This window comes from Haematobia irritans, chromosome 3, assembly GCF_050003625.1.
Source record: "Haematobia irritans isolate KBUSLIRL chromosome 3, ASM5000362v1, whole genome shotgun sequence".
Lineage (NCBI taxonomy): Eukaryota > Metazoa > Arthropoda > Insecta > Diptera > Muscidae > Haematobia > Haematobia irritans.
The window spans coordinates 95,122,707-95,231,075 of NC_134399.1; the positions used below are offsets into that span (position 1 = coordinate 95,122,707).

The following is a 108,369-nucleotide window of genomic DNA, read 5'->3' on the forward strand; positions in this document are numbered from 1 at the left end:
GACTACTGTATGAGCTGTCATGATGCGGAGGAAAAACACCGTCGTAAGCGGATTTTAGGGGCATATAGCTTTAGATTACCCGTACCACAGTGTGGCACAGGGTATAAAAAATGTTACCAATAGTCAAGGCAAAACGATTTTAATATGGAGCAAAAGTGAATTGACTCGGAAATTTCGCCAACATACGCACATGTTGCTCATTTGAATCAGAAAAATAAATTTAAAAAAAAATAAAACTAGGATGGCTTCGTGTCAGCTACCCCGTACATAATTTTAAATTAAGAATTTTTTTTGTCTAATCCATGAATGACCCCAACCAAGCAGAATAAAAAAAAAAAAAAAACATTATAATCCAATGATCAGCAACTTCAATAGAAATGAGAATAAAAATAAAAACAATCCATGACCATATGCCAATAAAACAAAGGGAATTTGATGTCGTCGTACATCCATAAAAAGCCTAAACGATATTGTGTGCATCTTTATATTTTTCAGGCTGATGTAACACGTGTTAAAAATGCATCACCCTTGGCCTCTTCTGCTTGAACCATTGTATAAGAAAAAGAGATCAGAGATCACACATGCTTACCGGTCCCGCACATTATTCCTTGGCAATAGCAATAATCAACCTCTTCACTCTATCTCGCTCTCTTGCGCTCCCCTCTCATTGACTAGATTTCATTTCATTTATGAATTAAAAAAAATTGTGTTTATGTTTACAAAACAACTAAGTCAACAATCAACGTCAAAAACAATAGAGTTCTCTCCCTCCGTCTGTCTTTGCCACTATCAATGGACGTCAGCATCGACTCAGCCCACTTTCGTTTAAGTGAAATTACATGAGGCCGATGTATTTTAGTACACCACACACTCCAATCACCCATTGACGCATAACGATGTAAACAAAATGTTACATATATACGCATAGACACAACATGTAATGAGATCGCTTACTGTGAAGTGTAATTTAGTACACGCACTCGCTCTCTCTCTATCTTGCTAACGCTCTCTTACAGAAGTTACGAGTTATCTTCTCTTTTTATGAGATTTTAAGGGAACCCCTTAATGTATCTTCGCATGCGTTGTTTATGTTGCAGCGAGTTATTCCCAAGAAAATGGGTTATCCAATTTTTTCTATCACGTTTTTTTTATTATGTCGTCAAAAAAAAAAAAACAGCATGACATGAGGAATAGAACCATGTATTTAGTACGCTTCGGTCGTTGTAGCTTGCAATTACAATGACCGTGAAATGTCAATTAGGTTGTATCTGCTTAAATACAATTATTTCCTGATTTATATATGCAGTGAATATTCATATATCTACTGTATAATGTGGGCTAAATGAAGTTGCGTTGGGTCATAGAATGATGAAAGAAATTCAATTAAATATTATTCAAAAAATTTGTTTAAAACGGGCAGAAATTAGTGGCAAAAGTTTTTCTAGGGGCATATTTGAAATAACTTTTTAACGTTTCCAGTCTTCACATGATGTTGTAACGTCGTATAAAAATCTGCTGAAGAAAAAAGCATTTAGTGGAGCCATGAATCATGCTTCGATTTGTTTCCCAGGTATGGACCCCAAGTGAAAATTTCCTGATGGCTCAAGAGAATGCTCGCCGGGAAGAATTTTTCATGGAATGAACCAATGATCGCCCAAGGTTAGGTTAAGTTAGGTGGCAGTCTGATATTTCAGGCTCACTTAGACAATTCAGTCCATTGTGATACCACAGTGGTGAACTTCTCTCTTATCACTGAGTGCTGCCCGATTCCATGTTAAAATCAATGACAAGTGGCCTCCTTTTTATAGCCGTGTCCGAACGGCGTTCCACATTGCAGTGAAACCACTTAGAGAAGCTCTGAAACACTCAGAAATGTCACCAGCATTACTGAGGTGGGATAATTCACCTAACCTAGGCACTTCTAGTTTTTATCGTTGAATCCGCCTGATTATTTTCTTCTGTTGAATCAACCTGGATTGTTTCAAAAACATTAGCAGACTGCTTAAATTAAAATTTTCCAGGTCCGCCATATTCCATATTAGATGAATATTTTACTGCTCAGCCATTTACTTGAGAGATTTGCTGTCATTTTCTAATAGAGGAACGGACATATGTTGGATCCGACCAACATATGGGTTCCGTTTCTATCATGACCAAAAGTCTTCTAGGGTTTCAAAAGCGGTTAATGTTCTCCCAGAAGATGGTTTTCTTGGGTTAGTTTGAAAAGAAGATTCAAGTACTGAGTATGAGACAGTGATTCCAAATCGGTTTTTTGAAAATAATTTTCCAACATTTGTTTTCCACGAGGAAAACAAAAACATATAGTATGTTTTTGTTTTCCTCGTGGAAGCTAAGGTGTTGTACTTTACGTTTGCAAGTTTTGGGATGTCTGGTGATTCCCCGGGGTGGCCCAGAGGCTTTCAAAGTTGGTCATCCCAGACTTTTATACCCTTCGCCTAGGATGGGCCATTACATTTGTAACACATCGAAATATTGGTCTCAGAACCCGTAAATAATATATATTCCGGGCCGTGGGAAAATTCTGAGTCCATCTAGCGATGTCCGTCCGTCTGTTGAAATCACGCTAACCTCCGAAGCTATCGACTTTAAACTTGGCACAAATAGTTTTTATTGAGGTCTGATGCTATTGCAAATGGACGATATCGGACCATTTTTAGATAACAACCATGCAAAACTTGGTTCATATCGGTGCGAAATTAAAAAAAAAATAATAATTCTAAACAAATTTTCATATTAAAATGAATATAACTTTGATTAACTTGCGGCGCCATTTCAATCGAGATGAGATGACGGCGGCGGCTTCAATTGGCATTTAATATTAATTTTATAATACGCATTTGGAAAAAATAATTACATTTCTTTAACCTCTGCACCTCTTTGTTCCTACCATGTCTATTCAATTGATCTTTGCCTTGCAAAAAGGATGTCGACACATGCCATCATAGTGCAACAAACAAAATCCAATTCGTTGCATTCTGCATGGACTACGAAAATGAAAACACCGCACGTCATTTCAACGTCAATTCCGACAATCAATATTGACAACTGACAAGTTTTGAATAACCGCCTCTCAATACCTACATTGTGTTTCTAGAATGAGGAGCATAAAGATCGATGACCTATCGATAATTTAGAAATGATAAGAACCCTCTCCCAAAGTCTAATAATTTTATGAGATAAAGCCGGAAATTACCGATTGGAAATTGTTTTGATGAAATGCTGTAATCGCGAAACTGGACGTGTGTCCACTGGAATGATAACGAGTTCTAAAGTATAAGTCAAAATTTTATTTTTATAGGAAATTTTGTCAAAATTTTATTTCTATAGAAAATTTTGTCAAAATTTTATTTTTATAGAAAATTTTGTCAAAATTTTAGTTCTATAGAAAATTCTTCAAAATTTTAGTTCTACAGAAATTTTTTTCAAAATTTTATTTCTATAGAAAATTTTGTCAAAATTTTATTTTTATAGAAAATTTTGTCAAAATTTTATTTTTATAGAAAATTTTGTCAAAATTTTATTGCTACAGAAACTTTTGTCAAAATTTTATTTCTACAGAAACTTTTGTCAAATATTTATTTCTATAGAAAATTTTGTCAAAATTTTATTGCTATTGAAACTTTTGTCAAATATTTATTTCTATAGAAAATTTTGTCCAAATTTTATTGCTATTGAAACTTTTGTCAAAATTTTATTTTTATAGAAAATTTTGTCAACATTTTATTTCTATAGAAAATTTTGTCAAATTTTTTTTCTATAGAAATTTTTTTGTAAATTTTATACTATAGAAAATTTTGTCAACATTTTATTTCTGTAGCAAATTTTGTCAAAATTTTATTTCTATAGAAAAATTTATCAAAATTTTATTTCTATAGAAATTTTTGTCAAAATTTTATTTACAGAAAATATTGTCAAAAATTTATTTCTACAGAAAATTTTGTCAAAATTTTATATCTGTAGCAAATTTTGTCAAAATTTTATTACTATAGAAAATTTTGTCAAAATGTTATTGCTACAGAAACTTTTGTTAAAATTTTATTGCTACATAAACTTTTGCCAAATATTTATTTCTATAGAAAATTTTGTCAAAATTTTGTTGCAATAGAAAATGTCAAAATTTTATTTCTGTAGAAAATTTTGTCAAAATTGTATTTTTTTAGAAAATTTTGTCAGAATTTTATTTATATAGAAAATTTTGTCAAATTTTATACTATAGAACATATTGTCAATATTTTATTTCTACAGACAATTTTGTCAAAATTTTATTTCTGTAGCAAATTTTGTCATAGAAAATTTATATCAAAATTTTATTTCTATAGAATTTTTTGTCATAATTTTATTTATATAGAAAATTTTGTCAAAATTTTATTTCTACAGAAAATTTTGTCAAAATTATATCTCATTCGTGTTTTGTTTTTCATTGTGGGGTTGTACTTCAATCATATTTGTTGTTTTGATCTCAGCTTTAAAACCATTATGTTGACTAAACTACAAGAGTAGCTTAACCAACAGAGGAAAATAATGTTTGTCAAATTTATTGGGGCAAAGCCCTATAGACTGCAAGATGGTTGGATGGACTGAAGATGGTTGGATGAACGCACGTTTCGGAATTACCACATTCCTCATCAGCATCCTCTACTTGCAGCAAAACTATCAACCAATTATCAGAATAAATTCAGGCAGTTCACTAAACCCTTGGTGAACCACACATGAACCTTCCGAAAAAAGGTTTATGATAGCCGGCTTATGAAAATAAATTCATAAAAACATTTCTCTTTTCCTTTGCCACCATCAAATCATCGATTTGAGTGCAGGTTTATTTTGAGCGTGCTTCCTCTTACTTCATTCTTTTCCTCTGTTGGTTAAGCTACTCAAATCAAATCAAAACAACAAATATGATTGAAATACAAACCCAGAATGAAGAACAAAACACGAATGAAGTAAGAGGAAGCACGCTCAAAATAAACCCAGCCAGCTGCACTCAAATCGATGATTTGATGGTGGCAAAGGAAAGGAGAAATGTTTGTATGAATTTATTTCGGCATACGCCGGCTATCATAAACCTTTTTTCGGAAGGTTCATGTGTGGTTCACCATGGGTTTAGTGAACTGCCTGAATTTATTCTGATAATTGGTTGATAGTTTTGCTGCAAGAAGAGGATGCTGGTGAGGAATGTGGTAATTCCGAAACGTGCGTCCATCCAACCATCTTCAGTCTATAGGGCTTTGCCCAAATAAACTTGACAAACATTATTTTCCTCTGTTGGTTAAGCTACTCTTGTAGTTTAGTCAACATAATGGTTTTAAAGCTGAGATCAAAATAACAAATAAAATTATATTTCTATAGAATATTTGGTCAAAATTTTATTTCTATAGCAAATTTTGTCAAAATTTTATTGCTAAAAATATGTCAAAATTTTACTTCTATAGAAAATTTTGTCTTAATTTTATTTTTATAGAAAATTTTGTCAAAATTGTATTTCTATCGATTTTTTTTTAAATTTTATTTCTATACAAAATTTTTGTACAAAATTTTGTCAAAATTTTATTTCTATAGAAAATTTTGTCAAAACTTTATTTCTATGGAAAATTTTGTCAAAATTTTATTTCTATAGAAAATTTTGTCAACATTTTATTTCTATAGAAAATTTTGTCAAAATTTTATTTTTATAGATAGTTTTGTCAAAATTTTATTTCTATAGAAAATTTTGTCAAAATTTTATTTCTATAGAAAATTTTGTCAAAATTTTATTTCTATAGCAAATTTTGTCAAAATTTTATTTTTATAGAAAATTTTGTCAAAATTTTATTTCTATAGGAAATTTTGTCAAAATTTTATTTCTATAGGAAATTTTGTCAAAATTTTATTTCTATAGAAACTTTTGTCAAAATTTTATTGATACAGAAACTTTTGTCAAAATTTTATTTCTATAGAAACTTTTGTCAATATTGTATTGCTACAGAAACTTTTGTCAAAATTTTATTGCTACTGAACCTTTTGTCAAAATTTTATTGCTACAGAAACTTTAGTCAAAATTTTATTGCTACAGAAACTTTTGTCAAAATTTTATTTCTATAGAAACTTTTGTCAAAATTGTATCGCTACAAAAACTTTTGTCAAAATTTTATTGCTACAGAAAATTTTGTCAAATATTTATTTCTATAGAAAATTTTGTCAAAATTTTATTGCTATAAAAAATGTCAAAATTTTATTTCGATAGAAAATTTTGTCTTAATTTTATTTATATAGAAAATTTTGTCAAAATTGTATTTCTATTGATTTTTTTTTAAATTTTAGTCTATACAAAATGTTGTCAGAATTTTATTTCTATAGAAAATTTTGTCAATTTTATACTATAGACAATTTTGTCAATATTTTATTTCGACAGAAAATTTTGTCAAAATTTTATTTCTATAGCAAATTTTGCAAAATTTTATTTCTATAGAAAATTTTATCAAAATTGTATTTCTATAGAAAATTTTGTCAAAATTTTATTTCTATAGAAAATTTTGTCAAAATTTTATTTTTATAGATAGTTTTGTCAAAATTTTATTTCTATAGAACATTTTGTCAGAATTTTATTTCTATGGAAAATTTGGCAAAATTTTGTACTTAGAAAATTTTGTCAATATTTTATTTCTACAGATAATTTGGTCAACATTTTATTTCTGTAGCAAATTTTGTCATAGAAAATTAATATCAAAATTTTATTTTTATAGAATTTATTTGTCATATTTTTAGTTATATAGAAATTTTTGTCAACATTTTATTTCTACAGAAAATTTTGACAACATTTTATTTCTATAGAACATAAGGAGTTAGCATAAAGGGCCCAAAATTGAGTCATCTCTCCCAGCCAGATCTATACTAAAGGCTGTGGAAAGGTTCATTCGCCCGAACCGAAACATGTACAGTCCAGGCGTGTATAGATTTGTATCTGGCGTTTTCTTTTCAATGGCTCTATTAACCATGTTCCTTAATCTATATCTGTCCATAAAGCTCGAAAAATAATTGTATAATTAGATATAATGCATTTGGACGTCAATTGCCTGTTTCGGTATCAGGCTAACATGTAATATAATAAGCAACGATGAGCCCGTCGTAAAACTAGGAAAAACACGACTAATGTACGCGTTAGAATTGTTGTTGTATCCTGGAAACCAGTTTCTGTTAATTGTCATATGTTGTAGTTGACTGTAGAAACAATAAGCATTGTTCGACTGTTCACCACTTAGGTGAATTCTAACAAATTAGCTTTCTAAAAATAAATTTCGTGTTGTTGCATTACTATGTAACAAAAACGAAATAAAAATAAGATTAAGGGGCTTGTAAGTTATATGAAAAGATGATGTACAGTGGGAGAAAAGATGATTCAATTTGTAAGAGGAAATTTCCCAAATGTTTTCTCCATAAGGAGTTAGCATAAAGGGCCCAAAATTGAGTCATCTCTCCCAGCCAGATCTATACTAAAGGCTGTGGAAAGGTTCATTCGCCCGAACCGAAACATGTACAGTCCAGGCGTGTATAGATTTGTATCTGGCGTTTTCTTTTCAATGGCTCTATTAACCATGTTCCTTAATCTATATCTGTCCATAAAGCTCGAAAAATAATTGTATAATTAGATATAATGCATTTGGACGTCAATTGCCTGTTTCGGTATCAGGCTAACATGTAATATAATAAGCAACGATGAGCCCGTCGTAAAACTAGGAAAAACACGACTAATGTACGCGTTAGAATTGTTGTTGTATCCTGGAAACCAGTTTCTGTTAATTGTCATATGTTGTAGTTGACTGTAGAAACAATAAGCATTGTTCGACTGTTCACCACTTAGGTGAATTCTAACAAATTAGCTTTCTAAAAATAAATTTCGTGTTGTTGCATTACTATGTAACAAAAACGAAATAAAAATAAGATTAAGGGACTTGTAAGTTATATGAAAAGATGATGTACAGTGGGAGAAAAGATGATTCAATTTGTAAGAGGAAATTTCCCAAATGTTTTCTCCATAAGGAGTTAGCATAAAGGGCCCAAAATTGAGTCATCTCTCCCAGCCAGATCTATACTAAAGGCTGTGGAAAGGTTCATTCGCCCGAACCGAAACATGTACAGTCCAGGCGTGTATAGATTTGTATCTGGCGTTTTCTTTTCAATGGCTCTATTAACCATGTTCCTTAATCTATATCTGTCCATAAAGCTCGAAAAATAATTGTATAATTAGATATAATGCATTTGGACGTCAATTGCCTGTTTCGGTATCAGGCTAACATGTAATATTTGGTCAAAATGTTATTTCTATAGAAAATTTTGTCAAATTTTTATTTCTATAGAAAATTTTGTCAAAATTTTATTTCTATAGAAAATTTTGTCAAAATTTTATTTCTATAGCAAATTTTGTCAAAATTTTATTTTTATAGAAAATTTTGTCAAAATTTTATTTCTATAGGAAATTTTGTCAAAATTTTATTTCTATAGAAACTTTTGTCAAAATTTTATTGCTACAGAAACTTTTGTCAAAATTTTATTGCTACTGAACCTTTTGTCAAAATTTTATTGCTACACAAACTTTTGTCAAAATTTTATTTCTGTAGAAACCTTTGTCAAAATTGTATTGCTACAGAAATTTTTGTCAAATATTTATTCCTATAGAAACTTTTGTCGAAATTGTATTGCTACAGAAACTTTTGTCAAAATTTTATTGCTACTGAACCTTTTGTCAAAATTTTATTGCTACACAAACTTTTGTCAAAATTGTATTGCTACAGAAACTTTTGTCAAAATTTTATTTCTATAGAAACTTTTGTCAAAATGTTATTTCTATGGAAACTTTTGTCAAAATTGTATCGCTATAAAAACTTTTGTCAAAATTTTATTTCTACAGAAAATTTTGTCAAATATTTATTTCTATAGAAAATTTTGTCAAAATTTTATTGCTATAAAAAATGTCAAAATTTTATTTCGATAGAAAATTTTGTCTTAATTTTATTTTTATAGAAAATTTTGTCAAAATTGTATTTCTATCGATTTATTTTAAATTTTATTTCTATACAAAATTTTATTTCTATAGAAAATTTTGTCAAAATTTTATTTCTATTGAATTTTTTTTTAAATTTTAGTCTATACAAAATTTTGTCAATATTTTATTTCGACAGAAAATTTTGTCAAAATTTTATTTCTGTAGCAAATTTTGCAAAATTTTATTTCTATAGAAAATTTTATCAAAATTGTATTTCTATAGAAAATTTTGTCAAAATTTTATTTCTATAAAAAATTTTGTCAAAATTTTATTTTTATAGAAAATTTTGTCAAAATTTTATTTTTATAGAAAATTTTGTCAAAATTTTATTTGTATAGGAAATTTTGTCAAAATTTTATTTCTAAAGAAAATTTTGTCAAAATTTTATTTCTATAGAAAATTTTGTCGAAATTTTATTTCTATAGAAAATTTTGTCAAAACTTTATTGCTACAGAAACTTTTGTCAAAATTTTATTGCTACAGAAACTTTTGTCAAATATTTGTTTCTATAGAAAATTTTGTCAACATTTTATTGCTATAGAAAATGTCAAAATTTTATTTCTATAGAAAATTTTGTCTAAATTTTATTTTTATATAAAATTTTATCAAAATTGTATTTCTATAGATTTTTTTAAAATTTTATTTCTATACAAAATTTTTATACAAAATTTTGTCAAAATTTTATTTCTATAGAAAATTTTGTCAGAATTTTATTTCTATAGAAAATTTGGCAAAATTTTGTACTATAGAAAATTTTGTCAATATTTTATTTCTACAGATAATTTGGTCAAAATTTTATTTCTGTAGCAAATTTTGTCATAGAAAATTTATATCAAAATTTTATTTGTATAGAATTTATTTGTCATATTTTTAGTTATATAGAAATTTTTGTCAACATTTTATTTCTACATAAAATTTTGACAACATTTTATTTCTATAGAACATTTGGTCAAAATTTTATATCTATAGAAAATTTTGTCGAAATTTTGTAAAAATTTTATTTCTGTAGAAAATTTTGTAAACATTTTATTTCTATAGAAAATTTTGTCGAAATATGAAACATGGTCCCTCGCCAAAACGATCAAACCTTAATTTGGAGTAAAACAGTCTGTGATTGTTAGTGTTTTTTATGTGTAAATTTCTTATGAGTTTTTTTTTTCTCTAAACGTTTTAAAATTCCATCAGTGCAATGTCTAGTGCATCCACATCCAGAAAAGTCATTTAAATAAATCGTCAAATTGTTGTTCGTATTATTCTATTCAATTTACTATTCTACCCCAAGTACTTGAGGAAATGCTGAGAGCAATGCATATGAGGCTTCGTTTGTAAAAGTGTTCCAAGTGTATCATCATATGGTCGTTGGAAAAAAAATATCTCCCCCTATTACATTTTCTTGAGCTAAATAGAAAATTTTTGCAAGTTTAGAATAACAATAAAAAAACTATAAGAGTATATATGTATATGGAATTTTGTCTTGAATAGAGAAAAACAAAATTCCTCATATTACTCGAAGCGAATTGAAATTAAACAAAATAAACAAAAAAATTGTTTACCTCTGTTACAGCACACTAAACCCACAATTACGACTAATTGAACGGTTGTTGGCTGGGGGAAAAAAGGGACGGCTTTGCATACAGGCAGTGTTTTTCACATAGTTGAGGAGATCAAATTATAGAAGAAAGAAAAATAAAAATATCAAATATATATAATAAATTAATAAATTGATGTATAGTACGAGTATCTAATAGAAAATAATATTAAAAAATAGTACACGGAAAAAAATGTTATTGTGGGGCCAAATATTTCATGCCTTTAAAATAGGAATGCAAATTTTGCCTAGCATAGAAGATGCATTCCTCTGATATAAAGTTTGTTTCTTGTGCAAAAGGCGATAAACTTTTCAATGAAATCGTTTTGTTCTTATATTTAAGTGATTCGACATAAAACTGGGTATCTTTACGTGTAGGAAAATTTTGTTTGACTAGGGTCTTCTTGGATTTAATAATTCTGAAAAATTAATGAAATTGTCCTTAAATTTGTCGATTTTTTGTGTCTAGACTACAAAGCGTTCAAAAATGCGGAGATGAATTTCAGCACTTTATTTTAGAGATGATTTTTATTTGAAACATAGCATAATTTCTACCTAAAGTCCTGTCCGAATTTGAAAAGTTTTTCAGCGGTGTATTCTCCCACCTTAGTAATGCTGGTGACATTTCTGAGGGTTTCAAAGCTTCTCTAAGTGGTTTAACTGCAATGTGGAACGCCGCTCGGACTCGGCTATAAAAAGAAGGTCCCTTGTCATTGAGCTTAACATGGAATCGGACAGCACTCAGTGATAAGAGAGAAGTTCACCAATGTGGTATCACAATGGACTGAATAGTCTAAGTGAGCCTGATACATCGGGCTGCCACCTAAACTAACCTAACCTACCATAGAATACAATTTTTAAAATGTTTATATAGAAATAAAATTCTGACGAACTTTTCTATAGAAATAAAATTCTGACAAACTTTCGATAGAAATCAAATTCTGAAAAAAATTTTCTATAGAAATAAAATTTTGACAAAATTTAGTATAGAAATAAAATTTTGAAAAAAATTTCTATACAAATAAAATTCTCACAAAATTTTCTGCAGAATAAAATTTTGAAAACAATTTTTATAGAAATAAAATTATGAGAAAATTTTCGATAGAAATAAAATTTTGAAGAAATTTTCTATAGAAATAAAAGTTTGTCGAAACTTACTATAGAATATAATTTTGACAATTTTTTTTATAGAAATAAAATTCTGACAAAATTTTCTGTAGAAATAAAATTCTGACAATATTTTCGTTAGAAATAAAAGTCTGACAAATTTTTCTATAGAATTAAAATTCTAACAAGTTTTCGATAGAAAATTTCTGAAAAAATTTCTATAGAAATAAAATTTTGACAAAATTTGGTATAGAAATAATATTTTGAAAAAATTTTCTATAGAAATAAAATATTGAGAAAATTTTCTATAAAAATAAAATTTTGACGAAATTTAGTACAGAAATAAAACTTTGACAAAAATTTCTATAAAAATAAAATTTTGTCGAAACTTACTATAGAATAAAATTTTGAAAAATGTTCTATGGAAGTAAAATTTTGACAAAATTTTCTATATAAATAAAATTCTGACAACATTTTCTATAGAAATAAAATTCTGACAATATTTTCTTTAGAAATAAAATGGTGACAAATTTTTCTATAGCAATAAAATTCTGAAAACATTTTCTATAGAAATAAAATTTTGAGAAAATTTCCTATAGAGATAAAATGCTGACAAAATTTTCTATAGAAATAAAATTATGACAAAATTGTCTTTAGAATAAACTTGTGACAAAGTTTTCGATAGAAATAAAATTTTGACAAAATTCTCTATAGAAGTAAAAAATTGAGAAAAATTTGCCAAAACTTTCTGTAAAATTAAAATTTTGACAAAATTTTCAATAGAAATATGTTGACAAAATTTTCTATAGAAATAATTTTTTGCCAAAATTTTCTATAGAAATAAAATTTTGACAAAAATTTTTATAGAAATAAAGTTTTGGCAAATCTTTCTATAGAAATAAAATTTTGACAAAATTTTCAATAGAAATATGTTAACAAAATTTTCTATAGAAATAATTTTTTGCCAAAATTTTCTATAGAAATAAAATTTTGACAAAAATTTTTATAGAAATAAAGTTTTGGCAAATCTTTCTATAGAAATAAAATTTTGACAAAATTTTCTATGAAATAAAAGTTTGACAATATTTTTTATAGAATAAAAGGTTAACAAAATTTTCGATAGAAAGAAAATTTCAGTGTTGTTGTTTTGATATCAGCTTTAAATCATGCGCTGACTTAACTACTAGTTTCGCTGTAAGTAGAGGATGCTGATGAAGAATCCCTTTTTACAGTCAAAGGTTCTTTACAAAAACAAAGATATTAGATAAAATGCAAAAAAAAATAATATTTTTATGGATGAGATATTAAAAACACCATCCGTAATGCCTATATGGGTATAAGGCCAACATTTAGACGAGATACCAAATGAATGGCAAGGTTTGCTTACCTTCATTCCTTCTTAATATGAGGGTATACAAAATAATTATTTATAAAAATAAACGATTATTTATTAAGCATCCTATAAATAGTGCAATATAAAATCAGATTTAATTTAAATAATTAACTAATGAAATGTGCATAAATAAATGGTTATTATAAGGGGAAACGATATTAATTGTGGCACAGTGGGGGAAACCACAAACAATATTTGAAATGTAAACACATTTTCGTTGTATCTTCAAAACTACAGTTCTCAAAAATCGTACCCTGGGCAGAGTGCGTCAACTAGACTGTTTGTGACTGCAAATCCTACTTCACCTAGGACTATCACAAGGAAACCAAACTCTCCATATCTTCCTGCTAACCTGCCATAAATGGAGACTGTGGTGGAATAGCCTTCGTTGTCGGTGAGTTTGTGGAATACAGACCCATGTCGTTGAACATTACCATCCCCCAATTTCCGGGGAATAACCGTTACGATTGGAGAAGCTGACATATGCCTATTAAACAAATTTATCATTCATGATTTAGTTTGCCAAACATAATACAAACCGTCACTGATGCAATAGTTCTCATAGTTTATATGTGACTCCTATATTCCTGCCGAATATAGTCTTTCCGATAAAGTCTACATCTTTATGGTCAACTCTGACCTCATTGCTCAACACCATCGTTCCCGAACGAAAAGAACGTTTGTCAACTTTGGTAAAGTTAACATATCTCAACCGGCTGGAGGGAGTCGTGAATCATGCCTTAACAAGATCGTCTAATTTAAGCGTTCCCTGTAGAGGCATTCGGTTAGGTTAGATTGAAAAGAGGATTAATATTTCCCTGCCTCATTTCGGCTGGCATACACCTAAGCCATTCTTCGGTTTGTTGTGCGCTCTAACTTCTTCTTACCATCGTACCCTTATTTGATTCCCGGAACTCTGTTTCTCTAATGAATTCCCTAACTTGGTTCCAGTTCCGATATGATTAACCGATATGATTAACTCTTGGCTTCGTAAAGGCAGGTAGTATTCCAAGGTCTCATCACCCTCAAACTACATTCTCTTCTGCTCCTTTTCGACACATCTGTGTAGCCCTCCTGACTGTCATCCTACTCTCCTTGAGTAGTTCGTCAAACTTTTTCTTGTCTGGATGACCCCATAGAATTTTCGTTGTCCTTTCGACCGGTGCATTGGTCCATATCGCTTTATGTGTTTCACGTGCCAATTTGTCCATCTCGGGTCGAGTTGAAGTTGCATTCCCTAACTTCACTTTCCTCATTTGACTTTACATTTCCCCTTATTCCCACAAATTCTGGCACCCATATGATGCGGATTCTACCGTATTATGAGAATTCGTTGGTCGTTCTTTTACATTGTTCGCGATTGAACCGTAAATGCTGTTTTGCCCCACGGCAATTTGTCAAAATGTTCATGTTTTGTGGCCTGATGTTATTTCCGAGTCAATTAAACATTCCTTTATGGCACTGTAAAGGCACAAAAGGATGAGATCATGAAAGAAAACCAATTCGATTGTAAGACTTGTCTAACCAAAGAGATCAATAAGATTGTAGCCGAAAATACGCGAGTCACAAGCATATGAAAGAGGCCGATCTCGTGGGAATTGATTGCGAACTCCGTACAATGACACACCAACAGCGAATACCTACTGAAAACAATTCTGGTTATCACTCTAAGACTGCAGATTGTGAAATCAGTACGCAAAGGTGAGTATTTCGTGTCTTCAGATCAGCGTTGACATCTATTGGTTTTAGGGCTTTGAAAATCCTGAAGCATATTGGAGTGAAAGATGCCAGGGAAACAGTTACAACTTCGAGATTCATATCGCCCATCGAAAAGCTATTTGTTTGACCCGCTTTGCAGAAAATTTAATGTCCAAAGAATCCATGGTGTTGTGTTAATTAAAAACAAATATTGTGGAGAGGTTGAACAGTATACGGCTCCATAAATTTTAAATTCTCGATGCGAAGATTTTATGGGAGCCATCGTGGTGCAATCCTTAGCATGGCCACTTTGCATGCAAAGGGCCAAGGGTTAAATCTAAGTTCATCAGCGGTGGACTTTCAAAGCCTCTCTAAGTGGTAACACCGCACTATGAAACGCTGTTTGGACTTGGCTATACATGGAACGTTCCTTGTGATTGAGCTAAACATGAAATCGTTCAGCACTTATTGATAAGAGAGAAATTTACCACGTGTGATATCAAAATGGACTGAATAGTGTAAGTGAACCTAAAATAGTGAGCTGCCACTATAGCTAACCTATCCTATGCCACAGAGACCTCCCATCGAAATGATCGTAAAAGATAATTTCATCACCGAAGAATAATGAAGGAGCCAGTTGCCAAAACTATTGGGAGCACAAAAATGATCCTGAAGGCAATGGCTTGATAGCACCAGATGGAAATATAAGGATACGATAGAACAGACTTACGAGCCTATTGATCGTCTTGCCGTCGATAGCGCCGCCTCCGCTAGGATTTTCAGTAATAGCGGGATCCAATGGAAAAATCTCCACGCGGTACAAAATTCTGTGGGTATCACTTTATCTCAAAAAAAAAGAAGCTATGACTTAGTCTTCATTTAACTGTTTCCGCATCTAATAAAACACCTACGGGGAAGTGGTGCAAAATTGTCACTGACAGGCCTATCACAGGACTATTACCGATGCTCCAATTTTTCGCAATTTGAAAATGTTGTTGTTACCGTGAATGGAAATCCATACGGAAACATAATCAATGAATTTTTATTGCCAAAATGTCAAGATATGGATATAAACGAAATGTGGTTTCAACAGGATGACGCAATTTGTCATGTTGCGACCGAAAAAATTGTCTTATTGAAAGAACATTTGAACAAGACCATTATTTCCAGAATTGGGCAGAGGAATTGGCCTCTGTGTTGATATGATTTGATGCCACTCGGTTATTTTTTGTGGGGATACCTGAAGTTATTTAAACCAGCAACGATTGACGCTTTTAGAAACCAATATTCAACGTGTCATTGCTGAAATACTCCCTCAAGTCTTTGAAAAGGTGATTGCAAATTGGACCTCCAGAATGATCTTTGTGCAAAATAGTCGTGGTGGTCATATGCCCAAAATTTTATTTAAATGACAAGAAATTATCTACCAAATAATATATTTTTGACCATTTCATAATTTTGGCATATGTGTGTGTGTGTTTTTTTTTAATTTCAAATCAGCAAACTCTTAGAAAAAAACCCTCCCAGGAAAATTTATGCGATTTTGACGTTAACATGGCGGACTTTGGAAGTAATTTCGATGTTGATTTTACAGACGTGGTTTTTAGCATATAATATGTGAAATCGAATTCTGTTAGTCACGATGGTAACGATCTGCGGAATTATAACGACTAGCACTTTTCTTTCTGCCCGGAAACATAGTAAGGTTATCCCTATACAAAAAAATTGTGGTGAATACCGTCCAATCTCGATTTTATGTTTTCTTTCCAAGGAATTTGAGAAGATAAAATGCATTGGAAAGCAGTTATCTTTGTAATGGTACGATGTTGTTTTGGAGACAATCTGGCTTTCGGTGTAAACATAGCTGCATCAACGCCCTGGCTGGCGTATTTGAGGATATAAGACTTAACTTGGAGAACAATGAAGTTACTTGCCTAGTCCTTCTTGATCACTCTAAAGCCTTCGATTCGGTAGATGACAACATATTGTGTTCAAAAGTTATTTCATTTTTCGTCTTTCGCAACACGTCTCAATTTGATCCTACTTATGTAATCGTTCACAATCTTTTAATGTAAATGGTTTATTGTCAAGATCATTGTCCGCCAACAAAGGTGTTACGCAGGGGTTAATTTTGGGCCCACTTCTCTTCTCTATCTACTCTAATGACCTTCCTCGTGCACCAAGCTGCATTTATTCAATCACAAAATTAATTGCCGACGAAGTACAGTACACACAATTTTTATACCCTCCACCATAGGATGGGGGGTATATTAACTTTGTCATTCGGTTTGTAACACATCGAAATATTGATCTAAAAGCATAAAGTATATATATTCTGGGTCGTGGTGAAATTCTGAGTCGTGTGTCCGTCCGTCTGTTGACTTGAAACTTCGCACAAGAAGTTGTTATTGATGTAGGTCGGATGGTATTGCAAATGGGCCATATCGGTTCACTTTTACGCAGGGATCCGGAGCGGAGCGGAGCGGAGCGTGGAGCGGAGCGGAGCAAGCCCTTTTTTTGCCGGAGCGGGAGCGGAGCGGGAGCGGCATTTCTAAAATCCGGAGCGGAGCGGTTTCCAAATGAAAAACCGCTCCGCTCCGAATAAAATATTACTTGAATGAAATGTGTAACTTTGAAATTACACTGTGTAGGTAATTTCAAATTTAGCTAGTACTTAGCGTAGTGTGAGTAAACGTTTAAAATGTACGATATGTATTTTTGTACGTACGTACATTGGGGAAAACACAACGTGTTTTTAGTAATTGTTTTCAAAAACGGCAAATGTCAAAATATATATCTAGTATGTGTTGTAAAAGTAACAACAGTACTTTCGATCAATTTCATCCCGTATTACTACAAAGATGTTTGTAATGAACGTCAAATAAATGCAATTAAACGATCTTATTTATATTTAATTTTTTAGTTTTTTACACTGAAAAAAATATTGTCGTGAAGTCAAAGATTCCATGTCCTTAGAATAAGAATGCAAATTTTGCTTAACATGGAAGACGCATTTCTCTAAAATAAAGTTTTTTTTCTTGTCCAAAAGGCAATAAACTTTTGAATGAAGTTGTAATGTCCTTATAATTAAGTGATTTTACTTAAAAATGTGTATCATAACATGAAAGATAAAATTTTTGAGGTAAGGTCAACGTGACTTTAATAATTAAGAAAAATTCTTTAAAATTAATAAAATTGTCTTTAAATTTGTTTCCTTTTTGCATCTTGCCTACAAAGCAAAAAATCGTTAAAAAATAAGACATGTTTTTCAACACTTTATTTTAAAGACGCTTTTTACTTGAAACATAGCATAATTTCTACTCGAAGTCGAGTCTTAATATGGAAAAAAAACAACTCGTTTTTAAAGGATTTTGATAACAACTGACGAAAAAAATCTAAAAAAATGAAAAATTAACATTTGCTTCCCAGAAGCAAGTACATAACCCCCAAAATTAAAAGAGAATTACGTCTTTAAAGTATCCTTACTTGTATTCTCCGCTTCTTTGGCTCGGAATTAATACCCAAACTGTTAAAGTAAAGACAAAATCTTTGGAACCGGGCATGGTTTTTATACCCTAGGTTAGATTAGGTTAGGTTATGTGGCAGCCCGATGTATCAGGCTCACTTAGACTATTCAGTCCATTGTGATACCACAGTGGTGAACTTCTCACTTATCACTGAGTGCTGCCCGATTCCATGTTAAGCTCAATGACAAGGGACCTCCTTTTTATAGCCGAGTCCGAACGGCGTTCCAAATTGCAGTGAAACCACTTAGAGAAGCTTTGTAACCCTCAGAAATGTCACCAGCATTACTGAGGTGGGATAATCCACCGCTGAAAAACTTTTTGGTGTTCGGTCGTAGCAGGAATCGAACCCACGACCTTGTGTATGCAAGGCGGGCATGCTAACCATTGCACCACGGTGGCTCCCTTTTATACCCTAAACCACATAGTGGTTTGGGTATAATAAGTTTGATCGGCCAAAAAACATGTGCCTACCAGAAATATTGATTTTGGACCCCATAAAATATATACCGATCGACTCAGAATCACCTCCTGAGTCGATCTAGCGCTTGTTGTCCGTCCGTCCGTCCGTCTGTCCATGTATTTGTTGTTCACAGGATTTCGGTCGCAATTATTAACCGATTTTGATGAAATTTGGTACAGGGAGTTTTTTTGGGCACAAGGACGAACGTTATTGAATTTGGAAGAAATCGGATCAAATTTAGATATAGCTCCCATATATATGTATTGCCCGATTTCGACGAATGGGGTCACGTTGCACTTTTTTTACTAACCGATCGTCGTCAAATTTAGCACAACATAATCTTCTGTATCACCCTTTAAGTCTGAAAATTTCATCGAAATCGGTTCAGATTTAGATATAGGTCCCATATATATGTATCGCCCGATTTTGTCAAATTAGGTCATAAAACCCTTATTTATCAACCGATCTTACTCAAAGTTGGCGAAATGTAATCTTCTATAGCACTAACTATATGTGCAAAAAATCATCGAAATCGGTTCAGATTTAGCTATAGCTCCCATATATGTACCGCCCGATTTTTCTAAATAAAATAAAACTCAATTGAACAAATAATACAATGTTTGTACTATAATTTTCTCGAAGAGGAGCGGAGCGATTTTTTTTTTCTCGGAGCGGAGCGAGGAGCGGAGCGGTTTTTTTTTCTCCGGAGCGGGAGCGGAGCGGAGCGAAAAAAATGGACCGCTCCGGATCCCTGCTTTTACGTATAGCCCCCATATAAACGGACCCCCAAATTTGGCTTGCGAGGCCTCTAAGAGAAGCAAATTTCATCCGATCCGGCTGAAATTAGGTACATGGTGTTAGTATATGGTCTCTAACAACCATGCAAAAATTGGTCCACATCGGTCCATAATTATATATAGCCCCCATATAAACCGATCCCCCGATTTGGCTTGCGGAGCTTCTAAGAGAAGCAAATTTCATCCGATCCGGCTGAAATTTGGTACATGGTGTTAGTATATGGTTTCTAACAACAATGCAAAAATTGGTCCACATCGGTCCATAATTATATATAGCCCCCATATAAACCGATCCCCAGATATGGCTTGCAGAGCCTCTAAGAGAAACAAATTTCATCCGATTCGTTTGAAATTTGGTGCGTGGTGTTAGTATATAGTCTCTGATAACCATGCAGGAATTGGTCCATATCGGTCCATAATTATATATAGGCCCCATATAAACCGATCACCAGATTTGACCTCCGGAGCCTCTTGGAAGACCAAAATTCATCTGATTCAGTTGAAATTTGGTACGTGATGTTATTATATATCCTCAAACAACTATGCAAAAATTGGTCGATATCGGTCCATAATTATATATAGGCCCCATATAAACCGATCCTCAGATTTGACTTCCGGAGCATCTTGGAAGAGCAAAATTCTTCCCATTCGGTTGAAATTTGGTACGTGATGTTAGTATATGGTATCCAACAACCATGCAGGAATTGGTTCCTATCAGTCCATAATTATATATAGCTCCCATATAAAGCGATCGCCAGATTTGACCTCCGGTGCCTTTTGGAGAAGCAAAATTCATCCGATCTGGTTGAAATTTGGTACGTGGTGGTAGTATATGATATTTAACAACCATGCCAAAAGTGGTCCACATCAGTCAATAATCATTTATAGCCCCCATATAAACCGATCCCGAGATTTGGTTTTGGAGCATCTTGGAGGAGCAAATTTCATCCGAGTGAGTTTAAATTTGTGGGTGACAGTCTTTCGTAGAAGTTTCTACGCAATCCATGGTGGAGGGTACATAAGATTCGGCCTAGCCGAACTTACGGCCGTATATACTTGTTTTTTTCTGATTTAATCAAAAAATTAAGTGATCCAATTAATTTCTTAATTGAAATGTATCAATCACAGTTTTAATTGGGCATCACAAAAATACATTAAAAAATTAAAAAATTAATTGATTTCTTTAGCAAATTTCAATTAATTTTTAAAAATTAAATTTTTAATTGATGTTGATTGCAAAATTCTATTAATTTTTAATTAAAAATTAAACTATTTTTAATCACTATACTATATTCCTTTCACTCTCTATAATTTTTTTTATCATTTTCAGTTTGATTCAATAATTAATTCTTTCAAAAAAAAAAAAAAAAGAAAATTAAATAAAAATTTAAAAAAAAATATCCAAAATTTTTCAACTGACTTACTCTTCCGAGTTTGATTAAAAAGTTAATTGTATGAATTCATGTTTTGATTGAAAATTTAAAAAATTTCAATCGTTGAATTAATTTACTTAATGTTTCTAGTTTGATTAAAATGTTAATAGTACCAATTAATTTTTTAATTGAAAAAGTTTTCAACTTCAATCAACATTTTAATTGGGAATATTTGGGTAATATTTTTTTCTGTGTACATATATACCAAGTCCTTTATCCGAGCTCAATAATTCAGAACTTTCTAAGTCACTTAAATCACTGTAACCTTTTGTCTATAATTATGTACACAAAAAAAATTCTGATTCAATCACGAAATTAATTGATCCAATTAATTTTTTAAATTGAAATGTCAATCACATAAATGATAGTATCAATTAATAAATTAATTGATCCAATTAAAAAATTAATTGATACTATTAATTTGTGTCATTGATTTTTGTTTCAATTAAAAAATTTGTTGAATCAATTAAATTTTTAATTGAATATTTTTCAAAACGCAATTCAGATTTTAATTGGAAAAATGTTCGTGAAATTTTTTTCTGTATAATTATTATTATTTTTTAATTACTTTTATATATAATTTTATGTGATTATATAAACATTGGATAATTTTTCCTCTACTTACTCGTAGGTTAGTTAGGATGTATCAGGCTCACTTAGACTATTCAGTCGATTGTGATACCACAGTGGTGAACTTCTCTCTTATCACTGAGTGCTGCCCGATTCCATGTTAAGCTCAATGACAAAGGACCTTCTTTTTATAGCCGAGTCCGAACGGCGTTCCACATTGCAGTGAAACCACTTAGAGAATCTTTGAAACGCTCAGAAATGTCACCAGTATTACTGAGGTGCGATCCACCACTGAAAAACATTTTGGTGTTCGGTCGAAGCAGGAATCGAACCCACAACCTTGTGTATGCAAGGCGGGCATGCTAACCATTGCACCATGGTGGTTCCTCTATTTTCATTATTAGAATCTATAATTCTGGTTGTATAGGTTTTTGAAAAAAAAAATCAAATCACATATTCCAAAAGTTTTGTCTTTCGATTCGGATGCTCAAAATGAAATACGTTCTTAAGAGGCTGTCCTATACTGGTATATGGGGATCTGATGCTACTAACCTGTCCCAGGACATGTCCTTTGGTATGAGTCTATACCATGTCCTATATTCTAAATTTACCACGTCAATGACAACTCCATGTTAAAGTGACCGGTTCTTTCCACTCGTTTTGACCAGAGCTCGGGCTGATCCATACACACCAGGGACAGGTCCTGTACCGATCCTGGGGTTAATCCATTAACCGTAGGTATACGCCAACGTTTATCACAAACATTCTATAATTTTCTTCCAAACAAATTTTGTTTCGCAGCGAAAAGAAAATAGTAAACGATGTTCATTATTTCCACATTTCGTTTTGAAGCAAAGAATTATTATTTTGCTTATACTCGTATGCACCAATTCCAGGGCACAATAGTATTGCAGACAATAAAAACAGGCCTAATGTCTTAACAAGATATTTAATCAACCGCATTTGGAAAATTTCGAAAATCTTATTGCACATTAAAATTTAATGCGTTGTTGGAAATTATGATGGCATATAGAAATTTGTTAATAATAATGCATATTGAATAATTTGTAATTGAATATAGGAAACTACATATATAGAATGAAATGAACAAAATCTATTCACAATCGATTGACGTAAGAAATAAATGTTTGTAGTGATGTCAATCATAATCTACCTAGAAAAAAATGTGTAGCATTTTATGGCATGATTTTACAAACGTATCTCCAGACCTAAAGATATATAGTAATTGTTCGGGAAATCGTAAACAGTTGACATATGCATGTGGCCAACTCGTTTAATTTTTTTTTTTTTATTTAAAGTCACCTTGATTTCAACGTCATTTGTTTACATTACAGTTTAATTGTTTTGGTCTAATGATCGATTGCATGCTATTATGAGGAACACTGCAATTTTATCGAAGATATACACATACATAATTATCAAGGAAAGAATGCAAATGTTTGTATGAGTCTGTATGGGTCATTCCATGAGATATAGGATAAAATCAGTTTGAATGAGTCCTTACCAAAGATGTCAGCAGTGTTATGTGACGGTTGGGAACATTTTTAGGGAAGGTTAGATTAAGTTAGTTTTAGTAGCAGTCCGATATTTTTAGGCTCACATGGATTATGCAGTCCACACCCAGAGAAGGAATATGATCACCTCAAACATGTTTTAAGAGCAAAATATTATTTTTGGGTGGTGACCATGTAACATGGTTTTCGTAACCATGTTATTTTCTCGGAAATCATGTATCTGATTTCGGCAAGCAGGTGATATTTGACGAGAAAATAACATTTTAGCGACAAACATGTTACATGGTCACCATACAAAAATAACATTTTGCTCTTGAAACATGGTTGAGGTGATCAATTCCTTCTCTGCGTGCATTGTGTTGTGAATGAGAACTTCCCGTTTCTATGTTCAGCTCAATGACAAGGCGTTTTATATTATGGTGAAACATCGAAGGGAGAATATCCATAGATTATACCAGATATGCGTATTATAACCACGGTTGCCACAGTTGGTGGAATTCTACCAAAACTGATAGATTATTTTACTGTTTGGTAGAATTCTTGATGTTTTGGTAGATTTTGCAAAATATTTCCCTCTAACTAAGAGGTACTACTTGCTGCAAGTACTTGCTGCAAGTAGATGATGCTGATGAGGAATGTGGTACCAGCCATCTTGCAGTCTATAGGGCTTTGCGCAAATAAATTTGACAAACATTATTTTCCTCTGTAGGTTAAGCTACACTTGTAGTTTAGCCAATGTATGGTTTTAAGCTGCAATAAAAAACAACAACAATGCTTAAAGAACAAAACCAACAATAACAAAACAAAAAAAAAATTTTGAAAAAAATTGCTATAGAAATAAAATTGCGATAAAATTTTCTGTAGAAATAAAATTTTGACAAAATTTTCAATAGAAATAAAATTTTTGACAACATTTTCTATAGAAATAAAATTTGGGACAAAATTTTCTATAGAAATAAAATTTTGAGAAAATTTTCTATAGAAATAAAATTTTGACAATATTTTCTATAGAAATAATATTTTGACAAAATTGTCTATAGAAATAAAATTTTGACAAAATTTTCTATGGAAATAAAATTTTGACAAAGTTTTCTATAGAAATAAAAATTTGACAATATTTTCTATAGAAATAAAATATAGACAGTATTTTACAAAAAAAAATTAGAATTTTTGCTATAGAAATAAAATTTTGACAACATTTTCTATAGAAATAAAATTTTGACAAAATTTTCTATATAGAAATAAAATTTTGAGAAAATTTTCTATAGAAATAAAATTTGAGAAAATTTTCTATAGAAATAAAATTTTGGCAAAATTGTCTATAGAAATAAAATTTTGACAAAATTTTCTATGGAAATAAAATTTTGACAAAGTTGTCTATAGAAATAAAATTTTGACAATATTTTCTATAGAAATAAAATGTTGACAGTATTTTACAAAACAAAAATTAGAATTTGTGCTATAGAAATCAAATTTTGACAACATTTTCTATAGAAATAAAATTTTGAGAACATTTTTTATAGAAATAAAATTGTGAGAAATTTTTTACAGAAATAAAATTTGGCAAAATTTTCCATAGAAATACAATTTTGAGACAATTTTCTATAGAAATAAAATTTTGACAAAATTTTCTATAGAAATAAAATGTTGACAATATTTTCTATAGAAATAAAAGTTTAGCAAATTTGCTACAGACATACAATTTTAACAAAAATTTTTTTTAGAAACAAAATGTTGACAATATTTTACAAACAAAATGTTGAGAATTTTTTCTATAGAAATAAAATTTTGACAACATTTTCTACAGAAATAAAATTTTGAGAAAATTTTCTATAGAAATAAAATTGTGAGAAAAGTTTTTATAGAAATAAACAAAACATACAGAAATAAAACTTTAACAAAATTTTCTATAGAAATAAAATTTTGAGAAAATTTTCTATAGAATTAAAAAATTGACAAAATTTTCTATAGAAATAACATTTTTACAAAATTTTCCATAGAAATAAAATGTTGACAAAATTGTCTATAGAAATAAAATTTTGAAAATTTTTTCTACAGAAATAAAATTTGGCAAATAATTTTTTTAAATTTAGACAAAATTTTCAATGGAAATAAAATGTTGACAAAATATTCTATAGAAATAAAGTTTTGACAAAATTTGGCAAAATTTTCAATAGAAATAAGACTTTACAAAATTTTCTAAAGAAGTTAAAATTTGTCCAAATTTTATAGAGAAGTTAAAATTTCGACAAAATTTTCTTTAGTAGTTAAATTTTCAGAAAATTTTCTATAGAAATAAAATTTTGTCAAAATTTTCGATAAATCTTTAAAAATTTTATTTTTCGATCAAAATCCATTCCCTTTGTGTAGAATTAGGTTAGCTTTTGTAGAATTAGGTTAGCCATATACCTGGCAGCCCGATATTTCAGGCTCACTTAGAATATTCAGTCCATTCAGTAGATGTAGTAACTTTCTCTTCTTGTTGCAAGCTAAAATCGTCATACCATTTAAAATTCGACACATGTACAATTCTAGGGATATTTATACGAGACAGAAAAAAGGTAAACTATGTTATGGAAAAAAAGAATTTTTTGGAATAAATATAAGTTAATTTTAACATCAGTTTTACAACTGACTTTTTTCCGTACATACAATAAATTGTCGCTAATAGGAGAGATCAAATTATATAATATTGCAAATTCCGAAATAAACTTCTAAAATAAAATATTAAAATATGACTTTCAAAGAAAACAATTTTTCAAAATAATTTTTTTTCAAATTTGGTAGATTTTTGGTAAAATTATCTTGAAAGTTTGGTAGATTACTTTTTGGCACGAGTGGCAACCGTGATTATAACGCCGGCGATATTATAATGCTTTTGCAGAGAACGGATCCTTACAGGCTAAGCAGGAAGACAGAAAGGGAGCTAAGGCTTGCGTATGACAGGCAAGACCCATGGATCTCAATGTAAACCCAGAAAAGATAGAATTATGCCTAATCACTAGAAGGACTACAATTGCTCAATATTTTGAACCAATTTTTTTTTGCAGGACGATAACTGCGTCTGATTAAATAAAGTACTTAGGAGTCATCTTAGATATGAAACTGAATTGGAATAGCCACAAAGAGAAGATTGAGAAGTCATAGATGCTGGGTACTGTACAGAAGAGCGGTGGTCTTTAAATGGGGTATGAGTCCAAACGTGACGCACTTCATATATGAGAGCGTAATAAGGCCAAATTCTGACATACACGTCGATAGTCTGGTGAACATCAATGGAGAGGAAGTGCAACATAGAAATTTTTCAACGGGTCCAACGGGTATGTTGTCTTGGCATAACTGGGGCAATGAAGATCACGTCAACCAGGGCTTTTGTGACGATACTGGACATACGACCTATCGAGGTTCAGTTCAAAAGCAAAGCTGCCGTGGCTGCGATGAGATTGAAGATGATGAGAATGGGCTAAAGATTTTATGTTCATTCTACAAAAAATTTTGCCAAAATCTTATTTCTATAGAAAATGTCAAAATTTTATATATAGAAAATTTTATCAAAATTTTATTTCTATTGAAAATTTTGTCTAAACTTTATATCTAGTAGAGGTCTGCACAATTCCATTTGTAAATGCAGAGTACACGTGTACTTGCTACATGAGTACATCTATTTGAGAGAGTCGCAAAACAATTGGTACACATTTTGATGAACACCAAAAGCCATGAGTAACTTCTTGTTGCTACTCTGATGCAGTGTTGCCAATTGCTTTTAGCACCAAATTAAGTGCTTTTCGATTTCTAAAAAGCACCAAATTGCCTTTTTGGTGCCTTTTCAAAAAAAGCACCAACTTGGTGCTTTCTGGCATTTTCATTTAGTGCTTTTGGTGCTTTTTTATTTTGAACAGTATTAAGTTTAATTGATACAAAAATTTTGATTAGACTTTCAATCGCCGAAGAAACTCAAATTTATTGCCAAATATAGAATTTGATTGTTATGAAGTTGGTATTGATTATTTTTTAATTAATATTGTTATTTAGGGTATTCTGTAGGAAAGTCGAGCGATGAGTGTCGAATTTTTGAATTTGGTGAAGATGTCATTAAAAACGTTTGTATTAAATTCACAAAAGCACGCACAAATGAAATAAGCAATAGACTCCTTCCATATATTAATATTTTGAAAGTTGAAAAACATCACTGATCAAAATGAATTAGACGAAAGCATTAAAACTGATCAAAGTGTATACTTGAATATTGGTTCATAATGGTTAGTACTAAGTTCGAGTTTTGCCGCTAAAGTGAAAACTATATCAGTAAAAAAGGCATATTTGCTGCAAATTTTATTATAACTTGATGGGGAATAGCCAAAAGTAAATTTTCACAAAGTTTATATTCCTTAAAATGAATTATTATTATTGTGAAAAAAATACTATTTTAGCAGCTAAACTCCATCTTAATACCCACCTTAACTTCTTAAAATTCAATTCACAAAAGTTGTATAATACATCTTCGGAAGTTTTTTTTTTTTTTTTGTTTAGTAGAGCATTTAATTTTCGATTTTGTGGTGGAAGGTGGTATGTTAGAATTTATAATATATTTTTGGTGCTTTTTGGCCTTGGGGAGTTGGCAACACTGCTCTGATGTCTTCACTATCAACAAACACATATTCCTCTTTCTCTCTTATTGACGTGTACTCAGACTGATCACGTCGAGTATGTTGCGAGAACAAAACTTCATAGAGTACTCCATGTACCACGTGCAGTTTCAGAAATACAAAAAACGGTTACTCTCCACAATATATGTTATCGGTTTGTTATAAAGAACGGCAAACCTTAAGGAAAGTGTGTGACATACATAAATATATGAAATATGTGACATACATACATATCTATGATTAATAATAATGGAACTGAGAAATACTTGTGGTACCACGTGAAGTGAAGGGAATCCATGTTGTACTTTTTCTCAAGTACTTACATTTTTATTGTTCCTTTGTTTCGGATAAGTACTTGGTGGTATTTGTTTCGGATAAGTACTTGGTGGTATTTGATAAGCAAGTGTTCTCTTCACTTCAATACTTGCGCTCTGAGAGAAAGACAGTGTATGTACTATATTCGACAGCGAATTGCATACATGTAGTGAAAAGTTATTCGATGCAGACCCCTAATATCTACAGCATTAATTTATTTTTTGTTAAAATTTTATTTCTATGGAAAATTTTGTCAACATTTTATTTCTATACAAAATTTTGCCCGATTTTATTTCTATAGAAGATTTTGTGAAAATTTTATTTCTATAGAAAATTTGGCCCAATTTTATTTCTATAGAAGATTTTGTCAACATTTTATTTCTATAGAAAATGTTGTCAAATTTTTTTTTCTCTAGAAAATGTTGTTAAAAATTTATTTCTATAGAAAATTTTGTGAAAGTTTTATTCAATAAATATCATTTAACACATTCGGTTATGGTAGTTCTGCCTGCAGGATTGTAGTATGTCTGCGTGCCACATATGCGGCCAGCCCCATCTTCGATACATCGGTGTAGCAGTTATTTCCTTCTGATATTTTTTTTTATGGTAAACACCACATCCTCTATTTTTTATTTTTTTCATAGTAAAGCTCAAATTTAAAGGCGAATTGTGTATCCTTACTTAAATTCCTCCGCTTCTTAGGCTCGGAATCTATAACAAAATTAAAATTAGTGTAAAGACAAAATCTTTGGATGTGGATCCTGCTGTATTCCGAGTATTCGGAGATGATACCTTTGCTGTCCAATCACAGTTGCCACTCGTGCAAAATATAATCTACCATAATTTTAAGTAAATTTGATTTGAAGTTTGTCAAAATTTTATTTCCGTAGAAAATTTTGTCAAAATTTTAATCTATAGAAAAATTTGCCAAATTTTAATCTATAGAAAAATTTGCCAAATTTTATTTCTATAGAAAATTTTATCCAAATTTTATTTTTGTAGAAAATTTTGTCAAAATGCTTCCCCTTTAGAAAATGTTGTCAAAATTTTATATCTATAGAAAATTTTGTCAAAATTTTATTTTCATAGAAAATTTTGTCAACATTTTATTTCTATAGAGAGTTTTGTATATCTGTTTTTTGTTCTGCATTTTGCTATATGGATCATTTATTTTTATTTGCAGTTACATGATGTCTGCGTTTGTACATTTGATGGGCACACGATGTAAATATGGAATGATTACTTATTGTTGAAATTGAAATAAAATAGTGTGTGTAAAAATATGTGATGTTTGACATTATAAATACAAACAAACAATGAATTAGTTTATAAATAAATAAAAACAAATAAATAAAGTTAATTTTGTGTTTTCTTTTCTCAAGTGGCGTCCTTTTTTCGACGATGAAAAAAGTTTTTTCATAAAGATCAAAAAGTTTTAGGTTGTGACCATGATCTTTTAACTAGAAGAAATACATTTTGAATGAATACCATAACATTTTAAATCGTGACCATTGTCTTTTCATTCAAACAAAATTCTTTTTATCAATATAATAACATTTTACAACAATTATATTTTTATTAGAACCATGTTCATTGATCCAACATGGTTGCAGGTTAAAATGTTACATGGTCGCCGCAAAAATAGCTCCTACCATATTATTTTGCTCTTCGAATATGATTGTGACAATCATGCGTGTAGTTCTGCCTGCAGGATTGTACTTTGGTCCGGTAAATTGAATTCGGTATCTGCGTGCCCACAAATACGACCAGTTCCGTCCTCTCACCTATCTTCGATCCATCGGCGTAGCAGTTATCTATCCTTTTGTTATCTGGTATTTTTAGGTAAACACCATTTCCTCTGTTTTTTAACTTTTCATAGTTTTATCGAAAACTTGTCACGTGCCTGCGTATACGCGGCGTCCCGTTTTCTAATGGAATGGTCCCATTTAGTAGATATCTAGATACCACATGAGTTTTTCTACACGCCCTCTCGCACTACACTCACCAACAACGATCATCAACATACTTGTGTTTATTTTGCACTAGTCATTCGCAAATATTTGTTTTTGTAGTAAATTATCTCCTCTTGACAGTGCTATCTATAGCCATTGTGTGTGTGTTTTTTTCCTTTTTTCGAGTAAATAACGAAAACAATAACAACTACAAGTTGTTTGCTTATTTCTCGATAACTACGAATGGAAACTATAATGGTGACGTCATCTGGAGGTATGTACACTTGCCGATCGTGCTATTTTTACACACCCCTTTTGTGAGTATGTGTGTACGAATTTAATAAAAGTGTGTTACGATCATATAAACAAACGGACAGACATACCCCCAGTGGACAGACATACCCCCCGGTGGACAGACAAAGCATGAATGAATTGAGAAATGACCATGTAACGGTTAAATTATGTGCTGTTTTCTCATGGTTATTTACATACTTAGCGAATGGGGGGTGTGTTTGGGGCACAGTAGTGTGACAGATGTAGTAAATGTGACTACATTACAGTAGACTCTTTCAATATGGCGTTATAAAGTGCGAATATGTAAAAATTACTGCTCGATTGATGTTGAGAAGATATAGACGGCACATAGGAAAAATTGAACATGTCTGTAGTTTAAAATTTACAAATGTTGGACTTCTATCATTCATGAGAGTCCATTTGCTGGTCAGAGTAATTAGGTTTGTAAACATATTGACGTTGGTCTTATGATTTCAGTTCATGAGCGAGTTAAACATCGAATTTTGTTACTTCGTTAAAACACAAAAAATATAAATTAATTGACTTAGTCTTTTTAGCAGTTTATCAAATGTCAATCTTTGTCCATTTTAGTTCAGATAATAAATTAATTTTATTCTTTATTAAGATAGTCTCAGTTTGTTTAGGTTTTTCCATTGTAATCATTTTAAATTTGTGGATGGCCTGGATTACAATATTCCCCACATGCAAATTTTGATTCTCTATGGAAGAAGATGGAATAAGATGGCATATTTGTAATTTTTATGAGGCGGACTATACACGCAAAAAAATAATTCTTTCCTCCCAAACGAAATTTTAGACAAACAACGTTCGTTTCTAATTTGCTTTTCGCTGTAAGGAAGTTTATTTGGAAGAAAAGTATATACTGTTTGTGATAAACGTTTACTCTTTTCCAGGATGTAAAAACAATTTCATAAAGACTAACTCAAAAAACAATCTTTTCTGGCTAATTTCATTTTCCCTCACATCTTTCTCACTTCCACGAGGTTTTTTAGTTCTTAGCGCCTTTTTCTGTAATACAAACAATGTAGAAGAATTTATACGATTTTATAAATTTTTAAAATTTTACCTTTCGCTGGACGGAGAATCGAACCGCGGACCCTGCAATTTGTAAGCTAGCACACTATCCTCTGAGCTAAGTAGCTGTTATTGTCATCAATAGCTAACTGTCCATATAAGTTATATTAATATAGCATAGCTTGCGGCGCCCACGAGCCGATTAAACAAACTTTATTTAACAGACACAAACATTTAGTTGGGCACGGTGGAGCAGTGGTTGCTACGTCCGCCTTGCATGCCAAGGGTTGTGGGTTCGAGCCCTGCTTCGACCGAACTCCAAAAAGTTTTTTTTTTTTTTTTTGTACATATATTCCAGATATGTTCGAAAGATTCCGAAAATATGTTCAACATTACATACTACTATATTAAATTTTTACTATGAACTGTAAAATGTGTCTTATTAAAGACTTAGTCAGAAAAGAACAGTGCTTGATATAAACGAAATGGACTGTGTTGTTGATTCAAAAATATTTTTTTTTTATTGAAAAAATAAAAATTTTGTAACAAACGAATTTTTTTGGTGATAAAAGTTTAAAATTTTCGAAGAAATTCAAAAAACTCTAACAAAAGATAAACGTTTCCGGTACACGTTTTCCAAACGTTTTTTTTCTTTGCGTGTAGAACGTTAAAGGTGTTTTCGCATGTACCGAACTCAGTATGTGGTCTAAATTAAGGGGAAATTTTTTGTTTTATTATTTGCTAGTCATCGGCTCAAGCTTCATTGTTCGGCAGTACTAATAAGGTCATCATGTTCCTTGCTAAAAGTGTTGCTTTTGTGACACTTTATTGAGAAATTGTCAACTTTGTATACCCTAAACCGCGTAGTGATCTAAAAAATATGCCTACGAGAAATATTGATTTTAGATCCCACAAAATATATACCGATCGACTCAGAATCACCAACTGAGTCTATCTAACCCGTCCGTTTGTCCATGTTCGCAGGATTCTGGTCACAATTATTAACATATTTTGATGAAATTAGGTACAGAATGTTTTTTAGCACAGGGAAGAATGCCATTGAATTTCTAAAATTCATCCGGTTTTCGATAATCACCCATACATATGTATCGCCCGATTTTAACAAAGTTGGTCATATTACGCTTATTTAATAATTGATCGGCGTTAAATTTGGCACAACGTTAGTCGGCCCTGCCTGACTATATCACACTCAAAAAAATAGGGCGCTAATGCCAACTGAACTTTATTTTAGTTCATGAAGAAGACTAGTTGATTTTAGTTAAATTTTGCCCAATGTGAGCATATCTTCCTTATTTGAATAATTTTTTGCTATCTTTAATTACGTGAACTAAAGATAAGAAAAAACTTGTATACAAATATAGTGCATAATTTTATTTAAAAATAAAATAGTTCATATTTTCCTAAAATGCGAGAAATTTGCTTAAAGTCTCTCAAATGAGTAAGTTTTACTAAAATTGTACTTGTCTTAAACTTTGTATAGCGTTAAAGACATTTAAACAATTTTTTAATCGAATTTTTTCCCTTCAATATTTGAAATTTTCTTAAACAACAGAAAAAAATGTATTATTTTTAATAAATTTTCTTCAATTTGACAAAAATCATTTTCTAAAATAAACCTATATTTTCTTTAATGGAGGGGTTCACTTGTTTTTGGATGCACTCACTTGCTTCGATGATATATTTGTGCCACACCTGCAACGCCTTAAAGTATGCAAAGAAATTTTTCAGACAATGACTCACACAATTTCAAAGCTTCCAGGGATAAGAACATTAAAGGACCAAATCAAACCCAGCTATTCAAGATATTATCTAATGGATTAAATGTTTTCTTTACTATAAAAATATTTTCATTAAATACACCACTGTAAAGCAGTTGTAAAGCCAAATCGTATGATTTTCTGCCCTTGTTTTAGGGGGGCAAGGAAGGAACTTTTTATAATTACACTGCCTCTTAAGTTACGTCAATGTGGCGTTCGCTAATATTTTTCTGCATTCCAACCAAATGCAAATACCAAATGAATTGTTTATTGTGGGATATTCATGTGAATTTGTTTTGTTGGCCTCGATCTTCATGCTATTTGGTGGAATACAGAAGCGTAGAAGAAAGGACGTTTTAACAATCGTATGGGTACATAATTCAACTACATCGATATTATTTGTTGGTATTGCCTCCATATAGTCCGAATTTACGTTTTCACTTCTTAAGCATGTACGTCCAGTAATTTTCCTCCTAAATACTGGAAATTCGAAATACACAGGTTTTTGGGTTCATTAAGAGAAATGGCAAATGTGATTTATATCGGCCCATGTTTCGATATAGACTACATATGTATAGACCGATCTCCCCATTTTAATTTCTTGAATTCACAGAAAAAAAATCACGAAAATTTTTCCAATTAAAATCTTAACTGAGTTTAAAAAAAAATGTTAAATTAAAAATTTTTTAATTGATACTATCATTTCTGTGATTGAAGACATTTTAATAAAACAAAAATTATTTGGATCACTTAATTTCGTGATTGAATCAGAAAAGTTTTTATCTGTGTGTTCATAGAAGTCGCAAATATATAGACATTTTTAATGGTTTACAGTTAAAGCAATAATGGTCGTTGTCGTTGATGTTCTTGGAATTTATGTGATCCCTGAGTAAGTTCATCTATGCTCATTGGTGCTAGGAAATTTCGTGAATGCATTTCAGCTTTGTGGTCAAGATACAAAAAAGTCAACAAATAAATAAAAATAAAGACGATTTCATTAATTTTAAAGATTATTTCAGTATTTTTAAAGCCAGGTTGACCTTAGTCCAACAAATTTAGTTTCATGTAAAGATTAGAGGTGTGCACGTGACACGAAATTATCGTGACTCACGAACATTTTCGTGACTCACGCGTGAGTCGTGAGTCACGCTGACGGCAACGGCGTGAGTGTGCGTGAGCGTGATTAACCAACCAAATGTCGTGCGTGATCGTGAGTCACGAAAATAATATCTTCGTGAGTAACGAATTTCGGAAAAACACGCTCACGAAAATAATCCCGCTTACGAACATAAAATGCTTACGAGTTGAATTCATTTATAATTTTAGTGACATCCTAGGTGGTAAGAGTTTTATAACGCACTCGATTTTAACCATACTCATGTTTTCAGTCAGGTTCTATAGGTAAATCACTCATAAAATTATTCGTGAGTCACGACATTTTTCGTGAGTCACGATATTTTTCGTGAGTCATGACATTTAAAAGATTTTCGTGTGTGAGTGTGCGTGAGTATAAATTTTCTTTTCGTGAGCGTGCGTGACCGTGAGTCCTACCAAAAAGTATCGTGCGTGAGTGTGCGTGAATAAGATTTCTGCGACGTGAGTGTGAGTGAGCGTGAGCACAATATTACTCACGTGCACACCTCTAGTAAAGATACCGATTTTTAATTTGAATCATTTAATTGTAAGGATATTTTTGCAGTGACTTAATTTTTAGACATGGCAATAATTAAAGGAAAAAGGCAAAATCATTTATAGGAGTTGATTCAGCGACATATGGGCAATAGGATTGTCATATATAAATCCAAAGAAAAAAATTCCCCTTCCTTATGAAGTATTTCCTTTTTGAGAAAATATGTCAGTGATTCAACAATTGTCTCTACAGTCTGAAATTTTGTTTCTCAGAAAAGAAAACTCTTCGTTCAGCGTAGTAGTTTTCCTTAAAGATGGATACTAAGTTCGAGCTTAGCCGCTAAAATCAAAAATGAATCAGTATAAGCATAATAAAATTATATACACACAAAATAATATTATAATTTTTGAGCTAACAATAAATTGTTGTTACAGAAAATTTTTAAGTTCAACAAAATTTTTGTTGATATAACAAAATTAGTTGCTAAAGTGACTAAAATCGTAATTGTATTTACAAATTACGTTGTTAGTTAAAGTGTATTGACAATCAAATTAATTGATATTTTTTTGTGTGTAGTTTTGTTTATTTATTTCTTATTTAGGCTTGAGTTTTTTTTAATCCTTTTACGAGTTTTGATTAATTGTAATATGCATTTTTCCTAGAATAAAAATTTTAACACCTAAACAAAAAGAAAAAAAGAGAAAGTTTTCGTCCGTTCTTAAAGAAAGTTAATTAACAATTGGAAAAGGACCTCAATTACGATTGCCACTCGAGTTAAAACAAAAAATCTACCACAATTTGGAGACTACAAAAAACTACCAAACACAGAAATATTATTTTATAAAATTCTATTTCTATACAACATTTTATTTGAATAGAAAATTTTGTAAAAATTTCATTATTATTATTATTTCTATAGAAAATTTTGTCAACATTTTATTTCTAAGGAAGATTTTGTCAAAATTTTATTTCTATAGAAGATTTTGTCAAAATCTTATTTCTATAGAAAATTTTGTCAAAATCTTATTTCTATAAAAAATTTTGTCAAAATTTTATTTCTATACAAAATTTTGTCAAAACTTTATTTCTATAGAAAATTTTTGTCAAAATTTTATTTCTATAGAAAATTTTGTCAATCTTTTATTTCTGTAAAAAATTTTGTCAATATTTTATTTCAATAGAAAATTTTGTCAAAATTTTATTTCTATAGAAAATTTTGTCAAGATTTTATTTCTATAGAAAATTTTTTTAAGATTTAAATCTATAGAAAATTTTGTCAAAATTTTATTTCTATCAAAGATTTTGTCAAAGTTTTATTTCTATAGAACATTTTTGTCAAAATTTTATTTCCATAGAAAATTTTGTCAAAATTTTATTTCTATAGAAAATTTTGTCAAAAATTTATTTCTATAGAAAATTTTGACAAGATGTTATTTCTATAGAAAATTTTGTCAAAATTTTATTTCTATAGAAAATTTTGTCAAAATTTCATTTCTATTGAAATTTTTATCACAATTTTATTTCTATAGAAAATTTTGTCAAAACTTCATATCAATAGAAAATTTTGTCAAAATTTTATTTCTATAGAAAATTTTGTCAAAAATTTATTTCTATAGAAAATTTTGTCAAAATTTTATTTCCATACAAAATTTTGTCAAAACTTTATTTCTATAGAAAATTTTTGTCAAAATTTTATTTCCATAGAAAATTTTGTCAAACTTTTATTTCTGTAAAAAATTTTGTCAATATTTTATTTCAATAGAAAATTTTGTCAAAATTTTATTTCTATACAAAATTTTGTCAAAATTTTATTTGTATAGATAATTTTTGTCAAAATTTTATTTCTGTAAAAAATTTTGTCAGAATTTTATTTCTATAGAAAATTTTGTCAAGATTTTATTTCTATAGAAAATTTTATGAACATTTTATTTCTATAGAAAATTTTGTTAAGATTTAAATCTATAGAAAATTTTGTCAAAATTTTATTTCTATCGAAGATTTTGTCAAAATTTTATTTCTATAGAACATTTTTATCAAAATTTTATTTCCATAGAAAATTTTGTCAAAATTTTATTTCTATAGAAAATTTTGTCAAAAATTTATTTCTATAGAAAATTTTGACAAGATGTTATTTCTATAGAAAATTTTGTCAAAATTTCATTTCTATTGAAATTTTTATCACAATTTCATTTCTATAGAAAATTTTGTCAAAACTTCATATCAACAGAAAATGTTGTCAAAAATTTATTTCTAAGGAAGATTTTGTCAAAATCTTCTTTCTATAGAAGATTTCGTCAAAATTCTATTTCTGTAGAAAATTTTGTCAACATTTTATTTCTATAGAAAATTTTGTCAAAACTTCATATCAATAGAAAATTTTGTCAAAAATTTATTTCTATAGAAAATTTTGTCCAAATTTTATTTCTAAGGAAGATTTTGTCAAAATTCTATTTCTGTAGAAAATTTTGTCAACATTTTATTTCTATGGAAAATTTTGTCAAAATTTTATTTCTATAGAAAATTTTGTCAAAAATTTATTTCTATAGAAAATTTTGTCAAGATGTTATTTCTATAAAATTTTGTCAAAATTTCATTTCTATTGAAATTTTTATCACAATTTCATTTCTATAGAAAATTTTGTCAAAACTTCATATCAATAGAAAATTTTGTCAAAAATTTATTTCTAAAGAAGATTTTGTCAAAATCTTCTTTCTATAGAAGATTTTGTCAAAATTCTATTTCTAAAGAAAGTTTTGTCAAAATTTTATTCCTATACAAAATTTTGTCAAAATTTTATTTCTATAGAAAATGTTGTCAAAATTTCATTTCTATCAAAGATTTTGTAAAAATTTTATTTCTATAGAAAATTTTTGTCAAAATTTTATTTCTATAGAAAATTTTGTCAAAATTTTATTTCTATAGAAAATTTTGTCAAAAATTTATTTCTATAGAAAATTTTGTCAAGGTGTTATTTCTATAGAAAATTTTGTGAAATCTTTATTTCTATAGAACATTTTGTTAAAATTTAATTTCTATTGAAATTTTTATCACATTTTCATTTCTATAGAAAATTTTGTCAAAATTTCATTTCTAAGGAAGATTTCGTCAAAATCTTCTTTCTATTTTGGGATTATTTGTTTGGCTTGAGGTCATGGACTAATGAAAAGTGCTGGTGTTAATGTTTTTCATTAATTTTTATTTTTTTCATTACTTTTTATTGAAATATTGCTGTTCTCGGATATTTCGTTACACCATCGGTGATCATCTTCAGCGAGATATTATATTTTACAAAGTAATAGACTTTCTCCTTACAATGCTCATGTCTAAAGCATTGTAAGGAGAAAGTCTATTACTTTGTAAAATATAATATCTCGCTGAAGATGATCACCGATGGTTTATCCATAAGCGTAGGAAGGCCTCTGGGGAGGGGGCTTAGACCCCCCCAGAAAAATTTTAGCCCCCCCAGAATTTGAAAACCTATTTACGATTTTCCATTTTTATAAAAAATAAACAAACCCAGCCAAAAAAGTAATGAAAATGATCTTTTTGGATCCGGAAGTGGCGAAGAAGCGATGAATTTAACATGGGCTTGTCATAGGACGGAAGTCCTCCATTTCAACAGCCGTTGCACTGAATTTGCATCACTTATTTAGGTGTGATCCGAATTCAATGTTTTGAATGTGAATTAAAAAATTCTGTTATATTTTGTCAAATAAATAATTTTTATAATTTTTCATGGATTCTAATGCTTGTCAGAAACGTTTGACATCAAATATTTTCAAAAATTTACAAATTTTTCAGATTGGATTTAGAATTTTTTTCGATAAAATTTAAATTATTTGTACCATTTTATGAATTCTTACTTCGTTTTTAAGGTATTAGAAAAAAAAAGTTAAAATTTCCCATTAAAAGTATGAAAAAACCAAGTTATAAAAAATTGAATTTAAAGAACTTCCTGAGTAGTTAAAATAAAGAACATCATTGGGAGTACATCTTCTGGAAGTGCTTTTAAAGTTGTGCCTTTGGAAGAATTTCCAAATTTTTTTGCTGGGAAATGTGTGGAACTACTTTTACTTGCTTTATTATAAATTAATTTTCGAGTTATTTTGATGTCTAATTTTTTTTATTAATTTTTATGAAATAAAACATTAATTGAAATATAAATAAATGACATATAAATTTTTAGCTAGGGGGGCTATAGCCCCCCCTAGGAAAATTGTCTAGCTACGCTAACGGGTGTATCGAAATATCCGAGAACAGCAATATTTCAATAAAAAGTAATGAAAAACATTAACACCAGCATTTTTCATTAGTCCATGACCTCAAGCCAAACAAATAATCCCAAAATTGTAAAATTCCAATGGTCAACTAACAAAACTAAACATTCTATTTCTATAAAAAATTTTGTCAAAATTTTATTTCTATAGAAAATGTTTGTTAAAATTTTATTTCTGTAGAAAATGTTGTCAAAATTTCATTTCTACAGAAAATTTTATCACAATTTCATTTCTATCGAAAATTTTGTCAAAATTTTATTTCTATAGAAAATTTTGTCAAAATTTTATTTTTATAGAAAATTTTGTCAAAATTTTATTTCTATAGAAAATTTTGTCAAAATTTTATTTCTATAGAAAATTTTGTCAAAATTTTATTTCTATAGAAAATTTTGTCAAAATTTTATTTCTGTAGAAAATTTTGTCAAAATTTTATTTCTATAGAAAGTTTTTGTCAAAATTTTAGAAAATTTTGTCAAAATTTTATTTCTATAGAAAATTTTTGTCAAAATTTCATTTCTATAGAAAATTTTTGTCAAAATTTTATTGTTATAGAAAAAATTTTCAAAATATCATTTCTATAGAAAATTTTGTCAAATCTTTATTTCTATAGAAAATTTTGTCAAAATTTTATTTCAATAGAAAATTGTGTCAAAATTTTATATCTATGGAAAATTTTGTCAAAATTTTATTTCTATAGAAAATTTTGTCAAAAATTTTCCAGAACCCTCTAACGACACTAATGTATATGCCCCCGTTTCTACTTATATAAGGATTTGTGCACATACAAATACTAATTTATTGAATAGATCTCGATAAATTTCTTAAAAAATAGCTATATTTTCTCAATTATAGTCAAGTTGCAAAATAAAAAGTAAACTTATTACTCATATGCTTAGCCACAAACGATTATCAAGATTTTCGAAGCGTGAACGTCATTACTTCAATTAACGGGCAACAAACACCTCTTTTGATTGTATATAGAACCTGTTTAGATAGATGGGTTCATTTAACCAGTCAATGGCGATAATTGATAAAAAAAAGAATATTAGAAAACAGTAACCATTTGCCTTCCCACACACCTCACATGCGTCTATGCATAAATATCCACAATCCATTTGTTTTAATTCAAATAATTTTATTTAAATCGAAATTCAAATTTAAACATGCATATGTTTTTGCAAAAGTTGTTTTCAATTTAACCCAACCAGGAAGATTATTTGGAACCAGGAAAATGTAAACGCAATAAAATGTAGGTATACACATGTATAATATATATATAATAAGATAAAGAATTTAAAACAGAATTATTATATTATGAAGGCTTAAATCATTTAATTATTATTTTGAGTGAAATGATCTACGAAACGTGAAAACAGCAGTTGGTAAAAGACGATTTAATACCATATAGGCCGATCTCTTGATCGGTCTATACCTTGTGCCAAAACAAAACAGTTACCAAAAATTGACGAAAAATTTACCAAAAATATATATACCAAATTAAAAAAAAAACCTTATTTTGACTTTTTGTCAAAATTTTATTTTTTGATAGAAAATTTTTGAAAAATGTTAATCTCTATGAAAATTCTGAAAAGAAAAAATTATTCCTATCGAAAATTTTTACAAAAATTTATTTCTTTAGAAAATGTTTGCAAAATTTTATTTCTATAGAAATTTTTCAAAATTTTATTTCTATAGAATTTTTTTCATTTTTTTTAATTCTGTAGACAATTTTTACATAACTTTATTTCTATAGAAAAATTTTGCAAAATTTTTTTTATAGAAAATTTTTACTAGATTTTATTTTCACAGTAAATTTTTACGAAATTTTTATTTTTATAGAAAATTTTTGAAAAATGTTAATCTATAGAAAATTTAAAAAAAAAATTCGTTTGCAAAATTTTATGTTTATAGATTTTTTGCAATTTTTTTTAATTCTTTAGAAATTTTTACAAAAATTTGTTTTTATAGAAATTTTTACTTTATGAAAATAAACATAGTAAATTTTAGTGAAATTTTATTTTCATTCTAAATTTTTGTTAACATTTTTTTTTCTATAGAAAATTTGTACAATTATATTTTTATATATTTCTATAGAAAATATTTGTCAAATATTTATTTCTATTGAAAATGTTTGTGAAATATTTATTTCTATACAAAATTTCTGCAAAATTGTATATTCCTAAACGTTTTTTTTTAATTTTATAAAAAGTTTTTTGTTTTAATTTATTTTTTAGAAAATGTTTGCAAAATTTTATTTCTATAAAAAATGTATTTAGAAATTTTTCACAAAATTTTATTTCTATACAAAAATTTTGTCCAAAATTTTATTTCTATAGAAAAATTTTACAAACTTTATTGCCATAGTAAATTTTTGTGAAATTAAAGTAAAAAAGTTACCATTTTTGTTAGAATTCTACCAACTAAAGAATTTTTCTCAAATTTGTATGATCTAATCGTATTTTATCTAGACGTATTTTTTTTTAGAATTTCTATTCAACCGTCGAACGGAACGGACGTGTTTTTCAATTGCGGATAAACTCATCGTAATAGGTATCTACTAAGAATTTCGAGTGTGGTGGGATATTAAGCCACCATGCAGCGAAATTCCAAGTCATCCACTGGGTTGCTAACTTCAGGGCCCAGTGGACGGGTATCGACTGTAGTTATAAATCTGGGCAATGACCAAGAATTAGGCCCAATTAGTCGACAAGTCGAACTTTTTCTAAGGTAACGACATCAAAAGGAGGTAATCCCTCACGAAAGACATTCAAGGAACGCAGAAATGCTTTGTTTATCCTAAAGAAGTTAGGATCAATCGACCCAAACACGCTGTCGGCTAAACAATGCGATTCCTTAACATGGGCTCAAGGAATTCTTGAGGCTGGAAAAAGGGAACGATCGCCGGATGAGCTGCCATCCTCCAAAAGGGATCAAAGGTCGTTTGCCTCAGTTGCTAAAGACAGCCTTGTGATGGCTATCATTAATAAAGGAGCATTGGACGGTATGGTTCCAAAGCAACAATGGGGGGAAATTGAGAATGCTCTGTCTTTCGTCTACTCACAGGTGCTGGAAAAGTTTCCCGGCCCAGATCCTCGACACCAAGAGGCTGGTTGGTATCAAGGACGATTTAAGCTAGTCGCATTTGAGGACCAGAGGTCTATAGAATGTTTTAAAGCTGCTCTGATACTAATTGGTGAAGTTTGGGAAGGAGCTGCTCTAGAGTTAGTCGAGAAGAAAGACATACCGGCTAGACCTAGAGCACATGCGTGGATATGTGAATTAAATACTCCGGGGTTCAAACTATTGCAGTATACTGGTAATGATGTAAATCGAGCCTGTATAATTGCTAAAAACGAGCTTAACTTGTTTCTGCTTCCTTCAATGTGCAATGAAGACACTGTCGTTGCCAATTTAGAAATATCCAAATGCAAATATTGGGTATCTTCGGTCTACATGGGACATGACAGGGAGATGCCTCCATATGCCGATAAGACCTTAGTTGAGGAGTCACTGAAAACAAAGACGAAACTCATTATGGGATGCGATGCGAATGCGCATCACAGTATATGGGGAAGTAGTGATACTAATGCAAGGGGAGAGTCGCTAATAGAGTTTATTTTGCGTACTAATCTGGTAGTTTGCAACAAGGGAAATGCCCCAACCTTTGTCACTAAAAACAGACAAGAGGTTTTGGACATTACCTTGGCCTCGCAAGAACTGAATGAAATGATATCTGAGTGGCAGGTTTTAAGTGAACACAGCTTCTCAAATCATCGCTACATCAGTTTCAAATTTGATGTTCATACCACCAAGACCATATTTCCGCCAAATGTTAGGAAATCTGACTGGAATAGGTATAGGGAATCGTTCAATATGATGATACCGGAAATAACAGAGACAAATATGAGAAATGTGCAAGATATCGAACACGCAGTGGAGCGGATTACTAAGGCCTTCAACATCTCACTAAAAGCTGCATGCCCTAAAGGGAAGCCAAGGGGGAAAAATCGACCACCATGGTGGTCTACGGAATTAAGTAATATGAGGAAATCCTGCAGGAAGCTCTTTAACAAGGCAAAGTCCACAAGAGCCCCTGAGGATTGGGACGCTTACAAGAAGAATCTGAGAGGATACAAACGAGAATGATTACTGCAGCAGCATTGAGAATACGTCCGAGGCTTCCAGATTACGGAAGGTTTTAGCATCCACCAACTCCGCTCCAGGTTTCATTAAAACATCGGAGGGCTATTGGACAACGTCCAGTGAGGAGACGCTGGAGGTACTATTGGACACACATTTTACTGGAAATCAGACGGTTGAACTAGGTTCTGGCGGTGCCACTGTGGCTCAGCGGTTGTTTCCTATTGAGAAAATTGTATCGGAATCTAGAATAAGATGGGCGTTAAATAGGTTTGGACCATTCAAATCCCCCGGACCTGATGAAATTACTCCGGCGGAGTTACAAGCAGTGACTGACAAAATTATCCCCTGGTTGTCGGCGATATATAAAGGATGTATCAACTTATCATATATCCCAGGAAAGTGGAGGGAAACAAAAGTCGTTTTCATACCTAAAGCGGGAAAAGCCTCTCACTCGAGGGCGAAGGATTTCCGACCAATCAGCTTATCCTCATTCCTACTTAAGACTATGGAGAGGATGATAGATATTTATCTTAGAACTAGCATCGATACAAGTTTGTTCTCGAAACGACAGCATGCATACTCGAAGGGCAGGTCTACTGAGACCGCATTACATGAACTAGTCAGCTTTATTGAAAGCTCACTATCTGTCAAAGAATACACAATTGTGGCGTTTCTAGACATCGAAGGGGCGTTCAATAATGTCCATCCGTGCTCGATATTAAATGGACTGACAACCCTGAATGTTGATCCATGTATACTTAGGCTATTAGACGAACTTCTAATGAAGAGACGTATTTCGGCCACACTAGGACAAGCAAACATACAAAGGTATGTGAACAGAGGCACTCCCCAAGGAGGAGTTCTATCACCTCTTCTTTGGAATGTTGCTATAAACACCCTTCTGGTTTCCTTAGAAAAAGAAGGAATAAAAGTCGAAAACGGCCATCGACTGCCGCAAATCTCTCAATGAGATGGCTGAGCAGTACAATATTCAGCTAATATGGGTGCCTGGCTATAGGCTAGGGACTACCTTACATATTCCAGGGGAACTAGAATCTATTGGTATGTCCCTGGCTACCTGCAAGCTCATGCTGCGTGAGAAGGCTGTTATGATGGCAAATGTTCGATGGGAGAATTGCAAGGGCTGTAACGACACCAAGCAAATATGGCCCCATTTAAACTTAAACCGCACACTAGATATGCTAGTGTTCTCAAGACGTCAGATATCACTCCTGATATCTGCTATAACGGGTCGCTGCCTGATAGGCGATTTTGCAAAAACTATAGGCGCGAAGTATAATGACTATTGTATGAGCTGTCATGATGCGGAGGAAAAAGGAATCAATTAAACACCTCTTGTGTGAGTGTCCTGCATTTTGTGTAAAGCGCAAGCAACTTTTAGGAGCATATAGCTTCAGATTACTGCGGATCTGGAAAACATTAACTTAAGCAGTCTGGCTCAACAAAGAAAAATAATCAAGAAGGTTCAGCGGTTAAAACTAGAAGTGCCCATATGTAATAGGTACTTTTAGCTAATGGGGTATCACAATGGACTGAATAGTCTAAGTGAGCCTGAATCTTAATCGGGCTGCCACTTTAACCTAACGTAGACACCGCAATTTTTATCCAACGATTTGTGGAACAAGTTCATTTTTTTGCTGTTGTATAATAGAGCTAACAATTTAGTTGTTGTTCGAATATTAATTAAATTTAAAATTTCAATCCCTTTATTCAGTTACGAGCTTTTTGGTATTTTTCGGAACACGTCAGTCCTCTAAAGACATTATTTATGTTTGAACAACTGTTTTCATTTTCACAATTTTCGTTCATTCGCTCAATGGTTAGAGACGTAAGCAAGATTCGAGAGATTTTCTCCCTTTAGAAACTGCTATATTGAAATGAAATTATGATTTGTTGAAATTTTCTTAATCCCAATCGATGTTTTTTTTTGCATTTTTTTCTAATAAAAATATAAAAAAATGAGATCTTCCCCATGGGTGAGTGAATTCGATTTATTCTGCATTTTTTTTAATTTGTTTGCCTTTGTTTCATTGTTTGAGATTCAAGGTTGAATGTATTTCATACTAACCGCCTATTAATGTCATCCATAAAAAATTATTTGAATTTAGCAAAAAATCGAAAAATCAACAAACATTCCAAAATGGCAAGCAAACAGCCAGAGAGTAGATGTTTGCCAATACTTTTAGAAGATTGTTGGTGTAGAGAACATCGGCAAATCTTTGGCTATTTTATGTGGGAGAGAATTCTGTGTGTGTGTTTACTAAACAAGAAAACAACAACTGAGAAATTGAGATTTGATAAGTTGTTTGTTCTAAAATTTTAGACATCGTAAATATGAATATTCTGGAAGCAATGGTAGTTTCCTTTGGATCAAAAACACAAATTTAATATACAGTGAAGTTGGCTGATAAGAAAGATTTTAATTTTACAATTTAAAACAAATTGTTTACAAAAAATCCTGATATAAAGAGATTTTAATTAAAAAGAGAGTTTATAAACTTGTGTTTTTTATGTATTAACAAAATTAAAATCTTAATGAATCAAAAAAACATTGAATCAAAACAACATTTAATAAATAATGACAAGTAAGTAAAGTAGAAAGTTATATTAGTAATAGAGGTGTGCACGTGACACGAAATTATCGTGACTCACGCGTGAGTCGTGAGTCACGCTGACGGCAACGGCGTGAGTGTGCGTGAGCGTGATTAACCAACCAAAACTCGTGCGTGATCGTGAGTCACGAAAATAATATCTTCGTAAGTGTGCATGAGTAACGAATTTCGGAAAAATACGCTCACGAAAATAATCCCGCTTACGAACATAAAATGCTTACGAGTTGAATTCATTTATAATTTTAGTGACATCCTAGGTGGTAAGAGTTTTATAACGCACTCGATTTTAACCATACTCATGTTTTCAGTCAGGTTCTATAGGTAAATCACTCATCAAGTTATTCGTGAGTCACGACATTTTTCGTGAGTCACGATATTTTTCGTGAGTCATGACATTTAAAAGATTTTCGTGCGTGAGTGTGCGTGAGTATACATTTTCTTTTCGTGAGCGTGCGTGACCGTGAGTCCTACCAAAAAATATCGTGCGTGAGTGTGCGTGAATAAGATTTCTTCGTCGTGGGTGTGCGTGAGCGTGAGCACAATATTACTCACGTGCACACCTCTAATTAGTAAACATAGGCATTTGTGACGTAAAATAGAAATAGGTTTGGGAGATAAACTATATTTCCATTTTTAAGAAAATTAAGGGGTACAAATTTATGGGAGTTTGAATAGAAATGCCTGTCTTTGCACTTGCAGAGTTACTATCGCAATGGACTGAATAGTCTATGTGAGCCTGACAATAAATCGCGCTGCCACTTTAATCCACTATGCCACTAATATTGAGTCCATTAATAAACAAGTAAGTAAAGTATAAAGTCTGGGGGGGGGGGGGGTCGACTATATCATACCCTAAACCACCCCTACTGAATTAGTAAACATAAGCATTTGTGGGGTAACATTAAATTCTGCAAACTTTAAGAGAGATCAGTTAATAAATAAGGTTTCTATAGCCCGATTTGGTAAAATCGAGCTTTACATGTGTTTTAAGGTATAACATGTAAATACACGGATGAAAAAGACTGTTTTTCATATGTTTGGCTATAAGCATTATATGTTTGGAAAACAAATTTTTAAACACAATATTTTTGAGTGCAAGCATATAATGTTCATAAACTAGCATAACATGTTTGGGACATATATGTTAATATGTTAGAACATATTATGTTTGGGACATAAAATGTTTTTAAATATAATATGCTTGGATGCAAACATATATTAATTTAGAAATAGCCTATAAACATATATGTGTTTGGTAGCTTGGAGCGCTATTTAAAAGGGAGCGATATTGAATTAAGTTGGTGGTTGTTGCTTGTTATTACAAAATTAACATTTTATTTTTCCTTGGGCAATTGATAAGCTACTTCTTTGATCCTTACAAACTGTGTGGTCCGCTGTTCGAATCCCCGTCCGGCAAAAGGTAAAATTAAAATAAAAAAAATCATACAATTGAATAATTTCTTCTACAATGTTTGTATTACAGAAAAAGGTGCTAAGAACTAAAAAATCTCGTGGAAGTGAGAAAGATGTGGGGGAATATACAATTGGGCAGAAACAAAATTTTGAGCATTCAGGTCGAAAACCTATGTTGTTAGCACCTATATTACCTGTTTATTTTCATAATTCATTATGATTGTAAATATATAAATAAATAAATAAAATTTTGAGCACAATATTGTTTGGGAGAATTTTTTTTAGCATATAATATTTTTGGGTGCAAAATGCTTCCAAACATATTATATGTTCACATAATAACATATTGTTTTTTGGAAGACAACATTATTGAATTTGGATGCAAAAATACAAAATGTTTGGAAATTGACTACCCAAACATATATTGTTTAGACCAATATGCTTTCAAACATATTATATATTGGAAGAGATCAAACATATAAATGTTTGGGCAATAGCCAAAAATGTATATGCTTGAAGCAAAATATGTTTGGGAGTATATGTTACAGAAGCGATTTTTCGTGAGCGTGTAGGCATGGTTGTTAACGGTCATGTACTAGCACACTGTACCAAATTTCATGTACTAAATTTCAACCAAATCCGATTTGCTCTACCAAGGGGCTCCGGAGGTCAAATCTGGTCATATATTAACACCACGAATCAACCGAATCAGATGAATTTTGGTCTTCAAAGAGGCTCCGGAGGTCAAATCTCGGGATCGGTTTATATGGGGGCTACATATAATTATGGACCGATATGGATCAATTCCTGCATGATTGTTAGAGACCATATACTAACACCACGTATAAAATTTCAACCGCATCCGATTCGGATTTTGCTCTTCCACGAGGTTCCGGAGGTCAAATCTGGGGATTGGTTTATATGGGGGATATATATAATTATGGACCGATGTGGGCCAATTTGGCATGGTTGTTAGAGACCCTATGCCGACACCATGTACCAACTTTCAGCCGGATCGGATGAAATTTGCTTCCCTTAGAGGCTCCGCAAGCCAAATCTGGCGATGGGTTTGTATGGGGGCTATATATAATTATGGACCGATGTGGGCCAATTTTTACATGGTTGTTAGAGAGTAACACCATGTACCAAATTTCAGCAGGATCGGATGAAATTTGCTTCTCTTAGAGCATGCGCAAGCAAAATCTGGGGGTCCGTTTATATGGGGGCTATACGTAAAAATGGACCGATATGGCCCATTTGCAATATGGGGATATGATTTTCTATACTTTATTTTAAAGACGCTTTGTAATTGAAACATGGCATAATTTCTACTTGAATTCGAGTCTAAGTTTGGAAATTTAAGTTATCGTTAACACATTTTTAAAGGACTTGATAGCACATGAGGGAAAAAGCTAAATAAACGAAATAATTAAAATTTGTTTCCTATTTGAAGTACGCAATACTAAAATTTAAAAGAGAATTGTGTCTTAACATACTTCAATTCTCCGCTTCTTTGGCTCGGAATCAATATCAAAATCATTAGTGTAAATTCAAAATCTTTGGAACCGGGCATATGTCCCATTTGCAATGTCATCTAACCTACATCAATAACAACTACACGCAAAGAAAAAAAACGTTTGGAAACGTATACCGAAAACGTTTTTCTTTTGTTAGAGTTTTTTGAATTTCTTTGAAAATGTTAAACTTTTATCACCAAAAAAATTTGTTTGTTACAAAATTTTGTATTTTTTCAATAAAAAAATTTTTTGAACCAACAACACAGTCCATTTCGTTTATATCAAGCACTGTTCTTTTCTGACTTTAAGTTTTTAATAAGACACATTTTACAGTTCATAGTAAAAATTTAATATAGTAGTATGTAATGTTGAACCTCTTTTCGGAATCTTTCGAACATATCTGGAATATATGTAAAAAAAAAAACTTGTTGGAGTTCGGTCGAAGCAGGGCTCGAACCCACGACACTTGGCATGCAAGGCGGACGTAGCAACCACTGCTCCACGGTGCCCAACTAAATATTTGTTTCTGTTAAATAAAGTTTGTTTTATCGGCTCATGATCGCCGCAAGCTATGCTATATTAATATTACTTATATGGATATTGATGACAATAACAGCTACGTAACTCAGTGGATAGTGTGCGGTTCGATTCTCCGTCCAGGGGAAAGGTGAAATTTTAAAAATTTATAAAATCGTATAATTTCTTCTACATTGTTTGTATTACAAAAAAAAGGCGCTAAGAACTAAAAAACCTCGTGGAAGTGAGAAAGATGTGAGGGAAAATGCAATTAGCCAGAAAAGATTGTTTTTTGAGTTAGTCTTTATGAAATATTTTTACAAATAAACTTCCTTACAGCGAAAAGCAAATTAGAAGCGAACTTTGTCTAAAATTTCGTTTGGGAGGAAAGAATTATTTTTTTGCGTGTACCTGTACCAAGTTTAAAGTCCACAGCTTGTTTCGTTCGGAAGTTGGCGTGATTTCAACAGACGAACGGAATACAACGAAATGTTTTTTCAGGTTCCAAGCAGTTTTGTTCAATTTTCCATACATTCATTCAATACAATTCATTCTTATCCATAGTGGATGGTACATTAGTTTCAGTCCAGGAAAAGTTTAATGTGGTTAAAATTAATTTTAAACGTTTAGCCAAAAATCAGCATATTTTTCAATTGTTAGTTCGGCATAGGCTTGGGCAAAAAAAAAGACTTTGGGACGGACACTAATTTTGTTCAATGGAATTCATATTTGGTGCAAAATTCTAATTACAATACATATTATGTATAAAGTGTGGTTCAGGCATAATGTACGATAACACATAAAGTTTATAGGGAATTAGTTTTAAAATTTTATATATTAACATAACTACCTACAAAAATTACAATCGTGTGGATATAACAACTAATAACCTGATTATGAGTTCACAAAACAAGCATTATAAGTCTAGTTATATTGAATTAAATCGTTTATTGTATATACATATGTACCATTGATGATTTGCAATTTGAAACTACTGTTTGCTATACTGGCAAAAAAACTTATCGAATATGTTCATGGAAACCACGTGAATTGATTGAAAACTTGAGACTTTAACTCGCTGTTTTCTACCTGCGTGCACATGACAATATAATCCACATAAATACATAATATTGTTTTTTGTACATTTATTTATCTATACATAAATATGTTTAGCACATTCTCGTATACGTCAGCCAAAGATATTTTGCATTAAAAGAAACTTTTTTTCTTCATAGACTCGATTTTTGGCTCTCGACAACGTTGCCCCCAACATTCAAGAGACGAGCCCAGAAATTCAACCAATCCAATTTTAGATGGAGCCGTTAAAATCTCATTATCTTTTCGATAATGTTGTTGTTATTTTTCATTCTCTTAGCGTATTTGTTTTTTCACATACTTTGTATTCTACACACGGAGAGAAAAAACTATATAATTGGCAAATTGATTGAGAAAGAGAATATGGAAGAGCGAGCGATAGAAGTTATATCCAATACATATAGTGAACATAAATCAAAGGCTTTTTAGTACCAAGTCAACTCAAACAAGGCAATAATATCAGGTCTATAAAGGAGGATGGGGGAGATTTAAAGGTAAGTGATCCCACTCTCTTAAGTATGTCTCTTTTGACATATGGTGTGCAAAAAGAGCCTTCACTCTCTCTTTGTTTAACAATATTAGAGTGTGATCGAGACCAAAGTTTTGATTTAAGCTTTCAATGGTAGGGTGTTCGAGACGAATGTATAATAACAGTGTTTACTTATGGAGTGACTGGTTTCGGGGTTTGCATTAGGTAAATTCATATATACAAGAAGGACGTATGTGTGTTGGTATACAAAAAGGGGGTATGTACCTCATGTTTGCCCCCAACAGGCAAATATATCCGTCAAACATTGCATGGGTGTGTATAAAAAAAAAAAAAAACATTTATGTATGTATATATGTATGGGGGTATGTCATGTTGGGTTTTTGCGTATATCGCAAAGTGAGCATATGTATGAATTTCTTTATGTGGGTATGTATGTATGTAATTGTTTTTTTATTTCCATTCGCAAAGATCGACGAAGTACGTTTGTTTTCTCTTGATTTGTTGTTGCAAGTCGCTAAGTTTTCGATATCGTACGATAGTCGTTATTATTGTTTTTGCTGTTAGTAGTGTAGAGTGTATATCGTTGTTATTTTTCTCGTGGTCTCTTCTTAATTTGTTTTTTCCTTTCCATTAACTTGGGTATTAGGGAATGTCTGTATGTGGCTGTATGGTGGAATGTTCTCGATGTTGTAATTAAAGAGGCCTTAATGGTCTGCACACTCAAGATATTCTCACCATAGTAAAGATGCGTATTGGGAATATTGTTAGTAGTTTTTGGTAATACTACTATGGATGGCTTAACATTTTATTATAGCAACTACAATACATTTATAATACATGAAATATGAGTAAATTGTTTAAATTTTAGTAATTCTGCATGGTGCAACGTCAACGGTTCAAATACAGGCGTGCGACAATTGTTGAAATGACAAGAACTAACACCATTGTAACGTGGTTTTTTCATCGGCTGAGGTAGATCTGTGATTCCGAGCCGAAAAAGTGGAGTGGAGCCACGATCATTAAATTAAAACATACGATCCAATCTTGTTTACAAAATAACAGTCCAGGTTTTATTTTTTGTTTATTTATATATTGGTTGTAATTATCATGCAAAATATGCTGATTGTCGAGCAACTTTCGCCTTGGACTGATTGAAAAGTATTTGAATTCGTCGACAGTTCGTTCGTTGACGATCTGGTTCCGCTTTACTGGGGAGGAAATGTTTGAAGATCGGATTTCGGGAAATGAGATATCGGGTTTGTTGATTCGGTTCGTCGCTCTAACTCAGTTGTTTGAATTGATTCGTTGGTTTAGTTGGTTCGGCTCGATTCGTCGATTCATCAAATTCGGCTCGGTGCGTCCGTCACCTGACTTGGCTTCGTTGATTCGGTCTGCGGTTTGGGTGGGGCGGCCCAAGACTACAATGGTGAGGATGCAATTAAGATGAAGCAAGCTAAATGCCGGAATGAGTCAAAGGTTAGGTTAGGTTAGGTGGCAGCCCGATGTATCAGGCTTACTTAGACTTTTCAGTCCATTGTGATACCACATTGGTGAACTTCTCTCTTATCACTGAGTGCTGTCCGATTCCATGTTAAGCTCAATGACAAGGGACCTTTTTTTATAGCCGAGTCCGAACGGGGTTCCACATTGCTGTGAAACCACTTAGAGAAGCTTTGAAACCCTCAGAAATGTCACCAGCATTACTGAGGTAGGATAATGCACCGCTGAAAAACTTTTTGGTGTTCGGTCGAAGCAGGGATCGAACCCACGACCTTGCGTATGCAAGGCGGGCATGCTAACCATTGCACCACGGTGGCTCCGTGGTGGTTTTTCGTAGTGGTATCAGTATAGTGACAGAAGAATGGCTATAGCCACGATAGACAATACTTCCTATGATCAATCTGTTACAAGATGTCAGTAGATCGTATCATACACCTGACCTTGTGCGATTTTATTCGTTTCCAAAATATTTTTTAGATGTGAGCACAATAATATCTGCAAACAAAGGCCCCATGGCAGAATGACAACACCCTTGATTAACATTCTTAAAAATCACGTAAATACATATACAGGTATGAATATGAACATAAATCGACCAGTTCACATACATATATCAACAAAGTGCAGACATGTCTGTGAATTAAATTATTCTTTTCCTCGTTGGTCATCACAATTTTTGGGAAGATTTTGAAGAGGTCAATTTATTGCATATTTTTGTTATTTAATTTTGTTTTATGGACAAAGGAAACGAAAAAAGGAAAGTCGTCAAACTTTTTTTGTCTGTCTGAACTTGAATGGTGATGATATTGTATTGCCTTCAATGACGTTTTCTTTCTGTTTACAAACTACGTCGTATTTTTCTCCGTTGGACTTATATAATACGTAAAGGTCGCAGAACTCGCATGCAATACTTAAATTGTTAATTATAAATAAACTCAATTTAATGAAGAAAGGTCCAAGGAATATGAACAATTTAGAGCGTGTTGTTATATTAAGCAAATTCCATCAGGAATTGCCATGGGTATTTGCCCGGTGTGATGTAGCGTAGTTGGGCAATATATTTACTTGCCTCGCTAAATATAATATTTTCTTCTCCAACTAAGAGGTACTTCATAAATTTTCTAAAGAAACAAAATTTTGACAAAATTTTCTATAAAAATAAAATTTTGAAAAAATTTTCTATAAAAATAAAATTTGGACAAAATTTTCTATAGAAATAAAATATTGGTAAAATTTTTTATAAAAATAAAATTTTGACAAAATTTTCTATAAAAATAAAATTTTGACAAAATTTTCTATAAAAATAAAATTTTGACAAAATTTTCTATAAAAATAAATTTTTGACCCACTAATATCTAAGGTTGTCTCAATCTCACGATAGGTAACATGTAATATCAGTTGACACACAGCATCAATGGTTTCCAGAAGAACAACTGATTTTCGATGTCATTCACGAAATTCGTCTTGGAGTGAACAACGGCTTCGGTTGAATTCACCATACACTAGTAGAAAAAAGTACGTTCAAAAAATCGTGAACGGACGTTAACAAAATGAAGCGGAAACGTTCACGAAAAATCGAAGAGGAATGTTTACGGTTTCGTCCACGGGTGTTCACTGTTTTATGAACGTCTTTCGTCTTTGGCCATGAAAAGTCTAAAAATATTTGATAGACGTTCTTTTGGCAAACACTGTCGGTGGTGCAATGGAGCAGACAATCTAGGTTCGAGGTAAAACAAAGGACTGCATAGTCCGTCAATATACCTTAGCTAACGATTATATGTGAGACTGTCGCCAAGTCGCCAAGGGTTGATGTCTGGATATTTTTTATACAAGACTGTATTTATAACGTACTGCTTCTCAGTCTGATTGCCTCTTAGTCTGATCACCTTATTTCAGTTACGAAAACAAAAACAAAAATTACAATATTAACCTATATGCAGACAATACACAATTTTATTAGATGCTTAACTTTTATTTCAAGCAAACTGTTTGTTGCAAAAAAAAAAAAACAACAAGAGTATTTTTTTGCATTGGTTTTCCATACAGTATAATTATGAAAATTATTTTTAAGCGAATAACAATAACAATAACAACAACTTTTTATGGCCAGTTTTCGTTCGAGAAGTTTTCGCAAAATAATAACAGCTTTGGAGCCAGCTCACTTGTAAAACCTGTTCTGACACACCTCCTTAACCAAGGCTCAGAGACAAGTCCAATGACCGACCGCATTTTATTTGTGACAGCAATCGATCAAGAGCTTTTGATCGAACCACCATCATGTGAATGATGTTGGTGATCATTAAGACTCGACACAAAATAAGAAGAAAAAAACATTTTTCAAACTACAAAAATATTTGTAAGCTATATCTTCCATTCACTTATTGTTGCCATTTCGAAAATATAGAATATAAAATTGGCCATTAATTACGGTTGCCACTCGAAAAAATTGAAGCTTTGCATCAAATTTTTGTATAAAATGTATTTCCATAGAAAATTTTGACAAAATTTTAATTCTATAGAAAATAAAATAAACTACCAAAATTTGAAGAAAATATTACCAAAAATCTACCAAATTAAAAAAAAAAAATTTGAAGCTTTGCATCAAATTTTTGTATAAAATGTATTTCCATAGAAAATTTTGACAAAATTTTAATTCTATAGAAAGTTTTGTCAAATTTTACTTCTATAGAAAATTTTGTCAAAATTTTAATTCTATACAAAAAATCGACAAAATTTTAGTTGTTAAAATTTTGTTAAAATTTAATTTCTATAGAAAAATTTGACAGAATTTTAATTCTATAGAAAATGTTCTCAAAATTTTGTTTCTATAGAAAATTTTTATAAAATTTTATTTCTATAGAATTTTGTTTTTCAAAATTTTATTTCTATAGAAAATTTTGTCAACATTTTATTTCTATAGAAAATTTTGTCAACATTTTATTTCTATTGAAAATTTTGTCAAAATTTTATTTCTATCGAATTTTTTTTCAAAATTTTATTACTACAGAAAATTTTGTTACATATTTATTTGAATAGAAAATTTTGCCAACATTTTTTTTTATAGAATATTTTGTCAAAATTTTATTTCTATAGAAAATTTTGTCAAAATTTTATTTCTATAGAAAATTTTGTCAAAATTTAATTTCTATAGAAAATTTTGTCAAAATTTTATGTCTATTGAAAATTTTGTCAAAATTTTATTTCTATAGAAAATTTTGTTACAATTTTATTTGAATAGAAAATTTTGTCAAAATTTTATTTCTATAGAAAATTTTGTCAAAATTTTATTTCTATAGAAAATTTTGTCAAAATTTTATTTATATAGAAAATTTTGTCAAAATTTTATTTATATAGAAAATTTTGTCAAAATTTTATTTCTATAGAAAATTTTGTCAAAATTTTATTTCTGTAGAAAATTTTTGTCAACACTTTATTTCTATAGAAAATTTTGTTAAAATTTTATTTCTATAGAAAATTTTGTCAAAATTTGCTCGTCTCCATCAACATTCGTCGTTTGTCTTGTGTTGTCTTTCTAATATTTGTCCTTAATCAACTAAGCTGGATAGTCAATTTAAATACATTTGGGTCCAATTTTACATCCAGGTAATTTGTTCATTGATTGGACTATAATATAATGTTGAAACTTTAAAGGCTATCTCAGTTTATATATACCTTCTGGAAGGCAGTAGCACTTCGGTTTTCCGAGCTGCTAGGCTTAGTCCATGAGGGTGTTTGAGTTCTGAGCATTAATTGTCGTAGTTTTCGTCGAACACCATCGTTGTCACTGGGGCTTATTACTGCTGCTTTGTAATCTCGTCGTAGCTTATGTTCCATAAGCCAGTTGCAAAAATGGATCCTTGCGCCGCCTCCGAAGTATATTTATATTTCTCTGTCCTTTTGAGGTATTACCTCAGTAATTTTGGGACCTGTACCCTCGAAAATACGGCAGAATTGGATTCTAACAAAATATGCCATTAACTTGTAATCCATGTAATTAAATTGAATTAAATTAAATTTAATCGGTTCGTTTGTTTGATTTGGTTATAGTTTAAGCATTTGTATATTTCGCTTTGTTTTGACTCCTTCTCTTGTTACATAGTCTATGGAAAATATTTTCTCCTTATCTTTTCCATAGAATTGCTAATTCAACTTTTTCCGCTACGGCTGGTTGTTTTCAATTTCCGTTGAAAATATTCCAATATGAAAGCAATGAAATTTTTTTTATTAATTCGTTACAATTCCTCTACTTGTTTTTCCTCATTTGGGGTGCCAAATGTTTGAAGGCCGCACAATGCACACGAATTGATTTTTTTAATCACTCGTTATCAGATCAATCACAATGTCACGTGTTTCAGGTTGGTACGATCGCACATAAATAGAAAGAAGAAAAACAAAAACAGAACATCTGATATTGGAAGGTGTATTCAAATTGTTTACTCAATATTTGTGTGACATGAACCGAAGTACTTTGTAGTCTATTAGACATTTTTGCAACTATGCATTCGTCGAAAGCTATGCGAGACCCTCAGGCTAACACGATTAGTACGGTAGGGAGATAGCATTTCGGAATGCAAGATTAAATCAAAAGTTCTAATTTGACAAAATTTTCTATAGAAATAAAATTTTAACAACATTTTTTAAAGAAATAAAATTTTGACAACATTTTTTAAAGAAATAACATCTTGACAAAATTTTCTATAGAAATAAAATTTTCATAAAAATTTTTATAGAAATAAAATTTTGACAAAATGTTCTATAGAAATAAAATTTTGATAAAAGTTTCTATAGAAATAAAATTTTGACATAAATTTTCTATGGAAATAAAATTTTGACAAAATTTTCTATGGAAATAAAATGTAGAAAAAATGATCTATAGAAATAAAATTTTGACATGAATTTTCTATGGAAATAAAATTTTGACAAAATTTTTTATAGAAATAAAATGTAGAAAAAATTTTCAATAGAAATAAAATTTTGACAAAATTATCTATAGAAATAAAATTTTCACTAAATTTTCTATGGAAATACAATTTTGACAAAATTTTCTATAGAAATAAAATTTTGACAACATTTTTTATAGAAATAAAATTTTCATAAAAAATTTTATAGAAATAAAATTTTGACAGAATTATCTATAGAAATAAAATTTTCACTAAATTTTCTATAGAAATAAACTTTGAAACCATCAGAAATGTCATCAGCATTACTGAGTGGGATAATCCACCGCTGAAAAACTTTTTGGTGTTCGGTCGAAGCAGGAATCGAACCAACGACCTTATGTATGCAAGGCGGGCATGCTAACCATTGCACCACATTTTGACAAAATTATCTATAGAAATAAAATTTTGACATAAATTTTCTATGGAAATACAATTTTGACACAATTTGCTATAGAAATAAAATTTTGACAACATTTTTTAAAGAAATAAAATTTTGACAACATTTTTTAAAGAAATAAAATTTTGAAAATTTTTTTATAGAAATAAAATTTTGACAACATTTTTTATAGAAATAACATCTTGACAAAATTTTCTATAGAAATAAAATTTTCATAAAAATTTTTATAGAAATAAAATTTTGACAAAATTTTCTATAGAAATAAAATTTTGATAAAAGTTTCTATAGAAATAAAATTTTGACATAAATTTTCTATGGAAATAAAATTTTGACAAAATTTTCTATGGAAATAAAATGTAGAAAAAATTATCTATAGAAATAAAATTTTGACATGAATTTTCTATGGAAATAAAATTTTGACAAAATTTTTTATAGAAATAAAATGTAGAAAAAAATTTTCAATAGAAATAAAATTTTGACAAAATTATCTATAGAAATAAAATTTTCACTAAATTTTCTATGGAAATACAATTTTGACAAAATTTTCTATAGAAATAAAATTTTGACAACATTTTTTATAGAAATAAAATTTTCATAAAAAATTTTATAGAAATAAAATTTTGACAGAATTATCTATAGAAATAAAATTTTGACAGAATTATCTATAGAAATAAAATTTTCACTAAATTTTCTATAGAAATAAACTTTGAAACCATCAGAAATGTCATCAGCATTACTGAGTGGGATAATCCACCGCTGAAAAACTTTTTGGTGTTCGGTCGAAGCAGGAATCGAACCAACGACCTTATGTATGCAAGGCGGGCATGCTAACCATTGCACCACATTTTGACAAAATTATCTATAGAAATAAAACTTTGACATAAATTTTCTATGGAAATACAATTTTGACACAATTTGCTATAGAAATAAAATTTTGACAACATTTTTTATAGAAATAAATTTTCATTAAAATTTTTATAGAAATAAATTTTCATTAAAATTTTTATAGAAATAAAATTTTGACAAAATTTTCTATAGAAATAAAATTTTGACAAAATTTCTATAGAAATAAAATTTTGACATAAATAAACAAAATTTTGACAAAATTTTCTATAGAAATAAAATTTTAACAGAATTATCTATAGAAATAAAATTTTCACTAAATTTTCTATAGAAATAAACTTTTGACAAAATTTTCTATAGAAAATTTTGACATTTTTTTATAGGAATAAAATTTTAACAAAATTTTCTATAGAAATATAATTTTGACAAAATTTTCTATAGAAATAAACTTTTGACAAAATTTTCTATATAAATAGGTTAGGTTAGGTTAGGTTAGGTGGCAGCCCGATGTATCAGGCTCACTTAGACTATTCAGTCCATTGTGATACCACATTGGTGAACTTCTCTCTTATCACTGAGTGTCTCCCGATTCCATGTTAAGCGCAATAGCCGAGTCCGAACGGCGTTCCACATTGCAGTGAAACCACACAGGGAAGCTTTGAAAACCTCAGAAATGTCACCAGCATTACTGAGGTGGGATAATCCACCGCTGAAAAACTTTTTGGTGTTCGGTCGAAGCAGGAATCGAACCCACGACCTTGTGTATGCAAAGCGGGCATGTTAACCATTGCACCACATTTTGACAAAATTTTCTATAGAAATAAAATTTTGACATAAATGTTCTATGGAAATACAATTTTGACAAAATTTTCTATAGAAATAAAATTTTGACAACATTTTTTATAGAAATAAAATTTTGATAAAAATTTTTATAGAAATAAAATTTTGACAAAATTTTCTATAGAAATAATATGTTGACATGAATTTTCTAGGGAAATAAAATTTTATATTTGTTGTTTTGATCTCAGCTTTAAAACCATTGTGTTGACTAATCTAAAAGAGTAGCTTAACCAACAGAGGAAAAGAATGTTTGTCAAATTTATTTGGGCAAAGCCCTTAGACTGCAATATGGCTAGATGGACGCACGTTTCGGAATTACTACATTCCTCATCAGCATCCTCTACTTGCAGCAAAACTATCAACCAATTATCAGAATAAATTCAGGCAGTTCACTAAAACCATGGTGAACCACACTTGAACCTTCCGAAAAAAGGTTTATGATAGCCGGCTTATGCCGAAATAAATTCATACAAATATTTCTCTTTTCCTTTGCCACCATCAAATCATCGATTTGAGTGCAGTTGGCTGGGTTTATTTTGAGCGTGCTTCCTCTTACTTCATTCGTGTTTTGTTTTTAATTGTGGGTTTGTACTTCAATCATATTTGTTGTTTTGATCTCAGCTTTAAAGCCATTGTGTTGACTAAACTACAAGAGTAGCTTAATCAACAGAGGAAAATAATGTTTGTCAAATTTATTTGGGCAAAGCCCTATAGACTGCAAGATGGTTGGATGGACGCACGTTTCGGAATTACCACATTCCTCATCAGCATCCTCTACTTGCAGCAAAACTATCAAATAAAATTTTGACAGATTTATCTATAGAAATAAAATTTTCTATAGAAATAAACTTTTGACAAAATTTTCCATAGAAATAAAATTTTGACAAATTTTTTTATAGGAATAAATTGTTAACAGAATTTTCTATAGAAATATAATTTTGACAAAATTTTCTATAGAAATAAACTTTTGACAAAATTTTCCATTGAAATAAAATTTTGACAAAATTTTTTATAGGAATAAAATTTCGACGAAATTTTTTATAGAAATATAATTTTGACAAAATTTTCCGTCAGAAGAGATTTTTTTCAAATTGAGGATAGCTGTTTGTTGCTGTAAAATATTTTACTTATATTAAAGAAAATATTAAAATTTTCTATAGAAAAAAATTTTGACATACATTTTCTATAGAAATATAATTTTGACAAAATTTTCTATAGACATACATTTTCTATAGAAATATAATTTTGACAAAATTTTCTATAGAAATAAACTTTTGACAAAATTTTCCATTGAAATAAAATTTTGACAAAATTTTTTTATAGGAATAAAATTTTGACGAAATTTTTTATAGAAATATAATTTTGACAAAATTTTCCGTCAGTAGAGATTTTTTTCAAATTGAGGATAGTTGTTTGTTGCTGTAAAATATTTTACTTATATTAAAGAAAATATTAAAATTTTCTATAGAAAAAAAATTTTGACATACATTTTCTATAGAAATATAATTTTGACAAAATTTTCTATAGAAATAAACTTTTGACAAAATTTTCCATTGAAATAAAATTTTGACAAAATTTTTTTTATAGGAATAAAATTTTGACGAAATTTTTCCGTCAGTAGAGATTTTTTTCAAATTGAGGATAGGTGTTTGTAGCTGTAAAATATTTTACATTTTATTCTTCTTGGTTAAGATCTGTTTCTGTTAAGAGAATTATCCAATGGAAAAACTGAAAATTTGTATTTTCGCTGAAATGAACTATTAAAGAAAAGTAAACGTGAAAACGGGTCAATTTAGTTAGATACTGCCAATTTAATACTGACCTTTACTGTGAAATAATTTCGGAGGAATTCAATTTAAACGTTGCCCCTTTATCTGCGTACATTACTGATTTTGACAGTGTATCCCATTGATATGGAAATGACGAAAATGGCTAACCTTCATATTGATCGATCGACGGTTAACCTTCATATTGATTGATAACCAAATTTTATTTATTAGTTTTTAGAATAAATTTTGGTTCATAAATACATTTTCATTTCTAGAGCATTTATTAGAAGGTGAGGTAAAAGGACAAAACGACTTTATAGAAAAGTTTATAGTCTTTTGGAAAATTGGAAAAAAGACTGTACAAACGCATTCAGGACATGAAATCTTTGGCCTCACTACATTTTTTTTCAGTGTGGTTGGTATTCTGTGGAGATTTTCAAATCCATTAAACCTTTTTCTTCCCAAGATACGGTGATTGATTTGACCATATTGCACCATCATGGATGACGAAATCCTTCTCGTTGAAATGGTTAATGCAAAATAGACTTTTTTGTTTTGTTTTTCTTTATTTTTAAATAAAATATATGTATGTATTTTATTGCATATACTACATATGTTTATATTGTATTGGTCTATTATTATTTAGATTTCAGTATATGTATGTTTACCATCAACATTCTTTTGCATAGGCAAGGTCGGTCTGTTTTCTTTGCAAATCCCGTACCCTTCCGCCAATATAATGGCAATAGGAAGTGCCAAATGAATGAATGATTTGTGAGTGAGAAAATTAGCCAACTATTTGTTTTGTAAACAAAATCTTCAAACTATTGCATATATCGATGTATCAGTTGCAGTGTTGCCATATTATTGCCTAAAGGCAAGTGCTATATTTGGTTTTTGCTTTGAAATTTTCACAGTTACTTTATTGAAATACAAATTAATTTTACAGCAGATAATTGTAGTCAATTGATACGTGCGGTCTACATTTTGTTAAAAGTTAATATTTAGGAATATGTTTTGTATCTGTATTTTAATTATTTACAAAAAAGTAACCACGAAAATGAAGTGAATAGCAACTAGAAAATCTAACAAAGTAGTTGTTATTGTTTTCCTGGCAAGATAGTGAATTTTAGTCTTTACAAAATAAAATTGTCAATTTCACAAAGAAACGAAAAGTTAATAATTATACCCACCACCTCAGAATGGTGGTGCGTGTACAATTGGTGTGTCATTCCGTTTGTAACACATCAAAATATCCATTTCCGACTGTAAAAAGTGAAAGGTGAAATTCTAAGCCGACCTAACGATGTCCGTCTGTCATTTGTATTCACGATACAGATTTCAATAATGAAGTTATCGTGTTGAAATTTTGCACAAACTCGTATGTAGACAGGTCAAGTTTGGGCTATATCGGTCCACGTTTTGTCTGCTTGAGGGCATGATAGCCGCAATTTTTGTACCATTTGCTTGAAATTTGAAATCTAGAGGTATTTTCGACCAATAAAGAGATACGCAAAATTTGGTATATATCGGTTCAAGTTTCGATATAGACCCCTATAGACTGATCTCCCGATTTAAATTCATGAGGTCATGGAAGCCGCATTCAATTTGCATGCAATTTGAAATATAAAGGTTAAGTCGTTTTTATACCCCCCACCATAGGATGGGAGTATATTAACTTTGTCACTCCGTTTGTAACACATCGAAATATTGCTCTAAGACCCCATAAAGTATAACATATATATTCTGGGTCGTGGTGAAATTCTGAGTCGATCTGAGCATGTCCGTCCGTCCGTCTGTTGAAATCACGCTAACTTCCGAACGAAACAAGCTATCGACTTGAAACTTGGCACAAGTAGTTGCTATTGATGTAGGTCGGATGGTATTGCAAAAAGGCCATATAGGTCCACTTTTACGTATAGCCCTCATATAAACGGACCCCCAAATTTGGCTTGGGGATCCTCTAAGAGAAGCTAATTTTATCCGATCCGGCTGAAACTTGGTACATAGTGTTAGTATATGGTTTCTAACAACCATGCAAAAATTGGTCCACATCGGTCCATAATTTCATATATCCCCCATATAAACCGATCCCCATATTTGGCTTGCGGAGCCTCTAAGAGAAGCAAATTTTATCCGATCCGGCTGAAATTTGGTACATGGTGTTAGTATATTAGTCTCTTATGACCATGCATATAGGTCCAGATTTGACCTCCGGAGCCTCTTGGAAGACCAAAATTCATCTGATTCAGTTGAAATTTGGTACGTGGTGTTAATATATGGCCTCAAACACCCATGCAAAAATTGGTCGAAATCGGTCCATATTTATATATAGGCCCCATATAAACCGATCCCCAAATTTGACCTCCGGAGCCCCTTGGAAGAGCAAAAACCACATAGTGGTCAGGGTATAATAACTTAGATCTGCCAGAAAATGTGTCTACTAGAAATATTGATTTTTGACCATAAAAAAAAACATAAAATATATACTGATCGACTCAGAATCACCTCCTGAGTCGATCTAGCCCTTGGTGTCCGTCCGTCCGTCTGTCCATGTATTTGTTGTTCGTAGGATTCCGGTCGCAATTATTAACTGATTTTGATAAAATTCGGTACATGGCCTTTTTTTGCCATTAAGTCAATTTTAAAGATTTAAAGGAATAAGGGAACTAATGACAAAGACTTTTTGATAATTTATAAAATGATTTGAAAAATTAGAGTTTTCACTTGTTCAAAACATTTGCAACTAATATTAAGTGTCACATATATTTAGCTAGTAAGGAAAGTCTAAAATCGGGCGGGGCCTGCACCACTTTGTAAATCCACATTTTCGATACTATATAAAATCCATCAAATGTGTTGGATGCTACACCCTCAAAAAACCGCTTCTCTAACATATGTTCCAAACAAATTTTGCAGGAAGCACATATTGGTTACTGCCGAAACATTAATATGTTTGTTTTATGTGAACATATTATATGTTTTGAAGCATTTTGAGCCCAAAAATATTATATGCTTGGAAGAATTTTCCTCAAAGAAGATTGTGCTCATTCCCTCACAAAATTTTCACTTCCACGAAATTTTTTAGTTCTTGGCACCTTTTTCTGTAATACAAATAATGTCGAAGAAATTATTCAATTTTATAAATTTTTTAAATTTTACCTTTCGCCTGGACGGAGAACACACTACCCATTGCGCTACGTAGTTGTTATAGTCTCCAGTAAACAAATATCGCCATTAGTTACATTTATATAGCATAGTTTGCAGCGCCCACGAGCCAATGCAAACATAACATTATTTAACAGAAACATACATTTGTTGGCCACGTGGAGCAGTGGTTAGCATGTCTGCCTTGCATGCAAAGGGTCGTGGGTTCAATCCCTGCTCCGACCGAACACCATTTTTTTTTACTATATTAAATTTTTATAATGAATCTTCGAAATGTGGGTTATTAAAGATTTACAGTCAGAAACAGTGCTTGGAATGGACTGTGCTTTTGGATAAAATATTATTTTTTTATTGCAAAAATAACAATTTTGTAACAAAAAACTGGTATAAAAGTTTGAAATTTTGGAAGGAATTCAAAAACTCTAACAAAGGAAGAACGTGGAGTCGAGTATAAACATACATGAATAATTTTATAATATACACATACATTTATTTAGGCGTAAATGCACTTAAAACTTATCGTGTTTTGTGCTTAATTTAATTTTACCTTAAAGGCCGGTATTAAATTGGCATTATCGCTCTAAAATGACCGGGTTTTGCCTTTTACTTTTCTTTAATAATTCATTTTAAAGAAAATAAACTTTTTCAATTGTTTTGGCTGCAAAACTCGAACTTAATGCCCGCTTTTATATTTGAAGGTGTCCGTCAACTCCTCTTTGACTACTTATTAATAAAGAGGAACTAAACTTTGTTTTTATATATTGTACTGTTTAATTTTTCACTATTTCCTCCTTTTTTCATTTTACTGTCCCAACTCTAAAAAGAGTATAGTGCCCTTTCGTTATTTTCATGAAGATATCTTTGTAATTTTTTATATTTTCCACCTTTTTTTGAATTTCCTTTGTCTGAATATTTTGACATATGCTATTGTCACACTGGGCAAATATTTGACAGAATTCAAAAAAGAATCCGTCGGCACAGCTAAACCAGAAAACATATTTAGCTCATATTGGATATATAACACCATGGTAGGATTATTTACCAAAAACCGTATCAAGATATTTGGAAAATGGTTCTGAAAAAAATTTTGACACTCATAAACAAAACACATGTCCACACATACGCAAAATGCTGCTCTCAAGGCGAAAACACATGCTGTGTGTTTTTTTTTTTCAAATGTCTATTCTCTTGTTTTCGAATGTCTATTCTCTTTACTCCGAATACTCATTCCATTTCTTTCTCTATACTCTCTCTCTCTCTGTCGCTCTCTGAATTAAATATCACAACATATATATGTTTACTCGAAATTTGTAAATTTTTATATGTTTACATTCACAAATATTATTTTTATGAAACATTCATGCCCCAAGCATAATATATTCTAACATATTAACATATTTGTCCCAAACATTTAGTGTTAGTTTAGGAACATTACATGTTTGCACTTAAATATATTGTGCCCGAAACACATTTTGTTTATATTGGAACATATGAAAAACATATTTTTTTTAACAATGTATATATAAAGGTTTTTGTCCCAAATATATAGATTTAAATCTGACACCATCTGAACAAAATTTATAATCTATAGACTTAACATTTAAATCGGCTAATGCCCTGGGATGATACACTATGCTAGTAAAAAGAAATGGGAAACATTTTAATCTGAACCAACTTTGAGGCAACTACGCAAACATGTATTTATGATAGATATGTGTTAGAAATAAATGAAAATTTGAGTCAGTTTTACAAGTTTTCGACTTGGCAGTGGCGATTTTATAAGGAAAATGTTGGTATTTTGGCAATTTTATATATATATATATATATATATATATATATATATATATATATATATATATATATATATATATATATATATAGAAATCTGAACCGATTTGAACCAAATTTGGTGGATAGACTCAAAAATCCGCTGGCAAAGTAATGACCTCTGTTTTTTGGGATGCGCATGGAATAATTTATATAAATAAATATATATTTCTATATATATATATATATATATATATATATATATATATATATATATATACCGATTTGAACCAAATTTGGTGGATAGAGTCAAAAATCCGCTGGCAAAGTAATGACCTCTGTTTTTTGGGATGCGCATGGAATAATTTTTATCGATTCCCTTGAGAAGGGAAAAACCATCAACAGTGACTATTATATGGCTTTTTGAAGGTCGAAATCGCGGCAAAACGGCCCCATATGAAGAAGAAAAAAGTGTTGTTCTACCAAGACAACGCACCGTGCCACAAGTCATTGAGAACGATGGCAAAAATTCATGAATTGGGCTTCGAATTGCTTCCCCACCCACCGTATTCTCCAGATCTGGCCCCCAGGGACTTTTTCTTGTTCTCAGACCTCAAAAGGAAGGGAAAAATGTGTGTTTCTTTGTTAGACCGGGGACTCATCAGCCAACCTGTTATGTGGTCATATTACGGAATATCGGGCGAAAGATATATATGAGAGCTATATCTAAATCTTAACCGTTTGTTTCAAATGGGTTAAAAACAGATTAAAAATTAATAAAATAGTGCAAATTATTTAAATTTTTACGAAAATAATTCTAAATCTTTTCTAGAAAAATTGCGCATTTTTGGAAATATTTAAAGTCAAATGTTCCAGACAAGCGTTATAATGCATTAAAAATAATAAAAATTTTCAAAAATTATGTATTCGTCAAAATATCACAAAATTTCTTTATTCACATCCAAATCACTGGATTCGCATCACACCTTAAGAAGTGATGCAAATTCAGTGCAACGGCTGTTGAAATGGTGGACATCAATACTCAAGCATCCTCAATTTTTTTTTATCGGAAATCCATTATTTTACTACCTTACACGTGTGCTGGAGGTCATGATCGCGCTGAATAATCCATGCAGACGGCATTTCCCGGAATGCTTATGGCAATATCATCACTCGACTCTACAAAACACCCCAGACCATAATTTTGCCCCCACCATTATTGACGGAACCGTTTGTATTTCTTGGATTAGATTGGAGTTTCCTTTCAGCCTTCGTACTAAATTTCTACCATCCGATCCATGAAAGTTAAACTTTGAGTCGTAGGAAAATATAACACATTTCCACTGCTCCTCCATTTAAGATATTTTTGTGAATATTGAAAGCGCTTTAACGTATTTTTCTTGGAAATAAATGGTTTTTGACATTTTTGTATAATCGCACTCCCACTTCTGAAGCTCTACATCTGATCGCTATCATTGATAAATCCAGTTTAATAAAATTTTCGACTCTTTTAAATGATATTTGAGTGAATTTTTGCATAGTTCATTTAATTATATGATCCTCTTCTGATGTGTCTTAGGGTTTCTTTTACCTCAGTGCAAAGTTTTGGTGCATCCTCTGTTTATAACTCGAGACGCAGTTGACTTGTAGGCATGTACTCTTCCGAAATTAATTTTTCTGATACCCCAACTTTAAAATCATCAATATTTTGCTATTTAATATGTTTATTATATTTATTACTGGCCATTTTATCGAATTATTCTAAAATTGGAGCATAAATGCCTATGGCGATCAGTTTATGGCCAAATTAGGCAATGAACTTAACGATATTCCCACAGTGCAAATTTGTACGTTTGGTCGATCTTCTTATAGGTTCTTATAAATATATCAGGTAAAAAATATAAAAAATAATGTTCCTAAAGAAGAAAATATTACAGGGTGCAAGGTAGTTGCAAATGTTTTGAACAGGTCTAATCATACGATTCTTCAACTTTCGGGAAATATCAATATTTTATAACAGCCCACACGCAGAGAAGGAATATGATCACCCCAAACATGTTTCAAGAGCAAAATGTTATTTTTAGACGGAGAACATGGAACATGTTTGTCGCAAAAAACTTGTTTTCTCGCCAAAATCTACATGATTGCCGAAATCAGATACATAATTTCTGAGAAAATAACATGGTTGCTATAAAAATGATACATGTTTACCGCACATTTTGCTCTTAAAACATGTTTGAAACGATCATATTCCTTCTCTGGGTGCATTCCATAAAGATTATTTTTTAAGTGGAAGCTAAACAATAAAAATATTATTGTGGAAGATATACATATATCAAGTTCATGGTAGGGCTAGTTGCAAATGTTTTGAACAGCACTGTATATATCGGCCGATTTTCACAAAAGTGCCCATAAGTCCCCTATATATCAATTGATCTTACTCAAAGTTGGGCAAATCTAATATTCTATAGTATTTACTATATGCCCAAAAAATCATCGATCTTACTCAAATTTAGTACAAAGTAACAGTCTATGGTATCAACTAAACCTGAAAAATTTCAGCGAAATCGGTTCAGATATATCTCCCATATATATGTAGTTGCAGATTTCCCCTTATAACCTTATTTTTGGACCATAGTGACCTAATTTATTAACCGATCTTACTCAAATTTAGCACAAGGTAACTTTCTGTGGTATCAATCAAAAATGATTTCATCATCTAAACTATAGCTCCTAATATGAGACATTTCTGTTCAAATTGTGATAAAACTTCCTAAACATATACCCCTTACGGCCATTTTCATGTAGCTCTGTTAGGCTTTAACTGCCAGTTAACAGAAAGTAAATTCCAAATATCTTCTCCGGTTAGGTTAGGTGGCAGCCCGATGTATCAGACTCACTTAGACTATTCAGTCCATTGTGATACCACATTGGTGAACTTCTCTCTTATCACTGAGTGCTGCCCGATTCCATGTTAAGCTCAATGACAAGGGACCTCCTTTTTATAGCCGAGTCCGAACGGCGTTCCACATTGGAGTGAAACCACTTAGAGAAGCTTTGAAACCCTCAGAAATGTCACCAGCATTACTGAGGTGGGATAATCCACCGCTGAAAAACTTTTTGGTGTTCGGTCGAAGCAGGTATCGAACCCACGATCTTGTGTGCAAGGCGGGCATGCTAACCATTGCACCACGGTGGCTCTCCGGTTAACTTTAACTGAAAATTTTTTGATAGTTAGAATCCTAACTGGCATATGGAGTATATATATACGCTAGATGGCAGCTATGTCCATAATACGGTTTAAAAGTTCGTTAACTAACGTCGCACTAACGGAGCTTCATGAAAATGGGGGGTTAATGTTCTTAATTATGCGAATGATCTTTATCTTCCAAACCTATACCAATGACACCGCAAAAATGCTTATGTTTACTAATTCTGTAGGGTTGGTTTAGGGTATGTTATAGTCGGCCCCACCCGACTATCTAATTTACTTACTTGTTTTTCTATAATTTTAGTTGTGGAATATCTAGAAGAATTTAGTGTAGGGAATACTAAACATTTCGCCTATCGTTATGCGACAGGGTTGTGTTTCCACGAGGTATCGATAAGTAGATGTATTTGTATTTATACGTGATTTTCCAAAGTAAATACACGCAGTGTGACGCACATTATAGTTTTTTTTTGCATAGAACACTTTGCTGATTACGATTCTTAATACAAAAATCCCTGGAACAGAAGGCGAAGGGAAAGTAGGCTCATTCCTTGGCATGAGGAACGCTTTTAACAATTACTGCGGTTGTCTTTCGTACTGCAGATAATAAATAGATGGTAGGTGGTATCATCATTTCAAAAAACGAAATGATAAAGCATTTGCACAACATTCGCACATACATAATTCCTCTCCTATAACATCAACAACTGTACGCCCTAAAAGAAATTCTTTAGGCTGATAAAAGAAAGTGAACGATCAACGGCATAGACCCGTGACTGTGGATTCCCATTCGGTAAATTCATCGGTGTTTGGCGATCATTGTTGTTGAGTCAACATTTCTCCTTTTGCCTTTAGTACCAGTATCGACCAGCCGGCCGGCCGGCCAGCCGGTCTTGGCATTGATAATGAAAGTAATCTATTTCTGAAAAAAAAAAAAAAAATAATCGCTATCTTCTACTCTGCTAGGTAGCTGTTGCTAATTTTCGGCATTAATAAATTAATTTCATTACTGACCTTGGCGGGCTCATTTTATAACAAAAGACATGAACGTATATTTATATATACAAATACATATATATTATCATTTTATAAATATATAAATTCTCCAACTATTCGGGCATATGAACTGATTGTTTCATTTCTAATGGAAATTTCGTGTCAGTTTTTTTCTTTGTTAAAAAATCGAATACACTGAACAAAATCTACTCTTTGGGAAAAAATAAAGATACATCAAGGAAAAATACAATATTTTTTATTAAATTTCTATAGAAATAAAATTTTGACAAACTTTTCTATAGAAATACAATTTTGATAAAATTTTCAATTAAAACATAAATTTTTGACAAAGTTTTCTATAAAAGATAAAATTTTCTACAGAAATAAAATATTGACAAAATTTTGTATAGAAATAAAAGTTTGACAAAATTTTCTACAGGAATAAAACATTGACAAAATTTTGTATAGAAATAAAATTTTGACAAAATTTTCTACAAAAATAAAATTTTGACAAAATTTTCTATATAAATACAATTTTGATATAATTTTTTATAGAAATAACATTTTTTTGCAGTCTATAGGGCTTTGCCCATCTAAATTTGACAAACATTATTTTCCTCTGTTGGTTAAGCTACTCTTGTAGTTTAGTCAATACAATGGTTTTAAAGCTGAGATCAAAACAACAAATATGATTGAAGTACAAACCCACAATAAAAAAGAAAACACGAAATAAAATTTTGAAAAAATTTTCTATTGAAATAAAAGTTTGACAAAATTTTCTATAGAAATAAACTATTTGACAAAATATTCCTTAGAAATAAAATTTTGACAAATTTTTCTATAGAAATAAATTTTTGACAAAATTTTCTATAGAAATAAAATTTTGACAACATTTTCGATAGAAATAAAAATTTTGACAAAATTTTCTATAGAAATAAAATTTTGACAAATTTTTCTGTGAAAGATAAAATTTTCTGTAGAAATAAAATGTTGACCAAATTTTCGGACAAAATTTTCTATAGAAATAAAATCAGGAAATAAAATTTTCTATAAAAAATAAATTTTGACAAAATTTTCTATAGAAAAAAATTTTCTACTGATCTATCGGTGTAGCATTTATTTCCCTCTATTACACGCAGAGAAGAAACATGATTGTCTCAATCATATTCGAAGAGCAAAATAATATGATTGGAGCAATTTTTGCGGCGATCATGTAACATTTTAACTTGCAACCATGTTGGCTTAGTGAACATGGTTCTAAGAAAAATATAATTGTCCTCATCTAAAATGTTATTATATTGATAAAAATAATTTTGTTTGAATGAAACTACTATGGTCACGATTTAAAATATTATGGTATTCAGAAATAAAATTTTGACAAAATTTTCTATATAAATAAAATTTTTACATAATTATTTATAGAAATAAAATTTTGACAAAATTTTCTATAGAAATAAAATTTTGACAAAACTTTCTTTAAAAGATAAAATTTTGACTTAATTTTCTATAGAAATAAAATGTTGAGCAAATTTTCTATAGAAATAAAATTCGAACAAAATTTTCTATAGAAATAAAATCAGGACAATATCTTCTTGGAAATAAAATTTTCTATAGAAATAAAATTTTGACAAAATTTTCTTTAGAAATAAAATTTTGACAAAATTTTCTATAGAAATAAAATTTTGACAAAATTTTCTATAGAAATAAAATTTTGACAAAATTTTCTATAGAAATAAAATTTTGATAATATTTTGACAAAATTTTCTATAGGAATAAAATATTTACAAAATTTTGTATAGAAATGAAATTTTGACAAAATTTTCTACAGAAATAAAATTTTGACAAAATTTTCTATATAAATATAATTTTGACATAATTTTTTATAGAAATAAAATTTTGACAAAATTTTCTATAGAAATAATATTTTGACTTAATTTTCTATAGAAATAACATTTTGAAAAAATTTTCTATATAAATAAAAGTTTGACAAAATTTCCTATAGGAATAAACTTTTGACAAAATATTCCATAGAAATAACATTTTGACAACATTTTCTATAGAAATACATTTTTGACAAAATTTTCTATAGAAATAAAATTTTGACAAACTTTTCTATATAATAAAGATTTTGATAAAATTTTCTATAGAAATAAAATTTGACAAAATTTTCTGTAAAAGATAAAATTTTGACTTAATTTTCTATAGAAATAAAATATGGCCAAAAGTTTCTATAGAAATAAAATCAGGAAAATATCTTCTTAGAAATAAAATTTTCTATAAAAAATCAATTTTGACAAAATTTTCTATAGAAATAAAATTTTGACAAAACTTTCTACAGAAATAAAATTTTGACGTAATTTTCTATACAAATAACATTTTGAAAAAATTTTCTATATAAATAAAAGTTTGACAAAATTTTCTATAGAAATAAACTTTTGACAAAATATTCCATAGAAATAATATCTTGACAAAATTTTCTATAGAAGTAAACTTTTGACAAAATTTTCTATAGAAATAAAATTTTGACAAAATATTCTGTAAAAGATAAAATTTTGACTTAATTTTCTATAGAAATAAAATGTTGACCAAATTTTCTATAGAAATAGAATTCGGACAAAATTTTCTATGGAAATAAAATCAGGACAATATTTTCTTAGAAATAAAATTTTCTATAGAAATAAAATTTAACGAAAGTTTCTATAGAAATAAAATTTTACAAAATTTTCTATAGAAATAAAATTTTACAAAATTTTCTATAGAAATAAATCTTTGACAAAATTGTCTATAGAAATAAAATTTTGATAAAATAGCTAAAGAAGTAAAATTTTAACAAAATTTTCTATAGAAATAAATTTTTGACAAAATTTTCTATAGAAATAAATTTTTGACAAATTTTTCTATAGAAATAAAATATTGACAACATTTTCTATAAATTTAAGAATATTTTCTACAGAAATAAAATTTTGACAACATTTTCTATATAAATACAAGTAAGAAAGTCTAAAGTCGGGCGGTGCCGACTATATTATACCCTGCACCACTTTGTAGATCTAAATTTTCGATACCATATCACATCCGTCAAATGTGTTGGGTGCTATATAAAGGTTCGCCCCAAATACATACATTTAAATATCACTTGATTTGGACAGAATTTGATAGACTTTTACAAAATCTATAGACTCAAAATTTATGTTGGCTAATGCACTAGGGTGGAACACAATTTTAGTAAAAATAAGAAAGTCTAAAGTCGGGCGGTGCCGACTATATTATACCCTGCACCACTTTGTAGATCTAAATTTTCGATACCATATCACATCCGTCAAATGTGTTGGGTGCTATATAAAGGTTCGCCCCAAATACATACATTTAAATATCACTTGATTTGGACAGAATTTGATAGACTTTTACAAAATCTATAGACTCAAAATTTATGTTGGCTAATGCACTAGGGTGGAACACAATTTTAGTAAAAATAAGAAAGTCTAAAGTCGGGCGGTGCCGACTATATTATACCCTGCACCACTTTGTAGATCTAAATTTTCGATACCATATCACATCCGTCAAATGTGTTGGGTGCTATATAAAGGTTCGCCCCAAATACATACATTTAAATATCACTTGATTTGGACAGAATTTGATAGACTTTTACAAAATCTATAGACTCAAAATTTATGTTGGCTAATGCACTAGGGTGGAACACAATTTTAGTAAAAAAAATATGGGAAACATTTAAATCTGAAGCAATTTTAAGGAAACTTCGCAAAAGTTTATTTATGATTTATCACTCGATATATATGTATTACAAGTTTAGGAAAATTAGAGTGAGTCTTACAACTTTTCGACTAAGCAGTGGCGATTTTACAAGGAAAATGTTGGTATTTTGACCATTTTTGTCGAAATCAGAAAAACATATATATGGGAGCTATATCTAAATCTTAACCGATTTCAACCAAATTTGGCACGCATATCTAGAATGCTAAATCTACTCCCTGTGCAAAATTTCAACCAAATTGGGCCAAAACTCAGGCTTCTGGGCCATATAAGTCCATATCGGGCGAAAAATATATATGGAAGCTATATCTAAATCTGAACCGATTTCAATAAAATTTGGCACACATTACTATACTACCAATTGTGCTCCTTGTGCAAAATTTCAAGCTAATCGGGATAAAACTCTGTCTTCTGGGTCCATATAAGTGCATATCGGGCGAAAGATATATATGGAAGCTATATCTAAATCTGAACCGATTTCAACCAAATTTGGCACACATAGCTACAATGCTAAATCTACTCCTTGTGCAAAATTTCAACTAAATCGGAGCAAAAAATTGGCCTCTGTGGTCATATGAGTGTAAATCGGGCGAAAGCTATATATGGGAGCTATATATAAATCTGAACCGATTTCAATGAAATTTGGCACGCATAGCTAGAATGCTAAATCTACTCCCTGTGCAAAATTTCAACCAAATTGGGTCAAAACTTTAGCTTTTAGGACCATATTAGTCCATATCGGGCGAAAGATATATATGGGAGCTATATCTAAATCTGAACCGATTTCAATAAAATTTGGCACACTTGACTATAGTACTAATTGTTCTTCTTGTGCAAAATTTTAAGCAAATTAGGGTAAAAATCTGGCTTCTGGGGCCATATAAGTCCATATCGGGCGAAATATATATATGGGAGCTATATCTAAATCTGAACCGATTTCTTCCAAAATCAATAGGGATCTATTCTGAGCCAAAACACATACTTGTGCCAAATTTGAAGTCGATTGGACTAAAACTGCGACCTAGACTTTGATTACAAAAATGTGTTCACGGACAGACGGACAGACGGACATGGCTATATCGACTCAGGAGTCCACCCTGAGCATTTTTGCCAAAGACACCATGTGTCTATCTCGTCTCCTTCTGGGTGTTGCAAACATATGCACTAACTTATAATACCCTGTTCCACAGTGTGGAGCAGGGTATAAAAATATGGGAAACATTTAAATCTGAAGCAATTTTAAGGAAACTTCGCAAAAGTTTATTTATGATTTATCGCTCGATATATATGTATTACAAGTTTAGGAAAATTAGAGTGAGTCTTACAACTTTTCGACTAAGCAGTGGCGATTTTACAAGGAAAATGTTGGTATTTTGACCATTTTTGTCGAAATCAGAAAAACATATATATGGGAGCTATATCTAAATCTTAACCGATTTCAACCAAATTTGGCACGCATATCTAGAATGCTAAATCTACTCCCTGTGCAAAATTTCAACCAAATTGGGCCAAAACTCAGGCTTCTGGGCCATATAAGTCCATATCGGGCGAAAAATATATATGGAAGCTATATCTAAATCTGAACCGATTTCAATAAAATTTGGCACACATTACTATACTACCAATTGTGCTCCTTGTGCAAAATTTCAAGCTAATCGGGATAAAACTCTGTCTTCTGGGTCCATATAAGTGCATATCGGGCGAAAGATATATATGGAAGCTATATCTAAATCTGAACCGATTTCAACCAAATTTGGCACACATAGCTACAATGCTAAATCTACTCCTTGTGCAAAATTTCAACTAAATCGGAGCAAAAAATTGGCCTCTGTGGTCATATGAGTGTAAATCGGGCGAAAGCTATATATGGGAGCTATATAAAAATCTGAACCGATTTCAATGAAATTTGGCACGCATAGCTAGAATGCTAAATCTACTCCCTGTGCAAAATTTCAACCAAATTGGGTCAAAACTTTAGCTTTTAGGACCATATTAGTCCATATCGGGCGAAATATATATATGGGAGCTATATCTAAATCTGAACCGATTTCAATAAAATTTGGCACACTTGACTATAGTACTAATTGTTCTTCTTGTGCAAAATTTTAAGCAAATGAGGGTAAAAATCTGGCTTCTGGGGCCATATAAGTCCATATCGGGCGAAATATATATATGGGAGCTATATCTAAATCTGAACCGATTTCTTCCAAAATCAATAGGGATCTATTCTGAGCCAAAACACATACTTGTGCCAAATTTGAAGTCGATTGGACTAAAACTGCGACCTAGACTTTGATTACAAAAATGTGTTCACGGACAGACGGACAGACGGACAGACGGACAGACGGACATGGCTATATCGACTCAGGAGTCCACCCTGAGCATTTTTGCCAAAGACACCATGTGTCTATCTCGTCTCCTTCTGGGTGTTGCAAACATATGCACTAACTTATAATACCCTGTTCCACAGTGTGGAGCAGGGTATAATAATTTTGACATAATTTTTTATAGAAATAAAATTTTGACAAAATTTTCTATAGAAATAATATTGTAACTTAATTTTCTATAGAAATAACATTTTGAAACAATTTTCTATATAAATAAAAGTTTGACAAAATTTCCTATAGGAATAAACTTTTGACAAAATATTCCATAGAAATAACATTTTGACAACATTTTCTATAGAAATAAATTTTGACAAAATTTTCTATAGAAATAAAATTTTGACAAACTTTTCTATATAAATAAAGTTTTTGATAAAATTTTCTATAGAAATAAAATATTGACAAAATTTTCTGTAAAAGATAAAATTTTGACTTAATTTTCTATAGAAATAAAATTTGGCCAAAAGTTTCTATAGAAATAAAATCAGGTTAATATCTTCTTAGAAATAAAATTTTCTATAAAAATCAATTTTGACAAAATTTTCTATAGAAATAAAATGTTGACAAAACTTTCTACAGAAATAAAATTTTGACGTAATTTTCTATACAAATAACATTTTGAAAAAATTTTCTATATAAATAAAAGTTTGACAAAATTTTCTATAGAAATAAACTTTTGACCAAATATTCCATAGAAATAATATCTTGACAAAATTTTCTATAGAAGTAAACTTTTGACAAAATTTTCTATAGAAATAAAATTTTGACAAAATATTCTGTAAAAGATAAAATTTTGACTTAATTTGCTATAGAAATAAAATGTTGACCAAATTTTCTATATAAATAGAATTCGGACAAAATTTTCTATGGAAATAAAATCAGGACAATATTTTCTTAGAAATAAAATTTTCTATAGAAATGAAATTGTGAAAAAATTTACTATAGAAATGAAATTTTGACAAAATTTTCTATAGATCTATCGGTGTAGCAGTTATTTCTCTCTATTATCTGGTTGGGGTCCCATTCTCCCAGGACCATCTTCTTGTCATCAGAATGTCACTCTCGTCTGTGGCATCCGACATTTCATTCAACGTCTAATCTATTATCCTTTGATGGTTCGTCATGTTTCGTAATTCCGTCCATTCGTCAAACATATTCACTCTCATCGGAGCCATGGTGTCTGTGCTTTTGATCTGAACCTCCATAGCTCTTAGGCCAAGTAGTATCCGCAAGGTTCTGTTTGACGTGGTGTTTATTGCCTCAGTTATGCCAAGACAACATGTCCGCTGTACCCGTTGTGCAATTTCAATGTTGCACTTCCTTTCCATTGATGTCCACCAGAGTATCCACGTGTATATCAGGATCGGTCTTTATACGCTCTCATATATTCAGTTCGTCACCTTCAGGCCCCATTTAGAGGCCACCGCTCGTTTGCTTTGTGTCCAACATCTGTAGGCTTTCTCAGCTCTATCTTTGATGTGGCTCTTCCAATTCTGTTTCTTCTCTAAGGTTATTCTTAAGAACTTTATTTTATCTGTCACTTACCAGTGGCACAAAAAAATATTTTTTGTCTTTAATCAAGAAATTAATTGATCCAATTAATTTTTAATTGAAATGTCTTCTATCACAGAAATCACCAAAGTCAATTTAAAAATTAATTGTTCCAATTACAAAATTAATTGATACAATTAATTTTGGTGATTTGGATAAATAGATTAAATTTTTAGTTTACTATTTTTTTAAAATTCAATTAAAATTTTAATTGAAAAAAATTTTGGTGATATTTTTTTCTATGTATCGTCTTGTCAAACAACCCTAGGTTCGATGTATTGGGCAATTTTAGCCCTTCAGGCCTCTGGTCCTTGTTCAGTCACGAACATTTTTGCCATCCTGCTGAGTATGTTAGGATCCCTTTCCTGTAGAAGTATTATAACTTCGTCCGCGTAATAGACGGGTTCAAATCTCATGCTGCAAATGCAAGGTTTTATAAAGGGTGATTTGTTAAGAGCTTGATAACTTTAAAAAAAAAAAAACGCATAAAATTTGCAAAATCTCATCGGTTCTTTATTTGAAACGTTAGATTGGTCCATGACATTTACTTTTTGAAGATAATTTCATTTAAATGTTGACCGCGGCTGCGTCTTAGGTGGTCCATTCGGAAAGTCCAATTTTGGGCAACTTTTTCGAGCATTTCGGCCGGAATAGCCCGAATTTCTTCGGAAATGTTGTCTTCCAAAGCTGGAATAGTTGCTGGCTTATTTCTGTAGACTTTAGACTTGACGTAGCCCCACAAAAAATAGTCTAAAGGCGTCAAATCGCATGATCTTGGTGGCCAACTTACCGGTCCATTTCTTGAGATGAATTGTTCTCCGAAGTTTTCCCTCAAAATGGCCATAGAATTGCGAGCTGTGTGGCATGTAGCGCCATCTTGTTGAAACCACATGTCAACCAAGTTCAGTTCTTCCATTTTTGGCAACAAAAAGTTTGTTAGCATCGAACGATAGCGATCGCCATTCACCGTAACGTTGCGTCCAACAGCATCTTTGAAAAAATACGGTCCAATGATTCCACCAGCGTACAAACCACACCAAACAGTGCATTTTTCGGGATGCATGGGCAGTTCTTGAACGGCTTCTGGTTGCTCTTCACTCCAAATGCGGCAATTTTGCTTATTTACGTAGCCATTCAACCAGAAATGAGCCTCATCGCTGAACAAAATTTGTCGATAAAAAAGCGGATTTTCTGCCAACTTTTCTAGGGCCCATTCACTGAAAATTCGACGTTGTGGCTCGTTAGTAAGTCTATTCATGATGAAATGTCAAAGCATACTGAGCATCTTTCTCTTTGACACCATGTCTGAAATCCCACGTGATCTGTCAAATACTAATGCATGAAAATCCTAACCTCAAAAGAATCACCCTTTATAAAGTAAAACAATTTCTCATCTCTTCTGTAAATTGTTTGTAATCTAAACGCCTTTTTTGACATTTATTCAATTCATATAAACGAGCAAATGAGTCAATCTCCCACTTCAATTCAAATTTAAATCTATTTTTCCATAGATACTATTGAAATTTTTCATTCGAATTCAAAGTGCGTCATTGCATGGCTTTTCGTTATAACTAATCCATTATAAAATAATAAAATTCAGATATTCTGTGAATAATTTTTTTGTCGGTGTCCGATAAAATTTTATTTTACGTTTGAATGAGGGGCTCGCTTGTGTCTCTTATCAAAATATTAATTAAAAGTAAATTTCATCTTATCATTTTGAATGAAATCAATAAAAAAATTGACAACCATAAAAATCGCAAGAAGCTCCTAAGAAAATATATTTAATGAGCCACATATATACATATTTTTTGATTTTTTTGTATATTTTTTCTAGATTATTCTCTATGGAATATAGATGGATATCATTGCTGTTTCGATCCTTTATTATAAAATATACCTTGCGTTTAAGAAAAAAAGGGATTTGCTTTGATCCATATTTATTCAATTTTAATCTTTTTGATAACAGTCAATGACGACTTTCATAATTTGAACTTTAATATAAAATTATTTCTTGTCTTCAATAAAAATTATAAGCCACATGACAAATTTATTAAAATTCTTTTTGATGGAACGTATCATTGTTTATTTAATTATTTTAGTCATTCTTTATTTAATTATTTTATTCATATGTCATCCATCATGGATTTGCGGTCTTAGAAACGCCAAGAAATTGCTCAATAATTTAAAGTTCCCAAGATCAAGGATATAAATAGTTTAAAAAAAATGAAAAAAAACTTAATTGTTTAAAAGACAGACTGGTAGAAAAAAGGCGGTACGTGGCTATTGCCATTTGGTATTAACATTTTGTATCACGTTACCTTTTAATTTTGATACCACTTTATATCAAAATCAATAGAATCCGGTATTATTATTGTATTAACCATCACATCGTCGTTACGTATGTTATACCCAGCAAAAAACTTTGGAAGTTCTTCCAAAGGCACAACTTTATAAGCACTTCCAGAAGATGCACTCCCAATGATGTTCTTTATTTTAAGTACGCAGGAAGTTCTTTTGATTCAATTTTTTATAACTTGGTTTTTTCATACTTTTAATGGGTGATCCCAACTTTTTTCTTTCAAATAGGTTAAAAACAGAGTACGAATTCCTAAAATGGTACAAATCATTTAAATTTTGCCGAAAAAAAATGCTAAGTCTAATCTGAAAAATTTCGAATTGTTTAAAATATTTGATGTCAAACCTTTCACATAAGCGTAAGAATGCATTTAAACTCATAAAAAAATTTTAAAAATTATTTATTTTTCAAAATATCACAAAATTTCTTAATTCACATCCAAAACATTGAATTCGGATCCCACCTAAAGAAGTGATGCAATTCAGTGCAACGGCTGTTGAAATGGAGGACTTCCGTCCTATGACAAGCCCATGTTAAATTCATGGCTTCTGAGTCAATTTTGCACCACTTCCGGATCCAAAAAGAACATTTTCATTACTTTTTTGGCGACGCTTTTTTTGCTGGGATACAGCCTGCCGAAAATTAATTAGTCACCTTGGTAATTTATTTTCTTCACATAAACTAAATAGGCCAGTAAATCACAATATTTCTGGGCAACATGACGACCGAAAAAAACAATTTTATGAATATATAATCACAAAATTTTTTAATCCAAATCTAAAGCAGGACTGCCATTTTGATCCGATCGGACCAAAATTGGTCCAAAAAGTTATTCATTTTTAAATTTGGTCCGATGGTCGGACCAATTGAATTTGGTTGATTTTGGTCTATTTTCGTCAAATCAGTATTTTTTTTTCCAAAATTTTCTATAGAAATAAAATTTTGCAAAATTTTCTGTAGAAATAAAATTTAGACAAAATTTTCTGTAGAAATAAAATTTGGACAAAATTATGCAAAAATTTTGTATGGGAAGAAAATTTTGTAAAATTTTTATATAGAAATAAAGTTTTGAAATAACTTTCTGTAGAAAAAAGTTTGACAAAATTCCTTTAGAAATAAAATAACGACCGAAAAAATAATTGTATGAATATATAATCACAAAATTTTTCAATTCAAAACCAAAGCAGGGCTGCCATTTTGATCCGATCGGACCAAAATTGGTTCAAAAAGTTATTAAAATTTAAATTTGGTCCGATGGTCGGACCAATGGAATTTTTTTAATTTTGGTCCATTTTCGCCAAATCGGTATTTTTTTCAAAATTTTCTCTAGAAATAAAATTTTTACAAAATTTTCTGTAGAAATAAAATTTTTACAAAATATTGTGTAGAAATAAAATTTGGACAAAATTATGCAAAAAATTTGTATTGGAAGAAAATTTTGTAAAAAAATAAAATTTTGACAAAATTTCCAAATGAACTGAAATTTTGACAAAATTTTCTATAGAAATAAAATTTGTTGTTGTTTTTGATTTCAGCTTAAAACCATGCATAGACTAAACTACAGATGTAGCTTAACCAAAAGAGGAAAATAATGTTTGTCAAATTTATTTGGGCAAAGCCCTATAGATGGTTGGATGGACGCACGTTTCGGAATTACCACATTCCTCATCAGCATCCTCTACTTGCAGCAAAACTATCAACCAATTATCAGAATAAATTCAGGCAGTTCATTAAATCCAACAATGAACCACACTTGAACCTTCCGAAAAAAGGTTTTGCATGATGGTCGGCTTATGCCGAAATAAATTCGTACAAACACATCTCTTTTCCTATGCAACAGTCAAATCATCGATTTGAGTGCAGTTGGCAGGGTGTATTTTGAGCGTGCTTCCTCTTTTTTCATTCGTTTTGTTTTGTTATTGTTGGTTTCGTTCTTTAAGCATTGTTGTTGTTTTTTGATTTTAGCTTAAAACCATGCATTGACTAAACTACAAGTGTAGCTTAACCAACAGAGGAAAATAATGTTTGTCAAATTTATTTGGGCAAAGCCCTATAGACTGCAAGATGGTTGGATGGACGCAAGTTTCGGAAATACCACATTCCTCATCAGCATCCTCTACTTGCAGCAAAACTATCAACCAATTATCAGAATAAATTCAGGCAGTTCATTAAACCCAACAATGAACCACACTTGAACCTTCCGAAAAAAGGTTTTGCATGATAGCCGGCTTATGCCGAAATAAATTCGTACAAACATATCTCTTTTCCTATGCCACTGTCAAATCATCGGATTGACAACAACAATAACAAAACAAAACGAATGAAAAAAAGAGGAAACACGCTCGAAATAAACCCAGCCAACTGCACTCAAATCGATGATTTGACGGTAGCATAAATAAACCCAGCAAAAAAAAAATTGCAAGTTCTTCATAAGTCATTACTTTTAAAATACATCCAAAAATGCTCTTCTTGAGATCGACTTAATTTTCACTTTACAAAACGTTATTTTGAAATAATATATAAATATATTTTACGCACTTATAGTATTTTCTGAATTTTACTATGCATAAAACACAGCTACGACAAATAAAATAATAGAAATGTCCAATTCTGAGTCTTCCATTTCTCGGCGGACTTAGAATTTGAGATAAAAATTCAAGAAATTTTAATTAGAAATAAAAGTCGGAAAGTTAAGAATTTTTTTTGTTTTTCCAAAATTTTTTTTTAATGAAATCCGAAATACAGAAATAGCATCACATCTGAGGAACTTATGCGAAATCAATGAAGCCGACTAATTTTTGTCGGCGGCGGCTGACACTTTCTTTTTGCATCTAGCGTCGGCGGCTTGACGGCTAAGCCGACGTAAATTTGTCTATTTGGCGGCGGACAATTATCCCTTATAAAATCAACTTGAAGTTATCAGAATGAATAAGCGATCAGTTGTACAACCAATCGTAAATTAAAATATACTACTAAATTTCTGAAAAAATTTTTGCAAAATAATTATAGCAACTTAATACTGATTGATTATGGGTGGAAGATTCGAAATCTTGGCAAACATTACAACAATTATCACTACATTTTTCAGATATAAATCAATATTTGTGATTAATTGGTGGCTAAATTTGAGTCGAGATGAGCCGACATATTCGGCGGCGGCGTCGGCTGGCAAAACATGATTGGCGGCGCTTAAAATCGGCGGCTTCATTCTCTGGCAGTGGATGATTAAAACTATGACTTCCACTCTATGACCAGTGTTGCCAGAAGTAGGGGAAATTCCCTACATATAGGGTTTTTTCTAATATTTAGCGTCTTGTAGGGACGTTGAGGCACAATGTTGGGACTTTTTCACTCAACAAAATTTTTAATAAGTTTTACATTTTGGTGGCTTTAGAGAAGGATATTAGAAGCTGGCAAGGCTTGATCTTTAACATTGTATGGTAACCACGGTTACCACTCGTGTCAAAAAAAATCAAACAAATCTACCTAAATTTGAAGCAAGTCTTACCACAAATCTACCAAACAAATATTCCTATAGAAAATTTTGTCAAAATTTTATTTCTGTAAACAATTTTGTCAAACATTATTCATATAGAAAATTTTGTCAAAATTTTATTTCTATAGAAAATTTTGTCAAAATTTTATTTCCATAGAAAATTTTGTCAAAATTTTATTTCCATAGAAAATTTTGTCAAAATTGTGTTTCTATAGAAAATTGTGTTAAAATTTTCTTTCTGTAGAAAGTTTTGTCACAATTTTATTACTATAGAAAATATTGTCAACATTTAATTTCTATAGAAAACATTTTATTTCTATAGAAACTTTTGCCATTTCTATAGAAAAATTTCTAATTTTTTATAGAAACTTTTTCAATAATTTTATTTCTATAAATAAATTTTTCCAAAATTTTATTTCTCTAGACATTTGATCTACCAAAACATCAAGAACTCTACCAATCTACCAAACAGAAAAAAAAATATTTTATCAAAATGTTATTTCATTGTTGTTGCTGCCTGAATTTATTCTGATAATTGGTTGATAGTTTTGCTGCAAGTAGAGGATGCTGATGAGGAATGTGGTAATTCCGAAATGTGCGTCCATCCAACCATCTTGCAGTCTATAGGGCTTTGCCCAAATAAATTTGGCAAACATTCTTTTCCTCTGTTGGTTAAGCTACACTTGTAGTTTAGTCAATGTATGGTTTTAAGCTGCAATAAAAAACAACAACAATGCTTAAAGAACAAAACCAACAATAACAAAACAAAAAGAATGGAAAATTTTATTTCTATAAAAAATGTGGTCAAAATTTTATTTCTATAGATTTTTTTATGATTGATTGTTTTATTTATGACATGCACAACAAGAATATTAGATTCTTATAATTACAGTTACATGTTACAATTATCCATTTAATATAAAATAATAACATTATAATACCTAAGAATAAAAGTTTTGGTAAATTTACATTTGATATTGTGAATCCATGAAGAAAAAAAAAATTAACATATGTATATAAAAATGGAAAAGACAAAAAATTTAAAGAAATTATATTAAAAAAAAAATTTAAATTAAAACAAAAAAAAAAATATACGATTCAAATTGAATTGATATAAAAATTACACTATTGTAAATAAAAATTGAAAGGTGTAAGAAATAGGGTAAAACAAAACAAAAAAAAATAACCATAAATAAAAAAAAAACAAGTAAGGAAAGTCTAAAGTCGGGCGATGCCGACTATATTATACCCTGCACCACTTTGTAGATCTAAATTTTCGATACCATATCACTTCGGTCAAATGTGTTGAGTGCTATATATAAAGGTTTGTCCCAAATACATACGTTTAAATTTCACTCGATTTGGACAGAATTTGATAGGCTTTTACAAAATCTATATACTCAAAATTTAAGTTGGCTAATGCACTAGGGTGGAACACTATTTTAGTAAAAAAAAAATATGGGAAACATTAAATCTGAAGCAATTTTAAGGAAACTTCGCAAAAGTTTATTTATGATTTATCGCTCGATATATATGTATTAGAAGTTTAGGAAAATTAGAGTCATTTTTACAACTTTTCGACTAAGCAGTGGCGATTTAACAAGGAAAATGTTACCAACATTGACCATTTTTGTCGAAATCAGAAAAACATATATATGGGAGCTATATCTAAATCTGAACCGATTTCAACCAAATTTGGCACGCATAGCAACAATGCTTATTCTACACCCTGTGCAAAATTTTATCTAAATCGGAGTTAAAAATTGGCCTCTGTGTTCATACGAGTGTAAATCGGGCGAAAGCTATATATGGGAGATATATTTAAATCTAAACCGATTTCAACCAAATTTGGCACGCACAGATAGATTGTTAATTCTACTCCCTGTGCACAATTTCAACTAAATCGGAGCAAAAAATTGGCCTCTGTGGTCCTATGAGTGTAAATCGGGTGAAAGCTATATATGGGAGCTATATCTAAATCTGAACCGATTTCAATCAACTTTTGCGCACTTAACTGCACTACTAATTGTACTCCTAGTGCAAAATTTCAAACAAATTGGGCCAAAACTCTGGCTTCTAGGACCATATTAGTCCATATCGGGCGAAAGATATATATGGGAGCTATATCTAAATCTGAATCGATTTCAATCAAATTTGGCGCGCATAGCTACAATGCTAAATCTACTCCCTGTGCAAAATTTCAACCAAATTGGGCCAAAACTCTGGCTTTTAGGACCATATTAGTCCATATCGGGCGAAAGATATATATGGGAGCTATATCTAAATCTGAACCGATTTCAATCAAATTTTTCACACTTGACTATACTACTAATTGTACTCCTAGTGCAAAATTTCAACCAAATTCGGCCAAAAATCTGGCTTCTGGGGCCATATAAGTCCATATCGGGCGAAAGATATATATGGGAGCTATATCTAAATCTGAACCGATTTCAATCGAATTTTGCACACTTGACTATACGACTAAGTGTTATGTTTGTACAAAATTTCAAGCAAATCGGTATAAAACTCTGGCTGCTGGGACCATATTAGTGCATATCGGGCGAAAGATATATATGGGAGCTATATCTAAATCTGAACCGATTTCTTCCAAAATCAATAGGATTCTATTCTGACCCAAATTAGGAACATGTGCCAAATTCGAAGGCGATTGGACTTAAATTGCGACCTAGACTGTGATCACAAAAATGTGTTCACAGACAGACGGACGGACGGACGGACATGGTTATATCGACTCAGGGATCCACCCTGAGCATTATTGCCAAAGACACCATGTGTCTATCTCGTCTCCTTCTGGGTGTTACAAACATATGCACTAACTTATAATACCCTGTTCCACAGTGTGGCGCAGGGTATAAAAATATGGGAAACATTAAATCTGAAGCAATTTTAAGGAATCTTCGCAAAAGTTTATTTATGGTTTATCGCTCGATATATATGTATGAGAAGTTTAGGAAAATTAGAGTCATTTTTACAACTTTTCGACTAAGCAGTGGCGATTTTACAAGGAAAATGTTGGTATTTTGACCATTTTTGTCGAAATCAGAAAAACATATATATGAGAGCTATATCTAAATCTGAACAGATTTCAACCAAATTTGCCACGCATAGCAACAATGCTAATTCTACTCCCTGTGCAAAATTTCAACTAAATCGGAGCAAAATATTGGCCTCTGTGGTCATATGAGTGTAAATCGGGCGAAAGCTATATATAGAAGATATATCTAAATCTGAACCGATTTCAACCAAATTTGGCACACACAGCTACAATGCTAATTCTACTTTCTGTGCAAAATTTCAACTAAATCGGAGCAAAAAATTGGCCTCTGTGGTCATATGAGTGTAAATCGGGCGAAAGCTATATATGGGAGCTATATCTAAATCTGAACCGATTTCAATCAAATTTTGCACACTTGACTATACTACTAATTGTACTCCTAATGCAAAATTTCAACCGAATTCGGCCAAAAATCTGGCTTCTGGGGCCATATAAGTCCATATCGGGCGAAAGATATATATGGGAGCTATATCTAAATCTGAACCGATTTCAATCAAATTTGGCGCGCATAGCTACAATGCTAAATCTACTCCCTGTGCAAAATTTCAACCAAATTGGTCCAAAACTCTGGCTTTTAGGACCATATTAGTCCATATCGAGCGAAAGATATATATGGGAGCCATATCTAAATCTAAACCGATTTCAATCAAATTTTGCACACTTGACTACACTACTAATTGTACTCTTAGTGCAAAATTTCAATCAAATTCGGCCAAAACTCTGGCTTCTGGGGCCATATAAGTCCATATCGGGCGAAAGATATATATGGGAGCTATACCTAAATCTGAACCGATTTCAATCAAATTTTGCACACTTGACTATACAACTAAGTGTTATGTTTGTACAAAATTTCAAGCAAATCGGTATAAAACTCTGGCTGCTAGGTTCATATTGGTGCATATCGGGCGAAAGATATATATGGGAGCTATTCTAAATCTGAACCGATTTATTCCAAAATCAATAGGGTTCTATTCTGACCCAAATTAGGAACATGTGCCAAATTTGAAGGCGATTGGACTTAAATTGCGACCTAGACTTTGATCACAAAAATGTGTTCACAGACAGACGGACGGACGGACGGACAGACGGACATGGTTATATCGACTCAGGGACCCACCCTGAGCATTATTGCCAAAGACACCCTGTGTCTATCTCGTCTCCTTCTGGGTGTTACAAACATATGCACTAACTTATAATACCCTGTTCCACAGTGTGGCGCAGGGTATAATAAACCAATAAAAAATGAACAAATATGAAAAAACGAGAAATTATTAATCAAAAATGAAATAAAAAAGTAAATAAATGTAGCATTCAATAGAAATTTATCCTCTGCTGTAAGCGAAAATTATCAAATAATATCTTTTTAAATTGCAAAATGTCACTTGTTGTTTGAATATTATGTGGAAGTGTATTCCAGAGACGTATGGATGATATGAAAAATTGCCAATCAGAGACCAATGTACGATGCGCCAGTGGTATAAGTGTTCTTCCCCTGTTAGAACGAGCAAATCTAAGTCTATCGAATAGGCATGCCGGAACTTCCGAGTGTATTATCTTGTGTAGAAATAAAAGGCCCCTAATTGACATTAGTTCATCAAGCGAAACTCCATATATAGTGCGAGAGAATTGTGTGACAGAGTCGCGTCGTCTCAATCCATAGACATAACGCGTAACGTTATTAAAAAATACATTAAATCTGAGCCTACTAACCGAATCGCAGCTTGCAAAAAGTTCAACGCCATATAAAATCCCCGGTATCACATAACATTTCGCCAAGAGACACCTTACCCTAAGAGGAGTGTAACAATGAGTCGACCAAAGTGTCCTCAGCTTCGAATAACCCTGTCCGATTGCAGCACTTATGTGATTGGACCAGGTGAGGGTGTTGTTAAAAACAATGCCAAGATTCCTAGCAGTCGTAACATTTAAAATGCGTTCATTATTGATCCTAACATCCAAAGAAGGTATTGAACTAGAAAGCCTCCTACCAATCGCGATGTATTTCGATTTCGAAGGATTGAGGCAAAGCCCGTTCGCCGTCGCCCAAGTGTATATTTGAGATAAGTCAAAGTTCAGTTTGCAAATACAATCATCTAGTTCCGCAACTGAGCTCGAAATATACCACTGGACGTCATCCGCATACAAGTGTACCCTACTGAACGAAAGTTGGCACGGTAAATCATTGGTGTACATGGAGAAAAGTAGTGGACCCAAAATTGACCCCTGTGGGTCAATGAACCCGTGGGAAATGAACCCGTATAAATAATCCTGTTAAACAAGTTTGTTATATATGGTAATAAGATCGGTAATAATGTTTTCAGAAACCGGGGGTCAATGCCATCGTAGCCCATAGCATTCGATTTCACAAGGGTGAAACTATGCACAACATCGCCTGAATCAATACATGAAAATTCAAATCCGCACCAAAATCCAATGTGTCAATGTCAAAATCATAAAAATCGTGCCCGATCGGAATGTTCGGAATGTCAATAAATTTACGATTATTTACGATTACGATTTCTATAGAAAATTTTATTTCTGTAGAAAATTTTGTCAAAATTTTATTTCTATAGAATAGTTTGTCAAAATTTTATTTCTATAGAAAATTTTGTCAAAATTTTATTTCTATAGAAAATCTTGTCAAAATTTCATTTCTATAGAACATTTTGTCAAAATTTTATTTCTATAGAAAAATTTGTCAAAATTTTATTTCTATAGAAAATTTTGTCAAAATTTTATTTCTATAGAAAAATTTCTAATTTTTTTATAGAAACTGTTTCCAAAATTTTATTTTTATAAAAACTTTTTCCAAAATTTTATTTTATTTTATTTCTCTAACCGTGGTGCACTTTTATATGTTTTAAGATAATAAATGTGTTTAAATTTAACGAAAAATATTGTAGGGATTTTTGTTGCGAATGTAGGGGAAAGTAGGGAACTTTTTTGTCCTGTTTTCCCTGGCAACACTGTCCATGACATGTCCATGTAAAATTCATCGCTTCTGCGCCAATTTGGCACCACTTCCGGATCCAAAAAGAACATTTTCATTGCTCTTTCGGCAATACATTTTTGCTCCATAAGTTTACTTTGTAAAATGTCTGAATAGGCCTTTCACAAATTAACAAAAGCTTGTATTAATCGATTCAACTCAATATGAAAAACAAATTTGCAAAACCAATTTAGTATTTGTACCAGTGTTGCCTGCTTAGGGGTTTCCCCCCAAATTTAGGGGGTTTTTCACGTTTAGGGGGATTTTTAGGGGTAAAATTTATTTGGGGGGTTTTTTGGGGGTAAAAAATTATTTCAGACCTTATAAAGTGGAGCAATTCTCAAGCAAATTCGGAACAATTCTAGCATGAGTTATGAGAAAAGAGATGCGGAAAGTCAACAAGAAGATCCTAAATATAAACAAGTATCCAATAGCATTAATTTCGTTATCTTTTTTAAACTCTTCTGTTGAAAGGGCATTTTTAATATTTGACAAAATTAAAAACAATCGTATTTTAACTTAGCAGCTGAAAGCTTTTTAAGAGTAAGCCCGCTTTTTAAATTGATATACATATTGTATTATTACATCCATAGAAAAAATAATTTCCTCAGGGATGAAATTTTAAACAAACGAAAATCTCTTTTGTTTTAAAGTATAGCAAATTTTATTTTTTATTTACTTCAAACGAAAGAAATTTAGCATCAAAAGAAAACTTAGTTTTTCTAAAATTTCGTTTCTCAGGAAAGAACTCTTCTTTCAGGATATATATTTGTGTTAAATTTAATTTGTAAAGTGTATCACTAACGGATTTTTTTCACGTAATTTTGGGACCACTTTTTGTACTTTTATGTTCTGAAATTTTTTGGGGGTTTTTGAAAAAAGCTTAGACCAATTTAGGGTTTTTTTCCTTAAGATTTGGGGGGAAGAATCAAAATCACCTGGCAACACTGATTTGTACATTATTATCTTACAATTACAGGGTGATTAATATATCAATAAGAGTAAGTGGTATATTTATCATATATACAAACCCACATAAATGGCATTGTTTCGTGTCACCGTGCCAGTCACCTCCATCCATTAGTAATGACACAAACCTTTTAGTTGCGATAAAGACGATTCAAGTAAATATCGTAAAAAATCGAAAGAAACCCAATAAACACATAATAAGCGTTTTTCAAATGCAATAACTTTTGAGTTATTGCATTTTCAACATAAATTCAACTTGACTTGGAACAGCTCATCTTCAATACATCTTCAAATTGTTTGCGAATTACTTCCAATTTGCCAAAATATTGACGAAATGGTTGAAAAGGTGTTGAAGATAATAGGTCTGTTCGCGTACTTTTCTAGCAAAAAGCAAGAGAGTAAGAGTTATTTTACTCTCTTTACTTAAAATTGTTGAAAAGTACTCGAATGAACTTCTGAGTCGATCTAGCCACGTCCGTCCGTCTGTTGAAATCACGCTAACTTACGAACGAAACAAGTTATCGACTTGAAACTTTGCACAATTAGTTGTTATTGATGTAGGTCGGATGGTATTGCAAATGGGCCATAGCGGAGCACTTTTACGTATAGCTCCTTTTAAACCGAACCCCAGATTTGGCTTGCAGAGCTTCTTAGAGAAGAAAATTTCATCCGATCCGGTTGTGTGGTGTTTATATATGGCCTCTAACATCCATGCGAAAACTGGTCTATATCGGTTCATAATTATATACACCCACCATATAAACCGATATCTAGATTTGACCTACGGAGCCTCTTGGAGGAGCAAACTTCATCCGATCCGGTAGATTATTAGGTATGTTCCGATATTCGGAATCGCAAAATTTTGGTTTGGCGATATTTTCTTAACCCTAGGTTAGGTTAGGTTAGGTGGCAGCCCGATGTTTCAGGCTCACTTAGACTATCCAGTCCATTGTGATACCACATTGGTGAACTTCTCTCTTATCACTGAGTGCTGCCCGATTCCATGTTAAGCTCAATGACAAGGGACCTCCTTTTTATAGCCGAGTCCGAACATTGCAGTGAAACCACTTAGAGAAGCTTTGAAACCCTCAGAAATGTCATCAGCATTACTGAGGTGGGATAATCTACCGCTGAAAAACTTTTTGGTGTTCGGTCGAAGCAGGAATCGAACCCACGACCTTGTGTATGCAAGGCGGGCATGCTAACCATTGCACCACGGTGGCTCCCTAAAACAAATTGAATTAAAGTCCGATAGTATCTCAATTTTTTTCTTTATAAGATAATTAAATTTTTGCCATTTACGATTCCGAATATCGGAAGAAGATAAATATTCTTTGCGCGTTGGGCTATAACCATCAACGCACAAGCAACGCAGACTGTCATGTAGTTATATTTATAAAGCATAGTTTTCGGCGCCCACAAGCCGATGTAAAAAAGTTTATTTGACGAAAACATACCTTTAGTTGGCCACCGTGCAGTGATGGTTAGCAAGCCCTCCTTTCGTGCAAAGGGTTGTGGGTTCAAGCCCTGCTTCGACCGAACCACAAATATTTTTTTGCTTCATATAAACGAAATGGACAAAGATTTTTATTGCAAAAATTATAATTGTTGTTGTTGCTTTTTTCATTCGTTTTGTTTTGTTATTGTTGGTTTTTTTCTTTAATCATTGTTGTTGTTTTTTTGATTTCAGCTTAAAACCATGCATAGACTAAACTACAGATGTAGCTTAACCAACAGAGGAAAATATTGTTTGTCAAATTTATTTGGGCAAAGCCCTATAGACTGCAAGATGGTTGGATGGACGCACGTTTCGGAATTACCACATTCCTCATCAGCATTCTCTACTTGCAGCAAAACTATCAACCAATTATCAGAATAAATTCAGGCAAAAATAAACCCAAAAGTAAACCACACTTGAACCTTCCGAAAAAAGGTTTTATATGATAGCCGGCTTCGGAAGGTTCAAGTGTGGTTTACTTTTGGGTTTATTGAACTGCCTGAATTTATTCTGATAATTGGTTGATAGTTTTGTTGCAACAAACAAAAATGATTGAAATCATTAAAAAAACACATTTAAAAAAACCAATCCAAAAAGTAAATAAAAAAATATGTATAAAAAATAAAAAAAATATTGTTTGGTGTTTTATTTTGCTAATACATTTAGGATTCGAAGATTTATCAGAATTGTAAATATATTGAATTTTCACTTTCACATGAAAATATAACTATAGAAATTCCTCCCTAGTCTCTCATATTTTAACCTGTTGGGCTACGCATTACTTCCTATAATGAATTTATTTTATATATGTAAATGAATTAATGGTATATCTAGACAATACTCGTAATAATCTGATTGTACATTAGATGGAAAATAAACATCCAAACACAACACATTCTACCAGGCGCACATAACAATTAGTTGGACGAAACCAGTAATGCCATTTTGATATTGTGAAATTGCAACATTAAAATTAAACCTCTGACTACAACTTATTCTACCAGGCGCACATAACAATTAGGAGGACGAAATCAGCAATTCCAATTAAGCTATTTTATAGCAATATCTGGGTACTTTGATATTGTGAAATTCCATAGAATAAACATCTCAATACAGCACATTCTACCAGGCGCACATAACAACAAGTAATGCCAGTTTAGCTATTTTATAGTTAGAAATGACTAGTTTGATATTGTGAAATTTAAAAATGAAAAATAAACATCTCAATACAACACATTCTACCAGGTGAACATAAGTATTAGGTGGACGAAATCTGTAATGCCAACTTAGCTATTTTATAACTAGCTCTAGCCATTTAGATATTGTGAAATTGTAACATTAAAAATAAACCTCTCAATACAACTCATTCTACCAGGCGCACATAACAATTAGGTGGACGAAAACAGTAATGCCATTTTGATATTGTGAAATTGCAACATTAAAATTAAACCTCTGAGTACAACTCATTCTACCAGGCGCACATAACAATTAGGAGGATGAAATCAGCAACTCCAATTAAGCTATTTTATAATTAGATCTGGGTTTTTGATATTGTGAACTTCCATAGAATAAACATCTCAATACAGCACATTCTACCAGGCGCACATAACAATAAGGTAGACGAAACTAGTAATGCCAGCTTAGCTATTTTACAGTTAGATCTAGTTATTTTGATATTGTGAAATTTAAAAATGAAAAATAAACATCTCAATACAACACATTCTAGCAGGTGGACATAAGTATTAGGTGGACGAAATCAGTAATGACAACTTAGCTATTTTAGAGCTCTAGCCATTTAGATATTGTGAAATTGCAACATTAAAAATAAACCCCTCAGTACATCTCATTCTACCAGGCGAACATAACAACTAGATAGAGGAAATCAGTGATGTCAATTTACCCATTTTATATTTAGCTTTATCCATTTTGATATTGTGAAATTGCAAATTGAATTGAAGTCATCAGTAATCGAATTAATTGGGTTGTGGTAATACTTGCCGATAGGAAGGGTTAGTCCATACGTGGTATATTTTAGACCAAAAAAATGCAGATTAAATACGTATATAATTAAATTCTTGGTATATATAGGGAATTCTACAAATAATTACAATCCGATATGAACTTTTGCACGGTAAGTAGAGATCCAGAATTAAAATATGGGGGTCGCTTTATACGGGAGCTATATATACTACTGAACCGATATGGACCAATTTTTGTGTGGTTGGATATCGGATTATCTGGGGCTATATATAACTACAGACCGATTTGGACAACGTTTGGCATGGTTGTTAGCGGCCATATAATAGCACAATGTACCAAATTTCAACCGAATCGGATGAATTTTGCCCCTCCAAGAGGCTCCGGAGATCAAATCTGGGGATCCGACTATATGGGGACTCTATATAATTATGGACCGATATGGATAAATTTTTGCATGGTTATTAGAGACCCTATACTAACACTACGTACCATATTTCCACCGGATCGGATGAAATTTGCTCCTTCAAGAGGCTCCGGAGGTCAAATATGGGGATCAGTTTATGGGGGCTATACGTAAACGTTCTCCGATATGACCCATTTGTAATACAATCCGACCTACATAAAAAAAAAATATATTTGTGGCAAATTTCAAGTCGATAGCTTGTTTCGTTCGGAAGTTAGCGTGATTTCCACAGACAGATGGACGGACATAGCTAGATCGACTCTGAATTTCACCACGACCCAAAATATATATATATATATATTTTATGGGGTCTTAGGCCAATATTTCGATGTGTTACAAACGGAATGACAAAGTTAATATACCCCACATCCTATGGTGGAGGGTATAAAAATACACATCCCAATACAACATATTCTACCAGGCGCACATAAAAATTAAGTAGACGAAACCAATAATGCCAATTGAACTATTTTATGACTGGATCTAGGTATTTTGATATTGTGAAATTGCAACATGAAAAATAAACATCTCAATACAACGCATTCTACCAGGCGATCATAACAATTAGACAGACGAAACCAGTGATGTCAATTTAGCTATTTTATAGCTAGCTTTAGGCATTTTGATATTGTGAAATTGCAAATTGCAAAAATCACATCTCAATACAGCACAGTCTACCAGGCGCACATAAAAATTAGGTAGGCGAAACCAGTAATGCCAATTTAACTAGTTTATAGCTAGATCTAGGTATTTTGAGAAGTAGATATGGGAATTTTGATATTGTGAAATTTAAAAATGAAAAATAAACATCTCAATACAACACATTCTACCAGGCGAACATAACCATTAGGCAGCTCTAGCCATTTTAATACTGTGAGATTGGAACATGAAAAGTAAACATCTGAATACAACACATTATACCAGGCGAACATAACAATTAGGAGGACGAAACTAGTAATGTCAATGCAGCTATTTTATAACAATTTTATGTTGTGCAATTGCAACATGCAAGAATAACATTTCAATACAATACATTTTACCAGGCGAAAATAGGTATTTGATCTAACCATTTTGATATTGTGAAATTGCAACATGAAAAATAAACATCTCAATACAACACATTCTACCAGGCGATCATAACAATTAGACAGACGAAACCAGTGATGTCAATTTACCTATTTTATAGCTAGCTTTAGGCATTTTGATATTGTGAAATTGCAAATTGCAAAACTCACATCTCAATACAGCACAGTCTACCAGGCGCACATAAAAATTAGGTAGGCGAAACCAGTAATGCCAATTTAACTAGTTTATAGCTAGATCTAGGTATTTTGATATTGTGAAAGTACAACATAAAAAATAAACATGTCGATATAAAACATTCTATCAGGCGATCACAACTATTATGCAGACGAAACCAGTAATGCCAAGTTGGGTATAAAAGAGCTAGATATGGGTATTTTGATATTGTGAAATTTAAAAATGAAAAATAAACATCTCAATACAACACATTCTACCAGGCGAACATAACCATTAGCCAGCTCTAGCCATTTTGATATTGTGAGATTGGAACATGAAAAGTAAACATCTGAATACAACACATTCTACCAGGCGAACATAACAATTAGGAGGACGAAACCATTAATGTCAATATAGCTATTTTATAGCAATTTTATGTTGTGAAATTGCAACATGCAAGAATAACATTTCAATACAATACATTTTACCAGGCGAACATAACTATGAGACAGACGAAATCAGTAATGCAAAAATATGTATTTGATTTAACCATTTTGATATTGTGAAATTGCAACATGAAAAATAAACATCTCAACACAACACATTCTACCAGGCGATCATAACAATTAGACAGACGAAACCAGTGATGTCAATTTAGCTATTTTATAGCTAGCTTTAGCCATTTTGATATTGTGAAATTGCAAATTGCAAAAATTACATCTCAATACAGCACATTCTACCAGGCGCACACAAAAATTAGGTAGACGAATCCAGTAATGCCAATTTAACTAGTTTATAGCTGGATCTAGGTATTTTAATATTGTGAAAGTGCAACATGAAAAATAAACATGTCGATATAAAACATTCTATCAGGCGATCACAACTATTAGGCAGACGAAACCAGTAATGCCAAGTTGGGTATAAAAGAGCTAGATATGGGTATTTTGATATTGTGAAATTTAAAAATGAAAAATAAACATCTCAATACAACACATTCTACCAGGCGAACATAACCATTAGCCAGCTCTAGCCATTTGGATATTATGAGATTGGAACACGAAAAGTAAACATCTAAATACAACACATTCTACCAGGCGAACATAACAATTAGGAGGACGAAACCAGTAATGCCAATATAGCTATTTTATAGCAATTTTATGTTGTGAAATTGCAACATGCAAGAATAACATTTCAATACAATACATTTTACCAGGCGAACATAAAAATGAGACAGACGAAATCAATAATGCAAAAATAGGTAGTTGATCTAGCCATTTTGAAATTGTGAAATTGCAACATGAAAAGTAAACATCTGAATACAACACATTCCACCAAGCGAACATAACAATTAGGAGGACGAAACCAGTAATGTCAATATAGATATTTTATAGCTAGCTCTAGCCATTTTGATATTGTGAAATTGCAAATTGCAAAAATCACATCTCAATACAGTACATTCTACCAGGCGCACATAAAAATTAGGTAGTCGAAACCAGTAATGCCAATTTAACTAGTTTATAGCTAGATCAAGGTATTTTGATATTGTGAAAGTACAACATGAAAAATAAACATGTCGATATAAAACATTCTATCAGGCGATCACAACTATTAGGCAGACGAAACCAGTAATGCCAAGATGGGTATAAAAGAGCTAGATATGGGTATTTTGATATTGTGAAATTTAAAAATGAAAAATAAACATCTCAATACAACACATTCTACCAGGCGAACATAACCATTAGCCAGCTCTAGCCATTTGGATATTATGAGATTGGAACACGAAAAGTACACATCTAAATACAACACATTCTACCAGGCGAACATAACAATTAGGAGGTCGAAACCAGTAATGCCAATATAGCTATTTTATAGCAATTTTATGTTGTGAAATTGCAACATGCAAGAATAACATTTCAATACAATACATTTTACCAGGCGAACATAACTATGAGACAGTCGAAATCAATAATGCAAAAATAGATATTTGATCTAGCCATTTTGAAATTGTGAAATTGCAACATGAAAAGTAAACATCTGAATACAACACATTCCACCAGGCGAACATAACAATTAGGAGGACGAAACCAGTGATGTCAGTTTAGCTATTTTATAGCTAGCTCTAGCCATTTTGACATTGTGAAATTGAAACATGAAAAGTAAACATCATAATTCAACACATTCTACAAGTCGAACAAAATAAGTAGGAGGACGAAACCAGTAATGCCACTTGGGCTCTTTAATAGCTACATGCAAAGAAAAAACGTTTGGGAAACGTTCACCAAAAACGTTTTTCACTTGTTAAAGTTTTTTGGAATTCAAATTTTTATAATTAATTTTTTTAATTATATTTTTTTCATTCGTTTTGTTTTGTTATTGTTGGTTTTTTTTTCTTTAATCATTGTTGTTGTTTTTTTATTTCAGCTTAAAACCATGCATTGACTACACTACAGGTGTAGCTTAACCAACAGAGGAAAATAATGTTTGTCAAATTTATTTGGGCAAAGCCCTATAGACTGCAAAATGGTTGGATGGACGCACGTTTCGGAATTACCACATTCCTCATCAGCATCCTCTACTTGCAGCAAAACTATCAACCAATTAACAGAATAAATTCAGGCAGTTCAATAAACCCAAAAGTAAACCACACTTGAACCTTCCGAAGCCGGCTATTATATAAAACCTTTTTTCGGAAGGTTCAAGTGTGGTTTACTTTTGTGTTTAGTGAACTGCCTGAGTTTATTCTGTTAATTGGTTGATAGTTTTGCTGCAAGTAGAGGATGCTGATGAGGAATGTGGTAATTCCGAAACGTGCGTCCATCCAACCATCTTGCAGTCTATAGGGCTTTGCCCAAATAAATTTGACAAACATTATTTTCCTCTGTTGGTTAAGCTACACCTGTAGTGTAGTCAATGCATGGTTTTAAGCTGAAATAAAAAACAACAACAATGATTAAAGAAAAAAAACCAACAATAACAAAACAAAACGAATGAAAAAAATATAATTATAAAAATTTGAATTCCAAAAAACTTTAACAAGTGAAAAACGTTTTTGGTAAACGTTTCCCGAACGTTTTTTCTTTGCATGTAGCTATTAAAGAGCCCAAGTGGCATTACTGGTTTCGTCCTCCTACTTATTTTGTTCGACTTGTAGAATGTGTTGAATTATGATGTTTACTTTTCATGTTTCAATTTCACAATATCAAAATGGCTAGAGCTAGCTATAAAATAGCTAAATTGACATCACTGGTTTCGTCTGCCTAATTGTTATGTTCGCCTGGTGGAATGTGTTGTATTCAGATGTTTACTTTTCATGTTGAAATTTCACAATTTCAAAATGGCTAGATCAAATACCTATTTTTGCATTATTGATTTCGTCTGTCTCATTTTTATGTTCGTCTGGTAAAATGTATTGTATTGAAATGTTAATCTTGCATGATGCAATTTCACAATATAAAAATGCGATAAAATAGCTATATTGGCATTACTGGTTTCGTCCTCCTAATTGTTATGTTCGGCTGGTAGAATGTGTTGTATTCAGATGTTTACTTTTCATGTTCCAATCTCACAATATCAAAATGGCTAGAGCTGCCTAATGGTTATGTTCGCCTGGTAGAATGTGTTGTATTGAGATGTTTATTTTTCATTTTTAAATTTCGCAATATCAAAATACCCATATCTAGCTCTTTTATACCCAACTTGGCATTACTGGTTTCGTTTGCCTAATAGTTGTGATCGCCTGATAGAATGTTTTATATCGACATGTTTATTTTTCATGTTGTACTTTCGCAATATCAAAATACCTAGATCTAGCTATAAACTAGTTAAATTGGCATTACTGGTTTCGCCTACCTAATATTTATGTGCGCCTGGTAGAATGTGCTGTATTGAGATGTGATTTTTGCAATTTGCAATTTCACAATATCAAAATGGCTAAAGCTAGCTATAAAATAGCTAAATTGACATCACTGGTTTCGTCTGTCTAATTGTTATGATCGCCTGGTAGAATGTGTTGTATTGAGATGTTTATTTTTCATGTTGCAATTTCACAATATCAAAATGGTTAGATCAAATACATATTTTTGCATTACTGATTTCGTTTGTCTCATAGTTATGTTCGCCTGGTAAAATGTATTGTATTGAAATGTTATTCTTGCATGTTGCAATTTCACAACATAAAATTGCTATAAAATAGCTATATTGACATTACTGGTTTCGTCCTCCTAATTGTTATGTTCGCCTGGTAGAATGTGTTGTATTCAGATGTTTACTTTTCATGTTCCAATCTCACAATATCAAAATGGCTACAGCTGGCTAATGGTTATGTTCGCCTGGTAGAATGTGTTGTATTGAGATGTTTATTTTTCATTTTTAAATTTCACAATATCAAAATACCCATATCTAGCTCTTTTATACCCAACTTGGCATTACTGGTTTCGTCTGCCTAATAGTTGTGATCGCCTGATAGAATGTTTTATATCGACATGTTTATTTTTCATGTTGCACTTTCACAATATCAAAATACCTAGATCCAGCTATAAACTAGTTAAATTGGCATTACTGATTTCGTCTACCTAATTTTTATGTGCGCCTGGTAGAATGTGCTGTATTGAGATGTAATTTTTGCAATTTGCAATTTCACAATATCACAATGACTAAAGCTAGCTATAAAATAGCTAAATTGACATCACTGGTTTCGTCTGTCTAATTGTTATGATCGCCTGGTAGAATGTGTTGAGATGTTTATTTTTCATGTTGCAATTTCACAATATCAAAATGGTTAGATCAAATACATATTTTTGCATTACTGATTTCGTCTGTCTCATAGTTATGTTCGCCTGGTAAAATGTATTGTATTGAAATGTTATTCTTGCATGTTGCAATTTCACAACATAAAATTGCTATAAAATAGCTATATTGACATTACTGGTTTCGTCCTCCTAATTGTTATGTTCGCCTGGTAGAATGTGTTGTATTCAGATGTTTCCTTTTCATGTTCCAATCTCACAATATCAAAATGGCTACAGCTGCCTAATGGTTATGTTCGCCTGGTAGAATGTGTTGTATTGAGATGTTTATTTTTCATTTTTAAATTTCACAATATCAAAATACCCATATCTAGCTCTTTTATACCCAACTTGGTATTACTGATTTCGTCTGCATAATAGTTGTGATCGCCTGATAGAATGTTTTATATCGACATGTTTATTTTTCATGTTGTACTTTCACAATATCAAAATACCTAGATCTAGCTATAAACTAGTTAAATTGGCATTACTGGTTTCGCCTACCTAATTTTTATGTGCGCCTGGTAGACTGTGCTGTATTGAGATGTGATTTTTGCAATTTGCAATTTCACAATATCAAAATGGCTAAAGCTAGCTATAAAATAGCTAAATTGACATCACTGGTTTCGTCTGTCTAATTGTTATGATCGCCTGGTAGAATGTGTTGTATTGAGATGTTTATTTTTCATGTTGCAATTTCACAATATCAAAATGGTTAGACCAAATACCTATTTTTGCATTATTGATTTCGTCTGTCTCATAGTTATGTTCGCCTGGTAAAATGTATTGTATTGAAATATTATTCTTGCATGTTGCAATTTCACAACATAAAATTGCTACAAAATAGCTATATTGACATTACTAGTTTCGTCCTCCTAATTGTTATGTTCGCCTGGTAGAATGTGTTGTATTCAGATGTTTACTTTTCATGTTCCAATCTCACAGTATCAAAATGGCTAGAGCTGCCTAATGGTTATGTTCGCCTGGTAGAATGTGTTGTATTGAGATGTTTATTTTTCATTTTTAAATTTCACAATAACAAAATACCCATATCTAGTTCTTTTATACCCAACTTGGCATTACTGGTTTCGTCTGCCTAATAGTTGTGATCGCCTGATAGAATGTTTTATATCGACATGTTTATTTTTCAAGTTAGCTAAAAACTAGTTAAATTGGCATTACTGGTTTCGCCTACCTAATTTTTATGTGCGCCTGGTAGAATGTGCTGTATTGAGATGTGATTTTTGCAATTTGCAATTTCACAATATCAAAATGGCTAAAGCTAGCTATAAAATAGCTAAATTGACATCACTGGTTTCGTCTGTCTAATTGTTATGATCGCCTGGTAGAATGTGTTGTATTGAGATGTTTGTTTTTCATGTTGCAATTTCACAATATCAAAATGGTTAGATCCAGTCAAAAATAATTCAATTGGCATTATTGGTTTCGTCTACCTAATTTTTATGTGCGCCTGGTAGAATATGTTGTATTGGGATGTGTATTTTTATACCCTCCACCATAGGATGTGGGGTATATTAACTTTGTCATTCCATTTGTAACACATCGAAATATATATATTTTGGTCGTGGTGAAATTCAGAGTCGATCTAGCTATGTCCGTCCATCCGTCTGTGGAAATCACTCTAACTTCCGAACGAAACAAGCTATCGACTTGAAACTTGCCACAAGTATATTTTTTTTATGTAGGTCGGATTGTATTACAAATGGGCCATATCGGAGCACGTTTACGTATAGCCCCCATAAACTGATCCCCATATTTGACCTCCGGAGCCTCCGATCCGGTGGAAATATGGTACGTTGTGTTAGTATAGGGTCTCTAATAACAATGCAAAAATTGGTTCATATCGGTCCATAAATATGTATAGCCCCCATATAAACCGATCCCCAGATTTGATCTCCGGACCCTCTTGGAGGAGCAAAATTCATCCGATCTGGATGAAATTTGGTATGGTGTTAGTATATGGTCTCCAATAATCATACAAAAATTGGTCCATATCGGTCCATAAATATATATAGCCCCCATATAAACCGATTACAGATTTGACCTCCGGTATGTGGTGTTAGTGTAAGGTATCTAACAACCATGCAACAATTTATCCATATCGGTCCATAATTATATAGAGTCCATAATTATATAGTCGGAGCCCCAGATTTGATCTCCGTAGCCTCTTTTAGGAGCAAATTTCATCCAACCCGGTTGAAATTTGGTACGTAGAGTAAGTATATAGTCTCTAACAACCATGAAAAAAATAGTATATGGCATCTAACAACCATGCAAAAATTGGTTTATATCGGTCCATAAATATATATAGCCCCCATATAAACCGATCCCCATATTTGACCTTCGGAGTCTCTTGGAGGAGCAAAATACTTCCGATCCGGTTGAAATTTGGCACGTGTTGTTAGTAGAAGGTATCTAATAACCATGCAAAAATTTATCCATATCGGTCCATAATTATATAGAGTCCCCATATAGTCGGATCCCCAGATTTGATCTCCGGAGCCTCTTGGAGGGGCAAAATTCATCCGATTCGGTTGAAATTTGGTACATTGTGCTAGTATATGGCCGCTAACAACCATGCCAAACGTTGTCCAAATCGGTCTGTAGTTATATATAGCCCCAGATAAACCGATACCCAATCACACAAAAATTGGTCCATATCGGTTCAGTAGTATATATAGCCCCCGTATAAAGCGACCCCCCTTATTTCAATTCTGGCTCTCTACTTACCGTGCAAAAGTTCATATCGGATTGTAATTATTTGTAGAATTCCCTATATATACCAAGAATTGAATTATATACGTATTTAATCTGCTTTTTTGGACTAATATATACCACGTATGGACTAACACTTGCTATCGGCAAGTATTACCACAACCCAAGTAATTCGATTGTTGATGACTTCAATTCAATGTGCAATTTCACAATATCAAAATGGATAAAGCTAAATATAAAATGGATAAATTGACATCACTGATTTCCTCTATCTAGTTGTTATGTTCGCCTGGTAGAATGAGATGTACTGAGGGGTTTATTTTTAATGTTGCAATTTCACAATATCTAAATGGCTAGAGCTATAAAATAGCTAAGTTGTCATTATCGATTTCGTCCACCTAATACTTATGTTCACCTGATAGAATGTGTTGTATTGAAATGTTTATTTTTCATTTGTAAATTTCACAATATCAAAATGACTAGCTCTAACTATAAAATAGCTAAACTGGCATTACTAGTTGCGTCTACCTTATTGTTATGTGCGCCTGGTAGAATGTGCTGTATTGAGATGTTTATTCTATGAAATTTCACAATATCAAAAAACCCAGATCTAATTATAAAATAGCTTAATTGGAATTGCTGATTTCGTCCTCCTAATTGTTATGTGCGCCTGGTAGAATGAGTTGTACTCAGAGGTTTAATTTTAATGTTGCAATTTCACAATATCAAAATGGCATTACTGGTTTCGTCCAACTAATTGTTATGTGCGCCTGGTAGAATGTGTTGTATTGGGATGTTTATTTTCCATCTTGCAATCTAATGTATAATCAGATTATTACGAGTATTGTCTAGATATATCATTAATTCATTTACATATAAAAAATAAATTAATTATAGGAAGTAATGCGTAGCCCAACAGGTTAAAATATGAGAGACTAGGGAGGAATTTCTATAGTTATATTTTCATGTGAAAGTAAAAATGCAATATATTTACCTTTCAGATAAATCTTCGAATCCTAAATGTATTAGCAAAATAAAACACCAAACAATATTTTTTATTTTTTATACATATTTTTTTATTTACTTTTTGGATTGGTTTTTTTAAATGTGTTTTTTTAATGATTTCAATCATTTTTGTTTGTTGTATAATTTCTTGTAATATTTTCATATTTTAATATTTTATATTTGATTTATTATATCATATTAAATATATATATATGTATGTATAAGAATTTATTGTTATTATTATTCTTCATATATGACAATTACACATACAATAAACATGTATAAGTAAATGGTGATTTGTGTGTGTTTTTTTAATTTTATTGCAATACATATATAATTTGTAATACATGTATATAATATTTGTATATGTATTTATGTGTTTTTATTTGTTTGTTTTTATTATATATAAATGAATTCTATAGTTATTATTGTATAATTGTTATTTTTATGTGTTAATAGATTGGTTATGCAGCCATATAATAATAATAATTACTATTAAATCATCTATATAAATGTAGATTTAGGTATTTGTCGTTTATTCGTGCAATTTATTTATGTGTATGTGAGTGTATATGTGTTTTTTGAGTTTATGTGTGTTTTCGTTTTTTTTTTATTAAATATTTAATTATTTATTTAATAAATTGGTTGATTGGTATACTGGTTTTCAGGGCATAATTTTATTATGTACCACAAAGTTTATTTTCATTATATTCCTCATATTTTATAACATTTCTAAGGGAAAATTTATTTGTTAGCTTGTTAGAAAAAAAAAAACGTTTTGTTTTACAAAATACACAATTAGCAAAAAGACTCATAAATGTTTAGAAACTTTTTAGAATTTATTTTATTTTGATTTGAATTTATAGTAGGGCAATCTTGGGGATAAACTGAATTATATTATTAACAAATATTTGTTTTTTTTGTTATAAAATTAAAAAAATGCTTATAATATAGACTTAGTGGCCCAAACAACAGAGAAGTAGAATAAATCCTAGCAAAACATTTAAAAAGACCTATTAAAAAGGCCTTGACTTTGTTTTGGTTTTGTTTTCGTTTTGGCAAAAATATTTATTTTTTTTAAATTTGCCCTAACGAACTTACTAAGGATCCCCTGTAGTTTAAGCATTTGAAACCATATCAAAATTGAGTTAAGTTATACTTTTCCAAGCTTTACAAAAATGAAGCTATAACATTTTGTTCAATTATTGTTTTTTTTTTATTAATATTAATATTATTATTATTATTTATTTTTTTTCTATTCCAATATTTAGTTTGTAGAAAAAGAGATATGCTTTGATTTAGCTATTTTATTTATATTTGTTTCTTCCATTCTATTGATTTTGTATAACTGCTTAAATGCCTATCCTCCATCTTCATCTTCTTCGTTTCGTTTTGCATAATTACACAGGGTTTTAATTTTGTTTTTTCAAAACATTAATTATTTTTATATATATGTTTATTATTTCTCTATATATAGATTAATATAAATATATATGGTGTATATAATAAAGAGAAATTCAGGTGTTTGTTCCTTTTTTTACATAATGATTTTCCGTGTGTGTGAAATGTGAACTAATAAAAAATAAATGAAAATTAGTAATTAAACTAAGCCATAAATGAAATATAGTTGGAATAGAATCTGGTATTGAGATTGCTATAAAGGAGATTTTAAACATATCAAAAGAACCCAGAAATTATATATATTTTTTTTTGAGAACTTGGGTTAGCAATTTTTAGAATTTCTTAATACAGTCATGGAAGGCTTCACATAAAAAAATATCACCAAAATTTTTCCAATTAAAATTTTAATTGTATTCTAAAAAAAATCAATTAAAAATTTAATTGGTTCGACAAATTATTTTTATTTGAAACAAAAATCGATCACAGAAATTAATACACACAAAAACTTTTTTTCTGATTCAATCACGAAATTAATTTATCCAATTAATTTTTTAATTGAAATGTCTTCAATTTTTTTGTCTTCAATCACGAAATTAATTGATCCAATTAATTTTTAATTGAAATGTCTTCAATCATAGAATTAATAGTATCAACCACCAAAGTTAATGTTTAATTGAAATGTCGTCAATCACAGAAATGATAGTATCAATCACCAAAGTCAGTTAGAAAAATTAATTGATCCAATTAAAAAATTAATTGATACAGCTAATTTTGTGAAAAATTACTTGATCTAATTCAAAAATTAATTGATACAACTAATTTTGTAATTGATTTTTGTTTCAATTAAAAAAGGTGTTAAATCAATTAAATTTTTAGTTGAATATTTTCTAAAACTCAATTAAAAATTTTCGTGATATTTTTTTTTGTGCACGAAAATGATAGCATCAATCACAGTTTTAATTGGGCATTAAAAAAATATTTAATTAAAAAAATTTCAATTAATTTTTTAATTGATTCAATTAAAAATTTAATTGATGTCGATTGGAAAACTCAATTAATTTTTACTTTCTTCACTTAGTCTTCCGAGTATAATTAAAAAGTTAATTGTTCAGTTAATTTAATATTTCTAAATCAATTAAATTTTTAATTGAATATTTTCTAAAACTCAATTAAAAATTTAATTGGAAAATTTTTCGTGATATTTTTTTCTGTGCAAAAATGAAATTGATAGTATCAATTACAGTTTTAATTGCGCATTAAAAGAATACTTGATTAAAAAATTTCAATTAATTTTTTAATTGATTCAATTACAAATTTAATTGATGTTGATTGGAAAACTCAATTAATTTTTACTTTGTTGACTTCCGAGTATAATTAAAAAGTTAATTGTTCAATTCATTTTTTAATTACACATTTTTAAATTTTCAATCATTGACTTAATTAACTTAATATTTCTATCTTGATTAAAAAGTTAATTGTATCAATTAATTTTTAAATTGGATAATTTAATTTTTGAATTGAGATTGGCGACCGATACTATCATTTCTGTGATTGAAGATATTTAAATTAAAAATTAATTGAAGTTAATTGTTAAATTAATTTTTTAATTAAATCTTTTAAAATTCTCAATCATTGACTTAATGTTTCTATCTTGATTAAAAAGTTAATTGTATCAATTAATTTAAAAATTTTCAACTTCAATCAACTTGTTAATAGGAAATATTAAGGTGATATTTTCTTCTGTGTGCTATCAATTAAATTTTTAATTGGATCAATTATTTTTTTCTTAATTGATATTGATACTATCATTTCTATGATTGAAGAAATTTCAATTAAAAATTAATTGGATCACTTAATTTTGTGATTGAAAACAAAAACCTTTTTTGTCTGTTTTCGCTTTTGTATATATTTTTTAATATGGTATGATTTGAGGAAATTTGATTATTTTATTACTAAGCAGTCCCAGGTTTGGTTAAATTGCCGCAGCAATAATAATGGATTTGTTAAATTTCTAGAATTTAATTTTATTTTAATTTAATTTAATATGTCAATCTGGCTATATCACATCGCTAACATTCCCAAATATGAATCATTTCAAATAGTTTCAATACGAATATTTCATGAAAGTTCAAAGTGGAAAATGTGGGATTTTTGAAAATCCAAAAATATACACTTGTTTTCCACATCCATACACACAAAAATTTTTTCTCGATTCGATTAATTGAAATGTCTTCAATCACAGAAATGCGAGTATCAATAGAAAAATTAATTGACAGTCAATTAAAAATTAATTGATCCAATTAAAAAATTAATTGATCCAATTAAAAATAATTGATACTATTAATTTGTGTGATTGAG

The 108,369-nt window shown here is 31.0% G+C and overlaps 2 long non-coding RNA genes across 3 annotated transcripts; both read left to right on the forward strand.

Moving 5' to 3' along the window:
• Window positions 1-45,469: 45,469 nt before the first annotated feature.
• LOC142229808 (uncharacterized) lies at window positions 45,470-93,031 on the forward strand. 2 transcript variants are annotated; one of them, XR_012720496.1, is made up of 2 exons: window positions 45,470-45,821; window positions 92,596-93,031. It is a non-coding gene; the product is annotated as an uncharacterized LOC142229808 (long non-coding RNA). The 2 variants fall into 2 exon arrangements; XR_012720497.1 differs by lacking the exon at window positions 45,470-45,821 and adding an exon at window positions 50,537-50,883.
• LOC142229855 (uncharacterized) lies at window positions 47,199-47,521 on the forward strand. Its single transcript, XR_012720511.1, has 2 exons — window positions 47,199-47,268; window positions 47,332-47,521. It is a non-coding gene; the product is annotated as an uncharacterized LOC142229855 (long non-coding RNA).
• Window positions 93,032-108,369: the final 15,338 nt, after the last annotated feature.